Raw genomic sequence first — 141,069 nt, forward strand, 5'->3', positions numbered from 1 at the left:
TCAGCAGGATTATTCTGCCAATGTCACTCAATGGAGGAATTGACTACTGAAAAATTGCACTTTACAACCACAACGTTCACCTCTGCCTCGTCTTTTTCCTTAAGCTGTGTTGTTTTGACAACAGGGAGGAGTCAAGTCAAGTCAATTTTATTTATATAGCGCCAAAAAAGTTATCTCAGGGCACTTCTCATATGGAGCAGGTCTAGACCATACTCTACAATATTATTTACAGAGACCCAACATTCCCCTATGAGCAGGGAGACATCTGTAAATGGATGACACTTAGTAGACCTACACTACAGTGAAATGACAGCCAAATATAAACACAACTATGTAGGGCAACATCTTAGCTAGATAACTGCAAGGATGCTTTTTTTCACAGCCAACTCAAACAAAGCAGAACAGTTTCCTTCCTCCAGTTCAAAGCTGGGATTTGCGGTAATAAGTTATAACAGAGTCAAAGCCCAATGAATTACAGCACAAAGTCTAAATGAGCATTGTTTCTCACGGCACAACTGACGCACTTCCCTCCTAAGCTGTCCCCACATCGCCTTTGAGCTAAATTTGTGGTTTTCCTGATACTGTGGCAGAAGTGAAACTCTGAAAGCATAATGAGACTAGACATACAGGAAGTATGGCTGCAAACAAAGACGAATGGGTGAGGGGCTCCTGAGACATGTGGTGTGACACTAGCAACTGTCAGTTTGAGGGGAGGTGAAGGTGTAAGCTCACTGAATATAATTTGTTGTCAGTGCTGTCAGGAGTGTTTTTTAGAAAACTGAAAGCCTTCCAATGTTGTGTGTGTGCGTGTGTAGAATCAGATGTGACTAACCAGTTTTCATTTTGTTTATGAACGCATAATGAGACTAGACATACAGATCCATTTAAAATCAAGGACAGAAAATGGTAATATAGTCAGAATTTAGCTTTATTTATATGTTCATTCATCTGTACAACACATTTTTTTTTTAAAGAATATTAACAAAAACTGTACACTGAAACACCTGCATTTAAAAGGCATTTGATACTAAACAGCAGATCTGAACTTGGAGTTGAAATAAGTGCCAGCTGTAATTTTGAAGTACAAAGATCAGCCTCCTTTAAAAAAATATGTATATACCACTGATAATTTAGGGCTTTTTCCTTGTATTGTATTTGTCGGAATTTCAAATATGGTGTAAATATGTCCTCTCCAGGCAGCATATTTTCATACACCCCGACAGATGTCTAGTTTCAGGAATGTGTCACACTTCTTGGACCTGATGCTGCATGGATATCGTCTTGCTGGCTGGATGCAGCATTGCCAGCGGTCTGAAGGTGTTCTTGCATTTTGGAATGGAGTGGCCTTTTAATTTCTGATGTTAACCTTTTCCCCTGGAGCAGGCAAGGGAGCATTTGCTCCCTCAGATCTGCTCAGGTGTAGATCTGCCTGTCTGCTCAGCAGTAGCTGGCCGTGTCGCCCCCAGCCTGTTTCTCCCTCCCTCTTCGTAGCTCGCTTCATCTCTCTATTCACATCTCTGCAAGAGAAAGAGAGAGAGAAAACTATAAAAGATCAGGAGCCAGAATAAGACAGAAAGAAGCACATAGAAATATTAACACACACACACTAGCATGCCTTGACTAATAAGGGAGCCTTGTAAAGATACAGGGGGAGTTACGATTAATATGCAGTGTTCATACTCGAGTAATGTTCAGGGCCATGCAGGGGTTCATGGTCCTCTGAAACACCACTGCTTTAGTGCTGATAGCAGGATCATGATGCTCCTGTAGTCAAGTCTGCTATTATCACTAAAGGGCGTGCAGATAGTCCACCTGAGTCCCCAGACATGGCATTTACACACAAGAGGTGCTCAGAGATAAACGGGATAGAAACAAGGTGGCTACTACGCACTCTGTTTTTCAATGTGTAAGAAACATGCACACCGTCAGCGTCTCCACCTCTATTACATAATGCAGGCTGATGCCTTGTCAGCTTTAGTGCATAAGGAAGAAAGGAAAAATTGAGTGATAGGGGGTGTAATTCTCTTAAATACGTACCAGCAAGTTCCCGGTCCAACATGTCGATAAAATTCTCAAGTTCCCTTGTGTCTCCTAGCTTGGCTGCAGAAAGAGGACAGACAGAAAATGAATTTGAGAAACTAAAGGGGAAAAAAATAGCAATGGAACATTTTTGTGGAGAAATGCAGCTCAGTTCAGTGGTATTTCCTTTGGACCAAATGCTGAAAACTAATCTAAGTCCCAGAATTACATATGAACCAAACCAAAAGAAGCTCTCAGCTTCTTTTCTACACACTGAGATAAAGCTAATCTTTAGTGCTATAAAACCTCCACAGCTGGATGGATCCCACCAAGATCTCTGTTGTAAATATCTCCAGGTTTTCTCTATAGTCACCAACAGAGCGAATGACATCTCCTGGTCACCTTTCTTTGTTTTCATCCATTGAGATGTAATGGTATAGTCTATGCATCTGCATGTAACAAATTACAACAGCACCTGAGCCAGCTTCCCCACCACATAACAACACAAATAACCCCTGCAGGAGACGTCACAGTCACAACGGCAGTGCCTTTGTTGTGTAAAAACAAAAGAGCTGCCAGCCTAATGTAGAGGGGTTTTTGTGTAGTTGTGATAGTGATCAGAGCAAAAGTGATAGTGATCACGGTAAGAACGAGGGCTATCTGGATGAAGATAGGCTGATGGACGCCTCTAGTACCTTTCGGTGCCAGCGTTATGCCTGCTGTGTGAAGCTCCTCCTCGCTGGTGTTCAAACTGTTTCCCAAAGAAGCCTCACTGCCTGAGGGGAGAGGGAGACAAGGAGGGAGTCAGAGGAGATAATAAACAGATGACAACCACTTAGGCCAGCCCATGCAAATGATCAACAACAACAATGGCAACAATCTAACACAATGCAAGAGTTGCGCATAATGATAAACAACATGTAGTAAAATGAAGGTAAACGCTTGCTTGCTGTTTACGGCTCCCAAGCGTCAGCTTTTGAAAGCATCTTGCCTGTTGAAACATTAGGGGGCCAAAATACTTTCAATAATGACGACACATGGGAGCTGGAAAACATACTTTCTTCTTTTATCTCATAACCGTTGACAAACAGCAGCAGAAAAAAGAGAAAAGACAATCGCAAAAGATGGGTTATCCATAATTGCATTCCAGTACACAGCTATTGTTGTGAGCAAAACAGCCACTTTAATAGAAGTGTACAGGGATGTGTCCTCTTGTACTGTTAATTTCATGCAAATTAAAAGTGTCAAGCTGCAGTTGTTTGGACTGATAAAAGGGCTCAACCGGCACCCGCGGGGAATCCACACACCCTCACTAACCAGTAAATGATGCACTAAATAATGTCCTTCTCTGCAGTTTGTACAATAAGCAAACTTCATTTTAATCACAGTGATGGTAGTGCTGAACGGTAATATTGTTCTCGGGTGATGATTTTGTCACTCACTGTAATCTGAGTCCTCGACCCCGCTATCGTCCCCAAGCACAGCCCGACTCTTGGCCTCCTTCAGGACCTGCTGGTAAACGTGAGGTTTTCTCTGGGGAGGGGCCTTCAGCTCCTCCACCACATCCTGGAACTCCTGCAGCAGCTCGCCCAACTCGAGCTCCAAGTCTGCGGAAAATGTGACAGCAGTTGAAGATAAATTACATTACTCCACAGGAAGAGAATTATAAGATCGTCTGAGGTTATTTCAAAAACTAAAACAAAAAAGAAAAAGATACAAGTCTGAGTAAAATGTGGCGGGTAAAATATCTTTAAAGCCCAGATAAAACTCAAGGTATTTTATATTTTGAAATAAAAACATCTCATTTTCTGATATGAAAAATAACTAAATACAAATATTGTGTGGGTGAGAATGAAATTAAATAAAAACTAAAACCCAAAACCTACAGTTGAAATTTATGTCACTGAGTTGTATCAGAAAACTGAATGTGTCAAACTGCCCATAAGGCATATAAAACATCTAACAGCCTGTAAAACACCTGGTCTGTAAACTGTGACATAAAAATATTACATTTAAACCAAAATTTGATGCTTTGGGCTGCAATAAAACAACATTTTAGGCATTCTCTAGACTGAAAGCACCACCATAATGCAGTGTGGGATCATCAGACCTGCCGGTTACCCACCTTTCTTATTTATTTATCACAAAGTCATTTTATTAGGCTGACATGACAAAAGTTAACAGTCCCCTGTAGGCTGTACATATAGCAAAATGTAGTAGGATACAGCAAGGAAATATATAAGAGCACATATTCAAAAAGATCAGCACTTGTTGAGTGAGGAAGGAAATATTTCCTACTGTATTCAATTATTAATAACAGTAAAGATGTACTTAATAAGTAGGAATAAGAAGTAAAAACGACATGATTTGGAAATCTATTGATTGTGTTTGTGGTTTAAAGTATTATCAATGTCGTGATAAAAAGGTTAGAGCAGGACACGGGTTTTAAAAAAGTAAACTATAGGTTGCAGCTTCTCTGAAAGCACTATTCTGGTGGCTGATGTTTCTTACAGGCCTGTAATCACTATCACTCTACCATCATTACAAACTAATGTTTCAAGTAGTCGTTGGACTCACCTGTATTAATGTCTGCGGACATGCTGGAGCAGTGAAATAAAACACCACCAGGCTGCTGTATATGTCTGGCTTCAGAGCGGTTTAAAGCTGACAAGCGGGACTGCAGTTTTATTGTAAAGGACTCCGCACCCGCTCAGCTATAGCGGACCGCGCCAGCCAATCATGTAGTAGCGGAAAAAAACCCAGGTTTACTGTAACTGGAAAAAAAGTGGGCGGAAAGTTTAAAGGAAAAACCAAACGAGTCAGACAGACGTTATGCAACTCAGATTGAGGCTTACATAGTTAAATTGCCTCTTCATTATTCATGATTCATTTGATTTTATGTATTTTATGTACAAGCAGCTGGCTACAATAAGAATTTAAAGTCATTCTGGGTTTGAAGTTATGATTATTTCTCCGCGTAAGAACTCTGTCACACTGTGAAATCAGCTTGAACCACAACTACATTTTTAGTAGATTCATTTATATTCAAGTTCCTGATTCGTGAATAAAGTGCACATATGTAGAAAAATGAGCTTTCGCCACCTGTCAAAGCAAAACTTTCAATAGCACGCTATAGTGGCTGCTGTGTTGTAGTTTTATGTATTTTACGATATGGATATGTTTAGGATATGTTTTCCTTCTTGATATGTATGTCAAACCCATTTAAATGTGGAATAATAATAAAGTTAATCTGTAGCCTAATTACAATGTAAGCAGTGCAGTATTCTGCTCTATCGACAGAGGGCGCTCCAGTGCAACTTCTGTTCAAACTCCTGAAGGGCAGCTGTGCAGCTCTGCGGGTCATATTATGCATTATCACATTTCTACTGAGGTAGAGTAGTATGCAGAAGAACTACTTAACTTAATGTACCACAGTGTGAAAATACTCCATTACAAATAAAACTTCTCCTTTCAAACTCTACTTGTTTACATGATTTAGCATATATATATTATGGCCTATTAATGGAACGTTATTATTGATGAAATATTGTGTTTAATCTATAAAATTGAATTATTTTTATTTTGTATCTTCAATCTGAACATGCAAAATAAGCAGTAACAAAAGCACTAAATGTAGTGAAATTCCTTCTCAAATGTACTTTTTTTTGTACAAAATTGTAATTGAGTCAATGTACAAATTACTTTTCATCACTGATGTTTACATCTAGCAGAAGTGATTTACTATCTATTAATGTTATTATGTGAATACAGCAAGAAGATTAAGCATTGTCCAAACTGTTAAGGATATAATTCATAAGTTATTATAAGTCAATAAGGCTTTTCTTGGACAGAAAAAACAAAAGACAAGACTGATAAAACATTAACAAATAGTTTTTTTTAAATATCAGGTGACAGATGTACTAACAAAATAGTTGTGTAAGCACATGGTATGGGCACATTAATCCTGTCCCATACAAGTTGGAGGCAAAATATGTACACAACATGACCCATAGAAACACTTGAGTTGCTACAAAAACATGCTTTCAGCTCAGGTGGGGAAACCAGTTGTTCTTCCAACTTCTTCTGTGTCAGGTAAGTGCTGTAGGAGGAGCATGTAATGAATTATGCCGTCAGCTGTGCAGGTTTAGGTTGCTGTCTCAGTCCTCGGCATTCATTTGCTGCCGGGGTAACGTGTGATGGCGATGGGCCATGGGACTCCTGATAATATGAACTGGGCTGGACTACTGCAGGTTAGTGAGCCAAAAGAAATGCAAAAAATATCCATTCTTAGGGTATCTAATTACTTTCTCAGGTTCTTTGATTGAGTGAAAGGGATCTTTGGTGTATTACTTAATATAGTATTAATGTACTTAATATGTGATGGAACACCTGGAGAAGCGCTGAAGCCCATTCAGAGCCTTTTAAAGATAAAAAAAATAATTATTAAAATATTTCTGAAATTGCAGAAATATATGCAAATGTTCTGGGTGTTTTTGTATGTGTGTGTCAGCGTGTGTGTGTGTTAGCGTGTGTGTGTGTGTGTGTGTGTGTGTGTGTGTGTGTGTGTGTGTGTGTGTGCGTGTGCGTGTGCGTGTGCGTGTGTGTGTGTTATTCGTGAGTGAGAGTAATAGGTTAAAGATAAGCGTGGGGCATCACATTACCTTCATTGTACAGTTGCCTGCTTTTAAAAGAGCTCACTGAGGCATGAAGTTTGAACCTTAGCACTATCTTGAAAGGCTTCCAGACTCGTTCAAGTTCAAATGCAAAAAAAAACAGTGCTGTCAAATCCTAAAGAGAAAAAAATGCTAGGAATTACACCTTACAGCTTATTTCTTCTCCCGTCAGAATCTGCTGGTTTTGGTCCATCTCAGGCAGATCATGTGTGGCTCTGCCCGGTTTCCCATCCCAGAGGAACAGGAGCCTGGTATTCTGGCCGGATCACTTAGTAAACACTTTCCACCTCCGTACCAGCTCCTGACCCAGGACTATCTGTGGATGGACAAAAACACAGGGAATTTCTACACCACTGAGCAAAAGATGGATCGTGAGGCCCTCTGCCCTGAGGAGACAAAAGATGAGGAATGCATTATTCTATACAATGCTATTGTGGGGCCCTCAAAAGACCTTATACGATTTCCTGTGATCATTGAGGACATCAATGACAATGCGCCTCATTTCGAAAACAATGAAATATACCTGAGGGTGTCTGAGGACGTGACAGTGGGGACCTGTTTCTTATTAGACGACCAGGCTCAGGACAGAGATACTGGTCGTAATGGGGAGGTGCAGTACCGCCTGGAAGGTTCTGATGAGTTTTTTAGTTTAAAAGTTGAAGACAGGTCTTTGATCATCCTAGTTGTGCAAACAGCTCTGGACAGAGAGACTCAGGACAAGTATCAGATGGCGCTAGTGGCCACCGACTGTGGCTCAGACCCTTTAAGTGCTACAGCAACTTTAATAGTCACAGTGACAGATGTTAATGACAACTGTCCAAGCTTCAGCTCTGACAGCTCCCACAGTGTTACCATCCCCAGAGATTCCCTGAAGAACATGGTGGTTGCTCAGGTCACAGCCACTGACCTAGATTCAGGCCCAAATGCTGCCATTATTTACTCCCTCAGCCCCAAAGTCTCTGAGCAGGCCAAAAAGCTCTTTAGCCTTGACAGCCTCACTGGGTGCATCAGACTAACACAAGACATCCAGAGTGACGACTCAGAGGAACTGGTGTTGAAAGTGTTAGCCAGCAGCCCAAATTGCCCCCCAGCAGAGACTCAGGTAACTGTATCTGTGCTCCCCAAAGCAAACCAAGAGCCGAAAATAAAGATCGGGTTCATAGCAGAGCATCAAAACCAGACTATGGTGATACCAGAGAACCATCCCCCCACTGTCTTAGCTGTTTTAGAACTTGACGATGACAGCAGCTTTACAGGCTCATCTCTTGCCATCGAGGACGAAGTGCCTTTCACTTTGAGCCCACAGAATGGCAAATATCTGCTTTCCACATCAAAGCCCCTAGACTACGAGATGAAAAATGAACATCATATTTCTGTGGTTTTGCACAGAAGATCAGCTGAAGGATATGTGATCACCCCTTCTATGCGTGTGATCAGGGTGATGGTGACAGATGTCAACGATAATGCTCCTCATTTCCCACAATCTCACTACCAGCTTGAGGTGGAGGAAAACAACCAGCCAGGTATGTCACTGCTACAGGTCTCAGCTTCAGATGCAGACAGTGGAGACAACGGCAGGGTGACCTACAGGCTGGTCAAACACACATCTACCATCTTTAACATTGACCCTGTGACAGGTCAACTGTCTGTGTCAGCCTCTCTGGATAGAGAACAGCAGTATGTACACACACTGACCGTGTTTGCACGAGATTGTGGATCTCCTGCCTTGGAGTCTACGGCAACAGTGTCCATTCGTGTGGTGGACCAGAATGACAATGCACCTGTTTTTCTAACTCAACATTTCATCTTTTTCATCCCTGAGAATGTAGCACAGTTTTCCCAGGTGGGGAGGGTAGGGGTGACAGACCCAGACGAAGGGAAGAATGGGTACACAGAGATGCATGTTGTAAACAACAGTGAACCTTTTGTTGTGGATAACACCCAGGGGACATTACGTACCACAACCAACTTGGATCGCGAGACAGAGGACCGCTATGAATTTTACCTGCTGGCCAGAGACCTTGGTCACCCAGTGTCTTTGACTTCCACTGCCAGGGTAACTGTCTTTGTGGAGGACATCAATGACAACCAGCCAAAAGTGATTCTACCCAACAGCAACTTCTCATGCCTGACCATCTCTCCAGAGACAATAGCAGGCACCATGATAACAAAGGTCTATGCCATTGATAAGGATTTGGGACTGAATTCAGAGATAACGTACACCGTTGTGGCACGAGAGCCAGCACACAATGACAGCCCCTTCCGGGTGGATTCAGGGTCAGGGAACATCACCTTAGCTCAACGTTTAGTAAGAAATGACCTGGGAATGCATCACCTGTTTATTGTGGTCAGTGATGGGGGGAAACCAGCTCCGCTTCATACCACTGTCTGGGTTAATCTGTTGGTCAATGAGAGCATGCAGCCCTGCCATCTTGACAGTGCACCCACCTGGACAGGGCCACCTGACTTCTTGGTTCAAACTCCTTCGAAAGCCCCAATCTGCAAGGTGGAGGAGGGCGCTACCAGATCTGCTCAGCTGATGCTCTTAATAGGTCTGGTAATGATGCTGGCATCCATCTGTTTGCTCGTGTTGACAGCTGTTTTATACCTGAAACAGAGGAGAAGACGTCCACAACAGAAGAATGAGATTCCACTCAGGCTTAAAGACAAATATTACTCTGATGACTAACAGAATAAAGCAAGCAATGTCTGTAATCCTCACTTGCACAGTGTCAAGAATAAAATCAGCCTGTGAATAAAACACATTTTGAATATTCCAAAGGCTTCTTGCATTTTAATCATCAAATTTGTTGAATTATTCTGATACACAGTTCATTCAAACATTTGTCAACTGCACAGTTCTGCAGAGATTAAGTTTATCTATTTTCTGACAAAGTTGCGTGTATGCTACCAGGAGAACACTAAAAAATGTGATCTGATAAGTGAAGTATTTAAAGTTACAAGCAGAGACTTGTATCCTGTGTATTCTGTGGAAAAGGCGCTGTAATTCAATAAACCTGGTCATGTGTACAGTATTAGTCACCATAAAATAGAGTATGTCAGAGCAAGGCATTGCTGAAATACCACTATTACAGTCATTATCTTTAGGGATTATTCCCCATGACCCCTGCAGTGAGAAGGTGCCTGGGGTAATGGTCTGCTAAGTTGATTGGACCTTTCTCATATTTCTGACTCTGAGTGATGGGGAGTCTAAAGTATTTAGACACACAAAAGGGTTTAATGTTCCTCCAATGGGGAGGTAATGAAAGTCTCTCAAGAAGCAGCCCTGAGATGACCATGGTAGGTGGAGAGCAGCAGTGGACAGATGAGAGACAGCATAGGGAAGGCACACCATCATCTCAAGTCACCGCCTCACGCCTGTTACCCGATAGTGCCACTTCTCACCCACAGCATTGGATCGCACCCAAAAGGCAGAAAACCTACTGTACTGCACCCAGTAACCCAAAAGGCTTGTTGTTTTGATGACAGATGTTTGGAGCAAAATTACACTGTGTTCAAAGAAATCTTTACAAAGGCAGTTTATCTCTCGTGTTACTGATACATTTGCTATGCTGAGTAACAATTGGGACATCAAATCAGGTTAAGTGATGCATAAAGTATGAATGAGTCAGAGTGAAATGTGTTTACAAATCTGTGCACACACAATTGCACAAAGAGGGAGGGTAATTGTTTTAGCTTTTACAAAAGACAACATTATTTTTATCTTTATGGTATCAAAAACTATTGAGCAATGCATTCATGGTTCACCTGCATAAGAGAGGAAAGCAGGAAAACCACCAGTCAGAGTCTGTAAAACAGAATGTACAACAACCTGGTTAGTGAAGAACAAGGCTTGTATAACATGAGTGGTGTCTCTGAGGACTTCTGAGCTAACAGCTCAAAAATAAATAATCTAATAGGGTTGTGCTGTGAGACTAACTACATTAACTGAGAGGAAATAAGGAGCTCCCTGACAAGATTACATATTCCTCATTTGAAAAACGAGCATCTTTGCATAAGAATTATTATTCCATTAAAGTATGTACACAATTAATATTAAATCAGGCCTATTGTAGGTTTTTAAAAGACGTTTTGTGCCTGCTTGACAAAACAGCCAACATTTGGATTTTTAGATGTTTAGATGCTTCAAATGTTTTTTTAAATATATGAAAATGAAGAACATTAAAGGATAAAACTCTTCATGTGCCTACTGCTGTACAGATGCTGTGTCAGGAGGAAGCCTGCCATCTACTGGACACAGATGAAGGCAAATCTGGTTCTTTATATCTAGTATTTTGACCAGAGGCTGAAGATGAATCAGAAAAACAGTCTCTCACTCCACTTCAGTCAAGTCACCTGAGATCAGTGGTGTTTTCTTGCTGCATGCTGCTCTGGTTCACTAATAGCACATATCAGTTTAATCAAATTAAGTTTTCTTCAGCTGAACATTTGATAATGGGGCTGCATGAGCTGACATGGACAAAGAAGCTGGCACAGACCCAAATACCCAGGAGATTATTTCTGAGATACATATCAGAGGTTTTATGATCACAAATGACATGAATAGCTGGTGTAATTAAAAGATCAGTGATGTTTTCACCATCAGAGTGACTCACTGTTGTGATGCTGAGAAACAGGAACATCTCAACAATCCAGCTTAAAAGGCACTATCTGACTTCATCAAAAGTTGAGTCATCCACATATTCATGGTCTGTGAGTACCACTCTAAGCTTGCTTTTAAGGGAACATAGTAGGACTAAATAGGCCCATTAAAGAGATAAAATGATAAAGCACATATCAGAGTTGCCAGCTGGTGTGTCACACCTTTGATTCTTAGTACTGTATCTCAGACACTGCTGTCTAACAGATAGTATCTGACAATTTCCTAAGTCTGGAGAGCATCACCTGACTTTCGACAGGATTATACTGTATTGAGACAATTCCCCTACACTGTTTATGGACATATTGGTGTCATCAGCCCCACAGATCATCTGAATGATTCATAAACTCTTTTTTCCCCCATCTGGCTTTATTTATCAGGCAGAAATTCTTGAGGCCTGTTGAACCAGCCCTAACTCACAGAGGAGGAAAAGTTATATATTTCTCCAAATCTCTGTGTATTAGCACAAATTGCTCTCTGGTGGTGCAAATATACGTCACAATGAACATTTCTGCGAGTGTAAGACACTTGACCTCCTCATTATTCTCCGCCTGAAGTTCATTGAAAAGCGACATTGTTTCTTTAAGATTGCACTCGCAGTCATCAGCGAGTCTGTCCATTGTTGGAGGAACAGAAAGCTAGTTGAGATTGATATACGGGGGCCGAAGACAAGTTGCGCATATCATCAGCGGACCAGCTGCAGTGCAGGCAGCAGCAGTAGCCTACAAGTCCTGAACGCATCCTTCCAGACATGGGTAAGAAACTCCAGCTGCTGGAATCTACCTTTATTAGCTTTTAGCAGATAGCACACCTCATATTTTCACATCTGCACTTTATTTTATGCGATTGCACACTGATATGAATGGGACTATGAGAGGGCATCATAAGTTATTAAGTTGTTTTTTTTTCTTTTTCTTTTTCTTTTTTGTCAGTTTAGAGGTCGACTACTCGGCTGGATGCTCCACTGATATGAGATGTATTTCATGCTTGAGATGCGAAAGGGCTCCTCTGAAAGTAGCCCTGTCGCATTTGCTTTCGGTCGCAATCTTTCTCAATTTTTAAAGAGGCGAACTTGGCCTCAGTTTTGCATTTTCTTCAAGAACGAGGCCTGTGTTTTTCATTTGAGTCACAACCGAGAGATTGTGAGTTTCCTTGGCTCAGAGTGCTTTAGCCTGTTGTCCAGGAGTGATGTCATTAATTGCTTAATTGGTACAAGGTGTAGGGCTATCTAAATGAATGCGGGCAAATATTTGCTTAAAGTTGTGCTGTTATTTACTTGGTACCACTTGTCCTCCAGTAATTCTGGTGACCAGAATTCTTTGTGCACTTAACAGTATGTGTAACTAACCTGATTTTAATTTAAATATTTCCTCATATAACAATACTGAAAATATTCTTTGTCTGTTGTTTGTTTTCTTTCTGTTTAGAGTCACTCTTCCACACTGTAGTAAAGTTTTGCAATCTGGACAAATGGTGATCAGTCTCTCTCTCTGTCTCTCACACACGCGCACAGGCGCACACACAGCCATGTAGACATGTTCAATTAGAGTTATATATTTGGCACTCCTACCATCTGTGTTTACTGTAATGGTACCAACCACAGTCTGTCTGCTTCCATTGTGCGTGTCTGTGTGCATGCAAGCGTGTAATGGCACACATGCACACAGTTGCATTGTTTGCTTTTCCATCCTCTTCAGGCACCGAGAGCTCCCCACTATCACTTCTTGTTCCTGTGTCTGCTCAGAAGGAAGTCTATGAGTGTGCGCATGTGTGTCAAGCATAGAGGTGCCTCTGGCCTTTGTTTGCTTGACATTGGTGGCTCTTGTACCCCCATGATGCTGTGGGACAAAGACTGTTGTCTCTGCAGTCACAAAAGCAGCCTCTCTCTCTCTTTCACTTTGTCTCTCCTCACTGTCCTCCCCCTTTTTCTCACACTCTCCATGCTGGGTTGTGAATGGAGCCAGGGTGTTAGCTGGGGTCAGAGCAGACACATCCCCATGCCCTTGGCCCTTGGCATTCATTCAAACAGCACATGACCATTAGGAAGAATGCACAGCTTTAGCAAGTGAGTGAAAGTGTTTGCAGCTGCAGCTGGATCCATAGTGACAAAGTAGCAGGAGTGCATTTTCTTGAAAGGGTTTGGATGATTACACAACATAAATGAATAAACATACCCTGATTGTATCTGGCCATGCAGGTAGTTTTGGTTTCACATTCCTAGACGTTTGAGATATTGATCTTAAGATGTCAAACGAGATTCACTGGAATTACACTTGAATGTGTTTACAGCCTTGCAACAAGTTACTGTAGATAATCCACAAACCTTGGGTACTTTCTTTGGAGCTACCTTTTATCAAACAAGTCCCTGAAAACTGTTCACAACTAAAAATCCTTTCAGGAGAAAGAACTTGCTGTTGAATATTTAAGGTAGTAGGACATTCAAAATTGATTACTCAATCTGCTGAAAATTAATTGCCGACAAATTAAATAATCAATTCATATTATTTGTGTAAGGATTTGCTGCATTCCTTCAACTTAATTTTGAGCACCACAAGCACAATTCAATTCCACTTAACTGCTTTAGGGTGGACACAGAAATCACAAACAGAAATATCTCAAAATATGAGCAAATAAAACCCAAACTATCTTCATATAGGTACCACTAGAGAGAAATGAGACAATGTTTTTATGCAATATGGGTGAACTGGCCCTTTTTAATAGGTTGTGCATCACCACATTGACCTAACTAGTGGAAAAATAAAAACAACTATTTATTTATCAGAAGCATACAGTACATTTTAGGTTGCATAGTTTGTGTATTGGAACAGATGATTTCTTCCCTGCTGTCGTTTAATAATGTTCCCTGACATTCATGGTGCTGCGTCTTGATTAACAGGTTGCTATGAGTGCTGTATGCGCTGTTTGGGTGGGGTGCCATACTGCTCCCTGGTCGCCACACTGCTGTGTTTCTCTGGCATTGCCCTGTTCTGCGGTTGTGGACACCAGGCGCTCACAGAGACGGAGAGACTCATCGAGACATACTTTGCCCGTAACCTCCAGGACTACATCACCCTCGCCTACATGTGTGTGGTAATATTAAGCATTCTCATCATTCAAGTGCCATCTTTTTAACCTTGCCATTGCACTCCTCAGGCTGTTCTTTCATTTTCAGAAAATATATCATCTTTGTAAAGCCGTATTTTAACAGTGTTTCCTTTTTTAACCACCTCCTTTCTCAGCATTCAGTATTTCCAGTATGTCATCTATGGTTTGGCCTCCTTTTTCTTCCTCTACTGCATCGTGCTGTTGGCTGAGGGCTTCTACACCACAAGTGCTGCCAAGCAAACCTTTGGAGAGTTCAGGAGCACCATGTGTGGCCGTTGCCTCAGCTCCACGGTGAGAGGCCCAGAGTGGGACAAGTAATGGGGATTGGAGAGATTGGATGGGATTAATACACATATCACTCCCTGGTGGGCACTGAGCTGAAAATCTTAAGGCTGCTAAAAACCTTAAGGGACATGCAAAGATAAGCATACAGTGTGTGTTTAAGCGGTTGGGGGAAAAAAGCTGAGTGGTTGGAAGAGGAGGGGAACAGAGAGAGAGAGATAATAAGTAAAGCTAATCAGAGAAAAAGTAAATGTGGTCACTAAGTGAGTCACTGCTCATAAAAACTCACTTAGATTGCAGTCACTTTATTATGACGATGCACCTTTAATTTTGTTCTGCTTTCTCTTTGTACAGTTTATTGTGGTGACTTATATACTAGCTATGCTGTGGCTGTTGGTGTTCGCCTTGTCTGCACTGCCAGTCTATTTCTTCTACAATATGGATGCCACCTGCCACACCATTGACGTTCTGACTGAAACGCCAGCGAGCATCAACCAGCTGTGTGTTGATGCAAGGCAATACGGTTAGAAGAGAAATCCATTTATAGCAATTTATGTAACAGGCTTCTCAGACAAATTGTATTCGGTTAAAAGATAAGGTGATAGTCTATATTTTTCTGATAGTTTCAAGGTTTATTGTCATTTACATGTTTGCACATGAAATGAAATTTGTACTCAGGTCCAGCAGCGATTGTCAACAGGAAATTGATTTTACTAACAAGTACTTAACCAAAGCCTGATTTAGCTTATTCCTCTCTGCCATACAGCATCCTTGTAAACAAAAACAAAACAAAAAAAACTATTAAAAAATGCATCCATTAGTGGCTAATGGCATTTTTAATTGTTTTTGTGTGTGTTTTTTTGTTGTTGCTATGGGTGACATGCTTGGTCATCACCATCACCACTGTAGTTTAATTTGAGTTGATTCCACACACTCTATCCTGTTACTGTACATAAATACTTGAATTTCACTTTATTAACCTGCAGATAAAATTAGTCCCTAAGAAATGCACTATTTACTGTTGTTTGTGTAACATTTGCTCAAAACCACAGTTTACAGCTATTTTAAGGACATTGTTTAGCCTTAAAAACATTAACGTGTTTAGTAAGAACCTATTAGCTTTGGACTTCACTTCACAGACTCGGTAGGGAAATCAAAAAACATTGAAAGACACAGTAATGCAATGTTGGATTTGTTTTTTTTCATAGGATTTATGGACAGTAACATAAATATAGAATAATGCCAGCTCTATCTTTTAATTGCATCTGTGAGATAAACTTTTATACATTTTCCACAGGGCTCCTGCCATGGAATGCAGTGCCAGGAAAAGCTTGTGGTATGACTTTGTCCACGGTTTGCAAAACCAGAGAGGTAAGAACCAGGACATAATTCTGCCTCTGCTGCCATGTTCCACATCTGGCCTGACATAAAATACAGTAGACAAGTTATCACCACTAATGCAAATCTCTTCCTATCAGTACCGAGTGACCTTTGACCTCTACATTGCTGCATTCGCCGGTGCGGGCATCACTCTCTTGGCTCTGGTGAGTGATTATCCTTCAGCCGGGGCCAGTTTGGCTGCGCTTCCACTGTGGGGTACAACAATAGTGTTATGGCTCATGTGACTTAGTGACGCTCAAAGTGTAGGCGGCGAGGCATCTCAGGCCTCCATGACTGATGACTTTTGTACTATCGTTCTCTGTTCCTTTTTCTCAGCTGACACAAACATCATAATAATGCTGTAATGTCTGGTGGGTTTCTGGCCAGGAAAATGGTACACCCATTATACTTGCATGCTCCATTACATAGGCTGTTAAACAGATGGCATCTGCTGTCAAATTAATGCCATAAACAGTTTATCGAGGTTTTTTTTTTTTTTTTTTTTGGGGGGGGGGGGGGGGGGGGGGGGGGGGGGTTCTGTACTTGAGCTTTCGAATTATTATTAAAATCAGAATTGTCTTTACTGGTCAAGTATGTTGATACATACAAGGAATGTTACTCTGGATTAGTGGCTTACAATGCACTTACACAAAATAACAACACTTCAGAGATATACACATGAATGTATGCAGATGAAACAGTTTCTGTAAACGGGATACATGTAGTGAAGAGTGCAAGGAGTGATGAGATAGCCTAAATATTAAATGGTAAAAATGTATATAGTAGGTGGTTAAGCACAGTCTATACAGCCTGTTAAGATATAAAGTAGTGAGTAAAATGTATTGCAGATTTTCTAGACTAAAATGCATGCAATCCATAGGTACAGTGGGTATTACAGTGTTTCAAGGGTTATCTTCATTTCTGTTCTGACAATCCCTGTCTGTGCTTTTTCTTCCTCCAGCTGACCTATACTGTGTCAACCACCTATAACTTTGCAGTTCTGCGCTATCTGGGGAGAAAAGGCATAGGTGCACGGTGTTAGGTCCACCAGCTTCCTGTCCGCTTTGTCACTATTTCACCAACAACATGGGGATATAAAGGGACGGCAACAATTCTCTACTTCCACATCATCTGCACAGAACCACTTATAACGTTGGTTCTTTGGGCCACAGACTCATAAAAATCTTGTCTTTGTAATTTTGCTTTACTTGTTGGTAAGAATGTCATTGTTTTGTTTTTATTTTTATTATTTTTTTGTTTGTTATGGTTATGAGGTTTTCTTTGACCAAAATACATTCTTGTGTCAGTATTTTTAATGCCATGTCACCAAAATATTTTTGCCTGTTGAGGTTAGTGTCTAAAAGGCACTTCTGCTTCCCATCACACTGAAAACACAAATAAAACACCACTAATAAAATAACATATGTAACTAATAAGAAGCAATTCGCACCACATGTGCAGCTTGAATGCAGCTGTTACACAGAATAGGGATTATAGGTTACCATGGCTACCATCCCTCACATCTGGTTGCTATGGTGGCAGACAAGCACGCATTTGCAGTCTCACGCTGACCTCAGGACTTTTCTCACGGGCTGGAGAAAAAGCCTCAACAATGGAGTCATGCCTGTTTTAAAAGCTAACCAATAAGGAGCCAGTTCTGGGGGCCACCTGCACTAGAGGTCCCTGCCAAGGGTTATATTACATGTCAAGGGAGAGGGTCCTCTGGACAAAGAGAGGGTAAGACTTCTTTAAAGCCTCAATGCAGCTCTTCTGGGACAGCAACTACACACACAACACATCCACACGCTGCTGCATGACCCCCACCTTCCCCTGAATAATGGAAATGATGGATTCAGAGTCAGGGGGACTGAATTAATTTTTTTGTTATTTTGAATAGTTTCTTTCTCACAAAGGGACATACTTGTTTAGCTCTGATCTAGAAAGGTCTGAAATTGTTTCTCATACTTTTGAGAGGGCTAAAGCACTAGGTGCTGACTTATTGAGTAACCTCATATTATTAGACCTAAAACACATTGTTGAGGTGTGACTCCCCCTGCTGTTAATGCATGACTGAGGTACTATTATGGAGATAGGACAGCTTTGTTTTGTCTCTAATTCTTTAGGAATGTTGTTGTAGTTATTGTATAACACATCTTCTTACTTATTGTAGCTGATTTTACTACTACTTTTACACTTTGCTTGTTACTAACAAAATCTTTTGCAACAACATAAGTAGATTATTCTATTTGTTGGAAGCTTTACCTAGCTGTGAGTGGTGGATTTGTCAAGTGGCAGCTGGATATTTGATGATTTTTTTTCTGTTGGTAATATTTGATAATAAAAAGAATATTCTTTTGAAGTATTTATGCAGAGTGCCTCTGAAAATCATTTATTTGTAGTCTGCATGCAAATGCAGTGTCTGGTGTAGTGTCATGGTTTTGAACTGGCGCTCCATTGTTGGCTCCCGGCCACATCTAGGGGCCAAAGTGTTTTGTAAGGTGTTTTGTATTCTCTCCTCTTGTGCCCACAGGTGCACTGTTCCCTGCACTTGGCTGTGAACCAGGTGTACCTGAAGAAGCTTAGGAACAGAGCTAAAGAGGAGAGGAGAGGTTATGACCTGTATGGGCGACTGCAGAGGGACAGAGGAGGGACTCTGTGCTCTCCGTATCCCGCAAACACATGTGACAGCTCCTGACAGTAATAGGAGCTTTTCCTGATAGCCTCCACAAAATGGAGTTGATCCTCAAAATTATAGTGTAGCGTTATAATTTATTTGTATTCTGGCATTTGTTAAATTGATTCCCTTCATTATTTTTGTTTTAGTGGAAGAAATTGGATATTTTGTGTTACATCAAAATTTATTAGATCATACAAATGCAGTGAGGAACTTGGATTTTGAACTGAGCCATAACAGTTCGATATTTAGAGCTGATTTCCTATTGTGTTGTTCTGCATTTGACCCATGTCTCTATACTTTATGAATGTCTTCTCAAGGCAAAAGTTTAACAATATGCACTTTTAAAGGCAGACATGATGAAATGTTTTTTTCATGTGTAGGTCTGATTTCACCGTATGCAGTGCATGCTTGATATCCTTTTTAATGAAGGGGAAATAAAAATGAAGAGCATGCCTCATATTCTTTTATTAAGAGGAAATAAACAGTGTTCACTGTCTCAGGCTCCCATGCAATCACCTTCAAGGTCTGCAATGAAATTCAAACAAGGTGAGTTTGGGGGGGGGGTAAAAATGAAAGACACCTGTTTTACTCACGATGTAGCTGAAAAATAGAAAAATGCTACATTTTAACATTAATGCTTGTTTCTGCAAATGTTGGGGCTTTTCCTGGCAGTGACGTAGAGAGCTGAGGTACACTGATAAATTGAAGGGACATATTTTAGTTCATAAAAGAGTTTCCAAGTGATTGTTTTCTAGCTTTAAAGTTATTTCAGTCACATTCTTTCATAGATTTTCAAGGTATGAGCACAGAAAGAAAAACAAGATAGTATCATTTGGTATGTCAGGCATGTTTTATTTGTAGCCAAGCACTGGAAGAGTATTTAACGTTTTGCCAGCACGTTGGCACAGTCTTATCCTCTGTAGTGCAAAAAGTGGAGTAAAGGAAGTTGTACATGAGATCAACAGATAATCAAGTTTGACAGCCAAACTTACACACAGCTTAAACCAGACGCACGGGTTGAGCACTGGGTAGAGCGAAACAGACGTTCAGTTTCATCTTGTACATTATTATAAACTGAATGCCCTTTGAAATTTAGATCAGCATTTATTAGGGACAACCCAAACAAATTAGTTTTTACATTCATAAATATAACAGCAACATTAAAAAAAAAAAAGACAGACTGGGTTGCAATCAGGTAACATCATGAGGGAAACATACTGTTGATTATGGTACCAGTATATAAATATCAGATTCTCAGGTATGCTGTGGTCAGCTACATCATTTTAACAGGATAGAAAATTAAATATTACATTAAAAAGAAAACATTAACACTGACAAATGAAAAGCCCTAATTTTTTGCTTTGGATGAATGTAGGCTAACAGCTTGATTATGTTAAAATGCCCATCTCAGTTCACAGTTAATAAAGTTTCTCTCATACAATCTGAGTACCAGTACTCAAACACACCTTGTAAAACTTACAGTAATCATATAAACAAGCTATTTATTATAAAGCCTACATTAAACCAAAGAACCATGTTATAGGTAAATATGACAGTACCTGATTAGATTGGGTTCACTTTCACAGTGAAGCTCTTGTAATGTTCATCATTAGTCTTCGCACGTACTGATTTACAATGCAATTTTTGACTTAAAAGGCAAATAATGTGATCTCAGGCTAAGACAATGCACAAGAAAACTATGTGAACATGGAGCTACACGGACACCCATAGCAACTGTGCATTCAGAAGGATGAAAACATTTATCTTATTTATGTAACAGGTTTGGTTGTTTGAGCAGACACATAATATAATACCATTGAAGCAGCAATCAAAATACTGGTGATAATGAATTGAAAACATGAATAAATTCAGTTTGAAGCTTTGAACACCAGCCATATTATTTTCTCAAACCATCAAGGCAAAGAACAATGCCCTGTGGCATATGAACCTATGGCTATTAAGCCTGTATGTAAAAACTGAACTAAAAGTAAAGTACCATTCTGCTGAAAGCAGGTAAACATCATAAAAGTCCTCAGTAATATGTTTGAACAGAGAGGAGAGGTGATGCATATTGCAAGCATTAGTGCTAACGGCATTATCCTTATGCTCAGGATATTTCACATTCAGCTGATACCTATAATGAACAGACAAGGCATGTGTAATATAGTGTAGAGCAAAGAGCGCTTCAGAGGAGGCAAAACTGAAAGACTGGAATGTTAAGGCTTGCCACGCAATCAATAGGGCAGATGCAGGATAACAAACATGCCATAATTATGAAAATGATTGTTAATTCTAATAATTATAACCTGCTGTGCACATCAGGAAAACAGACTCTAATCAGTCCCTGATCAAACACTGAAGCCCAATGTCAATAGAACATGTTTGCTAAAGATAACACATTAAAGGATGGAAATGTGCTTCACAGAAAAATAAACAGCAGTTTATGAACAACAGTAGAAAAAGCAGTACAATTTCTGAACTTTGAGAAACAATGAAGCTTACAGGTTCATGTAAATTACTGGACATAAAGATGATCTGATAATGCCTGACTTGAACACCTCTGGCTACACTGTAGTGTAGTGGTAAGAGTTACAATAAGAGCACCACAATTGCTTATACCCAGTTCGTACACAACTGCAAAATTAAAGTTCACAATTCCCTTTCTATTGAAGATTAACACCTTCCATATTAGAGCAGAAAACACTTAACCGTTTCATACTTTAACTCATATTTGTCATCATACTGATACTGAGTTCTGATGCACAGCATCTGCCTGGACAGGGAACGCTGTCGACTAACTGTCTGTCTGTGTCCAGAAAACACATCAGTTGAGCCGCAACAGTTAGCATATCTGATAGCAAGAGAATGGCATGTTGTATTCAAAGTCCCCCTAAAAACCAGGAAAATCAACTCATGGAAAAGACAGTTAAGAAATGACAGGACCTACAGTATGAAGCTGTGCCAATGTTAGGCTAGTGTGCTCTTCAAAAGAGGATTTCTATATTTGTTTGTTCACTGTATTATTTAAAATTTCAATTATTTTGTTTAAAATAAATGCTTTGGAGCATTATTTGATATAACCCCTGTATAGGCAGACAAAGCTGAAGCTGGGTATAAATGTTTTGTGCAACACTACTGAAAGCAGACAAAATATCAAGATGAGTGTGTGGCACTCTGTAACAGGCTTACAGAGTGCCTGTACCGTAGTTAAAGTAACAATTCAACAATCCATACGCTGGCCAAACCTGTGACACAGCCCTCCTCAGAGCAGCTGTATCTTATCCATATTATCTGTAGTGGATACTGTATCAGTACCTTGTACCTACAGTACATGTACCATTAACAATATCTGACAGGCTCTCCAACACTGCCCCAGGCAGGTTTCAGTCAGAGAGATTATGAAAACATGGATTCACACAGGACCAGTCAACAGCAAGACGAACGAGATGTTTTGCGGTTGCCATGGAGATCTATAGTACCACTCAATAGCGTGTGGTCAATCTGGTCCTCAGCAGCTAGAACTTCCCTGACAGCTGCTTCGAATGCAGCTGTGACATTAGTGTCATCTTTAGCACTGGTCTCAAAGTAAGGACAGCAGCCGTTCTCCTCACACCAGGCCCGTGCTTCATCCTCGCCCACCTCCCTCTGCTCCATATCTACCTTATTGCCAAGCACTACAAAAGGGAACCGCTCAGGGTCTTTAACGTCCGAATAATGCATGAACTCTTTCTTCCAGCCGCCGAGGTTCTGGAAGCTCTGTAGATCGTTCACAGCAAATGTGAGCAGGCAGCAGTCGGCGCCTCGGTAGAAGGGCGTGCGCAGGGATTTGAAGCGCTCCTGGCCCGCTGTGTCCCAGATCTGAAGAGTAACCAGGCGCCCATCCACCTCCAAGTCCCTGTTGAGGAACTCGACGCCAATGGTGTGAAAGGACTGGGAGTCAAAGCGGTCTGTGACATAGCGGTTCATCAAAGAGGACTTGCCCACTCCTCCGTCCCCCAGCAGGATCACCTTGAGCAGCAGGCTCTTCCCGCTCATCATGCTTCCACCCACCCCTCCTGACTGGGTTACAGCCCTCCAGACCAGGTGGCAGACCAGGGTTGATTTAACCTAAAAAGAGGAAGAAAGACAAACAATTGGTAACTGCTTCACGCAAATGACTATTGTAAAATAGGAACTGAAAGATACTGACTTCTCAGAAAAATCAACACCCAAATCAGTCTGTGAGTTGGACAGCGTTGATGATTCAGGGTCAATAACTAAGACAAAAGCTGTCGTAGCGTCTTTTGTAGTCAACCCAAAATGAACTGGTTCAATTTCAGCCATATGACAGATGTGTAATGGTTGACTAGTTTGAGTGACATAATGACAGAGGTGAATGACCGAGAGGCCTGCCAAAGCTCTGTCAGCTATGCCTCTGGTTAAAGTATGGAGGATAGTACTGTGCTAAATGACAACAGCCTCGTTGTTTACAATATGACACAGTAGTACTGACAAATTTTTGCTTACACGCATACTATGCCTGCAAGACTAAACTGAACTGAACAAGTGTCAGATATGAATGTAAGATATGAACATAATCCTTAAAAGACGTGGGACAAGATGGATTTTATGACATACACATGTATATATGGGAGGTACCGTGTAGGAGTCACAACAACAGGGGCGAGTCTGGATCATGAGCTGACCATTGCACCTGCGCAGACCACAAACGTGTCCCAGCTTGTTTTCTGATGTGGCTGGCGGCTATAAACTGATTTAAATGCCTCGCCGAAGGTCTCAACGAAGCTGCCAGTGAAGTGTCTCAGGACAGATGTTAACCATGTAACAGTCCTATAAAAAAAAACTTTGGTGCAACAGACGATAAAAATGTATAGCTTCCCTGTAAACTAACTTAGCCGGCTGGTATGGTTGTCTTGTTGACATCCATCCTGGTCAGGCTAACCGTTAGCTTCAGTGCATGAGCCACAAAACTTGTTTTAAAAGCTTTGTGAGCGAGGAAAGATCACATTTTGCAGCGAGGTGATATATCTAAATAATAATGCGTCTAATATGAATGGAACAAAAGTGTATTTTCACTCACCCAGTTCCTAATAGTTGATATGACGCGGTCTGCCCAGGCTCACCTACATCTGACTGGGATCGACCGTCGTGACGTGACGTGCGCGCCCCCGTGGATGAGCTCCAATCGGGCCGGGGTCCTAAAACCCGAAGGGTCATTTTCCATATAAGAAACTGGTGTGAGAAGTGAAGCTAATGCATTGTTTTAATGGCCAATGGGAAGCATCTTAACTAGTTGCAAAACGAAGTCTGATTGTATGGAAGTCTAAGAGAAAATCCTCCCACTTCTCACTTGTTTTACTACTTCAGTAAACACTTTCCTAATGAGTTGAGTCCTAAAGCCTTTGATATAGCATGATGTTCATTTAGTAAATTATGGTCCCATTTAAAGTAACATGGATGATAAAGCAGGTTCATTTTAGGACATGGCTACCTTGTGATTGACAAGTTGCTACCACAGCAATGTTGATCATACTTAACATAAAACATTTTGTTTACATAACCTAAAGTATTTGGTTGAATTACCAGACCCTCTAAAGCAGAAGTGTCAAACTCATTTCAGTTTAAGGGCCACAAACATCCCAATTTGATCTCAAATGGGCCAGACCAGTAAAACCATTGCATAATAGCCTACACATAATATATTACATATATTATAACTTTACTATAAGTGACAACATTTTATGTGCTGAATGGTTTAAATATGAAAATATGTATTCATAGTTTTTCCAGACAATTGTATTCTGGTAAGAGTGGAAAAGCAGCAGAAATATTGGAATTACTTTTCTGCAATTTTAATACTTTGCAAAGTTAGTGGGCCGGATTGGACCCCTTGGCGGCCTGGTTCTGGCCCACAGGCCGCATGTTTGACACCCCTGCTCTAAAGAGTCACCAACTGTTCAGTTTTTCCAATAAGTACATTTTGTTTTTATGTTGTTTTTTGCTGACAAAATTAGCATTAGCATAATCACAGTTAACCATAGACGGTAAAAACACCATACTAACCAAGCTATCAGCTAGCGTTAGGGTCAGCTCCATCCTCTTGTCCAAATATGATCACTTCTGGCTCCAAAAACCAAAGATTCAAAACAGCAGTCGACAATGAGTGATGTAACAGTGACTACATCAATTATTTTTTTTACAGTCGATGGGATGACCATAGACCAAGCCCACAGAAATAGCACTAGACTTTGAAGCCAATTTGACATAGCAGCCAAACCATGTAATTACGTTATGTGATGCTATTGGTCCTAAAAAGACTTTTTTCCTATAAACTTGACGTCAAAGAGACATCTGTAAATCAGTGGGCCCATAGAGCGTGTGCATTATGTTTTTAGGAAGTGGCTTTTCTGGCTTATTCACCAATTAACAACTTTCAAGGGAAATGAACAAGACCTCACCTCTGACGCTGTCTCCAGTTCTCTTTTTACAATCTGTACTCACCATGTAAGTTGTGAAAATGATCTTGTCAGCCTGTAGTGTAGTGGAGTTTGCTATATAGTTGTGCTTAAATGATCCTAATGTTTTCAGCAGTTTTGTATTGGTTGTATTATATTGCTCTGATTGTTTTCCCCTCTTGGCATGTGGTGTTCAGAGTATGACAAGCAGTAACCTGTCACTATTCTGTTATCTCAATCTCACAAGTTAATTTATCTTGTGATCTTGAGAAAACAAAATGATCCTTTCTTTCAGATAACAAGATGATTCATCTCAAGCTCATTGCCATGTGTTCTTTCCTGTCCTATCTCCATGTCTTCTTCAACTATTTAGATCAATGCAAAAGAAGCCTTAAGGTGGCTCTTAAGGACATGGACTCAATTCTGTCATGTTGGTTCTTAACTCTCATCACCCCACTTTCCTTTCTCTTATTAAGTCTAATAACATGAAAATGCTTGAAAGGTATTGTTTGGTACTTATCTTGCATAAAACATCCCATCATATTATAACCAGAAGTTAATCAACCCGCCATTTGGTAGTGACACAAATGTCATTAATAAGGGTGCAGTTAAAAATAATGTGTACTCTTTGATCTGACATTTTTAGCTTAAATCACTTGCTACAGTTGTCAAGACATCATTTATGCATGCTGGCTTGCCACTCCTGATCTCTGATAAACATTATAAGCAACAAGAGGAAACGACCTTTGGTTTTCTAAAGATAACGGGTTGATTATATTGTTATCTTGGGATAACAAAGCTCATTTTCTCAAGATAACTAAATAATTACCTCATAATCTCATTATAACAGCATTAAAAAATAATAATTGCAAGCACAACCATCCTTGGCTTCTATACACCTGTACTAGTGCAATGATAAATGTATGTACTCAAGTATTGTGCTTAAGTACATTTGAAGGTACTAATGCTTCATTCAAAGACTCTCTCTGAACATTTTTTAAGCCATATATAAAATACTCTGCTTTGAATAATAATGTGTTTTTTTTCCACAGAAAGTTCAATTATCATGTTAAAATCCTTAAAATCACATCTACTCCTTGTTTCCCCATTAAAAATCCTGAAATCTATAAATATGCAAATATATTTAATTAGAGAACATAAGATGTTTCCTACTTCACTGTCAAGTGTACAACTACCACATGCTCTAAATTACCTTTTTTCCACTGGGCAAACATTTTTCACAGAAGAAAAAAGGAAGATAGAAATATTCTCTTGACAAAACCTTTTTTACACCTGATATTGAATCAAAACTCAATATCATCAAGAAAATGCAAGAAAATACTGTCTCATTTAAAAACTACTTTTTTGTTGCTTAAAACCAATAAACCAATAAAGAATGATGCTGATACTTCTTTAATTAATGTCATTGTACATTTATATTAGTTTCACAACAGCAGAGGTATAGCCTATATTAAGCATCTGTTTTACCTTTGTGTATGAGACAATATTTGAAAGCTGTTGGTTGTATTTGTTTTACCCTTTGTTTGATACCAACACACTAGAGGTCCAGATCTTTTTTTAATCTAACATTATGTACAATAATTTAATATTATGTAAAAGAAAATACACACAAGAATTCCACAAGAATCTTAGTTAACAAAAACTAACACTAAAACAAAAACTAGCAGGGAAAAAATAATTTAGTCAACTGAAATAAAAATGAAACATAAAACTAAATAAAACTACAATGAATAATGCAAAACGAACTAAAAGAAATAGAACTGCAGATAAAATCAGCTTAATTTTCGTTGGTGCAGACCATTTAAAGTTTTTCTTTTAATTTAGCTCCAGGTGATCATTATTGAGCTCTGCTGTGGGTCTGGCATCATTAATGGTTAAATAATTAAATAATAAAAATGGCTTTGCACAATATGGTACATTTTAATAAAACAATGACTTGTTAAGCTATATTTTGTGTCATGCATTCTTTCATCCTTTTGAGCTTCTGCAAATCAAGGCTTTCCTCCTAATACCTGAAAAACTAAAACTAAATGAAAACTAAACTAAAACTAGTCAATTCCTCAAAATAAAAATGTAACTACTTAATCACTAGTTCATTTAAAAAACTGAAAAACTAAATAAAAATAAAAACTAGCTAAAATTTCAAAACTATATTAACCCTGCCATGTATAACCTACCTGTCCTGTTACTGTACCTGATCAGATTCTTGGTGTAGTTACCGGGTGTATAAACTAGGTGGCGGTGTACTGCGTAATTAGTCTCTGACCAAAGAAGAAGAAGGAGCAGAAGGAAAATCAGAAACGTAGAAGAAGTAACCCGTATGAATTCCCAGTGTACCGCTGGCTTTTATCAGACCACGTCCTGTTATCAACACTCCTCAAAGCCAACATTAGCAGAGGATAGCTCCGTGTTTGTGTTGTGGAGAACTGAGAGGGAAAGACACCTTCATGTGTTCGTCGCAGTGACGATAAGGGTAGGAAACTGTGGAAATGCTTCTTTACTGATGCTCTGACCCACACTGACACGTAACGTTACGACTGAAATGTTAGTTGCGAGGTTGTTTGTTCAACGAAGTTAGTTGACAGCAAAATAAGTTCTAGTTAAACACTTTAATTTGGGCAATGAGCACCAAAACAGGGCATGACGTAATTTGCTACACTGAGGTTTCACACCAATACTAGATAAGAAACTGAATTGGTTTGTGCTTTTTTTATTTTTTATTTTTTTTTTTTTAAAGGTGACCTACTTGTATGTGAACAGTGCGTGTGTTTTCTGTTCTTTTCAACCTCTCAGATGGCAGGTAGGGGCAGGCTGGTGCCCTGTATGTGTCTGGGGCTGTTTGGCGTCTTGTGCTGGGTCTGGGTCTCCTTTGCCTCCTTTCCTGATGACCAACTTACCCTGGAGGCCATGGATGCAGTGGACCGAGGAGCCTTTCAGCCCCAGAGTGCTCTAGCAGACATGGAGTTCGCCTCCATCAGCTCATACCGAGGTCCTGGCAACTATGACCGCCGCAGTAACAAGGAGCTGCCTATTCTCCTGTGGTGGAGCGGAGGACTGTTCCCACATTTTCCTGGAGACACCGAGCGCATCGACTGTGCCACGTCCTCCTGCCTGGTCACAAGCAACCGCAAGGTACCAGAGATACTTAACCTTTATAAAGCTTGTTACTGAAACTCTTGACTTAGACAGAGAGAAGATGCATGCACACATTCATTATAATTATCATTCAGAGTTGTTCTGCCAGTAATCTTGAACTTGATCTTGAAAGGTCCAGCTGTACAAACGGACAGCATCCATCATCTTTTATGGAACAGACTTCCGGGCATATGAGGCGCCGCTCCCTCGTCTCCGTCACCAGACCTGGGCATTGTTCCACGAAGAGTCACCCATGAATAACTACGTGCTTTCTCATGGACCAGGAATCAGGCTGTTCAATTACACTGCCACATTTCGCAGGGAGTCTGACTACCCTCTCACCCTGCAATGGCTACCCACTCTGGACTACTTGCTGAATCCTGTAGTCGTGTCACTGGAGGAGAAGAACCGGCTGAGGAGGGAGGGCATGGCCCCTGTGCTCTATATGCAGTCTCACTGCGATGTGCCGTCAGACAGAGACAGATATGTCCAGGAGCTGATGAAGTACATCAAGGTACAGGGCATAAATGTTCTTTTGGGAGCCATATTTTGTGCACACCAGAAGAGTCAGCTGCTTCCAGTTTAGTCCCTGATTTATCAGTGTTGCTTTATGCAGCATGCATGTTAAGTTGTAATTTTCTGGTTATAACAGCTAAGGAGCCATCACACTTTTACATGCTGTAGCTTTGCTCTCAAAGCAGTGAACAGTGGCAGTCAGAGCAGACTTTGATATGACGCACATTGGTCTGAAGTTCCTTTTTTTTTGTAAAACAGCAGTAATAGAGTCTGATTTGGTGGTTAATAATTTATTTAATGTCATCCTCTGGCATTTGAAGGAGAGCTCTTCTCTAATAGAATACTCCTTTAATTGCCTTATTTAGTCTTTTTTCACGTTCTGCTCAAATTTTAGGATATCTTTCTGCTCGGGGTTAAATACCATGTTCAGTAATCTCCTTTATTTTGAACACTACTAGAAGCACCCTTTAAAATAAATATGAATTGGCTCTCCTGCAGTGCTAATCTCTAGTGTAGGGTCTGCCTCATTTCCACTTGCACAAACTTGTTGGCAGGTCAAAATCATGTATGCAGCTGCAGTAACACCGCTGTAAAATTAGCCCTCGGTCTGATGTTCATGAATTCCCACCAGGGAATATGTTAGAGCTCAACTAGGAATGTCTAATCAGGGTATTTTGAAAAATGAAGACCATTAAAAGCGTGTCAAGCATCCCATGAATAATCTCTTCCCAAATGTTTCATAACTATTTACCATCTTTCTTTTTTCTTACACCTTGTCTTTTTTCTCTCTAGGTGGACTCTTATGGGAAATGCTTGAACAACAAACTTCTACCTGAACATCTGAAGGACACATCCACTGCTACCGGCGAGGAGCCCGCCTTCATGGGTTTTGTTGCTCGCTACAAGTTCCATCTAGCACTGGAGAACGGCCGGTGCACAGATTATATGACAGAGAAGCTGTGGCGGCCTCTCCATCAGGGCTGCGTGCCTGTCTATCGAGGCTCCTCTGTGGTGGCAGACTGGATGCCCAACGACCATTCTGTCATCATCATAGATGACTTCCCCTCACCAAAAGCTCTCGCTGACACCCTCAAGTTTCTGGATGAAAACGATAATGAATATGCAAAATATTTAGAGTTCAAACAACCCAGCCGTGTTACCAATTCTCGTTTGCTGGAGGCTCTGGAGACCCGCGAGTGGGGGGTTAATGACATGAGCAAACCCAACTACTTGAATGGATTTGAGTGTTATGTGTGTGACCAGGAGAATGCACGACTGGCAGCAGAACGAGCATACAGAAAGGCTCCTAAGAAGAACCAACCTCCTCAGCCAAAAATGGCTGAAAATTCTCATATGGGATGCCCCCTGCCCAGTCCGGGGTACGGAGATGTCCAAGACTTACCTGCAGATGATGGGTAAGTTTGTCTTAAATTATTGGTCATTTGTGAAAGCCGTCTACTTTCTGTGCTTTAATGCGAATAGCAATGTCCCGAGGGGAGATAAATCAGTCTGTTTTAATTGTCTAATTAAAATATCCTCTGTGATGAGCCTAATCTGTTTGTATATCTGTCCACAGATGGTTGCAAATATGGCCTCAGGATTACTGGCAGAGCCTGGACCAAGCTGAGGGGCTGGAGTCTCTGATAAGACATAACGAGTCAGACCCTTCGCTGCTGTGGAAGCACATCCAAAACATTGCTGTGAGCAGAGCCAGAGGAAAACACTGACACAAGCCTCAAAACAAACCGAGGATGGAGCACATCCAAGATTACAGGAGTGTCCTATATTATGCATCCTCTCTGTTTAAACGAGGGAATGAAGCAGAATGACTCATATTTTTGCACCTGAGCCAAAACTCCTTTTTATGAGCAGTTTAGTTATACTATAACAGATTTTTATATTGATATGACCTACTTTTGTCCTTTTTGCCAAGTTCAGTAATGGGAAAATAATGTTTTAAAATGTTATATGCTAATATTTTCAAGTCGTTTTATTACCATAACTGAGGTGCCATCATTGCCCTTTAACCGCCTTACATTGTTAACATTAACTGCATGTGGTGCAGTTGCTCCACAGAGGCACATTCTCATGGGAGGCAGATTTTCATTGGACTGGGGCAGAGCCAAAGACTTGTCTTCTGTACCGAGGGAGCTCTGCCTAACTGTTTGTGAAAACCATCAAGACAGTGGCCAATGAACAACACTAGCTTTTTCTTTTTTTTTTTTTTTTTACAGTTACTCAGCAGGTAACTGATGGTTTTTAGCTAAAGTCACATTCATGTACACAGCTATTTAAGTGACTATGCAAGCAAAGTATTATTTCACCCAGGGGTGGAGAAAGACAACTGTAAAGTCAAGCACAACTCCCCAGAGGGAGATCACCACTACATTTGCAAAGTAGTTCTCAGGAAGAGCTCATCTAATGGACATCATGTGGTTAATACTTTATCTGTTACATGATGCGAAAGTCATCAGTATGTGCAATAACTTTCCAAATCATGCTTTTCTTAAACATGTAACTGCTTGAAATCGTCCTGTGTGTGTTTACTAGCACACTACCTTTTGTAATCACATATTTATACCAGTGTTGTATAAATCAGTTTATTTTGTTAACAAAGCATCATACATGTGAACACACTATTTTGTAACAAGAAGAACAAAACAAGTAAACATTTTATAATAAGTCATTTTCTTGCATAACTAATGTGCTAAATCATGATATTGTACCCCGCTTGCCATTATTAGTCTGTTCACAGTTAAATGTAGCACATCATAGACATATTGACATGTAGAGACCCATCCTTCATAGTTTACTGAGGCCAAGATAGTTTTCACCACCAGGATAAACACAAGCGTGTATATCATGTTTGCGAAATTGAAAATGTAACCTTATGTAAGAATCAGCATTAAGCAATCATATTGTTCATTATTACGATCTCTTTGATCACCCCTTAACCACATCGTTCCCAAGTTCAAACCAAACACAGTCCAAACTTTGTGAAAGACCAGTTCTCACTTTATATGCAAATGAACATGAAGGGAAGAGGGGGCGAGGATAAGAGGCTGCTGGAGAGCTTCAATAATCAGTCGAGGGCTTTGGAGTAGCAGCTCTCGCAGTGGACTTTCCCACCATGTAGGAACATATTGTAGAGAAGGTCTCCCATAAGCTTACCACACACACCACACTGAAAAAACAGGAGAAATGTAATTATGAAAAAAGCTGTGTTTTATCTTTGAAATACTGCCATACTCATTTACTGCTCCATAAAACAGTAAACATAACTGTAGCTTTGAGAATACAATTAACTGATTAAACCTTTGATTCATGGACTGGCAGTATGCAATAGCAAAACATAACTTTTATTTAAAGAGTTGATTTTCTAATTAACTACAAATGAACTAAGGCTAACAATTGTACAGTATTGGTCAATAGGTTTGAATCATGTTGTCATGAGAAGGCAAGTCCAAACTTTTGATTTATATTAGGAATACTTCAGGAAACACTATGGCCAGTAGCTGATTAGCTTAGCACAGATATGAAATAGCTAGCCTGGATCTATCCAAAGATTGCAAAATCTGCATATGTGCATCTCTCAGGCTTACTATCTTAACATGTTATACTTTGTTTAATCATACGTAAACTGAAGTGTGAAAATGATATGTAGTGGTTTCACTGGGGTTGTGTGCGGGACTATTTCCTCAAGTCTTAGATGGCCCCATGATGACCATAAGAATGCAGGAAGTCGTAGTGCCCGGGCAAGGAAATGGTTGCTAAATTGAGATTTTCCTATCTGTAATATAGTATTCACCATTCAATCATGAGGTTGGTATCAAACTTCTCATCTAACTCTGGGCAAGAAAGTGAATAAGTATATTTCTTAAAATGTCAACAATTCCTTTAAGGGGAGCAAAAGGTTATTTTCTTCAGTCTCCTCAAGGACACATGAATATATATGGCATCTTCAGCAGAACTACACAGACAATTTACCTTGAAGCAGGCAGGGTGGCAGTTGATATTGAGGTACTCGATGGTGATCTTGGCATCATTTCCTACCGGTTCCCCGCAGTATGTACAAATGGATGACAGTGAGTCACTGGGGGACACAGTGATTGAGACAAGTAAGTTCAGGTGCTGACTCAGAAGCAGCTCGTGTGCAACCGCAGCTGGTAAAATAACCTGTGACCCTCTGTCCTGTGCAAGGGAATTTAAGTAAATAATCCTTTGATGTCCCGCTTAGCCTCCTAATGAGCAGGCTTGGTGGAATTTCTGCCCTACTGCTTACACATATCTAGTTTCGTCAGAACTAGAAATAACGAGGCAGGGGGAGAAAGGTCTCAGAATTAAAGCTGGTTTAATGTGGTGTTAGGGAATTGCGTGAAATTTACCGTAAGAGCAAGAGATAGAACTTGATGTCAAATAATCTGACCTAAACAAGAGCAACTAGAAAGAAGATGTGCACTGCTGCTAAACATATACTGTTGAAACATTTGAAATGGTTGTAGTACTAAAATAAATTGTTGTGGAAGTTGCTATACAAATACTGAAAGTGGTTGAAAGAGCTGAAAGAAGTGTTAATTTAAGGGTTAGCAGCAGGTGAAGTATTTGTGACAGTGAAATATCTGAAAGGAGGTGAAATGTCACTCAAACTGTCAATAAGGGATGAAGTGAGCTGGAAGTTGAAGTGGAAATCCTGAAAGATATTGATGCCAAGACTTCAGTTAAAGTAAGAAAGTGAAAGGACTCAAAGAATTTAAAATAAATTCTGTATGAGCAGTGGAAGCTGTGGGAGTAACAAGAGCGGATGTTTTGTTTATTGTTGTTCAAAAGGTGAAGTCCTTGCACCTGAAAGGATCTGAACTGTCAATCAAAGTCTGAGCATTGAAAGGAGTTGAAACAGATGAATGCAGTCGAAACATCAGTTGACGTGTGATTGGTAAAAGCAATTGAACTGTCAAGAGATGAAAGCAGTTGAAGTGTCAGGGGAGAAAGGAATCAGATTTAATACAGGTTTAGGTGACTGTGTTATTACCTGGAGTAAGCGGAGTTTGTCTTATAATCTGGCCCACTATAGAAAAAAACAACAATAGATAAATCATCATTAGAACAGATTTAGCAGTAGTTATCGGTTATTATTCGATCACTTAAATAATATATTGGTCTGACCTATCGACGGCGTCACTGACGTACTCCTTCACATAGACAAAACCCCTTGTGCAGAGACAGGTGAAGACGAACTCAGGTTAATATTTACGGTTAAAATGGATATTAGCTGTCACTTACATTTAAATGTCTAATTTGTAAAATCACTCACTTTTTGGTCTCATGTTCTGGAGTTTGGACATGCTTTTCCTCTTCCATCACGGGGCTGGTTTCATGACTGGAGACAGAGTGCAGCAGCGTTAGTTGTTTTTTTCCACACACTGATGGCAGTAACGTGATGGGTTATACAAAAGGACTCTACATCTGTCAAATGTAACTCAGGATATAATCATTTTATGCCATTGCTTGTTAATGGCATGCTGTTTAACGGACTGTGATTTGACAAAAGGACATCTCTAATACACATCATTAATCTGACATCTGGAGACATTGATGATTAGAGGGAAGGAAATGAGGGCAAATTGAAAGACAATGGGAGAGCAGACCTTGTCATTTAACTTCAGTAATAGAGTTGCATCAGGAGTCTGTCTAACCAGGCGTCACAAAAGTATTGCAGGTAACTTTAGAGCCGGTATTAAGCGGGTACAGCTGCGTTCCCACGAGGTTTGGCCTAAATATCTCACCTCATAACAAACACAGAAACAGGTCTGGTAGGTGAGCGTAAAATATGCCCTGACGCCCTACTTATTAGATTTAGATTTGATTTTAAATTCACTGCATTAAATTAAACATTCATTCCACTCACAACATCAATGAATAATATATATGCATTACCGCGTCCTTGCTTACAATTTATAGAATCATAAAAAACCAAAAAGCTCAGGTTAACGAAAAGTACTTTTACAAAAGTGAATAAATCAACAGACCAAATACTAGAAAATAACACTCTTGAGAAAGTATTTTTGCATTATGTTATGTCCAACATTAACAAGATCATAAACTTACGAATCCATAGCAGGCTCTGGCTCACTGTGTGGCTCCCTGGAAAGTAAAGAAAGGTGTATTAGACTTTTCTGTTGTCTGTAGTGGACAGGAATCTTGCAGTTTTTATAAGCATATGAAGCTGATCTCTCTGACTCACAGCTCCAGAGGAGGTTGAGTACCAGGTTTGGTCTGTTTCTATTGTGATGCAGCACAGAACCCTCCTCCCATGCATTGTAATTGTAAACATTACCTACATGCCTCTCATTTCACTCTCTCAATTCACAGTAATCTCCCCTGTTCAAGATCATAAACTGAGAGTTTCAAGAATCTTCAATGTGATTAGAGGTTATTTTCCCAACCTGATGGTGGTGATGGTCGTGACTGTCTCTGTATCCTCAGGGCTGCAAAACAGAGGACATTCCAGCATTATAATAAGTCTGGCAGTGCAGGCGAAGAAGTGGCTGTGTTAAAGCAAAAATAACACGTCCAGAGGAAGTTGATTATTCTTCGACACAGCCATGAGGATGTTTCAACTTTCAAATTTATCTCGCCTTCAATTAAATGGTTGACAGCCACTGAATTTTAAAGGTGCCACAATCAAATGCGGCAACAAATGGCAAAAGGGGAAAAAAAGTGTTTTAATATGCATTTACTTCTCCTCCTCCTCCTCCTCCTCCTCCTCCTCCTCCTCCTCCACCTCCACCTCCTCCTCCTCCTCCTCCTCCTCGTCTGCATCGGAAGTGATAGTATAGGTAGTGGGTAATGTCCACCTGTCCCATGGGGAGTCATTTTCAGTAGACCTTGTGTACAACATAAACAATGACATGACACTATAGCATGGGAGGGTAACAAATTGACACTGTGTACATTGTAAAAGGCAGCAGGGGGATCTGTTTACTGCACTTGTGAGAGAAAGTTGTAACAAATATATATCTGACCTATTTTCATCAGCACCAGTGCACAATGTCTTCTGGCTCAATGAGTACAGTGTTCATGCTGCAAAAGCCTCGTTACTTCACCGTAGTGAAAGGGAAGGAGGTTATGGGGATAAAAGGAGCAGATATGCACCCGAAGCTTTTAATAAAAACATGACTTACTTTCTCTCAAACTTGACCAGCGTCTGTTGATCTTCAGCTTGGCCTGCTGGCTCTGCCTTTTGGCTGAGAGAGCACATACATTGAAAGGCTTTTAGCACTTAATAGACATGGATGGATGCATACAGATGAATGAAACATAGTGGACAGCATTGTGCGCAAGAGTAAGAGTAAATCGAAGTGTGTCATCACCTCTCTTTTGTGTTCGTAGTCTGAGCCGGGCTGGTTTCCCAAGAGCCGAAGCGAAAGAAGAGAAAGAGAGATGATGCAGAAGTTGTGACAGATCAAGCATATCGGACAACGGAAATGTGCACTGTTTGAAAAAAATGATTTTTTTGTAGATCCGCACTCATCCTTTCTTCTCCATCTCTCACTCATACATTCTAACACAGTTATGTGCCAGACTCAGTTTAATACCTTGTGGTGTCAGTGTCGATGGGGATGATGTCATCTGCAAGGGACTCCAATGCATCACTGCTCATGCTGTCAAACACAAGCACAAACAAAATGAAAATCTACATCATTGTCACACTCCATACAGACAATTTTACTTAGGTGATGAAATGAAGATGAATTGCTGACAGTTTTGATATCTGAATAATTGTGTTGGTCATTTATCAGTCAAAGTGGCAAACATTTACTGGTTCCAACTTTTCTTTGTTATATCATTATTACTTGAGTACTTTTATTTGTTGAAGAAAATAAGCAATATGAATATGTCTCTCAAATTTCTATGGGAAGTCAAAATGAGCATATTTCTAAAGTTTGTTTAATGTTATATCCAGACGAATCAAAAATTACCAACAAATTAGTCGATGATTTTAAAAATTGTTAGCTACAGTTTTATTTCATTTAACTATCAGCTCATAGACATAAGACATGAGAAGAAAGATTTGAATAAGTGCAACTAAGTTACTTGGTATATGGACTTGGATCATCGTTCTTGATGGAAGTGGGTGACTTTCTGAAGAAATAAAAAATAAAATCAACATTAGCATGCTATCAATAAGCCCAGTAACCACAGGGCTGATGTGTCTGGTATGACAGCTGCTGATTAGGAATAATAATTATTGCAATAACCTACAAAGCAAAACAGTTGCAGCAACTATGATATTCTATAGTAACATGATAGTATCAGTGGTACAAACAGAGGTTGCAATACAGAATAGTGGAATTTGCATTATCATTCTCATACCTGTTGATGGAAACATCTACGAGGGGCTGGAGCAGGTCAGAGGAGCTGTAATAGAGAAAAGTGTCTCATAATCAGAAACTGCTGCATTATGCATGCCGAGATGCTATCTGGCTGGCTGGAAAACAGTCACAGCTCCAAACCAATATGATTACCTGTTAGGGGATGTGGTCCCTATCGGATATGGATCAAACGGATCAGCCGAGCTGAAAAACAATTTCATACTGATTTCACTCTCAATTGTCAGCATGGCCCATCTTGTGTTGGAGGAATTCTGATCACATTGACTCATAATGGAAAGATTAAATGCAGTTTGAATGGTAAACAGAAAGACAGAGGGACCCAGGGCCCAAACTTAATCAAAATCAGAATCTGGAATTATTTATAGACTATTCTACTGCTGAATAGCAACATCAGTACATTTCAGTTTTTCTTCACCTAAAATGAACTCTGATTTCAGTCAATAACAATCATACTAAACAAGTCATTAATATCATCAAGTCCATGATGCTCAGATATTTTACCAACAAGACAATGGTGGCAAGATAGAAAGGTATGGAGGCCATGAATGGCATGATGGGATGAGAAAAGAGGGCAAGTAAAGGTTAGTGTAGTCCCTCTCATACACTATTTACAATGCCAGTCGATTACAAAAGCTTGAAATCCCCTGAACTATTTAACGAGTCTGACAACCAGCTGAATATAGTACAGAATAGACTTTTTCTGCTTGTGTTTTCATACCTTTTGTCAGTAATGATCACAGTTTTGGTGGGTACAGTAACTGTCTCTGTGGGGCTGGAGGGCAGAGAGACACAGTGTAGTTTCAGGCAGGGTTATTATAAATCATTACAAGGCATATCTGAATAGAATACATTTCTTAGCAGGAACAGCTCTGCATAGATAGATAATTGTTTAAGAGTAGCCTGTCATCTTGGTCTACCTTTGTGTTTCCTTGGATGTCTCATCTGTCTGCTTCTCCTCCTCTTGCTGCGTGCTGAGGCTGCCGGAGACAAAACAAAGACGCAATACTAATCATTACAGAACATTCTCTTCCATTTCCAGTGGCACGCAGATAAGACGCAGCTCTCTGTTTCAAAGTATTACTCAGTCGCTTCAGGAATCTGTGACTTTGTTTCTATCTAACACAGAGCAGGGGTTAAAATAGAATGCCGAAAGTAAGGAGCACAGATTTACGGATCAAACTTGAGGCGGATGGGGTTTATTAAAAATCTTACACCTCAGGGAGCCTGAGCTTGGATATTTGCCCCCTTCATCTGTAGTGATAAGAATTAATGGTGCAGATGGAAGGATGGGGAGGAGAGGCCATCACAAGTCTGTCTCTTTCTCACCTGCATGTCTCTGTGTTAATTACAATGACATCATCCAGGATGCAACTAGTCTTTGCTTGGTCTAACTCATTAGAGACATCAAACACAAAAGTCAAATACAGAGCAGTGTTTGTGTGTGAGCTTCCCTTGAAATTGTGTATCCAACTCCAGCAAAGGTAAGTTAAGGTAATGCTTCAGCTTGCCACTGATGAGGGAGCTATTGATTTTTCACTGATGAAAGGATAATTCTTCGCCTATCTCTGTATTTGGGGCTTGACTGGGAAAGAGCTCTTCCGGTACCTGTCTAGTTCACCAAACAGATCCTGACTCCAGCGTCCTGGGCTGGGAGGAACCGGCTCTGCTGACGTCTCTGGACTGCGGAGGCGGAAAGAAGAGAGGAAGGGGAAGTGGAGAAGGTGATGAACAAAGGGGGATTTAGGATTTAGAGATTTCAGGGCAAGAAAAGGGCAGTTGAGGTATGAAAGAGAGAGGGGGGGGGGGGGGGGGGGGATTATTAGAAGTCCAACAGTGCCACCTTGTGGCTAATATTTAAAGAAGCGGGGATCACCTAATTGCAAAATCAGTAGGAAATGTATTTTTAACCAACCCATCATTGAGAGCCAGGAGATCATCTGTTATTGGTTCACAATTGCTCAGCTCCGGAGTTGGCTCCTGCTCAACACTGCAGACAGTAAGGGGGAAAATACACATCAGTGCACCTGCTTTGGCACATACACACACATCTCTATTAATCACCACATTTTTAATAAAGTTTAATTTGGGACATCCTCTTGTGTGAAGTAGTTTTAGGGACCTGGAATTGAGATGTGTATTACTTTATGATTACTTTGAAGAGAACACAGTGGCAGTTAGCCATTATCTGTTTTCTTGCCAACCCTGTTATGACATGAATGAGGAAGTTGTTGGTTTTGTACCCGTCCTCTGTGTGACTGTCCGCTGAGCCTCCCTCTTCCTCTGCCAGCACTGGCTCATCATTCTTAGAGCTGGAGAGGAAAGAAAAACGTTCATTATTGCATGGCGTATTAGGGCTGGGAGCTCTAACACATTAGTGCCATGGTAATTTTATTTTTTTCACTCTGGTTTCTGCTGCTTTCATCTGTTTAAGCCAATACCTGTTTGGACTTGTGTCGAAAGAAATCAGGGTGTCGGACAAGGCGGTGAGCGTGTCAACAGTGGACCTGTGAAAAAAGATTGAGAGTAAACACATGGCATTCCAGGGCAGCTTCCAATTTCATACGTAAAGAGAACGAGGGCAAACATACCATAAGAATACACACATACCAAACAAACAAGCACCTGAAAGGGAATTTAAAGGCTCCCCAAATGTATTTTCTCCATCAGCTTTTTACTTCACTGATTGTTCCTACGTGAACAAAACCTTCTGCCACAGCTAAATCACTTTTAATGATCTTACATTAGATATTTCTGTATTTCCTATTTCTTTCTCTGTGAAGTGGGCAAGGCACAAGTGGGAGAAAATGGTCACATACTTCCATGCACCAATCAGGATACACCAACATTTGAATCAAACCACATGTGGGTTGTTGTCACTGTCAATAAGATCTGACCAAAACACATTCATAACACAGTCCTGATGAAGCAGTTTAACAGAGTTTTAAAAGTTAATTTAATTTGATATGTGCTTATTTTGTCATGAATAACAATGTTTTAGAAAAATACTGAAGATTCAAAGCCATGTTTTCGGGGCATGTAAGGGCAGTACCTCAGTAAATGTACTTCAGTTTCTTTCCACTGCTGATACTATGTTACAGTAGGTGGCAGCACTGATTTTGATTAGTGTTAATCTGACCTTGGTTTTGGAGAAGGTTCTGGCGTTGGCTCTGTTGTCACTGTGTCCTCTTTTAAATCAGAAGATACTGGAGCAGGGGATGCTGGAGGAGGGGATACTGGAGCAGGGTTTTTTGGAGCTGCAGTTGCTGGAGGAGGGGATGCTGGAGCAGGGGATGCTAGAGTAGGTGATACTTGGATTGGTGACGCTGGGGTGAGTTTAACCAGAGGAATGCTAGAAACCTTTGAATTATCAGGTTCTGCATCCGGACTGACTGCTTCAATGAGTTTGAGTTCAGGGAGGGGAGTGGCCACCTTGATGCACCCTGGTTTCATGCCTTCAAATGGGTCTTTTTCTGTATCAGACACTGGTGTGGGGTCCTCTTTCACAGGCTTTGGGACGGCAGCATCAAAGACATCGACAGCTGTCTTAACACCGGTGTCGACTCTGTAAACCACACAGATAATGAAATAATGCACCTGAGAGTTATCTTCAACAGTGAGCAAAGCTTTGAACAAAACACAAAGAAATGGGTATAATCGTGTTATTGCCAACTTAGGAACATTTCCAAAGATCAGAACAATGTTATCTTATAGCAGAGAGAATGATTTATGCTTTTATTTCCCCATTTTCTGGACTATTGTAACATGCTATTTAGCGCCTCAATTTCAAACTGTGAAGAACTCTGCAGAAAAACTTCTGATGAAGACTAAACGCAGTTTAGGCCTCCTTGCACTGGTTACCAATTTATTTTGTCCTGATTTAAAGTGTATTTCAATAGTCTTACTTATTTTGCCTTTTATTTGTAAAATCTGTAATACTGTTTTTTAACTGTTTGCTTGTATTTTGCTCTTTCTATATTTGGGATTGTTTCTGTCTATAAAAAAGCACTTTATGTTCCTGGCTTGAAAAGTGCTATATAAATAAATAAGAATTATTATTAGAAGAAAATTGAAGGAATAGAAACCACTTGTTGCACTGAGATGACATAGCAAGGGACTTACAGTTTCCTTGGTTTGGGCGCAGCCGCAGAGGCAGCGGATGTGACAGGGACGACAGGGGACAGGGGCGGAGTGATGACAGGTGATGGACTTGCAACACTCTCATCATCATCAGTAATCTCCACCCTACACATTTGTAGTCAAGCACATTTGCACACACACACACACACACACACACACACACACACACACACACACACACACACACACACACACACACACACACACACACACACACACACACACACACACACACACACACACAGATGAATGTAGGTGTAGATTTGGGTGTGTTCACACACATAAAAGTAGACACACACAGAGACATTTGATCACACACTTGGATTCACAGAGTGTGTCAGAGATATTAGAGGGACCCATTTACCTTTTAGCCACAAATGATGGACTGCCATTGACCGAAGAAGTGTCAGCTGGGTTTTCTTTAGACCTGTGGTTTTTCAACACATAAATACCTCCATAAATCCTGACCATTTGTACTCACTGGACAATTTTTGAATGTGTAAAGGTATATATATGTAAGAAACAGACTGAGTTTAAGATAAGCATTAGCATAGTGACATAAGGCATACATACTCATATATCTTAGCAGCAGAAAGCACATAAGACCGTTGCCTCGGAGCAGATTTCTTGAGAACACTGTTGGCTGTCTGTGTCCTGCAAAATGAATGAAAATGAAATGTTAATGTAATCTCTTTTCTGAGCATGTGAGATCAAATTTGAAGGCAATGAAGAAAGTTGTGTCTTACCGTCTCTCCTTCTCCTCATGGCTAACTGAGCCATCCTGGTTCTCTGAGGTGGGCCTTACGGTGTGGGGGGCTCTGAGGAGCAGAAGCACAAACATAAACCTCATGAAAATACAGTCTCAGTCAGTCGCTAACAGTTCACTGTGAATCTGATTTGTGCTGCTTGCTCACATTTTCTTGTAGCTCTCTGACGCCTTTTTGTTGAATTGTGTTGTTCCACTGCAAACACAAAAAAACAGCTTATATTAACGTGGGAACCGGAGAGGTCAATCAGTGCATCTCTTGCCATACTAATAACTCATTAGCTCCTACCTAAAGCCATTAGATGTTGAGGATGAGGCAGGCGTGTCTAGTTTAGTGAAGACACCTCTGGAAGAAAAACAAAATGTGAGTGCATTTTTTTTTTTAAATCTTTATGTCTGACTATATATTCTAAAGTTTTCCAAGTGTTTGTTTCTGTAATAATAATAAAAAGTCCTGCTTGCTCTTGCACTGTCAGTAAACACTGAATCAAAATTACATAGTATTTGAATCTAGATTTAGGTTTCTATGAGACAAATTTTACTCTTACCTGATCAGGAATCCTGTTGGCGCTCTAAGTTTGGAAAAAGACATTCGATATCAGAACAATCAGGTTTTGAAGAGATTTCAGAGTAGATAAGTATGATATAAGAAACCAGTGTTTACTTTTCGGTGTCAGACTTGACGGGTGACGGAGTGGATTTTACTGGTGAGGACACTGGACTTGTCTCAATAGGAGCCCCGTCCACACGGCCAGCTCTCACTTCTGCCATCCTATATGGATGCATGAGATCATGGTTTTGTCTATTTAGTTAACTGAGTAATGGGATAATATAGACAGCTCTCTATTTTTTAATGTGTGGAAACCACACATACTGGGGTGCTCTTACCATGGCTTCTCTTCCACGCTCACATTTTTGGGTTCACTGCGGTTCTGCATCCAGCTGGCGTCCCCCTTCAGCTTGGTCCGTACTTTGGTGGTACGGAACACAGCAGCTCTGTCCCCCTCTGAGACACAAACACATGCATGTCACACACCCACGCACACCATCTGAGATATTATAAACAATGTAGGCTCCATCTTATTGACATCGTAATCACCATCTGCTTGATAGCATGCATGATATTCAGTCCCCTTTGGGCCCACATGCACCACTTAATCAATTGCTTGTATTTCATATCAAAGTCAGGGCAATGACAGATGAGCAGAATTTACAGAGTCATCAGCCTGGCGCAAAGATACACCCTCTGATGCCCTCTGCCCCTATTGGAGGAAACAGGTCATCTCACATTCAGATCAGATCAGTCAGCCAGCTCACCGTTTGACATGGTTGTTCTAAAGGTTTCTCTCGCCTTTGTTATGTTTTCGTCACAGGCCACCTGAAAAATGTACATGAATCACATTCAGGTCACACAGGTCATGTCAAAAGAAACTGTGGAGGTTTAAATGCAAATTGCTATTTATTATAGATTAGTCATTCTCACGCTACGTTCCCTCCCAAGGAAAATGTGCTCTGTAAAACATTCCTCAGTCTCATCCTTTAGACATGTAGATGATCCTGTCCTTCCACTTTCCAAAAAATACTGCTATTGCATAAATATGAATGGACACACACAGACATATTGTATGTATGTAGTTCTGTGACTGGATATAAAATATACTCCCATAGAATGATTTACATGATGAGGCAAAAATTGCTTCCTTTTGCAGACATCCAATTCAGCTGGAATTTCAGTTATTTACGGTCAAAAATGAATTGTTCAGAGGCAAAACCCACTTCACCAGGGGAACTTAAGAAGTAAAAATACAATGAAATACTGATGAGTGTTCACTTATCGGACTAAGATTAGATGCAGACTGAAGCTTCTGCAAAATTGTGACTTACTGCCAAATTCATATTTCAAATATATCTTGTTAAACTCCTGAGGCCTTGAATCCACTCCCTCTAAAGCATGTTGCCACGATATCTCTTAAGGATGAATATTAGTGACAGAACAAATACACCGAGGGCTCCAAAACCATATTTATCCTAGGTTTAACACATCGGTCCACACAAGATAAATGATTAATGAAGAGCAATTGCATTTAAGGCAAGCAGGGTGCAAGATAGATAAACTCGACTGACAAGCGATCATGACAGCGAAACAGCCAGAAAACGGGAGGGCAAACACAGACAATCACCAGTTAACACTTTCAACAAACAGTTTACGTAGCATGATTGATCACTTTTACATTACTGGAGCCATAAAAATTGAAAGTATCCACAGTATTTGCTAAACCACATAGTAATAGAGCCTTCTAGTCAGAGCACCTACCTGCTTTTACTTTATATCCAGCAAATGTATATCCAGTTCAGTCAAGAGTTTGTGACAGTGTGTCCCACTGAGTGTGACTGGTGGAAATGGAAAGTCTTTTCTGTCTGACAGGTGTCTCAATCGCCGAGCTGGTGAACAGGTACGGGCGTGAGCACCAACAAGCCTAGCAAGTCATGAAGGGTGGATGCGGGGTGGAGCAGTATGTGTTTGTCTATCAGTGTGTGTATGTGCGTGTGTTTGTGTGCATAATGGAGGTTGCTAAGAACCTTTTTTTTTGTTTACTATATTTGTGCTTTGTTCATGGGAGTGAGCAAGCACATACCTGCCACACAGTTGGCTGCCAGTCAGTGCTGAGGCAGAGTGTGGCAAAGGGAAGCGGACATCGACAGGGAGAACAGCATGGCATACATAAATGAGGTGACTCGTAGCAACGTCTCCTGTGGGAACACTCCTCTTGTGCTCAGTGGGTAGGAAAAGCCAGGAAGGACACATCATTAAAATGAGATCAGGAGCAACACACATAACTTGAACTGAAATAACCAACAGTGACAAATCAATGCAAATAATACGAAAGCCAAGTTTGAATTTGAAACACATTGAATTCAAATGTTATATTTGAAAAAAATAGTTTTGTTTTGTACAGAGGGAAAAAAAAAAACATTGACAATATATGTTTAGGCTTGGAGACCAAACTTATATTATGTATTGTTTTATCATTTTGTAGTACATAATGCAGATGGGACAGCAGATGGAAGCCTATGATAAACAAAGTGTAAAGTTAGTAACTGTGTCTGTGAACACTGGAGAGGAACAAAACAAAAATGACAAGTCTATGCGTGTCTTGCTTTGTCTAACAATGTCTTCAACAAATTGCAACAAGAAGCACTTTCTGAGTAATTGGCCACAGTATGCACTTTTTCAAAACATAACATGTCTACCATTGTTTCTGTACAAAAAGAAGAATCTCACACATGCTGTGCATATATTTTCAAAGCCTTTTTAAATCAGAAAAGGGTGTGAATAGATTTCGCAACATGTCACAAAGAAAAGGTGGAAGAGGAAATTAGCAAGTCTGAGAGCCAAAGTTTCACTCTGCTGAGCACACTGGCGAGTGTAAATGCTCAAGTCTATTATCTACCTTGATCCCTCTCCCTCTTTCCCCTGAACAAGAAACCAGTCAGACGACCTTGCCCGCTGGCTCTGACTCTAGCAGTGAATCATTAGGGTGCTGCTGGTGCAGAATTAAAAAGAGAATGCAAAGTATCTGAACTTAACCCCCACCTTGATGTCACCACACCAAGACAAGGAATGACAAAAATGCTTCACCTAGAAAAGACAAAATTCTAAAGCAGTTTAACATTTAATATGAATACTGTGAAAATAAGGCACACTGATAGCTTCAAATTCTTTTGTTTCCTGACCTTGTGAAATTATGACAAATCATCATAGTGACAGAAAGAAAAATGTAATGTGGAAGTATATGGATTGTGGCTCAGGGATTTTTAATCACCTATCCCATTGTTATAATAGATGACAGTCACATAATAGTATTCCAGTCACTAGTACACACGTCACCCTGATGATATGCAGTATCTAATACTGGGGTTACGATATTGAAGCGTCATAAGCCCTGGCACACAGTCAGCCTTCTAATTCATTCTGAAAGTGTTGGATGTGGTTAAGGTGGGGGCTCTATGCAGTTCAGTTACGTTCCCCTACACAACGCAAACAGAGCATTGTCATGTTTTTAAGAGGCACAAGTTTGGAAGCCCACTGATGTTGTAGAATTAGCTGGGCAGGTTGGTCCACATACTTTTGGCCATATAATGTAAATGTATGACTTTAAACAATAATTTTCATCCCAGTTATTTCAGGAGAATCATTATTTAATGGATTGTATTGAAGCATTTTGACAAAAATAGCAGCCTCTCAAAGTGTGTACAGCACAGGAGTGAAACACATGAGAATGAAGCAATAACCTCTATCAGTCTCAGTCTCTGTGGTTTTCACAGTGTAAGAGCAAATATATTTAAGTTGGCATAAAGCAAGATCTCACTGCAGTGTCTGTTGACTGAAAACAAAACCATCTGCTGCCCTCTGCTGGTAAAAATGGTACATTAATATTGAAAGGCACACTTTGAGGTTTGAATAAAGGTATATCGTCTGTTTTGAATTGTCCATTCAGTGCATCTGTTCCAACGCCCACACCCTTCAGTGTCTAAACAGTCTTCACCTCCATGCATCAAGCTCCTTGTCTAAGATGAGGGTAGCTCTGCACAGTGCGTGCTATCCCCTCCTTCAGACTGACTACTGGTTTATAACCCATGTCCTCTTTAGCACGGTCACAGCTGTAATAGTGGTGTGTTCCAGCCAGAGCTACTCTCATCGGAGTAAAGGTGGGTTTGAAGGACACTAGAGGGCGCAGAATCAGGGCCAGCAGCCAGAGGAGCAGAGCTAGTCCATAGACAAGAGTGTAGGGGAGGTGGTAACGTGGAGCAGCATATCCCAGGCCTACCAACACCTCAGACATGAAGTCCCAAAACCGAATTGGCTCATCATTGGTGATGTGGTAGGGCTGAAAGACAGACAGAGGTAATTTAATCTTCCAGAGCCAGTACAGATACCTTCCAACACAAAACAATCAGTAAAGGCATTCACAAATTAAAAGAAGAATGTATGTATGTGACTTGCAAACAGGATTTAATTTGACATAAGGCAGCTGTTCCATGAGGTTGGCTCTGCTTTAGATTTTATTCTCACTCACTTTTCCACATATGGGGGAGTCTGGTGCCAAGCGTTCAGCAGCCAGGATGTGTCCATGAACTACATTTTCCACAAAGGTGAAATCCACCAGATTGGTCCCGTCACTGAAGAAAACAAAGAAAGAATGAAATTGCAGTACAGCAGTCTGTGGGACACTACCTCGCTACTATTGACAACTTGTACAAGTTGCAGGTAAGTTGTGGGACAATGAGTAAGTGTGTTCAAGAGAGGGAAGAGTGAGTAAGTACTGTAGGTGTATCAGTAAGGTTTATAGATATCAGAATTTCAGACTCCAGCCATTTCAGCACCTTTTGGGTTATTAATGCATTTCATCTCAAACTTTTAAGTTTACACCCAGTGCATGTTTTATCAAGCTGTCTATGAATGCAGCCATACAAAGTCAAAATGCGGCCATACATAGGCCATCAGGTTCAGGAAAGCAGTGAAAAAATGCTGATCACTCAGTTTGCAATCCATTTCTTACACAAGGACTGAATCATGTTTTCTAGAAACATAACCTCCATAAAAAAGAATCATCAATGCTTGTATCTTTTTCAAACTGAGTATTACTGATTAGCAACAACTATTTATTTTAGCAAATGAATTTAGTTGGAATGGCATCATTTATAGTGGAGGGCGGCATCAATGCAGTGAATGAACTGTCACACCCATTTGAACTCACCCGATGATGAACTTCATCTTGCCCCTGCGAGCCGTATCCACCAGGATAGGGACCAGCTGTGGGTCCCGAGGTCCAAAGATGCCATGAGGACGAATGGCAACCGTGAGGAAACCCTTCTGCTTGTCACATGCCTCGAGGACCAACTGACGCACAAAGACGTGATAAAACATTTGCAGCATTCAACACGGAAACTCATCTAATAAATAAATCAAATAGTTTTGTTCTGAGGCAAGAGAGCGACCACTAGGCCACTTTAGTGAAACCAGCAAGCTAAAATTGAAAATACCATTCTCCTACCTTCTCTTGCAGAATTTTGGTCTCTGTGTAATAATCAATGGGCTTCTTGGCATATGGTAAGTCCTCTCTCCCATTCTTAATGTCTGTTCCCTCAAACACCACACTGGCACTGCTTGTCAGGACCAGTTTCTGAGAAACACAAACAGTTAAAACACCTAACATTGTTGAACAGTAAATTATAGGCATACTGTAAACAACCCCAAAAAATGGCCAGCCTCTCATCCCCATGGCCTCACCTGTACTCCAGTTTCAATGCAGGCCTGAATAACAGTGCGTGTGCCCTGAATGTTGACCCTCTCAAACAGCCCACGGTCATCGCTGGCAGGGGCTGGGGAGGCACAGTGGAAGACCAGGGATACATCCTTCAGAGCTGGGAGAAGAGCCTGAAGCAGAGCGACACCTTAGAGCTATTCAGCAACATATCTCTCATCAAAAGACTAATTGTTCCAGGATAAAGCTAGAGTAGTTTGGAAGTCTTTTGGAGGAAAGTGTTCATTAACAAATTGCAAAAATAAAGAGCTCTGAACCATTTAACTTGCATAAAACAATTAAACGTTTCATTTTCAAAGCTGTATTATTGATTAGACCCCCAAAAAACGAGAACCTATCTTAAATAATACTAATAAAATAATAATTAAAAAAATAATTAATACTAATTAAAAATGGATTTGAAAGTTCAGCTGACTCTAATGAGGATTCAGCAGTCCAAGTTGTAAATTTGTTTATTGTAAAATTCCTTCCTTGTGTATTCCCAATGTTCCCAGACAGTGTTCAAGCTGTGACTGAACTTAGGAGTGACTTTAGATTTTGTCCCACATCTTTACTTACATTGGACCAGTGCTAAGAAGGGAAGCAGAAAGGGGCCCTCAATGATGGGAGAAAAAATGTTTCTCTTGATGTTGATGATTATGGTCACGGTCTTAAACCCAGAATATCCAACACAAAATATGTGAGTTAAATGTAAATTAAAATGAGTTACAAGGTTTCCACTGACAGCAGGGTTATGCAATCAGAATAAAATAAAAGTTGTTTGCGGGACATGAGCTTCAGGCCCGCTGGGGATAGAGCTACTAATGCAGCCTTGGGCCTGATAATTAATTATTAAAGGTGTTTGGCCCTCATGCAGGTCTAAGCTTCAGACAGTGATGTTTTTGGTTTTTTGACAGCCAATAAAACTCAGGCTGTAGGTACCTGTTTGTCGCAGAGGTCTCCCTGGTGGAAGCTGACTCCAGGCAGCTCGTAGCTCTGACGAATGTCAAACACAGAAACAGAGTAACCTCGATCCAGCAGCTTCTCCACCAAGTGTCTGCCCAGGAAACCGGATCCTCCGATGACTGCACACCGTTTATTACTCTGTGCCACATGCAGAAAGTGATTATTAACAGTTTCAAGGCAAAAAGAAAGCACTAGCATCATGACAATTTAACTTACCGGTCGAATGCGCGTGGCCATAATAAGTCAGTGACCAACAGGTGAGCTAGGTATCAGGACTTGGCGGCAATGTGGTAAAAATGTAGAAGGTAGAATAGTGGATGAAAAATGTCCCCTATTATCTAATACGAGGGACACAGACAAAACACGACTATTGCACGCGATACGACTACCTGTAACCTGCAGTCAGCTTGTCCAACTGTAGCGCGCACAAGCCATAAACTGACTGCATGAGCTGAGTGAGGACTGCTCTCTGATTGGCTGAGCCGGCACCCAGCACAGAGGTGACGTTCACGGACAACCAATGGTATGCAGAATACGTAAAAGAACGCCACAATTTAGACCAATCAAGGGTCAGAAATCGACTCATGCCGCCTTTTTGCTCAAAGACCACGCCCCCCTACCACCACACACACACACACACACACACACGCTGTCAGCAGCATCCAGAGGCACACACCGAGGGGTCAATGTTGTAACTCAAATATTAGTATTTGATATAGTTTGAATACTTGCATGTTTACCATATTACATCTAAAAACATGACGGCCAAAGAAACAGACAGATTAAACCAATGTTAATAGGATATTGATTCCTGGGAGACCAATGTGTGCAAATGTGAACTGCATGAATTCAGAAACATGTAATAGAAGAAATAATACCATAGTGATAATAGTTTACATTACATAGCTAAAGTAACAAGTAACTAACTAGTTAGTGTTTGAGCATATCTTGAAATGGAGCAATATATTTTTTAAAGTGTAAATGCGCATGCAATTAAAACATAAAATATAAAAATGTGCAATAACGTGTTCATAATATAATATTTGAGAACATATGTGGGATTTGGTTATATATTTGTGTATATTTGTGCCACAGAGTATTTCATGCTTTACTGTCTCTACTTTATTATCTATAATCTTATTATTCTGTCTTTCTATCACATATTCTACTGTTAGAAGATGTTTTAATACACTTGTGATCTGGGTGCTGATTTAAAAGTTGACAGTAGAGGGTGCATTGAGGCAAGCACAGCAACTGTACCATTTACTTACAATATGCATTATGACTTCTTTTTTTTTTTTTTAACAAATAAATATGACACAAACACTTCCCAACCCAACATATTTTGATGTATCATCTAATATTTCTTTTGGAAATCCAAGGAGGTTTCACTTCAGCGTCTGGAGCTCTGAATTTTCTGATAATGTCTTGCTCCCCGTGATTTTCATCAGCCAATCACCGTTGTGCCCGACTGATGTGTTTGATTTTTACCTCCATGTGTGCCGTCTGTGTACTCCCTTACTCATCCGTGCACTTAGAAACGATGCGCCTGTTTCCTGGCACAAAGGGTGATCAGATCAAACGTGTGGACTCCATGACAGCAGCTGCTGGACAGCAAAACCTGTGCATCCTATAAGCTAGAAACGTTCATTTTCTACGCATCTCAGCCGCTTTTCCAGCGAAATAAATAACAGGTTTCGAGGACTAAGAGGCTATTTTACAATCTGTGTGATTAAACGGTTAATGCGTGCGGTTGATGTGAAGTAGAGGCCGTTTTATAATTTCTTCCTCCCTAAATGATAGGGAGGCTTCATAGCTTAGAGGAAAACATTGATTTCTTAGTAGATCCGCAGCTGCTTGTTGTCAGTCAAACAAACATCAACTGATGGTGAGTAAAAATGTTTTTTAATCTGATAATAACCTAAATATATGTTGTCGTGCTTAATTATTCTTGTGAAGAGGTTGGGGTTTTACAAATAAAGGGTATTTTTTCCTCTGACACACCTGTCAGATCTCGGTGTATACGTGACTCTTGGTGTTATTAAGAGGTTGCTTTTTCTTATGCCTCTCTTCCTGTGTCCCCACCAGGCGACCAGTGCCAAGAGGCCATCTCTGCAGGGTCCGGTGCCCCCTCCTCGCAAGAAGACAAGCCCCAAACCAGAGCTGACTGAGGAGCAGAGGCAGGAGATCAGGGAGGCCTTTGAGCTGTTCGACACCGATGGATCTGGATACATTGATGTCAAGGAGCTCAAGGTAAAAGGGGCTCAAACGCTGGTCAGAAACAACATGTGCCAGGGGAGAAGAAACAGTAGCATCCTTGTTCTTGTAACCATTTTCATCAGGGTGTCTGTGCTGTCCATTCTGCCAGGTTGCAATGAGAGCTCTGGGGTTTGAACCGAAGAAAGAGGAGATCAAAAAGATGATTGTTGAGGTGGATCAGGATGGCACAGGGAAGATCTCCTTCGCTGACTTCTTGAGTGTCATGACACAGAAAATGGTAGATATATCTATGTTGTATTGCTTGAACTGTTATGCATATTTCTATTCATTGTAAATCCACATCATAGTGAAATACCATAGTGGTCACAGATGAATTTCTCTTTAGGTTTGAAGTAAGTCACTAGTTTTGTTCAACAGCAAAAAGACATATTTAAATCTATTAGAACCCATTTTATCAACTTGTTTTGTCGCCTTATTACATGACTACATGATAATATTTTATCTGAATTCAGGCTGAGAAGGATTCCAAAGAGGAGATCCTGAAAGCTTTCCGCCTATTTGATGATGACGAGACAGGGAAGATCTCATTCAAGAATCTGAAGAGAGTAGCCAAAGAGCTGGGAGAGAACCTGACAGATGATGAGCTGCAGGTAAGGCATAATAAAGTGTCATAAAAAATATGTATGCTTAAAAAACACTTTTAAATAAAAGGCAGACCACTGCAACATGCAAAATTCAGACTGCAACTTTGAATGTCAAAACACCATTTGCTCATGAATGCCATCAAATGACAAAACGGTTGATTTGCTTTGTGTCTACTGTGTCCGTCCTCTTTATTTCCTCTTCGACTGTGTGCTTCTGTAGGAAATGATTGATGAGGCAGACAGAGATGGAGACGGGGAAGTGAACCAGCAAGAGTTCCTCCGAATTATGAAGAAAACCTGCCTGTACTGAAGGAGGTGCATGAGACAAGGTTGGGTGATGCAGTGTTGAGGGGACCATGTCTTCTTTTGTTTTCTTTTTTTTTTTTTTTTTACATGTAATGCTGCATAATGCATATTTATGGTTTGATCTCTTACCTTTTCTTATCATTGTGTTGTGCCGTGAATTTTCACTAAGAATGATTCCAATCATATCAAAATGTTTAACTGTCACATGCTTGGGAAATAGTTAAAAACTTGAACAAGCAGTCCAGTCAAATGCCAAATGATCCTGCTTGGATTTACATTATAATGTAAATAATGCAACACATTTGCCAAAAACAGTAGAACTCAGTGCAAGGTTTTTCTTGTTTAGAATGCTGCATACTTTTGTGAAAAATAAATTATTATGGATTATATGGAGGTTATTTTGTTGTTAAGAAATTCTCAGTGCCTGCCTTAAACACAGTACATTCCAATGTGTAGCCTCATTTTTCAGTTTGATCCATCTGTAGATTGTTGAGTTGAAACTGGCAGCTGCAGTGTTTCATGTCTTGGCTGTTGTGTACTGATTGTTTAGTTAGTGTGAGCAAGTAGTTAACCGCTGATGATTAGGGGGCGCTGTCTCATGTCAGTGCCACCTGTGGATTTGTGCCTGTGCCTCTTTTACGGGCGATCGTCCCAATCATAATCAGGGAAGCTGCACGACCTCTCTGACCCGCACACCTTCCCCCACAAGCATCTCTATCTTTAAAATATGATTGTTGATGTACTTTTCTTGAGTATTCATCCTTCTGTTGTGCATACTTTCCTCTATGTATTTTTGAATGTTTTGTATAATATATAGTGAATTAATGAGTAGATAAACAGCATATTATTGTTTGAGGTACAAATTAAATATATTAAAGCAGTTGATCTTGTCTTGTATTTTTCATTATTATCCGGTAAGAATCGGATTCAACAACTTGAGTTTTTTTTAACTCATCATAAAAGCTTGCTTTTATCATTCTGCCACTAATAGACACATATTGCCTTTGAAAAGCAAGTTTTATAGGAAGATGATGCTATCAACAGAATTCAGAGCATGCTGTGTTCAAGACAAAGAAAGTTTTCTCCTCATTCAGGCAGCACAAGTAAAACTGCACCAGTTCTTCACATGAATGATCATCAGACTGTATGACTAACTTTGGATGTTGACTTTGTTCCTGTGCTGCAGCTCCTGTCAGCCATACACCAGAGGTATGAGTGATACCCCCTTGGGGGTTGCTATATCAAGAGAATAACTGTACAGGTAGACAGGTAGCTGTCCATGATGACAGGAACCGAAAACAGAATGGTCTGAGCTGTCTGAAGGGTCTGTGTCACACAAGCTGTCTGGCACAGAGCAGTCCTGTGTGAATGTTGCAGCAGAGAAGAAAAGAAGCATCACAGGATGGTCAAGGAGCAGAGAGGCAACAAGAGAGCAGCCCCCAAGATTCAGAACTGATGTCCCAGACAGGCAAGGTGAGCATAAGAGATGAACAGTAGGAAACGGAGAACTTCAAGAATTAAGGGTGCAGGAGCCACCTGACAGCTACAAAGTGGTGAAGAGGTCCACCTGTATGAATAAAAACTGCCAACCATTTTCAATCTGAAAACATTGTTATTGCTGGAAGTTGCACTTTTAAGGAAGTCTCAGTTAAAATGAGTTATTGTTACTACTGTTTTACTGTGCTGCACTTCCTCAGTAATCCCCTCCCAGCATCTTCCAACAGACATGTGTCCTAACTTTTACAAGCAAAAAAATATTTTTGAGCCTGCAAAGTTGTCAAGGAAGAAATATGTAAAATATATTGCATTAAGTGTTATATGAATTTAAAACAGTTCTATGCCTGAAATGCTGTGATCATGGTGCTCAGGTCGCAGCTCACACACATACTGAACATCTTAACCAGGTGGCAGATGGAGTTTTTTCTGTTCCTGGGCCTCTAGTGTTGTCACACTGCAGTCAGTCTCCATGATATGAAACTCCCTCTGATCTGCTGCCTTGATAGTTTTGTTCCCTATAATAGAAAATACAACTGCATGTTTTCTTTGTTGGGCAGAAGATCCAATCATAAGTCTCTAGCACATGGAAAGCCTAAATAACACTTTTTTTTTTACCTCATTTCAAATAATGTGCTTCAGTTATTTTTCCATCTTGATCATTTCCGGCTCAACGTGGTACAGTAGACACATAAGTCAGTTTCATTTCAACAGCTGACTGCATCTTTCTGTTTGATGCCAGCTTCACCATGTCAACATGTCAGACCTCAGGCCTAAGATCACATTACACATTTAAACTTTATTAGAATCATACAAGTCATAAAAGTCACATAAAAATGTAATCAAACATTTATCGTACACATAAAAAACTGCAAACAAGATACCAGAGACACTGCATCATCTACACGAGCATGAACTTGTCATTTGGGCTCAGTTTTTCCAGTCACAGCAGTTCCAATGTAAAAGACAGACATTACATGAATAGAAAAATAGATTCATTATTAATAATCAGAGCTGCACAATAATCTAAGACGATTTCACTGAGGTAACGGTTTTGAACAGGTTTACCATGGTTCTGTGTTTTACTCTGTTTCTGTCACAGGGATGAACTCAACTTTGACTCAGTTTAGTCTTTGAAGCAAAGTCGGCACTAAGTTTACGCATTACTTCTCCGTGGCTTTGTCCTGCCAGGTTTTGTCGTACAATCCCATAATTCTCTTTGACAAAATTGGCAAAAGGCGTGGGAGGGCGTGGCGTGGAGGGCGTCAGTAAGACAAGCTGACCAGTGCAGAGAGCACACGAAAACCTCTGTGTGTCCAATGACTTGGAATGACGGCCAATCCTGTTGAGTATCATGGTAAAGGAATATTAAAGAGTGGAAGTTTAGACAAAAATCTGTTAATGCAAGAACAAGAAGTTAATAGACAGAATTCATTCAACGTACGTATTCTTGCAGCGGGTGCACTGGTACTGGAATTTGTACTTGATTTCATAGGTGTGACAGCGAGTGACCATGGGCAGCTCAGGATGCACCACTGTGGACTTGCGAGCATACAGTTTCCAAAACGGCCCGTGTCCGTCCCTGACGCCATTAATGAGCCACGTTGCAGCATGACACATCTCATGAATCAGTGTGTCTCTGAGACGATCTACAGGGTGGAAAAAATAGATTGGCAATATGATGTAATGATTCGATCAAATATAAGCAAACAAACGTTTACTTTGCATGACAGAGACACAATTCACAACTTCAGACTACCGGGCTCACTAAAAGATTACCTGCAGAATCACAGACTTTTTCTGACAGTTCAATGCGAGCGTAGCGGCTCCCTCCCCCTCGCTCCTGCCCAGTGATGCAGTAGCCAGCTGTTTTCCGCATCTTCTTATTCCAAGTCACCGACATATTTGTGGGAAACTAGAAAAGAAAACATATGATCTTACCGAAGCAATTAAATGATTTAAAATATGTATACATTCATAATCAGATAACATTTCTTAAGAATGTAAATGAAACAGGGAATAAAACTGCTGCTCATTACCTTACTATCAAATACACTGGTATTGTACAGCTGGTAGAGTTTGTTGGTGAGGTCTGCCTTGTTCTGCTTGAAATTACGGCTATAGTTGGCACCAGGGTTTGAGAGAGACTGCAAGAAGCAACCTGGGGTTTTACACAGTGCTAACCTAGAAGGGAAAGAACATGGTAAACTAGAGACAAATGTCTGCATATAAAAAATAGTGAATGAATGAAGCATTTCTGCAGCATTCTCATCTTATCACTGGAAAAACTGGTACCTGCTGCTGGGGCCGTGTCTAGGCTCTGTCTGACTGACTTTGGGCTTCAAGATGGTGGATTTCCCTGGAATGGGTGTTGTTGGCCCCTTTATGGAAGGAACTGACACGGGAGGGTCCTTACTGCATTCTGGATTAAAGGTTAAAAGAAGAAGAAGAAGAGAGAGTCTCATAACCAGACTGAAAATACAAGCTACACTGATTCCAGATGATGATAAAGATTAAGCAGTTACCTTTGATGTTCTTAGGTGAGCATGCAGTGTCAGGGAACTTGTTTTTCTTTTTTAGTCTATCCAGCAGGGACATGAACTCCTCTTCAGAACTGCCTGATTCATCCAGTTTGAAAGGAGCTGACAGAGTACGTCTGGGAGTAGCCAGTGATGTTAAGGCTTTGTGGGATGGCTGAGTGAATGGAGAAGGAACTGGAGGCAAAAACTGTTTTGGTGAACTGTCCTCCGAGTCACACAGTGCACCGCTCTTCTTGTTAGACTTTGGCAGGGTCTTAGGCTTTGAGTGTCGAGTTCTCCAAGTGCTCTTGACTACAATATTATCATCATCATCATCACTTTCGCTAACAAAGACTGGAGAGTTCCACTCAGACAGTGGTCTCCTCAGTGACTGATGGGCTGCTGGAGTGTTGCGCTTCTTAGGTACTGCAAAAAATTAAGAGGAGGAAAATGTATACAATTTATAAATGTAGTTTTATGTTGCTTTTCATGTAATCAAGGCATGCCAGCACTGATTGTGTCATCTAGGGTTACCTTTAGAAGATGATTTTGCCTCAATAAAGTCCTCGTCTGATGTGTAGTCATCCACTATGAATTTTTCGAGGCTTTAAAATAAACACACGAAAAACATATTTTTCAAAAGAAACTTCCCATACAGTAATTGTGCCTTCAGGTGAAAGAATACATCGTAAACTCACCTGTCTTCACTCGCACTCTCTGATATTTTCTTAGGCTTGGTTTTAGGAGTTTTCACTTTATGCAGAACTTAAAAATGCAAAAAGATGAGCATAAATTTAACCTACATTATGAGAATATTTTCATTTTAATCTTACCGATGTACTCACAGTGCCCAGTGGAAAATGGCAACTTACATTTCTCAAAACTGTCGTCATCGTCCGAGCTCACCACAATCACATTTGAACTAAAAAGAACAAAAACGGCTTTCAAGTTGAACTACAAAGACCAGTACTTTGACAAGGCAAAGCAGAAGTGAAACTGGAACCATAAACAAGACACAGATGCAACTTCACACAAACAAATTAGTGTGTCCCATTGTCATACCTTTCTTTCTTTACAGCACTGCGTGGTTTCTGTGAGGTAGGTTTAGCTTTTGGAGTAGCCCTTGCCACAAGTACTAAGGACACACAAGGGTAAAATGCACATAAGTGTTTATGCAACTTCAGTCACATTATTAAGGTTGCACTTATAAAGAATGTAATAGTTTGTCCACTCACACTGGTCAAAGTCATCATCACTGGACTCGATCAAAGCCTTATTTCTGTACTCCTTGCCCCCTGAGTACTGGTTCTCCTTCTCTGGATCATCTTCACTGTCAGAGTGGAACAGCTGGGCAGGCCAGGCTGACTCATCCTCAGGTCGGTAATCACTTGTGGCACCATGACGAGACTTGCCAATTTCATGTATCAGCTAGAAATGATTATAACTGTCTTTTTAACCAAGTCTCACACTTACATAAATAAAGTCCAAAGATGTTGTTTTTTTTTAAAGGCCACCCCACTCTTCTTTCTCCCAGTTACCCACTGACACATATCTTCAATGTTGTTGTTCGCTTACGAGTCATAATACATATAAAGTGTTGATGAAATAGGTTATACAAACCTTCTTTTCTGCTGCATCCAGTCCTCCCTTATCGGTCGTCCACCCCAACTTTTCAGCGACTCTCTCAAATAATTTGGAGTTGTACTCATTCATAGTTTCGTCTGCTCTGTGAAAACATTTAACATTTAAAATACAGCGCTAACGCCTGTTGTATAATTTAACTGTCAAACTAACTAAAAAACCGAAATGTAAGCTGATGGCTAAAATTCATTATTTCAGTAAAGACAGGAGAACAACAAACTACTGTAGCTAATTTAGCGTCGAAACAGTTAGCGTTACCATTAGCAACATGCTAGCTAACATTACGTTTAGACCCAAGTTAACTTTTTGAAAGTGGCTCAGCGTCTCAATTAACATGTTTCATATCAGCTCCCCAGGTAAAGAAGAATTGTATTGCTTCAAATTACTTATATATGTGATATGTGGCAGCCAAACGCACCTCTGTTGTTTAAAGCCAAAGGGACAAACGGAGCACACACGCCAAATTTAAATCTACTGAACGGATGTCGTCACGAAGACTATAGACCAATCACAGCGCGTTTCCCCTGAGCCGATGACATCACCACATGCTTTAAATGGACAAATGGCACATTTACACTCATGTAATCACACCCATTAATGGAGTCATAGACTTACCTGAATGTCTCCATTAAATGATACTCTACTGCATTTTAGAGGGGATATTTATTGCCCTTCCTCCTCCACATTGATTATTCCGATATTGTTACTTTGTACAGAGCCCCTTAGGGGACATTTTGGGGGGGGGGGGGTAGGTACAGGGGATCAAACATTTACATTGGTACAGGGGACACTATACATTAAAAGTAAAAAATCTACTATGATAAAACATGTCTGTGAACACAGATGGACATTTGTGAAGGGCAATAATCCTATGACAGCTTTTAAAACAAGCCGTTGGTTTATCTTTTCTTATACCCACACCTGGGGCAAGTCAGTGCAAGAGACAGTACCATGTTTCAACAATCTCTTTATTTTAGTTTTTTTTAGTTTTATTTTATTCAGAGCCATTGACAGCATACAGTTAACGGACAATACAAAAACAAAAACTGCTTAGAAAATACTTACCTAGGCCGTTCCTTGTTTGTGTGATTTAAAAAAACAAGATCAATTCGATAACAGCTTTTACCTAAACTGAAATTGAGGCCCATTCCAATGACTTGAAGCTCCTTTGTCCAGTCATCTTTACAAGCATAGTGAGACATCGAACGGGACAACAGCTAGTGAACATATTCCATAATTGACAGCAAAATTAATCAAAGTTGGCATTTGGAGAGGCGAAGAAGTCTTCTTGACTGTATTCCTCAAAACTTGCACATCTACTCACTGCAGTCATTTAATAACAGCTTAAGACAAACTAAAGAGCAGTCGTTTGTAAATCTATGTTTTTACAACTGCATGTTAAAGCTGATGAAACTTAGATCAGAGGTACAATTTTCATGTTGCAACATTGTCCTTTTAAAACACACAACACCCTTAATCCATTTATAAATAGATCAACAAGTAATGATGGCTGGTCATTCTCCCCACAAGTTGCATTAGTCCTGTATGTACACAGACAGGAAAAAAACAAAAACAAAACAAATCCACTGATCCAAGTACTGACGGGAATAGCAGGGCATTCACAATCTTCTCATGCTTACCAAATATACTGTGGTTTAGGACAAGAGTCTCAGACAAAGTGCCATAAGGCCTCAGGCTCTATCTGGCTCAGGAAACACAGATGTGTGATGCAAAGACGGATGTGATGGTCAAATGTGTACATCTGTAGGCTCCTTTGCAAATAAGAAAGAAAGGGGATGAATGAGAGGGGTGGAGACAGTCATTCAGGGGGAGGGCTGGAGTGGACCATTCAAGCCAGGGTGCTGAAAATGTTTGTTTTTAAAAATAAAAAAAAGATGGTGGGATGGACTGCACATGGGTGGGATGATGGGGAGAAGAAAGTCAGCGTGCTTCCAGTTCAGGCATTCTCACTGGTTTCTACTGTCTGGAATTTGACCAGGTGTTCTGGCTTATTGCCGTTGCTATGGTGCTCCCACATCTGCAGATAGAGCCTCTCCAGATCTATTGTGTACTGCTTGGTGTTGAAAAGAGGGCTGCAGATTCGCTGCTTCCACACACGTGCTCTAACCATCTTCAAGCTGCAGGAGATATAATATTGAATGGTCAGAACTGACAGTTCAGCAAACACAACAGACAATGCTCTTCAAAGAATTCAGACACAATTTCCACTTACTATTCCATGTCGGAGCCTAGTTTGACTGCTGTGTCCTCGTAGTCCTGACGACTGTGGGCTATTAGCTCGGGACAGCCCAGACAGTTGAGTTGTGAGGCAGCCACACGGGAGGCAAGCGTCTCACCTTCAAAGAGTTCACAGGATTAAGAAGCAGCCTTAACTTGTTTGACAGATGCTACAAATGTTATTGTATCCCAAAAAACAGACCATTTTTATTTCATCAAGTTGTCCAATTTTCTTGATATTGTGGTTAAAATTATTAAAAATTGTATTCACTAGGTAGCCAAAGTGTAATAACATGAGAAAACAGTCTGTCCCTTAAAACCCTGATGCCTCACCTGGCATTGTGACCATAGGGGTGCCAGCCCAGAGAACATCCATGCCTGTGGTATGACCGTTGCACAGGGGGGTGTCGAGGCACACATCAGCCAGCTGGCCCCTTCTCACATGCTCCTCCTTGGGGGCAACAGGAGAGAAGATGATGCGAGAGCCGGGGAGACCCATGTTCTGAGCATACTGCTGGATGTTTGGCTCGCCCACAGCAGGGAATCGAAGAAGCCATAACACACTGTTGGGCACACGTTTCAGGATCTGCAGGAAGAGGGAGTTCAAACAGATTTTTAACCTGAACTAAAGAAATTAAGTATTAATTTGTAAACACAAAGTTGAGGGAACACTCAGCAGATATGACCCGAGTCTGTCAAACTTACGTTGGCCCACATCTGAAGGGTAGGGGGATCGATCTTGTAGAGCTGGTTGAAATTGCAGTAGACAATGGAGTCCTCGGGGAGACCATACTGGGAGCGGGTTGTCACAACAATTGTGCGTGGCACCTCCTCCCCAGTGGCAGCTTTGTTATTGATCTAAAATGAGGGACAAAAATAATGTCACCAAGAGTTAAAGTGGCCACAACACTTTCATCCAAAGCATTTTTTTTTTTTTTTAGTGTCACAGGCCTCAATTGACTTGTGACAATATGATGCTCGTAAAGCTGAGATATTACCACTCTTTTACAGCCAATCAAAAGTGCTTACACTTCACCTTGCCAATAGTTCTGTGCTTGGACCTTAATTTCATTAAAGACACCATACATGTAAAGCCCAATTTCCAGCGGGTCCGTCAGTGGCGCTGAACAGCTGCACCGAGGTCATCAGAGCTGATCGTTGCCACTCTAATCAATGAGAGTGACCCCACTGGGAGCGCCGCGGCACGTCTCAGCAGCGGTTCTCCAAGCCGCGGCGCTATCAATCTATAGCAGTTCCATTTTTGACGGAGTCGTTTCTAAATCGTGTCAAGCTCAACAGAGCCAAGTCAGACACGGAATCAGCATAAAACTTCCGGTCAACTGACAAAATAAAACAACCCATTCAGCCTCCCGATCGTATTTTCAGCAACAAACACAAATAAAACAGACAGATAAAGACACCATTTATCTACGTAGCCTACCGACACAAGATAGAAGCACAAAAATCAAAGAAAATGACCAAATCAACTAAATTTGATCAAGTTAACAAAATTGGGCCGTTTAGTTATGCTGCTACTACAGTAATTACGGTAGCCTAAATGCACTTGTTCAGATTTGATTGGGCTGCCGCAATTACTGTATTGACAGTGCAACTTAATTCAAAAGGCAGATTTCTCTCCCAGGGCATGCTCCGTTCCGCTGCCAGTGTGGCTTGACGCCGGGCAGAGGACGGAGCAAAACCGTGGCGCAGCCATTACGTGCCACTGAGAGACCCGGTGGAAATCCGGTTAGGGGCAAAGTCTCAGAGACAACAACCTCATCTGCTGAACAGATCTGGAAAAGCATCGGGCAAAATCCAAATGCCGCTCTTGCATCTGTAGATGTACCCGTGTTCTATCTACTAAGGTTTGTGTTTACACAAACAAGTGTGACCCAGTTATGCGTACCTGTGTGGTAGCCAGGCCATTGCTGACAGTGAAGCCATTAATTGTGACCTGGATTTGGCCTTGGTTGATCATGTTGATGATTGCTTCAGCTGCTGTGTTCATGGGGATGACCGGCATGGACAGAGCTCCATTGGTGTCTCCAGCAGCATCCTGGTTGTTGTCACACTTCATCTGGCCAGAGAGAATAGTTTCAACTTAAATGCTTGTATATGTTTAAAACGCAAATATTCAATAATACACCATTTTTGCCTGTATGGATTTTACCAGAGAAAATTTGGTGAGCGATAGGCCAAGATTTTCTCATTGATATAACCCAAGACAGAAATGACAAAGTGGTTCATTGTTATGTTCTGGTATCATGACATTAATTGGCAGACAACACCATGTAGATATACTGTCCACTCTGGCACTCCATTGGTTTCTCAATAGTATTAAAATTAAAAAACTACTTGGTTCATCAAGGCTCACAAAACTTAATTTACTCACCTTTATCACTTTGACATCTGGCAGACTGTCCAAGAAGGCCTTCAGATCAATACCATTGAGAACAATGCGGTTGTCAAAGATGTGTCCATTAGACTTGAAATCAATCACAGCTTTTTTCTGTGGGTCAAAAGAGAGACATTAAACTTAACTATTACATTGACACAAGGGTTACTCTTTTTCAAACACATACTTTTTTCTAACAGGACACTGCAAAATACTCACAGAAACAAAATAACAGAAATATGAAGCTGGACAAACCTTGAGGTGAGGGAACATATTGGCATGGTCTCCAATGAAGAAAGTGTGGGGCATGTAGGCAAGTTTCTCAGAATACTGCTCAGCTACTTCCGAAGGTGACGTCTCCTTGTCACTGATGATGTAGTCCATGAAGGGAGCACCACTCGTTCCTGGGTATCCTAGCCACATAGTCTGTTGAATGAATAGAGACAAATAATTGAAGGAGCATTCTTTGATGTGAACTATTTACCTCCAGGATGCAGCTTTGCATCAATTAGAAATATGGAGAGCTTACCTGAACAGGGGCTGGGCGGAGGGCAAACAGCTCATTTCGGGCTCCCTTGGTGTATCCATTCATGTTGACCAGAATGTGGATTCCATCCTGGTGAATACGATCAGCTGCCTTGCCATTGCAAGGAATCTGGAGGATGAGAAATGTATTAGTTTCACCAAAAATGGGTCACGTTGTTACATCACTACAATACTATAGATATAACCTGTCCATTAGAAATGTATTTCTTTAAGATTAATAGACACTTAGTAAATGTTCAACATTGATACAACAGTTTGTTACCTGTGAGAGGTCTGTGAAATGATGAGCCTCTGCTACTACTTTCACTCTGAAGTTGGTGCTATCATCAGGGCTGAGTGCATAGCAGAACACCTTGAAGAAGAAAACAAACTTAAAAATTGAACTGGCATTCACACAAATGATCCTTTCCAGTCAAGTTTGTGTTACTAAAGGTAACAATTACAATAAGAATCACCAACCTCAAATTTCTCAGGATTGTGCATTCCAGGAATGGACTGCATTAGGTGGGAAGTAGGGTGGTTGCCGAAGTCCGAGCTGACATAACCAACACGCAAACGTCCACTACTGGCCTTCAGATCTTTAGGATGCTCAAAAGCAGGTTTGTGCAGTGCATTGATCTGTGGAATAAGCAATGGTATAAGATTAAAACTAGGGTAGGACAGCTAATCCCAGATGATACAAGTTACACTGACTAGCAAGGTGGACTCTGATTCTGAATAATAAAAAAACTGAGTCTGATCAAATCAAGTCAAACCTTATACCATCCCCTCAGCCCTGCAAACCATCCATTCACCACCAGCAGTCACCTCTTTTGTCACCCAGTAAAATAAAGCTAGTATCTCACCCATCCCTTACCTACCCCATATCCCTGCAGACAGCCACTGCATCACCAGCCACCTTCCATCCCCCTTCCCCCCCAAAAATGAATCAAAGGTTACTTGCTTTCATCAGTGCGTGTACCTTGTCCAGGCAAAGGTTTCCATGGCGTTCAGCAATGGCCTTGCGGAAGCCGTGAGAGAGCGGATACAGCATACTGTGGTGTGGGTGCACTGAAGGCAAGCGGTTCTTATCCAACTGGTCCGCCACAATGCTCACAAGCTTCTTCATCCGCTCATCATAGTCTGTCCAGTCACACACAATCTGAAAGAATGGTGGAAATAACAAAAGTAAGAAAACGTGCTTCTACTTCCAACAGGCACAAAATAAATACTGCACTCTAATAAATATTTGACAAATATATTAAAAGTAAGAACCTGCAAGCAATGTGCCAAGTTACAGTACGCATCAGGGAAGTCTGGCTTGAGTTTCAAGGCTGTGCGGTAAGATGCAATAGCATCTGGGATGTTTCCAGAATCCTAATGGTAAAGAAAAATCGTAGAATTAAAAAAAAAAAATGGTATTAGTTGCAAAAATACTATATTAATTTCTGTCTTATTACAAGACACAAAACATGAGACATGACAAGACACATTTCTGAGCACGGTCACCACAAGTGCAAAAATCCCAAAAAAAGCACCCAAGTTAAATGGGAGAATTCTCCTTACCTTGTGGATAGAGGCCAAATTGCTGTGAGCGTCAGCAAAGGCAGGGTTGATCTGGATGGCACGAGTGTAGCATTGGAGCGCTCCCTGTACATCTTGCATTTCCTTCAGTGTATTACCCATGTTTGAGTAGGCATCCGCAAATGTGGGACTGATTCTAACATCAAACAGGAAGACCATGTAAATGCCTGCACAACAATAAGGCACCATGCCACATTAATACAAATCAAGTTTGTAGGTATCTGTGTCATGAATGTACAAACCTGATGGCTTCCTTGTAGTGCATGAGGGCCTCCTGGAGTTTGCCCTGTTGCTGCAGGACACTGGCCAGGTTAGAGTGAGCAGCTGCAAATTCTGGGAACACCTGATGAAAAACAAAAAGCAATCATGTAAGAATTTACAGCCACCATCATGGTCTAAAATTTGTTAAGAAATGAAAGGAAAATATGGATAAAAAACAGTCAACTCTGTGCTAACCTCTAGGGCTTTTCTATAGAGCTGAACGGCATCCTCAATGTTGCCCTGCTCACGCTTGATATTGGCCAAGTTGTTGAGGGAGTCTGCATGGGTTGGACACAAACGCAAGGCTGTGTTGTAGCACTCTTCTGCTTCAGACACCTGGGAAATACATTGGCACATTAAAACTTAAAGTCAGTAAATGTTAACAGGCTCAACAAATGACCTAAAGATTTAGATATGCAAGACAGCCAGACAGGGATCCCACACAGTACTGCCTTACATTGCCTTTCTCTTTCAGGGCATTTGCCAAATTGCAGTAGGCATCCGGGAAGTGGGGCTGCAATTCAATAGCACGGCGATAGGTGTCAATAGCCAGGTCAATGAGGCCCTGCTCATAGTAGACACAGGCCAAGTTTCCATGAACGACCGCATGGTTGGGACTAAGACTCAGGGCTCTCAGGTATCCAGCCACAGCTCTGGAAACATAAGATACAAGTCATACTCACATTGCACTGCATCTTTAATACATTCTCATATTTGGGGTATTAATACAGTGAACGCAACAATTGTAAACAACTTCATAACTGGTAGAGCAAATGACAGAATTATGACGATGTTGAAAGTAAATACAGTGCTTCAGCAGCTGAGTTCCAGCCCTGACTATTATAATTGCAGTGAGGGCACAATGGTTCTGCCCTGCGTAAACAATGGTATGCAACAACACTGCAACAAGATTAACACAGACAATGAGGTAATCCAAGTCACAATGTTCTTGGGTCATTTTATTTTCCAGGCAGGGTGTGGCAGAGTGCTGTTTTGCAAGACAAAGATTACACACAAATGTACAAAGAGAGAATCATACTGTTTACATTGTCATGATCTTGACTTACCTGTCAAAGATGCGTGCCTCCTTCAAAACGTTTCCCAAATTGATGTATGCATCAAGGAAATTTGGGTCCAGAGTCACAGCCTAAAAGTTGAAACAAAGGTTAAAACAAACTCAAAACAACAGGAGACACAAAGACACATAGATATAGGACTACAGAATTTTAACATAATTATGCAACTACCTTTTCAAAATGGTGTATGGCCAGCCATATCTCTCCCTGTGCATTGAACACACAGCCCAGGTTGCTCCAAGCCACTGCAAAGTTGGGCTGAGTCTCAATGGCTTTCAGGTAACAAGCCTTCAGTGGGTTTACAATGAAAAACCACAGGAAAGGAGAATAGGTAGAAAGGGAGAGGTATAGTATGTAGAGGGGAGGACAAGGGATTGTAAAGTAAAAAAAACAAAAAAAACAAAAAAAAAAACAAATAGAAGATTGAGAATAAAAGTAAGAAAAACAAAAAGGGCAGAGAAAGCAAAATTAGTGACTATTCTCCATGATGGCAAAAAGTGAGTCTACAGCATGGGCTCGCCTGCGCACAAATCTGCCGCGCTAAGCTGCATTGCTTTTTCCTACGCTGCGCAGATCCAACCAACACCCACACATAGGCCGTCATCTTGCAGTTATGACCACACTTCAACAAGAAGAGTGGTACCCTTACCCAATACAGTATACCCTCCTATAATATCAACAGTGATCAGTTATAATCCAAAGTACTAAATGAAATGATCTGATTTAAAATGTACATTTATATGCACAAATCCCCTAAATTTTATGTAGGTATGATATTTCACAACCTGGGATGCTGGACATTTTGTGCAGGTGATGGTCCCTGTAATGCATGCGCAACAATTCCATGCGGGCGCGCGGGTGTGTGTCTATCGCCACCATCACCACCACAGTGCACCATAGAACGCTGCGCGACCTTGCTGCTGGCACAGGTCGGTATTTCGCTGCTGCGCTCGCTGTATGGCCGAGTGACACAGCTGCAGACCAATATCCCCTGGCAGAACACCTGCAACACCAGACTGGCACACACTCAGCACCCGCTGTTTCTCAGAACAAAGGGTGGGCTTTGTGGGGAACCACAGCAACAAGTGGCTACGCTGTGATGTTAAGATATGAGGTATGTGGAAGTAAACAGCCAATTGGAAAGCATGTGTCAAAGAGTAACACAGAATAATTATTGTTCAGGACAAATGAGCCAATTATGTCTGAGATGTGGGGGCATTTGGGAGCGAGGCTGGTTCAGATTGGGGAGAGGTCCGCAACCAACAGGCCAAAGGGAGTGGGGGGTGGGGGCTCGCATGCTTGCGCGTTCCTTTTTGGTTGCTTGAAGGGTATCGCTGCGCAGCCCCTGCGTTACTGCAGACTCACAGCGCACTATCTGCATCATCATCAGAACGCTGAATCTCCAAATAAAGAAGGAAAAAACAAAACAAAACAGGAAAAATAACCAACATGTGAGAGTTAGAGGGTTCTTACTAGTTTTTCACCATAATTGCTTCCAAATCCAAGTTTCTTTTTACTTAATAAAGAGCTGGGTAATTAGTATAGCATATTTTAAGAATGCTTACTGTAATTTCTTTTGTTACTTGTTTCTTTTTCTTTTGTTCTTCAAAGAAATTATTGCTCAAGCATGAAGTGAGGTGGTTTTTCTTTTGTTGGCAGTTACAAACCCGTTACCATATTTTTGGACTTTGTCAGAGTGATGGCCGCAGCTGGCTGGAAGAAGAGGAGAGGACTGAGGCTGCCCTAGTGTTCCTTTCCGCCAGGCACCTACGCAGGAATAGTGTCACCCACCTGAAACCTTCTAAATAACAATATCAGTGGTGGAAAAACCAAAAGAGACAAAATCAGAAAACAAGATCGTTAGTAAGTTTTCAAACAATACATTCTTCTTTAAATATCGAAATAAAACAGGTTCTTCCAAAACACAACAAACATAAAAAACAGACTACTCTTAGTTTTCATTCATGCAATGAATGTTTCATCTCAAAGAAAACAAAAGGAATGCTTTGAGGGTAGCTGGGAGGGAAGAAAGGCTTTGACATGTTCAGTTTAGCTGTAAAATAGAGTCCATCAATTCAGTTTTCTACATAAACTACAGGAGGGCAGTTACTGGCTTGATCTTGCCCAAATGAACTGATCCCATTTCTTTGGGAATAATAGTACATATTTGAAGGAAAAGGGAAGAAGTATTAATCATTGTTTTCTTTTATTATTTGATCATTTCCATGGAATATTTTAATGCTTTGATTTTCTTTATCCTGGCCTGCTTTCTTGAGTCCTGGCCAATGGGGTGGGGAGAAAAGTCTGTGGTTTAATTCTTTGTATCTAGAGGCCTCCACAGCTCTGAAATAAAGAGGTCATCGCTTTTGCTGCGCGTGTTTCTGTCTTTCTAAACCAGCATCTGACGCAGGCGGTGGAGTACATTGTGAGCTGTCTGCCTGATGCCACTTGGACCATTTCACGTCACTTGAGATTTAGCCTTCTTAAACCCACGTTGTTTAACATTAAGTATCAGATAAGATAAACAGTTAAATAAAATTTGCATTGCCCACCAAAGTAACAGAAAAACAAAAGACTGTGTGCATGAAAAGCACAGTCTGTGTGTGCCTGGGCACTGATTGGGAATAGCAGAAAGGTCAGGAAGACAGCTCTGGGCGCGCACACTCCATCAGTCCTAAGCAAGCGCGCGGGGGGGTGGAGCGACAGAGCAGGGGAGCTTGTCACTCCCTGATGCTCCTCCCCACTCCTTAACCCCCCTCTAGCACAAAATAAGATGGCCTGTAACCAGTGGGACAATTCCACATCTCCAGATTTTACCCACACCAAGTAGTCCCCCTTAATTTACATACACAGGTTTAAAGCGACAAAGTGAAGGTTAACACTTTGGGGAAAGGCATCTAGCAACAGATGTACTGACTGCAAAGACCAAAAGCTCGTCATTAGACACTTTAACGTACTGGAGTATAGTGGTTAGGTTAGAAACCATCTTATCTTTTGCGCTGCAAAGATAAACTAGATTCTCATCAGTTCATATATTCTTCAAAGACCGAGCCAGCATTTTCCCACCAAAATCGACTAGATGAAAATGCATGTGTCGAGATTCAGATGACAATATAGATTTCAATTAAAAAACTTCAGCCTTTCTTCCTGAAAGAGGTGGGGTGGGGGCTGACCTCTGGTAAAAGGTCGGGGTAAAGCAAAGGACATTTGGTCATATAGGGTGGGGATAAAACATATATATATGTATATACATATATATGAAACTGTCTAAAAAGTAATCAACAGAAAGTTGTTTTTTTTACTATAATTAAAAAAAAAGATGAAATACAGGAAAGTTGGTTGCCTCAAACTGTTCTTGAGTCATTCCAGTCCAATACTTCCAAAGGCTTTTGATAAATTAGGGGTGTGAAGCTCACTGCAACTCTGAGATATGAGAAAAAAAACTGTTTTATGTCCTTCACTAAACTGAAGGGACTGAAGGGAAAGGGCTCTGTGTGGCTAAAAAATGTCAAAAGAGGGAAAAGGAACAACTATGGTCTTTTTGGGGGATACTAAAAACAAAAAATTAATGAAAAGAAATTAAAAAACAAACAAAAGAAAAAAAAAACACATCTATGCAAATTCCAACCCACTGTGACGTACCTTAGCCTCTTCCAAACGCCCGAGTGCTTTAAGCAGGTTTCCCAAGTCACTACGCACACAATAAAGATCCTACGGAGAGAGAGCAAGAACAACTTTTTCATTATCCTGCAACAATTAACAGCAGACCAATGTGTTGATTCCAAATATGGGTGGACAGAGTTTGCTGATTTTAACACCTCATGTGACTTACAGGATTGTACTGTAATGCAGACACGTAAGCCTGCACTGCTCCTTCCATGTCCCCAGCAGCCACCAGAGCTGCCGCCAAGTTGATGTATCCATCAATAAAATCTGGTTTCAGTCTAAGAGCATGGCGATAATGCTCTATGGCCTCCTGCAGTTGTCCTCGCTCCTTGTACACGTTCCCCAGGTTTGAGTAAGCCTCGGCCAACATTGGGTTCTGTTTGATGGCCAAGGTACTGAAGTGAGCAGACCTGTAGGGTCAGAATCGGTATAGATTGGTCACAATCCTGAGGAGTGACTGGCAGTGTTGGATTAAAGCCTTGTGTGCAGGTGGTGAAAAGTATTTTTTAAAGACCAGTGTGTACGATTTAGTGGCATCTAACAGTGAGGTTGAAAACCATAACTAACTGAATACACCCTTTCCAGGCATGTAGGAGAACATGAGGTGGCCGCAAAACTCAAAAAGTGCAAAAGGCCCCCTCTACAGCCAATGTTTGGTTTATCCGTTATCAGCTCCTGTAGAAACATAGCGGTGCAATATGGCGGGCTCCGTGGAAAAGTTATATCTACTCCATGTAGATATAAAGGGGAAAAAAATATTTAGGTGATTATACACTTGTTAAAGCATACTTGTTAATATCAGATTCCATTTCTACCAATAGATCCCTGAATCTTACACACTGGTGCTTTAAAAAAGGGTTTTTAAAAGACAAACACCACATGAATTAATAATATTTATGACATTTCACCAGCTCCCATTCACTGAATCCATCCACTGAGTGTTTATTACGCAAACTAAAATGATCATGCTAGCAGTATACTCCAAATGAAGCTATATTGTACAGAAAAAAGGTTGCATCTACCGCACTGGTTCTGACTGTCATCACGATTCATTACTCACGACTCAGTAATAATTGCTAGCTTTTATCTGCGCATTTTCCATCTGGATTCCTTACATTTTCTCCTCCTAGGTCCCACAAGCTTGTCTCGCTATTAATGTACACACCTGCAGTAGTCGTACATACATTTGCAGTTCAGCATGACCACACACTAAAACACACTTCACAAAAAAACATTTGAAGTATACTGCTGGCATTGGGAACACTAAAAACAATAAAAAGGGTTAAGAAAAATCAAACACTTAAAACGTCCAACTTGTAAGACCCAAAACCTTCACCGTGGTACCTGGAAAGCAAGATTATGGCTGCCACCGAAACTGTGTTAGAATCATGAGGGGACAGAGCAAGACTTGACTGAGCAACACTGAACAACATTTCCCACAAGACAGTTCAGTTGTTGCATTTGTTACCCAGACCAGCTGTGTGCACTCAGAGTAACAGAAGACCCATTATTCTCTGCACTTCCATGTCACATGAGTCAGGCCCTCACACCTCACCTGTCGAGTCTTCGGCACTGGAAGTGGATGGAGGACAGGAGCAGCAGCACGCCTGTGTTATCAGGCTCTTGCCGCCACAGCTGCATACAATGGCGCTCTGCCGCCTCAAAGTCCCCCGACTGATACTCCCGGTGCGCCAGCTCAGCCAACCCTTGGAAGGAAAGCATACGTTTTGTTGGTTCTGGAGCACCAACACAGCCCAAGGGGGAGGGGGGGGGGGAAACAACATGTTAGAGGTGATGGAAGAAAATAAGGCAGACAAATGAAAAAAATAAAAAATGAAATAAAAAGATGAGGCCATTGCGTTCAATGACAAATAATGGCTCATGATTTTAACTCAAGAGACAACATGGCAATTGTAAAAGTAGCAACAATATCAAATGCCAGAAAGTCTTTATTTCTACAACTACTTAAGTCAAGTTATTAAAAACATGGTAATCTTTGGAGATCTTCTATTTCAATTCTAAATTCACAATTAGACTAAACATCTAATCACTACTCTGTTAAATAAAGCTAATACGTTACATCTGATCCATTGTTATGTAATTATAATATTCATAATTGTTGAAAATGTTCCTTTATTGTGAAGTTGCATTATTCACATTACTGTAGAAGACTTTCAGCAGTGTTTAAAAATGACTGCAGTATCCTCTTCAAATACAAGAAACTGCACACTGCCACATAAATGAAACGCATTTTACGCTTCACTTGTAAATTTTTCAGAGTGAGAATTATTTAAATTGGGCCAAGGTAGACTACAGGTCTTAACTAAAGATCAGCCTGACTGCACTGATCAAAGTTTTCCTTCTTGACTGCACTCTGCAGAGATGCAATGTGCGATCATAGCTCGCAGTTTCATTCTTTCTGTCCATCAGTAAAACCTCTGTAGTGACAAACTCTGTTACATAAAAGTAAACCAGGGTTTCAAGTTGCAAAGCAGCAAAAGGAATATACAGAATACAAAATGTGGTGAAAAAAATCATGCGTGAGATGACAAACACAAAAAACAAACACTGGAGGGGGAGTGACACAATGGCAGAAGTTTATACATTTCATATTTTCCAAGTCTGACAGTACAGTGTCATCTCATGTTCGGTGGGTGGATACAGCAGCATGTGTACACATCTAACATCTGGCTTAATACCATACAGCCTTAAAACTTTTGTATCTATTATCATTAGTTATCTTTCTCTTGTACTGAATGTGTCTGGCTATATTTCTGAACTTGTTGTTGTAATTATCTATGAGGGTTATCAATTAGGCTCAACTGATTCTTAAATGTACAGCTCACCTAGTTCAATGAGTTTGACCTCCTTCCTCCAGGATGCCGCTATAGGACTCTAGTCCAGTGATGTATAGGATGAGTGATTATATTTCAGCTTCATATGCTGCTGTCTATATTATTTGATTATTCATTATGTATCTAGTTTAGTTGATGTTATCAAAAGGCTCTGTGCCAGTACAGATGAAAACTTCCAATTCTGCTGGACCCTGAGGTCAGGGTCGTTCAGGGCGTGGCATAAAAACCGCGAAGTCACAGTTTTAGGGCCATTTCAACTGGCATCGAGTGAATCCACACACCGGCACACTGATGCCATGATGTCGGAACAAACAGGAAGATACAGAGCAACCTGTTCATATCCATCCATGGCAATTACGTCATTGAGCTGCATGTGGGAAGGCTTGATGATTTTTGTTACATAACGCGACCACACACTGTGCAAGAATTAAATATCAGGTGGAATTCAGTTATTGGCCGAAATCAGATATAACTAATCACATCTGGTTTGAATTTGAGCGCACAGCCAGCAGATTTACAGAAACATAATAATTAACCTTGGAAATTTGCGCCAAGCAGTGATGTCTGCACAGTTAGTTTTATCAGGGCCCTGGTTGTGGCCATGATGAACAGCAGATTATACACGTCATGAGAACCAAAGGTTGAAACATTTTTTAAAAAGAACAGATCAGAAACCCATTTTTTAATATATAGTATGTCACACAAAATGTGCATCGAAACACAACTGCAGTTTACCGCTAATTAAATGTTGTTCGGGCTGCATGGTGGCTAGCTAACTCAGTTAGCTCCAACGCAACCCATTTTTTAGACAGACCCAGTCAAAACTACATTATACGACTGAATTGTTAAGTTTAACTTGTGTTCATAGCATTTAACAACATTAGCCACACTGACACTCGTAGTTTTAAACTACGGTTTCACTGAGTGCTAACGTTACTATCATGCTAATGTTAGCGTTACAATTAGCCCGAGTCTGTCTCTTGTTCGGGTGTAATGATATGGCAAAAGGAGTAAAAACTGGGCCTACATTACACATGCCATCATGTCCAAGTATATAACGCTTAGGACTATTTCTGAAATGATGGTTAAGTCTTTTTTCACTATCTTAATTTGCTTTAACATTGCTTGCTAGCCCGTCAAAGCTAACGCTCTGACACATGGAGGCATAGTGGTCACAAGCTTCCTGCGACTTACTCGACATCTTGTTAAACAGAAGAAACTCACCTGTGCTGTCAGCCACATTTCCCACTGAGCTCGCCATCTCCTCGATCTTCGTGTCCTGCACGGTGGTCGTCAATGTGTCTCCTGGTTGGTAACAGCTTCAGAGAAAATGTACGACGAGCAGTCAGTCGTCTTTGTCGGCTGCGGCCAGCAAACACGTTGCGAGCTCAATAGCTAACCTAATCTTTGATCGCCCGTACCTTTCTTAGCGTACAGTACTTAGTATATAGCTGGATAGTAATTAATAAGCCACCTCACCTCGTAACAATATCTAAATTTTGACTGACATTAAGCGTGTTATTTAATGGCTCCCACCGGTTTCTTGTCACAACAAAGCAGCTATGCAACATAAAATGGCGATATGGGTGGAACTCGTTTTTTGAGAGAAACTAGATCCACGGCTCGCCATTTCGACGAAGCATATCGATAAATCGTTGTATAACAATAATATTAAAAAGCATAAAAATCGATATTTTTATGTCTTCAAATATTATTTGCTGACCATGTGTCATAAGTTACACCATCAACAAAAATATATAACGGTTATGATAATGTTGCGCGGATGAATACATTGGTGCAGTGAGACAGTGCAGATAATACGAGGCAGCATTCATGTGATCATTCTCCCGCTGCTGAACTGTGCAGTCATGGTGGGAATACTGCACTATACACACATCAAACTACCTAAACATGACAGTTTATTCCCTATTTGACTTTGCATTTTGACCAGATAGGCCCATAATAAAATTAAGAGAGATAGCTTTGTTTGCAGTAATTTGTAATCTTCCTCTGGGGACAATTCCTTTATCCTAGAAACATCACAAGCAAAACATTAATGCAAGATTATTTTACACACACACAAAAAAAAACGTTTTGCATTTAACATTCATATTTTGATAATCTTTGGGGTATTTTCTTTATATTCTATTGTCGTTGTATATACTTTGTGCAGATTATTCAGCTATCAATATTTGGTACATTCAATTCTGATGTCCATGTCTACTGCTCGATTCTTTCTGTTCTATACATTTTTAGATTTGAGCTAGTATATTAAGTTGTTCATAATTTAGCCATTAACTGTTTTGTTTTTTCCTTTCACATTTATGACAATGGATTTTTACATGGCTTGATGAAGATCTCTGGTAGATCAAAACATTGCTCAATTAAAATTGCTGGGAGCCACTAGTTCAGTGTGCAGATCTTTTCTCGGATTCTTGCCTGGTGTGAAAGCATCCGTGAAAGTTGTTTTTTTATGTGTATGCTCTACACCTTTTTTTCTTTTACCTTCCTTCTTCATTATCTGCTGCTGTAAAATGTTTGCATATTTGATTCCAGGAAAGCAAGATTTCCCAATTTTGTTGATGTTTTTTGGTCACTCACAATTTACAACCAGGATAGTATGACAATTCATCTGTGATAGTAGTGCATGTTGTGGAGATGATGTGCAAGTGTCATACTCGCCAACAGGGGGCAACCTTTGTAAACCAATTTTGGAGAGGGATTTTCATAGTTTTGCAAACTGGCTTTGAACATGATTTTGCCTTGTTATTTCTGCAGGTCCCACATACATGTTTACTTGTCTGTAATTGGCAGTAGGATCCTCTGCATTGTGTTTGTATTATATTTTTTTTTATAGTTGGTGCACCTTTCACCCAACTGAAAAAAACACTTTCTTCAATTTATATCATAACAATTTGCCATTCTGCCCTGAAGATGCTGAAAAGGGGGCTACTGCTTGCTCGACCACAGTTTTCCCATAGTCCCTTAATGGGAAAGTAGTTGACATCATTGCTCGTGTTGGGTTTGCTCTGTGCACTCAAAGCATGCATAGGGTGCAGGGTTTGTGTACTCTTCCACACGTTACTCTCCTTTGCACTCACTCTTCACACTGCTAAGCGGTCACTTGTGCACAGAATGATGTCATGGGCACTGTGTGTCTATGGCAATTGCATCTGACATGCTTTATCTTTGTGCAAACTGCAGTCACTTGCCTGGCAGTGAGGGTGAACACATCTTTTCCTGCCTAAAGGGTCAGTGACAGCTCTTCACAACAGACCCCGCTTTCACACAAGCTATTTTAGGACACACGTGAGAGCATGAGGTTTAGTCACTCACTGGTCAATTTAGACTGTTAGCTAGTAAAACCTCCGATTAGCCTGGAGAAGTCAGGAGTTTGTTGTGCTGTTTAATTGCTGGGCCATGAGTGGCCTAAATGATTTCAGCCCATTTAGTCTAGGATCTGATCCAATCTAAGCTGATGACCAACATTGTTTGCCATGTTTTGGAATGCTCTCCTAGATACTTGAATAGGGTTTCTTTTGGATAAAGAGAGGGAGTTATTTGTTCATTAGTCAAATATTTTTGCTCCATTCAGTGGCTTGTAACTAAAAGCTGTTCAAGTCTTCGCAGTGCATGGGCTCAGACACACATATATTTAGTGAGTGAATATTCTCTTGCTCAAATACATTTAGAACAGCAACACAGACAAATATATTTGTACACATCATCAGTTTTAAGCTTATGCACCAATTAATGAATCCTCTTGAATTTGACATTGTTATTGGTGATCCTCATTTCCCAACTGATGCGCCAGCACTGCAGGGATACTAGAAAAAAAACAAGTATTTATATCATTTGTGGATGAAATTAGACTTAGCCATCTGCTTAAACTGTCAGGTGGTGGGAACTAACGAAGCAGCTGAATTTACTTTCATGATGATGATAAGACAAGATTAAAATGATTTAAGTACCTGAACTAATTGCACTCTGTGACTGATGTAATTAAGTCTTTGTAAATAAATGTCCTGCAAGATAAACCAATTACAATCCTGCAGCTACTAATCATATCTTTGGGATTGTAGCTGGTATGAGAAGTGACAGCCAGTAGATGCACTTTGCCTCCTGAATTTGATAGAAGAAAACACAAACAGCCACAAGATTTCTAATAAATGATGGAAGAGAAGAAGGTTCAGACTTCATAATTCAAATAAGTAGACAACCAACATTTCTGCATGAGTGCAACACTTTATTGCTTTGCCAGATGGCCTACAGCAACAGACATATTTGTCACTAAGCTCTCTCTGTAAGACAGACAAGAAAAAAAGACAGAGAACAAAGGCATTTCCTCAAGAGCAACTTTGCTGTTGTAGTACAAACCAGCATTCCTACTGTGTGTTTACACACTTAACATGGTGTGACACTTGAATGCACTTAAATGTGTGAATGTACAGCAATGCGATTTAGGGTATTATGATCCCTATTTCATCCATTTTCAAATAATTGAAGGGTGTGTGAATAACTGCATTTTGTGGCAGGCAGATACTGGACTTCTAGCTGCGAGCCAGGTTAATCATCATGTACCAGCAGCTTGAATCATGCTCCTGGCCTTCATTTAAGACATTTGTCAGGTGCAGACTGATGTTTTATAGCCATACATTTTGTGGTTGGAAGTTGTGTCTGAACAAAACAAGTATGCACAAATATGCACCGCTGCAAACAGTTTGTTCCTGTTTGAAGTTACTTTAATACTCATCTTGCAGGGTTGTAGGTTAAAAGTGATTCAACACAGGTGGAAGACTACAAATAGGCTCTGTTCTTTGCACTTATCACTGCCAGTGTTATTGATTTGAAGTTATTGAGCACAGCTGAGAAAACAAATTGCAGATGATTCGTCATCATTCAAGTTATGTAGCAGCACTTTGAAGTATTTTCATATTGCACATAGTTACTTTATGTTCATTATACTTGTCTGTTTCTGTATCCATCACTGTCAGAGAGCAGGAACAGGACAGGTCAGGGCTGGTACTTGCAGTGTATTAGAAGGTGTCGGGGCCTGTCTGGTGCCTCCTTTAAATCTCTGCATTCATCACCTGTCGTCCCTCTGACATCCTGACCCCTCTTACTTCACCCTGCCCGCTCTTCTTTTCTTGCTTTGCTCTTTCCTCCTTTTTCTGTAAGGAAGAGAGTGGCAGTGTGGAGGACCTACTGACACCACTCATGACAGCAGCTGTCAGTCTCTGCTATCATTACACTGACTGACTGACATCCTCTCCAACCCTGATCCTAGCCTTTTATTCACCCTGTAGGGATCTCCACCAGTTACAACAGCACCCACATCTGGCCTCTGTCACCTCTCTGATACAGATCGTCACTACTCTCCAAGACCACCACCTTCTGCTCCAGTAGGGCATGTGCATCATTTGTCAGACAGACAATTTTTTCTCTAACAATATTTTAAGGTTGTCACTAGACAAATACAACACTATTGCAATTTCATGGTGACTATGTGGCTTCTCCCAGAGTTTAGACTAAATCTCCCATGTAAAAAGTCTCTTCGGATGAAAACACCGCTGATCCCGGCTTTGCCAAATCTCATTTAGATCCACCTGAGGGGGAATCAGATGGTGCACAATTCCAGAGACGGGTTGTCTGGGTTGGGGAAGGATTAGAGGAGACTCTTCCTGGCTGGCTGGGGTTTTGGACTAACTTGCCTTTAATGGCTTTTTTAAAAATGGCTTTTACACACTTTAAAACAATTTCTATCTTGTGGCTCTCTTCTTCAGACTTGAATTTATTTCACAAGTGTGATGTTTGCTTTCACTTGCCTATTAAAACACTTTATGTCATATTAAAAAACTAGCCCCATTTCTTATCTTATCATCAGTATGTTTTATGGTTTTACTACCTCATGTTTTTAGATAATATTTTGACCTGTGTCTTTCAATTCAAACTGAAAGTGGCTGTATCAACCACTGAAACCTGGAGAACACGCTCACCACTCCACTGTGACTCCCCTCCTCTTTTCCACTGTAATCACAGCACTTGTTGTGGCCTGCCCCGTTGTTTGTTTAAGATCAAATGGAGGTGGAATCTTATATCCTTTAAATGAAAAACACAAATAAGCTGTCAGAGGTTAACCTTGTAATTACCACTGTACATGCACTATCAACACAGTAATTTAAGTGGAAGTACATGTGGGAAGACTGGTCCTACTTTATGGGTCTATACTCACACACCCTGATACCACTGAATAAAACAACAATCTACCTGTATGATGGTCCTCTCTCTTTAGATTAATGTGGCTTGTCATTTACCTGCCAACCTCTGCAGCTCGTTTGGTTTCTCTCTTGGTTTCCACATCACTCAAATGGCTTTCCTCACCAGTGACAATTATGACATACAGTAATTGAACCATGGCCAGCCTTGCGCAAATAGGACTTGTATTGTATCCAATTCCCACGCAAAACTCATCAACTTTGTGAAACTTTTTATCCTGCAAAATGGATCACCCATTACAAAGCAGTACTCCCCTCTTCAAGCCCCTCTTCTCCCACGGGTTGCGTAATATGCCGTACCTTGTGAGTCAGTCATGACTAGGAGGGGGGAACATTTTACCCAGAAAGAAGGTCAGTGCCAAAGAGTAGAAATCAGCCTCTCACTAGGCTCAGGGCACAATACAGCACTGTTCACCCTAAAACCAAAGGTCTCCACTTGCTTCGTATAAGCAGCTTAAGAGGAAGGCCGTGTGTTTGAACTGTACTTACTGCACCTGTTCACATTACAGGTTGATGTTTCATACGTCATGAGAAACTTATTATGGCCTTCCTGTCTGTGTGAGAACCTTTCCTTTTCTGTCTTACTGATTCTGTTCCAAGTTATGCAACTGCTCACTATGCCACAATAAAGGATTAGACCAACTTTGAGAAGATAAGCTTCATAATAATAACAAGCAGCAGCAGCAGTATCGAGTTGGTTTTCTCTACTCTTAGGTCTTTATTTTCAATATGTACATCTCATCCACCATCACCAATTGCAGCTCCAAGCTACAGTTCATAGGTAAAGCAGTTTAGTCTGGGCTCTTCTCCTTTCTTGGATTTGTTTATTTCCCCTCTGTTCCACAAGGTGATTCACTAGTTCCTCTCATACAGTGGCCGCACAATTATTTATTCATGCAGTTGTTCGAACAGTTTACCTCCAATCTCAGCCTGCCACTCTGTCTTTTCCCACCCTGTTCTTTTCCCCTCTAGGTATCCTGTTTATATGACACACACAGTTGCAGAAATTCTGCGGAAACTGCAACTCATTTCTAGATACAATACACACTTGATTTGAGTGTGTACATGAAAAAAGATTTCTGACAACTTTTTGTAAATATTGTCATTCTAACCTAACATTGCTCAGGGTTGAGTCTTTCCATGTGCCGATCAGATCTTTCAGAGATTACCAGGGCGTTAAAATGCTTTTTACTTCAAGGGTTTAGGTGTTACTACATGCATATACTGTACATGTAAGTCCTATCTGGCTAATTTGAGTGCATATTTCACTGTGTGTCTCTATCTGTGTGTGCACAGCCTAGGTCGGAAACGGGTTGGACCACAGCAACTGTGGAAGGAACAGGGAAGGAGTCCAGAGGAAAAGGCGTAACTGCAAGCCTGTTGACCACTACATCCACTACTCTTGCCACAGGGTGAAATAAAACTTAGGCCGGAGACAATGTCACACTCACTCACACACCACACACACACACAAACACATAGGCACACACATAAACAGGGAGACCATAGTGACAAAGTACAGAGTGGACCTTTGTAGATGTACCAACCTCCTCTTGTAAAATGTCATGTCACGTCAAAAGTGACAGAGAATTTTGGGCATTGAGTGATGGCTGTGGTTTTATTTTAAATGCAAGAACTAAGGAAGATGTAAAAACTAAAGAAAAACCACTAATCTGTGTGGGACTGGGCGAGGCTGGTTCAAACACAAGAACGCTCTCACTCTTGTCACCCCACATTTGCACTGTTCACACCCCACTCTGACCTTACATTGAGCTGTTCAGTTAAGTACAGACATAGAATGTATCATTATCTACTTCACTCTCTGTCTCACACCCTTTAACATAACATAACATAAATATGCATGGAGTAACAAACCATATTCCTTTAAGAACATTTAGTAGTCATACACAAAAAATTAGGTAAATTATATGTTTATGTGTTCTTTTTATGAGATTAAGCTTTTCAGGAAAAAGCTTTGTACTATTTTTGCACCAGTCCTCTACGTTAAAAGAGTAGTGAGTTATACTCTGTGAGGAGACAGCATGGGCTGGCATTTAGACACAGCTGTGTGGTGGTGAGGCCGCTAGGATCAAAGGCCAACAAGAGAGCAGAAGGTATTGCCATCTACTTCATCTACTTATATTACTGAATGGGCAAGACCACTACATTTATTTGCAAGCTTTGATCAGTATAACATCCACACAGAGATGTAGTTATTTTCTAAGAAGTCACAACAATAGGGAACTTTTATGGGAATTTTCCCCTATTTATCTGCAAGCTGTTCAGATTCATAAGATTACATCCTCTCTTTTTCCTGTGTTATCTCTTGCAAAACAATTACAGGAATAAGCTTTTGTCTTGCTGACTGTATGAATGAAAAGTGAAATCAGCAACACTTCCTTGAGCACAGAAATATTCTGCTTATCAAGCAAAATGAATGGTTATAATGTGTGCTCCTGCATAGTTAGCAAAGTATGAAACTGAACTGATCATGCCATGTAGTTGTGAAAATAAATAAATAAGAGGTTGAGACAATCACAGTAATGTATTGAGAAGTCAAATTCAGCGTGGTCTGAAATTACACATAAGTGTTGAAGAGCATGCCTTCTACTGTACATAATGTTACAGGTGTTGCACAAACATTTTACCTCCCATATTAGCAAGTCTTTACTCTTAAATGATCTTTAACCCTCTCTCCACAACTCTGGGTCCCCTCATGGAGACAGTACCCATGCAGGAGATGGGACCAACCAGGGGGAAAACATGAGGGTGAAAGGTCAGGGGTTGCTGATGCAGAAACAAGGGTCATTGAGGGAGTGGATAAGGTGGTGACATTTGACATCACAGCCACAGTTGTAGATCCTTGAGTCTTTAGCCACCAATGAATTAAAAATGACTCACTACATGTTTGCCTCCTTTGTGTATATCAATATACAGCTAGATTACAAGAACTTAATGAACCTGTCAAGGGGCTGACAGACAGATTTGGTAAAGCAGCTCCAGTGTAACTAATAACATTAATTATGCCTCTTTTCCATTTAAGTCTCACAGTAAGCCATGATGGTGTGCCAGCATGCACAGAACCAGAGCCTGAGAACTGACCCCACTAATTGGGTTTTAGCCATTATTAATGGTATTAATTACACCTATGATTATCTTGCTTTGACAAGTCAGAATGTCTGCTGTGAAAAAGGCCTAAATGCAGAATTTCCTGGTAGTGGCAGTCTACAGACCAAGTGGCTATTTCCTTGTCACTACAGTTTTCACGCTGATATCCATATCTATAAAAAACATTCACTGCTGATTAAAAAAACCCACCTTCTGTCTAGAAGCTGTTGCCCTACTAGACAGCAGAACTGTACTGTTATCACACTGGACTCTACATTTCACATATTTTATCAAACTGGACTTAACATTGAACATTGCATTCAACCTCCACTGTTATATAATTTAAATATTTATTGCACATTGTCACTTTTAATTTGAATTTTCTTCATATATTTAATACACTTCATTACTTTTTTTCATAGCACAGTCCATATTTCCAGTCAATATTTCATTTCAAGTTTTATTTCAAAACCATTTCTAATTCTTTCTGTAAATTTAAATTTAAGTTTAATATTACTTTGTTTATTTAAATTATTCATTATTATGTTACTTGTATTCTATTTTTTTCCCTTTATTATGCATTTGTAGGAGCAAATGCCAAGACACATTATTCGTATGCTACTTGGCTAATAAAATTTCTTTCTGTGAGGTAATGGTTTGACTACCCCCAAAACCTATAGGCCTTTTTCATAGTCCTCATTTCGACTTGTCATAGCAGGAAAAGCACAATTGAAATCCTTAGTGATGGCTGTGTTCCATTTATATCTTGTATCCCAGTAAACTAGGCCAGACACCAAAAGACTGTAAAAAAGGCTCATTCAACACTGAAGCTGGCCTACACTCAGCAAATGTGAAGCAATTTTTTCAGAGAATGGAAGTGGTTATTGAGATAACATGTTTTGCAAAAAGAATTTGCTTAATAAATAGGCGACAGTGAACATATGTCTTGATATTGGAAATAACCAAAAACCATTATGCATCAACCATTAAGCAAAATAATGTACTCCATAATGCACTATTTATTTATGTAAAGATACTTAAATACCACTGTAACATGGACCAAATAACCCAAGAAAAACAAAGATAAAGCTGTGTTTAAATAAATCAAGACTAATAATCGATGCAATCAAGAATATTATGTGTGTACTCGATCTAGCTAGCACTGTGTTTTAAGTAAACAAGGGTTAACAGGCTGGATGGATAATGTTTGTGAGATAGCTAGCTTAGCTTACTCTATATTTCACGAGTCCTGTTCCTACAAGCATTTGCACCTTTTCTCAAATTTTCATTTTAGTGAGAAAAGGGTAGGGTGTGAAAAGAGTAGAATTTCAATTTCACCAACTTGTTAGCTTGACTTGTTAGCCAGCATAGCCAGGGTATTATCAGTAGCATTTGTTTGTTAATACTGATAACAAGCCCACTTTTACTAATTTGAATTGCTTGATAAAATTCGAGAACAATTCATAGATTACTTTTAACGGGCCTGCCCCATGTTGTTGTTGGACTAGCAGGGTGTTGGGAGAGGCTTTGAAGGCTCAGAGGTAGACTAGCCGAACACCCCCAAGAGGGGAAGTGCATGTGCATTAAGAAATGGTTATTGGCTCGGATTGAGGCACTGACTCAACTACAAGTGAGTATGTTTGTTCCAGATAAGGGCCATTATTTTACTACAAAAAATAAGAGAAAAACAAAACCATATGAAGTCTGAAGGCTCTTGGCCGCTGCTGCAGCTGTAAATGAGAACATAATACATCAACAACAGCATGGGAAGGATAGATAACAAATGTTGACCCAAATGTTTAGTCGCTTTGAAGTGTGGCAATTTTTCAGGCCAAAACAAAATAGATAAACACTTTGCTGAAGGACAATGGTGTGCGTTGCAGCCCTGCTGTCATGTTTGCTACAGTCTGGTTGAGTGAGTTTCTCTGGCTGTGGAGATGAACAGTGTAGGCTCCAGGGCTGCGCTGCTTTCTGCAGAAAGAGGAACTATTTACTAATTCATGCACGGAAAAATGGTTAAATAAAGGATCTGGAGGCAGAGAATACATTGAAGCATTAAGTCTGAAGGCTAGTAATGATCAATTTTAAACATTTTTATAGAAATACTTCACTGTTTCATCTATTAAGCTAATATTGTGTTTGCATGTGTTACTCATTTGACTGTCATCCATGAATATCTGGCAGCTGTCTTATTGTTTTTATTGTAGTTAGACTTTTTGCAAACTATTAATTATCAGGCCTGCTGTGGCTGTTGTTACGTTATTGTTATTATTAATGTTCAATAGAGGGAGAAAAAACGATGTAGTGACATAACCTGCAATTCAGACATCCAGGTTTATATGCATTGTGTGCAGGCCTGTTTGTTTGGCATGGCTTTGGTTTGAAGCAAATCTCCTTTGTGTGAAATACAATGCTGAAACCAACTAGCTCATAATTAACATTGCCTGGCAAAGACCTGCTCTGTGCACCTGGGGAAATGGGAGTGGAGGAGGGATGGATGGATGGTTATATGGGGGTCATATAAATGTAGGATAATGCTTTTTGCCTGAATGTCCCCCTCATCACATAGTGATGTTAAAAATATTCAACTCATCATCCTGTCACAAATGGTCATGCTCATTTATTTATAATCTACTCCAACAGAGCAAGACCAGAGGATAACATTGTACTGCACAGGAGACTTTATCATTGCTGTCAGTTGTAATAAGTACCCTCAGCTTATCTGCTATTTTTATGGGAGCACTATGTTATTATGGCCTGTAGAACACTGTGACTGCACAATTTATGGCCCTCCCCCATTTTTGTACCCATATTAAATACCTAGTCTGAGAATTAGCATGGTGATGCAAACATACTATTAGAATTCCTGTCATATGTGTTTCTTTTCTTGACATACATCCCCTCTATCTTCAGTAAAAAATCCAACATGACATGGCATATAGATGGGAAATGCCCTCTATGAGATCGGTGACCATATATTATCACTGAGTGGGAATACAAAGGATTCATTTCAACATCATAAAACAGCTTTGGGGTTTAGGCCTCAACAAACGGCACTTCATAGGAATTTCCACGTCAGTCAGGGTTCAAAGTGCATACATATGAAAGACCCACTCTTTGCCCAGAACTGTGCCCCAGGACCCTACAGCTTTCATGTGCCACATAGTGGCACCCTCCTCTACTTTGATGCCTACATTGTCACTGAGTACTATGGATGTAATCGGGCGTGCTCTGTTTATGTTTGATCACAGCACCAGCGAAAGCAAGGCATTACAACTGCCGTGTCACATATGCGACTCCTCTGCGGGTCACTGGAGATGACTGAGATCAGCCTGAGATACACAGAATTCATGGTGGGGTGTACTGTGCAACAAGAACCAAAACAATGATGATGCCAAGGCGAAGCTGAGAGGGATGTCTTACATGGACAGTGCTGCCAGGAGGGTATGTGATGTGTAGTGACTGTAGCTCCTAATAAATGCTATCTACCAACAAGCATTACTGAGGTTAAAAATACAGAAAATGAGCTACAGTGAAATGCATCAACTACACAAGCAAACAGAATTTCAAACTTTATTTATGATGATTAGTCACAAGACTAAATAAGCACAAATATTCTGTGTGTATTTTGGCATAAGGCCAGAGAACATCAAAATCTAGCCAAAGATTTTTATTTCCAAGGAGTCCCTCTTCTCCTCCCTCCCTCTCTCCCTTTTAACAACCCCCTCCTCCCCCCTTTCTTCTTCTCCTCCTCCACACCTCTCTTGCTCAGGTCACAGTTGGAAGACCATTAAGAATGCACTGTCGTACATCCCACAGCATGCTGAATGAGGGAGGCGTCAAACAAGAGCCATGCTATTATTATTCACATAAGTGTGTGTTTGTGTATACGGGTGTGTGTATGTAGCGAGGGCTGGTTGTTGCGTCTCTTGTAGCTGTATCTTCTCTGCCAAGCCATTGGGATCCGACAAAAATTAGTTATTTCCGTGTTTTAGTTAGGTTATGGTATAATTAATTAGTTCCTCTCTGTTGAATTTTATCAGTCTGAATATACTAACACAGCCCCTCCTGTTAACTCTTCACAATCTCTGGGAACAACAGGCAGGTGTGACCACCGACAACAGGATGACAGGGTTCAACACCTCTGCTCCCCACTGACTTCCTCTCACACCCCTGCTCCATATTCAACCACACCCAGAGCAACACGAGATACAATTCCCAGTGTGTCTCCCAGAAAACAATATATGTGCACAAATATGTGACAGTGCGTATGGTCTGTGTTTATGTCTACGGGATGGATGTGGGCTGGCTCTCCAGATTTAACCCCTGAATACCTTCACTGGGTAAATCCATTTAACTGTAGAAGTGCTCATCTACTCAGACAATGGAAGTAAACCCCAAACAGTTGCTGATAACCTCCAAGCCTAACCTGTGACCTTTAACCTTAACCTCAGGGCTCTTCAAACAAGACATTGGCCTCTAGGGATTCAACACACAAATCTTCTTTCTCTGTCTTGCTTTCTCTCTCTCTCTCTCTTTCTCTCTCTCTCTCTCTCTCTCTCTCTCTCTCTCTCTCTCTCTCTCTCTCTCTCTCTCTCTCTCTCTCTCTCTCTCTCTCTCTCTCTCTCTCTCTCTCTCTCAGTCTCTCCCTGCATTTCTATCTCATTCTCCTCTCTTTCTCTCTCTGGTTTCTGTTTAGTGTCGGTGCAAGATAATCCTTTGACTCTGTTTCCTTTAGAGCCCCTCCTGAGTTTTCACATCCCAGAGCCAGAGGCTGGTATGGTGCACACATGAGGAGTAAACAGCAATGCATAGATCTGTTTATCAAACCCTCTCTGGCGCTCGGCGATACTTCTCCTGTGTACACAGTTATAGCTGATACCTTTAAACTAAAGTTTTTCCTGATTCCTTCATTTCTTACTTGGTAATGGAAACCAACTGTTTGCAGTATATTTATCCACTGTTCACAATAAAACTTCATAAGTTTGAAACATTTAAAGGTTATACCTGAGGATATTTGATATTTTTCCTCTTACAAATCAACAAATTCCACAAGGAAGGGTCAAAACCAACAATGTGTTAGGACATCTCTCAATACAATTTGACTGTTTCTGGCTCTGGACCTCAAGGCCATTTGAACCTACTTAAGATGTAAATCACAAATCACAACTGGATGTAATAAAGCTTTGGTTTTGGTCATTTCATGGTTAGTACTGCTGTAAGAGTTATGTGTTAAATATGATTGTGATTTCTTCTTGGTCCATATAAACATTGAGACATAGAGTCATTTATGGTGTAATATAGATTAGTTAGGCTGTGGAATTTAGTGTTTTTACCAATATGTAAATAATTACTTTCTGCAATTGCTAAAATGGCAAATTCTCAGTGGAGATGGTGTGCACTTTCAGACATTCCTAGTAAATCCCATGTGCATGTTTTTTTGCACCCATCACTCACTACAATTTAGGCTCTTCTCCAGCCTCTTGGTAAGTCCTTTAGATCCACTCAGCAGGTTGAGTGGTTAATGAAGCCTCAGAGAGAGTGGTAGGAAGTAATAGTGGGTAATAATACTAATTGGTGGTGATTGCAGTGCCTCTGGAGTGGTATATCTGTGTGAGTAAACAGAGGCCTGGTTCTTTTCAATGAGCTCAGCCAGAGTGCTCTCTCTTTCTCACAGCACAGCCTAGCAACAGCCTGCCCATCCATTTTACTGGGTTTTGACCAAATAACTCAGCTGGCCATCCCAACTCTGCATTGGTCACTCATCCTTTTGTTCCCTCTCTTTTCTCCCTCTGCCAAACATGCCAGATCTCCCTGTGTCAGGCAGAGAGGACGGAAGGGAGAGAAGGGTTGCACGTGATTTCCAGAGTAGAATAAACCCCATGCTGTCTTCCCATTTATCTGACCTACATTAAGTAATTTCTCCCCTAGTCTGTCCCTCCCCCTAACTGGCTTTGAGATCAACCAGTCATTTTAAATGTGATAACTGCTGTTGATAATAGTTTTTCTTGGATTATTTAAGATGACAAGACCTTTTGTCAGAGACAACTTCATAGTAATACTTCAAGCAATAGTTCAACATTTTGGGAAATATGCTCATTAGTTTTCTTGCCATGAGTTAGATAAGAAGATTGATACCACCCTTGGCTGTACACTGACTATGTAGCTGCAGTCAGCAGCCGCTTAGCTTAGCTTAACATAAAGAGTGGAAACAAGGGGAAACAACTAGCCTGGCTCTGTAAGTAACAAAATATGCCTAAACTCACTAATTTACACGTTATATTTTGTTTGTGCAAAAAGAAAAAAGAAAAATAATTGTAGTTTTATAGGGTGTATATGCTGGTTTGTTTCTTGGCCTCTTTAATAGTCTGTATTCTAAGCTAAGCTAACTGGCTACTGGCTATAATTTCATATTGAACATGCAGATATCAGAGTGGTATCCATCTCTTTGTAAAAAATTGAATAAAAGTATTTCCCAAAATGGCCATTACTATTTCTTTAAGCTATCACACAATTTATATGCCACTCATCAATTCATCCACAAGTCCAGTCCTCCTATTCCACCCCCAGCCTCAAAACGCTCTCCCACAACCTATGAAACTGGGCCTTGGGTTAGGGTTAGGGGGCCCAGGGGTGCCTTGTTTTACCAACAGCTCCCGTGCTCCAGCAAAAGGCAGGCTGCATTGTTATGCAACAGTTTAGTAAGAATCAATAGGTTTCAGCACAGAGCCAGTGAATGCCAGTGGAAATGATGGGAAGAGAGTAGCAGCTAGGTTAATCCCAGAGGGAGTCCCCTTGGAGCCTGGCCCTTATAACTCTTCCTTGTTGTCCTTTCAGCCTTAAATGTGTTGGCTCTATCGGAGCTGGAGAAGGAGCAGAAAAGAGGAGGCTGGGTTCTGTGGGTCCCGCAGCAGAGCAGGCTGGTTAATCCTTGCAGCCCCAACACAGGGCAAGCCAAAACTCCGGGGTCCCCTCCTCATTTTCCTACTTTGCTAACCTCCCAACTGCTAATCTTCTCTTAACTTCCTCCTCTCCTCCCCTCTCCTCTCCTCTCTTCTCCTCTCCTCTCCTCTCCTCTGCGAGCTTGGCTGCCCTCAGGCACTGAGCCAACAGTCCCACTGTCTCTCTGTGGGTGACATCACTGGTTGGCACAGAGTAGCAGAGGGGGGTGGGGGGGTAATTAGGTTTAGATGGTTCAAGTAACTCTGTGTGTGTGTGTGTGTGTGTGTGTGTGTGTGTGTGTGTGTGTGTGTGTGTGTGTGTGTGTGTGTGTGTGTGTGTGTGTGTGTGTGTGTGTGTGTGTGTGTGGTGATGTAGAAGGGAATTTGCAAGGCTTTACTCACCATGAAGCACGTAGATGTTACAATCAATACTCAAATGGATACCGAGGGGAAATAATGCAGTGCAAGTCAACGCTTTAATTGTAATGTTTCATAAAATTAAGTTACAATAAATAATAACACAAATACAAATATATATTTTGTTGAGCTTATTTCATTTCATTTTTGATACATTTTGGGTTTCAACAACAAAATGCAATAGTGATCAAAACTTGAAGGCTGTGTGGTTGGGTTTAGAGTTAACTGTGACAGTGGGGGAGAAAGAGTGGGGGACCCTGCTTTTAAGAACTTACTATAGTCTCCATACATGACCACCTCAGCAAAGCATAGCCCTTCACTGCTCTTCGTGCTATATACACAGCCTACATCAAGAGAAGCCTTTGTTTGTACGATGCGCTTTGGCAACCTCTATTTAGTGGCTCTTTACAACAGACCCGGCCCTTTGAATATTAACTGTGTGATCACTCTTGCCACACAAGCAGCCGCTCTGGACCCCCTATCGACGCAGCCCATCTCCCCTGCACTCTGCTTCAGGGCTTTATGCCCAACCACAGCGTGGTAATACAGACTCTTGTGGTCTCCCATCAGTCAGTTAGGGGTGAATGTAGTTTCCATTGCTTCACTAACATCATTTATGAAGTATTTGATTCATTTTACATATGAGGAAACTCCAGACCAGGGATTAAATATAATAGGTCACAAAAAAGAGATGCAAGGGGGGAAAAAGGAGAAAGGAGAAAAGGAGAAAGAAAGAAAAGGGCTGAATTGTCTCTGTGTGTCACTGTGTCATTGTAAGTGTCTTGTGAAGTGCAACTGTTGTTCTGAACTAGCGTAATGACCGTAGCAGCTGGGGCAGGAAGGCGACTGAGGTGGGAGGGTCTGGGATGGTGTTTTTGCAGGCCAATAATCCCTTTTATTGAGTCTCAGGAAATCCTAATTGGAATCGGAAGTGGCTGTAGTGGCCAGATGTGCAAAGATAAACATAGCTGACCCATCCCCCAAGGACAACTGACCACAAGCACCTCAGCCTCCCTTTCACCCTGCTGAGTTTAGTTTAAACAAACACCCACAGACTCACACATAAGGACAACTGACCACAAGCACTTCAGCATCTTCTGGGAATTCAGCTTTATCACAAAAGACACACTTGTGTGCTCACACACATCCAACGCTAAAAATGTTGTGACAGTAGACAGCTTGGTAAACACAGCAAAGCGTCAGCTGTGCACTTATGACAGTCTATGAAAACATTGTGAGGAACAGGGCTCAGTTGTGTCTCTTGTCTACTCTCTCAGTTGATGAAGTCCAGAGAAGCTACAGCTACTATTGTTGCAAAAGCACATAGTGGAGATTTGTTAACAATCAATGTACAGGAAGCTTAAATAATTAAGAAAAAGGGAGAAAAAACTAAGCGCAAGTCTGCTTTGACAAAAAGATGAAAACTTAAAAAGTGAAAGCTTCCACAGCTAGCTCTTTATAACATGTTGTCTTTCTCTGCACATTTAACTCATAGTCTACCGTTTCATCTTTCTGTCTCCATATTGTTTGTATCATTGTCTAATGGCCTGTCTGTGAACCACAGAGCAGTGGCAGCAGTGTGTGGAAGCCTCTTTTTGTGTCTTTTACTATCATGTCTGTATGTGTGGGAGTGGATATACTTCCAGTTCTCATATGTGGAGCAGTCATGTATGAGTTAGTATGAGTGCAGATGTGTGGTGTCGTGTGTGAGAGAATTTTGGAAAAAGAGGGCAAGACGCTAAGATAGACTGAGTGTGGTTGTGTTGTCTGTCTCTTGCTGTCTCTGCTTATCAGGCCGGCGGTCTGACCAAAGCCAGAGATCCTTGTCAGGCCATTCTGGCAAACTGCACATGATCTGACTGCAGCTGGGATACCAAGAGGGATCTGAGGAACCTGGGTTTGATTAGGAATACCTCCCCAGACCTACTGTCCCAGTCTGGGATCAGATCCAGGTGTGTGCATATTTGCTCACACACACTATGTCTATGCATGTGGTTAATTCCCCTGCAGAGGCACAGTCACACTGACCTATTTATTCCACCATGGAAATGGCCAAGACCCAGGAGGCAGACCAGACTCACCAGAGGCAGAATAACACTAAGCCCTCATATGGTTACATCAATTCTTTCACATGGAATAGTTTTCCAAACACTTTTACACGCCATATAAATGGGGCATCTGGGATAAAAATCTATTGTATTGATTTCTTCACATCCGGATTCATTTCTGCATTGTGAAAAAACGATTGCAGCACCACTATATAGAATTTGATCACCGTAGCAAAAGTTCTGTGGAAAACACATACCATTTTGCTGGTGTGTATGTGTGTGTGTGTGTGTGTGTGTGTGTGTGTGTTTGTGTGTGTGTGTGTGTGTGTGTGTGTGTGTGTGTGTGTGTGTGTGTGTGTGTGTGTGTGAGCACCCATTATTATGTGTGTGTAAGTTAAGGGAGGAGGGAACTAATAGCAGTCACCTTTATGTGACCCTTCTGGGATCACATAAAATGAGATTAAGAAGGAGAAATGGTGAAGGGTTAATACTTACTGCATGACTGCAACAACCCCATCACACTAAGGGCTGTGCTTCTGAATATGTGTTACATTGGGGTTGCACGCGTTTGTGTAAGACATCAGAGAAATGTCACACCACAAGATTGAGACAAAACATGGATTTCTCACCATAGGTCTATGCAATGCAGTTTAACTTGAATGCATGGATTCCCTCTCACATTCAAACTGGTTCACACACAGTTCTTACACATGAACACCCTCATGCACATTCATTCACTAGAGAATGGGCCAAGTGAAGCACAGGCTCTGAAGCTCACTGTTATGCAAAGGGGGACCGACTGGGAGTGGGCATGTAAACACATCACAGACTGTTTTGTCTCTTGCAATTTAACCGTCTTGGCGAAACAAGTGAGGGATGCCAAGTTAACTCCTTACTATTCATTAATCACTGTCGCAGTGTCCGTGTTACATGAATGCTGGCATAATATGTGGAATTGTGCGGGGTTGTTCAGGCCCTTTATGGACTATAAAGCAGACGTCTCTCAACAGTGGCATTTCCTTGTATTCTGAGAAGTGCACTGTACTCTGAGAAGTGAGTGACTGAATAGAAAGTGAAGTTTCCTGAGAGAGGTTTATTCTGGCACGGGTTCACTATAACATGCCCTGCGGCACAGAAACAACAATAGCCAGATCTTTGGGGTCGTAACCCCCTAATTACTGCAGCCCAAGAGGTGATGATGACTCCCTCTCAGCGTGGCCCGTGATAGGAGCTACCTGAGCCGGACTTGGGAGCACCAGGTGACATGGGCCAGGAGCGCTCCAGCACCTCGGATGAAAGGTCGGTGTTATGGGTCTACATCCAAGCACCTGGGCCATTTCAGCACCCTAGAGCGACTTCTAGCCTCTTGGCTTTCACCCCATGCCCCGTTTTCCTCTGTTATTCCAGGCAGATCATAGTTCAGGGAGGAGATGTGGACATCATTTCCCATGTCTGATAGCCATCTGCTCCCTCTCTCAGGTTCTCAATAGCATAGTCTTCTTAGCCTGATCAAGGCCTTCCGCACCAATTACAGATCAGAGTCCTGCCCCCTATGATGATTAGTCTGAAATAGAGACTTGTCAAGTTGTCAGTACAACTCCTGACAGCGGGCAAGCTTTCATGTGCAATCGTATCTGGATAACATGAGTTATTACGGCCATTAAAGCAATCTCTCTTTAAGATTAACCGTTTATAAAAGACGATGGTTATTGATTTTTTTTTTTAACACTTTCATCTTCTTTAGCGTAGTAAAAAAATGCCAGGAGTTCAGCTCCATCATGACATGTCAAGTCTAGAGGTGGAATAAAGTGGAGTTAAGATCGAGTGCACCCCCACCTGAAAACCCCTAAAAATCCACCCATGGGAAAACTGGGAGGATACAATGAAAGCATATCAGCGTGCGAGAGCGCGCCTGCGCGTCCCGGATGAGCTGTGTGGAAGTTTCCCTGCAAGTTGAGAGAGTGCTGCGAGTGGAACGGCGTAAATCAACGGGACGAGGAAGACACAGCAAAACCAAAACAAAAAATTGGGATTGAAGTTTATATTATATTTTTAAGTTGCGCGTAAAATTAAACCCGGAGTTCTTGTTGGTTCTTGATGAGTTGCTTCTCTGGAGAAGTGCCATCCACAGCAAGTAAGTAAAATAACTTTATTAGGTTGTCTTGAATCAGAGAAATGGGAACAGCGGTCTGTCATTTATCTGAGGCATCATTTTTAATCTTAAATGAAGTGAACAAAAACAGAAGTCTAACCTACTGCCGGGTTGTTGTAAATTTGTAACAAATGTCAACATGAAAAAAAGCTGGAAAATGTGTTAAATCTTACGAAACCTACTAAAGTAGACACTTTTCAATTTTTAAGCTATAAAATAATTACTTATTTCTTCAATTGCCTTTATCTAATCTTCCAGCGGATTTGAGCTACTGAATTTGTCAAATTATTTTTTGCTTGTCAAGATACAGATCTCGTTAAATGATGAGATCACCGGCGGCGGTTTGTGCAGCGCGCTCGTGCGGCGTTCAGTGGAAGAGCTGGCACTTAAAGTTTCCCAAAAGTTATGATTCATGTAGAGAGCGACAAAGAGGGCGACGTGATTAAAGACTTTGAACCATGACACCTGAAACCTCTGAGTCATTCCTAATTGCGTTACTAATCCTGCTTGAAACTTGCTGGTGCAAGTGTGCGCAACAAGCTTTCAGACGTTCACCTCCCATAACGAGAGAATAATATTTAAAGTCATCATTTCTGAAGCTGCAGAGACCCTCTACTTTTTAGGTTTGTGGTTAGCTGTGCATCTTCTCCCCTTGCTTGTGGTGTCTCTGTATTGTAATTAAAAGGGAGAAGATGCATGATGGAGGAGTGTGTGCATACAGCCAGGTGAAACAGAACAGGATGGGACAAGCTGCATCAAACAGCCTGCAGAGGGGTAGAGCTCGTTTTGTTAACCTTGTACTTTCCCCCAAAAACGCCTTGTACTTCCACTAAAAGTTGAGCCAGGGGTTACATTCTTCGCTAAAACTACTTGTCAATGCACTGGAGTCATGCTAATGAAAGGAGAAGTTAGGCCAGGTGTCAGACAAAGTTACAATATCCAGGTGAGGTCATCGGCCTAAGTCACAAAGAGCAACTTGCTGTTGCAATACTTGTGGATAAGTCTGATTTCCTGTCTCTCTCTGCTCAATAAGAGAGATAAGATTTTTTGTTGTTGTTTTGTTTCCTAGACTGGAGTCATTGATGGACCTTTGAACCAGAAATCACTGGAAGCAGAGACTGTTCACCCGCCTGACACCCCTCCCTCTAACAACCAGGCGGCCTCTATGCTCATCAATCTGACTAGCCATCAAGGAGTCTCGTGCCTTTCATGGAACACTGCCCGCTCTCCCCACCGCTGCCCCTGACGCTGTGGAAGTGACAGCCATGGATTCACGTTCAGTGCTGGTCACCCCAACACCGCCTGCCCTAGCACCCCCGCCACCTCCACCTCCTCCTCCTCCTCCTCCTCCTCCACCTCCTCCTCTCCCACCTCCACCTGCATCATCCTCGCCTTTCAGCCGGGCGGATAGTGCCCGTCGGAGCCGGCTGAGGAAGCTTAACTGGGAGCGTATCCCCAAAGAGAAGGTGGAGGGGAGAAAGAGCGTGTGGACTGGGGCGGCCCCGGGCGAGGATGAGTTCCCAATAGACCTCCATTCTCTGGATGAGTTGTTTGGTCAGAAGGACAGTAAGCCTCAGGACAGAACCAGCACTCTGAGACGCAGGTCTGCTCTGCTGCGCAGCAGATCCCCCCAGGACAACTCAGAAGAGGTCAGATCCTGGAATTTACCGGTGATATTTTTCTCATTAAAAGAAATATACAAAGATAGTGAGATTCCTTGTCCTTACATGTGTCCTTTGCTTCATTACAGATCTCCCTACTGGACTCCAAACGCAGTATGAACATTGGGATATTTCTTCGCCAATTCAAGATGTAAGCTCATTAATTTCTAATTGGAGCTGAAACAATTAGTTGATTTAAAATATTAGTTGAACTATGTTGATTATTGATTAATCGTATTTAATGCAAAAATGCCCCATATTCGCTTGTTTCAGCCCCTCAAATATATTTTTTGCTTATAAAAAGACTAAAATGTTTTATCAGTTATAAAAAATAGTTGCTGTGATTTTCTGTAGATCAATGAATAGACTTGTCTTTGCAGCTCTAATATCACTGTAAATTGAGGATCGTCAGGTTTTGAACAATTGGTCAGACAAAGCAATATTAGAAACACAGCTCTGAGAAAATATGATGAACTTCTGTCACATTTTGTCATATTTTTTCATTTCATAGACTAAATTATCAATCAGTTAATCAATGATTAAAATCATTACATACAGCACTAACAATCTGACCATTTTCAGTTTTTTTTGTTTTTTTGCATGTCCTTGAGGTCACCATCAGTCAAAACTGAAAGTAGCTCAAAGAGCAGGAAACAAGTGTGTTCAACTGTGCCCAGGGGAACAGTACTCACTTCAGTTACACTGGAGCGTGTGGCAATATATCAAAGATGGATGCGCAGGGTGTGCAGTTTGTGTCAGAAGTGTGAGGACTCATTGGGAGACAGGATAGCAGGTGCAGGGGAGGGTGTACTCTGAGCAGCTGGACTTAGCGTCTTAAATGTGGGTGGTGGGTAAGTGACCGGGTATAGCCCTAGGAGTCAAGAGTTGACACCTGCTGATGCCCTTAAAGAGTGTCTAATGGTAAAGCTACCCCCTACAGAGAGAGACCCCACTGGTGGCCTGTCATATTCATCCATCCCTTAAAGCCTCTTTTGCATGTTTGCCAAACTCAAACAAAGCTGCATTACTCTAATGAATAGGGCTGTTTTATAGTTATTAAAGCACACTTACACTATGATGTCTGAATCATTCAAATTATCTTTTTGATGTTGGTAATTATGACATTCAACCATTGCTGGTAGAAATAAAGGGGAAAGGAAGTGCTGAGGTGCTGTATTGTCATGCCTCCACGTGTGCATGAAATGTTCATGGAGACTCAATTGTGCGGGTCTCAACTGAAGAGATGGATTTGTCAGGACTTGTAGGAAAAGCTATTATGTGAAAAGAGCGTCTTCTATACAAACATTTATCTTGTTGGGAGCTTATTTGCCCTCTAAACCCCCCTCTACAGTCCTCTGTTTTAAACAGAAATAGATCTACTATTTAAATGTGGGTGTAGTTTAAACAAAATCCAGTTTTGTATTATCAGATACCAGTGCCCGCAATATTTTCTCATTATGTGTTATTTGTAGGCTGTTTCATTCTGTATTTAGTTTTCAACTGAATGAGTTAAAACAAATCATATTTTAAATTGAGTACCTGAAAATGATTTATTCTCATTCCAGCTTACATTCTCCTGAATTGTTTGAACAATTTAGATATGGAAGTGAATATCTACAAATGAGGAAAATATGTTGGAGAATAAAAAATACATGCTCATAATGGAGTATTAGTATGTGTGTGTGTGTGTGTGATGGGCTGATAATGGAAAGCTGCTGGAGTAAAGGACAGATGTGTCACTGGGAGAAAGTAAGCCAGAGATCAAACAGTCAGCCAGCTCAGTTTCTGATCTTTCACCTTGACACCCAGTGGCCCTTCAGACGTTTTCTGTGGGCGTCTGCCTTTTATTTGTCCAGTGGGGACACAACTTTGTGTCGCCAGTGTGGTGTCGACCAGCACTCTTTCTCCAACACTGTGGCTGATAAGAACAGGATAAGCCTTAATATTGTGTGACCATGGCAAAACAAAGAGCTAATTCCACTCATAACATGGGATGAGGGTGGGTGGGAAGTGCCTTTCCTCAGGCTGAAAACTGTAGGACACCACTGCTGGTCTACCCAAGATAGCTCCATCATGTGTTAAAAATTATGTCATGTTTACAGTGTATCTGTTGTCATTTTCCCACAGGCCTGCAAAGGAGATAGTTGAGGATATCAGGCATGGTGCTGGTGGTCGTTACGGAGCAGAGAAGCTCGCAGAGCTCTGCAAACTGCTGCCTGACAACGAGGAGGTAAAGTGCCTTTTCTGTCACACAAATACAACAGGGACTACCCCTCCTCTCTTCCCCTCCCCCATCCTCCTCTTACCCATCATCTGGCTCTGGTTAGGATGATCAGAAGTTTGCCATTACACCATGTCATATAATGTGGTTTGTTTCCGGAGCAGTGCGGTTAAAGATATTGGGGCTGACTGTGAACGGCATGTTGGTTTCAGTATTCCATATCGCTTTCCAGATTTGACTCAGCATCTGTTGCCTTTCAGGAAGCTCGCCTCAGGAGGTTCAGTGGGGAGCGTAGCTGGCTTGGAGAACCTGATCTTTTCATTCTGCTGCTGGTGGAAGTCCCCAGGTATACCTCACCATAGCCCTAGATTGGATATAATTACCAGTACAGATTCTTTGTTTTACCAGCTCGATTTTTGTTTTTTTATGGCTTGAGAACTGCACTGTGTGTATCTGTATGTTGTGATGAAACATTTGCTGCTCACATGCTTCTCTTTGTAATGACGCTTATTTAAGTGAGGACTGATCAGGATCATCTTTTTGTCTCCATCATCACTCCCCTCTGCCTGTGCATTCATCCATCTGTCCATGTCTTTCCTCTTCCATTAGTTTTCGGCTACATTTGGATGCCATGATCCTGCAACAAGAGTTTGACCCAGCTGTGACCTCTCTGTGTGTGGCAGCCAGATGTCTGAGGGAGGCGGCCAGAGGTAAAGTAACAGCAGGGAGTTGTGTATTCCACCACTATAAAGATCTAGGTCAGTTTAAATGCTCCTATCTAGAATTAATCTGCAGCTCAGATCAACTGTCTGACTCAGGAGAAACCTGCTATCACATTCACTTTTGTATGAAAGTATAGTTGTGCCAGAGTGCCAGTTCTTCAAAACAGTTGCTGACTCATTTGAAGACCTTGCTGTCAGCTGTATACACTGCTCATTGTGTTTCAACCTTGAAGCACAATATTGAATCTTTGTCTTTGACTCTCCTAGAACTGCTGAGCTGTCCTGAATTACACTCCATCCTTCGTTTGGTGCTGAAAGCAGGGAACTATATGAATGCCGTGAGTGCTTCTTTATTTTATTTATTCTTTTCTTTAACCTGACAAAGCAAAATTGGCCCTTTTTATCTGTGCACAATGCACCAGTTGCTAGGGGTCCGGGTGTGTGTTCAGTGGCGTCACTCTGACTGTGCACCTGGGTTTTGTATCGTTGTTTGTTTAAAGTTGTCACATGTTGTGTGAGTATGCATGTGTTATTCTGACCTTGTACATGGCTTCTCAGGGTGGTTATGCAGGGAATGCTGCTGGTTTCCGAATTTCATCACTTCTCAAACTGGCTGACACCAAAGCCAACAAACCGGGCATGAATCTGCTGCATTTTGTAGCTATGGTAAGATCTGAAATTTTGATATACAGTAGAGAGAAGGAAGTAAATAGTATAAACAAAGCAGGGATTAAGTCAGATGAGTTTTGGAAAAAAATTAAAAGTGTTGATAGACCTTTGCTTGCTGAAAACATTCTTGGTTAAATTAGTTTTATCACAATTTCTGCAAGAAACAATTGTGTCTGGTTGCACAGTGTTTACAGAACAGCCCTCATGCCAGACTGTTTCACAGAGCATAGGATTTTTGTCAGTCTTATAAAAAATGACGTGTTGCATCTTTTGGAACAATAGCTGGATAATAGTTTGTGTGTGTCGCCACAGGAAGCTGTGAAAAAGGACCAGAGTTTACTGTCATTTCCAAGCCAACTAGGCCATGTTGGCTCCGCATCCAGGTCAGTCTGTTCCCAAAACCTGGATCCCATCATTTCAAATAGCGTTTGTGTCAGTGAATATACAAGTCTAAAACAATCATAAAGTGAATTAAGACATTCGTGTGTCAGGAAAAAGGCACCCAGCTTCTATCAGCAGGAGTTGTATTTTTTTCTCTACAGTTCTAAATACTATTATGTGCCTTTTTGTTTTTCAGGTTGAGTGAGGAGTCTGTGCTGGAGGACTTATCTAAGTTAAAAAGCAGAGTGGTGGCGCTCAAGGCAAACATCCAGACTGATGCTGAGATTCAGCAGCATACGCAACCTTTCCTGGAGGTATAACATACATTGTTTTGATGTACTCAGTCTTCAACTACATTTTTACACATTAGCCTGTATCTGATCTAAAATGTTACATGTTTTTTGCGAAAGAAAATACATTGATAGAAGAGTATGTGATGTGAAGACAGATGAAGTGGAAAAGGTGACTCTAAAGTGTGTCTTTCCATCTGTGTGCAGGTGGCTGAGGAGCGGTTGAAGGAGGCAGAGGATGAGGTGGAGGGCATGAGGATGTCAAGTCAGGCTTTGGTGGAGTTCTTCTGTGAGGATGATAGCACGTTCAAACTCGAGGAGGCTTGCAGGGTCTTCCATTCGTTTTGCCTCCGCTTCCAAAGAGCTGTCCAGGTTGGATCCAGAGATTGATATGTAAATGTTTGAATTAGACACATACGTTGAACTCAGTACTAAGCCTCACTGACAAATGTTTCTCACCTTTGTCACCAGGAGAATGCAGAGCGGGAGCTGAAGGAGCAGAAACGGCTGGAACGCCAGCGTGAGATTGGGGCAAAGCGTCGCTCATTGGCTGTTTGTACGGGGCTGGACTTGAGCTTCAATCTTGCCAGAGAGCCCCATGTCCAGGAGAACCAAGACGAGCTGGAGAAAATCCTGGAGAAGAACTTAAGCTGCACTTGGAGTCGTCGTAGCCTGAGAAGCTCTGACTCCCGCAGACACTCCCACCACCTACAAAGCAACGCCCAACTCCATATCTCATCAATGCCCAAGAGCTTCCCTGAGCTGGGCAGCAGCCCAACGTCGAACAGTTATCACTCTAATAGCTCCTCTGACCATGAGACAACCACTGTGCTTTGTAGTTCTCCAGAGATGGATCGCACATGTTCCCCCATTGATCAAGGAAATGTTCTGGATAGAAGGAGAAGGTATCAGCTCCAATACCAAGCAGCCAACCAGAGTATGGAAGCTTCATTTAGTCATTCTCAACATGGACGTAGCTTCACAGTCAAGCAACAAGGGCCAGAGAGCATATCATATGTGCTACAAGACCAACTGAAGCCAACAGAAACACATGGACTTCAAAAGATGTCACGTGAACACATGACTTCAATGAACACTGAATCTTCAACTGGTCCCTGTACAAACTCTGCTGCTATAAACACTGATACACCTGCCCTGTGTGTTCAAAGCCAGCTTCCCACTCACAGACGACGCTTTGGCCTGCCACTGACAGACAACAGTCATCCCCTTCAGAGTAATTCTAATAACTCTTGTATCGATGAGTCTGCTCCTAAGACCATTAATGAGAGTGGAATTCTTTCTCATAGTGACAGCAGTGCTGGCTCGTTCAGGTACCAGAGATCTGATGGCCAATCGCAATCATCCATAAATGCTCCAGATAAAGCAGAGTTACAACCACATAACAGAGGGACACCCACCATTACAAGTGCTGTGATGCCTTTACCTGATGCAGCTCTAACAAAGCAGACAGACACAAAAGAGGCATCAACACCTGTAGAGGAGAGCTGGATGCCTTCCAGTCTACCAGAGTTCAGCCAGTCACAGCATGGAGAGTACTCTGACTTAGCAAGTCCTGACAGGGAGTTTGCAAGGTCATACTCCCGTGTGGGTGAAACACTGGAGTGCCACACTCTGGTGAAAGGCCTGCGATCCTATGATGCTTTGTCTCCCCCAACATCACCACTCCCACGACCTACGCCAAGCCTGTGCTCCAAGTGGAGGAAAGAGAGGGAGGGTGACTTTCGAGAGGGGTCAACTCCAGTTTCTCCTACATCAAAGGACGACACTAGAAATTTAAAGACACCTGTGCGTAGTGGGATAGGGGCCAAGAGGGGACTCGTGTCACGTGTGGGACCTTCCAATAGTACAGGCATTCCCAGGGTGCGCTCTAAAACTGGAGCCCCAGCCCCAACCAACCCACACACTCCTAGCCGTCTGTCTGCTCCTCGCAGCATATCCATGCGCTCGTCTCCTGTCACACGGCCTGCTGCTGTCCAGGCAGATGTGAAACGAAGTAATAGCGCACGCGAGAGGACACAGACTGTAAGTGAGCCACAGACTCCAGAAAAGTCCACTCTGATCCGTCGGGCCTCAGACAGATCTCTGCCTGAGAAAGTCTCAGGCAACACCCAGCAGGCCTTCATCAGGGGAATTCCTCTCCGCGTGTCTAAACGAGTTGCCCCAAACTCTGAGACTCAGGTTTCCTCCCAGCCTCACACTGCCCACAGCCCATCCTCTTCTACAGCCAAGACTATACGCACGGCTGTCATATCTGCAGCCAGAAGTAAAACTGCCAAGACAACAAGCACTAGCGCCTCGCCTGCTAGCTCTAAAATCCCTACAGCTTCACGAATACCTGGTCCCAAAATGCCTCGAGCTACTACAGCAGCGCCACTGTGGAGGTGATAGATGTGAATAAGTGCAGTTTGTATAAACTTCTCATGCCTTTGTTGATATCTGTATAATACATACAGTACAGGTGACTTTGGGGTCATTCACTCACTCACATCACTCTGGTTCCACTAAATTCTACATCTATGAAAAGTATATGCGGTGAAGTGCTTCTACATTTGTTAGTAGCCAAACTGATGCATTTCATGCACCAGCAGAACAGTATATCCTTTACATCCTACCTCTTTTCACATCCATTTGTGTCCTTTGCAGGCAACAGGATACTATAAGGAGACCCACCTTAACTGTTCATGTGTAGATCAGGAAAAACACTCAATTCACACCAGTAAAATGCATCCAAGTGAACACTACTCTGCTTAGTCAGTGCTACAAATGTGCTTTGTAAGAATTGTAATTTGGGAAACTGTGTCAATCTCTCTGGCATTTAATTGTATCTTGTTGTATTCAAATGTTTTGAATACTGTGATCATTCTGCTAAGTGATCACTGCATTATCACACTGTCTTCACAATCCTAACTCAACTCGGTACAATGTTGAACTCTTCATCCTCTTGTTGAGAAGCCTCATCGTTCTGATGCACTTTAAAGACTGAAGAGGAGGCTGCAAGGAGATGATAACTGTAATTTTTTTGTTTTATATCAAAAGATTCTATAACTTTATTGAATAGCATTGGTTGTTATTCAGTGTATTATGTGGATTTGTAAATAAGAAAAGAAGAATAAAGGCGGTGATATGGATAATGGTGTTCCTCTCTGAAAAAAGGTGCTCATCAGCTGAATTAAAAAGTACCTGTTTGTGTATGCATTATTCACATATTCTCACAGGTTGTTTTTTTTTTCATTTTGTATTCAAGGCGACCATTTGCTTTAACAGCCTTTATGTTCACGGTCCCCACTCTTCCTCCTCAACTTCTGCTCCTGCATCTCGCTGTCCTCTGTCTTCTTGTCACCCTCAGTTTTCTCTCCCTCTCATCTGGACCTCTTACTGCATCTCTTGACACAGTCACCCCCAATCCTGTCTGTGGCTGTTGTCATGGAAATGCTACAGACGTCCCGGGGAATCTCCTGGCAGAATAGTGGGGTGCAAGGGTTGGGGTAGAGGGTGACTGTGGGTGTAGGGTCCCAGTGGGAATTCTCTCTTTATAGGCTGCAGTGACGCCAGAACCTCTTGGGAAAGGCAATAAACTGGTGCCTCTTTGTGTTCTTGAGTGTCCGGTTGTCGGTCAGCGCTGGCCTCTTAACCTGCCTGAATGTATAGAGGTGACATCATCAACGGGTCTCCAGGGGTGCAGGACAGAGTGGTCTAAAGTGAGCCCTCTTTTAGTTGCATTCGTGTATTCTGCGTGGATCTGAAAGCATTGGCCTAGAAATAATAATGATCTGTCTAAAGGTGAATAAGTGACATATGGGCTTTAAGACAATGAGGTCCAACAGACAGGAGACAGGATTGTTTTATGCTCGGTATGCATGCATACACAGTGACACAAGGTGACATTTAATGATGGGAATTTAGCAAGTTCAAGAGGAAAGAGTATAGCCAAAACAAAAAGAGTACAGGCTTCTATGCATCCAGTCTCCTCTTGAAATGCTAACAGAAAAATCCAGGAACAGCCTCCCTCATTTGCATGGAGCTTGACAGCAGTTAAAACTGGAAATTGGAGTCTTTCAGGTCAGGGAAACACTTTTCAGCATTTGCCCATGTTGAGAGACAGGTAGCACAGTGTGTTGGTTTACATTATTTTAAAGTGATTGTTAGAGTCAAATATCCAATGAATGGAAAATGAAGTTGTCCTGTGTTGAAAGGGATGTCTTGTGTTGATAGGGATGTTGTCTCTTGCACAGGAAAAAATATCATGCCAAACAAAATTCATATATCTGGAATCTGAATGTGATCCTGATTGCAGGCAAATGTTTGTAGCTGGGTCCTTTTTCTGTATTTGTGCGAACACTGGTGGAAAGTATTCCCCTTGAGTACAGTTATGTAGTAACTAAGTACATGTACCTGTCTATTTCCATTGTCTACTACTTTATACTTCTACTCCACTACATTTCAGTTACATATTGCTTTACCCTGTAATGTTTATTTAACACATGTAGTTAGTAGTTAGTTTTCGAAGAATACGATTTTACATAAATATATAAAATATAAAATAAATAAATATATATAAATAAAACATGATGCATTGTTATATATTAAACTAGGCTATACAACAGTATATGAAGTAATTAACATTCAGTAATCAACACTCCACCATGACCAGCTACATCATAAAAATTCTGTTTCCATGTTGTTGCATCAGTAATATTGATACAATAATCAAATAATAAATGTAACTGTACGGTGTCCTTGAGTGCCAAGAAAGGCGCCTTTAAATAAAATGCATTATTATAATTATTATAATATAACACTATGTAAGGGGCCATAATGCATAAGCCCAATTATGAGTTAATGTACTTTCACCAGCACTGTAGTAATTTTTTACATAGATGTATCTATATCTACATGTATACCTAAGTCCAACCCTACACATATATGTTTTCTTTTTGTTTCTACAGTTGGATGTTTGAGCTTCACTGTGTAGAATAATGTATGCGCAGAGTTGGACTAGGAGGCTGTTTTCACCTTCATCTGCTGACTGGAGTTTATTCTTGGAGTGGAGTGGAAACATACATATTTATAGATTCTAAGATTTTTAACAAGGGAAAAGGAAGAGGTTTGATTTAAAGGATTTTAACAAAATAATTTATTTTGAGGAATAAACATATCAGACAGAAACATTTTATTCAAAGTATTATTATTATTATTGTTAGTAGTAATAGTAGTAGTAGTAGTGGTAGCAGTAGTATTACACATTGGCTTAACACCGCCATCTAGTGTCACGGAAACAACTATCACAAAATGGAACTACAACTCCCGGCTTGCATTGCATTTCCGTACGTCTCTTTTTACGTAATGGACAGCTCCCCGGATGCGGCTGTGATTGACTATACCAGGCAAAAAGAGATCGAAAGCCAAGTGGCGGTAAGTCACAAAACCCCTCAAATTTCATTGTTACAGCCAATTACTACCTCTAAGAAATGTATTAGAAGAGAATGTAATTTTCCGAGTAACTTGTAGGCAAGTGTCGGGTCGTGAACAGACCTTTTGAAGAAGTGGCTTGCAAATTAACTTTCAACTTGTTTGCTAACTAGTTAGCTTGTTAACCACCAAAGGCGCTAGTTCCTTAGCCTGATGCTAGCAAGTGGGGAACGCCTAGTATCCTAAAGTGATCAGGACGACATAATAAACGCAATAAGATCGCCATCTCGCCTTTGATTCAGTTGTTGTCCTGGAATCAGTAACCACTGCTTTGAATTTTCTAGAAGTTGTTGATAAATGGACGGCTGAAACTAGCTAAGCTATGTAACGTTAATTACGTCGATGAGCTAATGTAGGCGGCGGCTAGCTCGTTTGCTAACTGGGTGAAAAGCTTTACAGACTGTTGTTTCAGAGTTATAGGCCGTCAGTGTCTCCTTAATCAATCAGAATTGTACAATTCTTCCACCTATCATTTTGCTTAGCATCACAGAGTTGTAATTAGTAGTTACCCAGATGCCCTTTTTTCTGTTGTCAGGTGCTGCAGCCCCAGTGGTCGTAGGCAGGATGCAGACCATAAAGTGTGTGGTGGTGGGTGATGGGGCAGTGGGTAAAACCTGCCTACTCATCTCATACACCACCAACGCTTTCCCTGAAGAATACATTCCCACAGTGTTTGACAATTACAGCGCTCAGATGAGCGTGGATGGCCGCACTGTCAGCCTCAACTTGTGGGACACAGCAGGCCAGGAGGAGTACGACCGCCTGCGCACTCTCTCCTATCCCCAGACCAACGTCTTCATCATATGCTTTTCCATCGGCAGCCCTTCCTCCCACGCCAACGTCCGGCACAAGTGGCATCCTGAGGTGTCTCACCACTGCCCCAATGTGCCCATCCTTCTGGTGGGCACCAAGAGGGACCTGAGGGGCGATGCAGAAACAGTGAAGAAGCTGAAGGAGCAAGGCCTGGCTCCAACCACCCAGCAGCAGGGCAATGCCCTTGCCAAGCAAATTGGGGCTGTTAAATACATGGAGTGTTCAGCTCTACTGCAGGAAGGTGTGAGGGAGGTGTTTGCTGAAGCTGTGAGGGCAGTGTTGTACCCAGTCACGAAAAAGAACACCAAGAAGTGTGTGCTGTTGTAATAAATGGTTCCCAAATGTGGACTGTGGAGGGGGATCATGGGGGATCCACAGATGCAAAGAGAGGCTGAGGAATGAAAGTCGTCATCTGGCTGCCTCCACGCCACCTCCAGCAGTTAAGACTTCGTTTTCAGCTCTTCTGCTACTCCTCTCTTCCTTATTCATCTCCTGGAGGATTTCACCACCGTTGTCATCATCACCAAAGTGACTATGCCAAAATGAAGGCAACAGACCGGATCTCCTCTATTTTTCTTACATTTTAACTTTTGATATTTACACTTTCTTCCAATTTTACATCTGTTCTAGATTTATAGCTTCTCTGCTTTGCCTTACAAAATGCTGATCATGGTTGTCACAAGCCATAACAACATCCAAACCAACCAACCAAGCTACCCTGTTTGACTGGAGAGAAGAGATCTACCTTTGTTCAGGTGGAGAAATAGTGACTACCTCATACTTCTCACCTAGGTTGCATCTCATGAGTCTCAAGCAACTTAACCATTATGAATGCTTCGACTTGCCTATTTAGATGTAATAAACAACCAATTAGAGGGTGAGCAAGTTTTAATTTCAAGCAGCTTGAGTCCAGACAAGGTGTGATGACTCCCGGACAAATGCCAGTTCCCCCTTACCAGTATGCACAGATTAGAGTTTCAGCTGTAGCGCTGCAGTTCCACTTGTGCTCAGTCTGGCATGTTAGAGCTGTCGGGGAGGCTGTCCTTCGAGCCCCTCTCACTGCTCTCTCGTTGCCACGCATGGAAGAGCCAGTAGGCCTTTGAAGATAAGCTGGACCCATTAAAAGCAGCCGACCATTTGCCCTCTTCAGTACTAGAGGAGCAGGTGTAGTAAGGCCTTGGCCAAATTAACCCATGCTGGTACTGGATTTCCCAAGCGGACGGTCAGAAAGTCAGGTTGTAACACAGCTCTCCTCTGTCAACGTCTTATTCTTGAGACTCACACCGAGTGCCATTAAAACATGCCTAAGAATGACCTTTTTTGACAGGGTGGGGGTCACAGAGACTGTATTTTGTCTAATTATGTTGAATTTACTCTGTAAATTTAATCCTCAAATGTTCTTTAACCTACGAGTGTGGTTATGGCCAAAGTTGAATATATTTTTTGTAATAGCCTATGTTTATTTGATCAGTAAGATGTTTGTGTGTTGTAGTCAGATTTGTTAAATCAGAACTCCATAACGACCCTTTGTCAATTGCGTTATTGCCTTACATTTAAGGTCAGCAGACTATGACCACTGCATAATTGATTCAGTGTAGCATATAATACCAGAATGTTTTAACTGGCTTGTGCTAGGCTATATATTTCTTTTCCTGTATTGTCTGATTTAGTTGAATATAATTTCATTTTGGATGGAGCAGTGTCGTAGCAGCCTTGTCAATTTTTCTACCATGTAACAGCAGTGTATCTACAACATGATAGGAGCCTTTTATTTGGTCAGGTGCCTTATTCAAACCAAAGACCACAGCAGCGCTCCTATTTCAAACCCAAAGGTTCTCATTGTAGTGCCACGAGACCTTTCAAATACAGGTCCAACCAACTCTGGGTTTAATTTTTTTGTAAATTTTCAGAAGCTTTCTGCCCTAGTTCCTGCCAGTAAACACACCCGATCTTGCAGCCCTCTTTTATAAGACACAGGTGCTAAACTGACATCTCGCTCAGCAAGTCTGTATGCATTTGTGAAACGAGCACTCGCGGCCCACAGCTCTTAACAGATTGTGGTTTACATCCCTGCATTGCATGGTGCAGCGAGAGCACAGACACAAACACAACTCACACATAAAACGTTAGCAAGAGCTGTGTAGGTGGAACGTGCCTTGTCACCTCCTGAGAGTTTTTATACATTTTATAAAAATATTTTTTTAGTAATGACTGGTGGTGGCTTATTTGTGCTTACAGCTGCCAGTAATAACACCAGCCGTTTTACTATAATTATCCTCATTTATTAATTCGAGCGGCTATATAGCGAGTCAGCCTAGATTGTGGCCTTTGTTAAGTCTACATTGACTGAAGTGGAACTCGAGTCAGAGGTTTTATGTAACAACAGCAATGCGGTCTGCCAAAAAATGTGTGAAAATTTCCCAGATAGTCATGTCAAACTGTCAACTGGTGAGCTTTTTTTTTTTCTTTTTTTTTTTTTGGCCATGTCCTAATTTCATTCAGATAACGCTGTTGAAGTGGAACATACACCTGTGGGCTCTCTTCGTCTGTGTCCCGGAGCTGTATGCTACCGTGTGCGTGGTACTACGCTTTTACACTGGGAACTTGATTTGTAGAAATCTGTTTGTAATTGTTTTATATATAACAAAAGCATATTTGTATAAATGAACTAACAGTGAGATGATTTTAAATTATGCCAAATAAAATGGTGGTTAAAGCCGAGCACTGTATTTGTTTTTAGTTTTTATATTTAAGTGGTTAAAGATTTACCCTGGCTGTTCTGTGACTTGACGGTAGCTACTATTTCACATAATCAGCACATTACTTCACAGCTGTATGACAATGGTGGAAGAATAAAGTCATACTGAGGTGTAGAACAAAACTGATTCACACACTGACATACAGCTACTTGTATTTTCAGCTCAGGAAACCACACTACATTCCTGTAAAATACCCAGCAGTTCATTTTCTCTCATTGTAATGCTACTTCAATTACCATGTCCGAACACTAGATGGACACAGACCCCAAGCTCAGCTCCGTGTCCAGACTGAGAGCCATTCTTCAAAGCCAGTTTTTTTCTTTTCTGTATATTTGGAATTAATGATCTATACCCATACTGTTTTCAGGGCCATCATTCAATTTAGCAGACACCCACAAGTTCAATCAGTAGGAGGGGCTTTAAAAACTCAGCATGAAGCTTACTTTGAAAAATTCCCTTGACCTTTATGGGTGGTGGCTCTGACAAATGACAGATGTGTTGAGCTCCACCAAGGGCCCATTATTATTATTATTACAACATCACTGCAGCAGCATTCAGAGCTCATTTCCTCTGCGGTCTGTCTCTAAACGTTTTAAAACCACGACAATGCCGAATGTATGTTTACAGCTTGTAAAACTTCTGTTGCAGTGCGCGTTAGTCCTTGATGTATTATTTCATAGGATGCTGCCAAGAGTGAATTGACAAAGGCATTCAAGAGAAAAGAGCTCAGAGGCACGGCTGTGTAGTGTGATGGGCAGATAGGATGAGCGAGTGTTGCTGTCTTAACTAAGACAAGCAGCTTAATGAGACTTTTTACTCCTTTTAAATCACAGTCTCCTCCCTTTTTGTTTAAAGGGGTTAAATGACATCTGGCCTTCCTCATCATACATGGATAATGGAGCGAGCTTGATTTGATTGTTGATGATTTGATCGAAGCCTGGGTTTTTAATTTTTTCAATGTAAGCTTAAATTAATGATGAAGCTGTTATCATAGCAACAACAGGCTTATTCACAGCTGGCTGGATCGTGACCAATACTTTTTAGGGTGTGCCCCAAAACATGAGTCCATCTTCAGAAACCAGTGAATCCTGAAAAATGTTGATAAGATTTTAAGATGAGAATATGTTGGTAAATCTGACTGTTATAAGACCAATTTAACATGAAAATATGGCATTTGACTATGGTATTATGCATTTGTCATGTGAGCGCTTAACTCTATTAAATGCACTTTCACTTTTTGACTCATTCTAATTGAATCAAGATGATAAAAGAGTAGTATATTGCCATAAGTTCATAAAAGCATGAGTAAGTTAAAGTCTAATTCTCAGACTCAGAGTATTCAGACAGGAAAGACGATCTAACACGGCTGAGAGAAGATTTATAAGCTAAACAAAGGTTTTTATAATCAACAAAGCAGCATCAGTAATGATTCAAAATGTGACATTATCATTAACAATTAAGCCATTTTTACATTAGGGAGAACACCAGTCAAGCAAAAACATCACTCATGGTCTAACATGTTTTTCTTATAATAAATGATTCTATAATTGGAAGTGTGAAAACAGTGGAGACAATTTAAAGCACAATAACAGCTGACAACTAACAATGTAGGAACATGCATAAAATGAGCTATATGTCCATGAGCCTGTTGCCTTGGTGCAGGCTGGAAGGTCTTCCTACACACCCATCTCATATACTGTAAGTGCAGTGATATATACAGTATGAATGCTGATTATGGCTCCAGGTCACTCACATTGCCTTTATTTCATATGATAAACAAATCACAGCTCAGTACTCCACATTTGTATTCATTATTTTATGACACATGCGCCCCTGTGTTTAAACCCATCATGTGGTGAGTTCTTTTCTATGTCCCATTTCTGCCATTTTCATTTAAATGTGCCGCTCAGGGTAAGCTGACCGACAGATATCCTTTCTGTGAGTCATCAGCGTGGAGCGAGTAGGAGTGCTGGCCTCCGCCGGGACCTTGATTTCAGCTCTGTCTATCGCTCCTCAATCTCCCTTGTTCCATTCCTCCCTCTTACTGTCCGTTTGATGATGCACTGGGTAAAGCTAAAAGGCCGGGCAGCTCTGGGCACCTTTCAGACAAGGAACTGAGGAGATTCCTCTTCTTCTCCTTGTCTAAAGATGAAAAAGCAAAGGCCTTGATCTAATAGATGGCCTGCAGCTTGACTGAAACTGAGAAAGCTGCAGTTCTGCATTCAAATCAACCTGTTCCAGCAGAAGGGGAGGGAAAATGAGATTGCAAAGGAACACAGAGAGGAGTGAAAGCTGTTGGCTGTGTTCGCAACAAAAAAGTCGGGAGCCTTGCTGGGGTCTGCTGAGAAAAAAGGATCCATGTTTACACCTGTACTCTCAGTTAAAAGAATCTGTGCACAAGGTTTATAAAATGTGCTCTCTGATTCATCATCTGCGACCTTGAATTACAAATCCATGTCCACGTATTTGTAAACTGTAGTCCTACCCGCAGGTGAGTCTTCCTCAATCCACCATTGTGTGTGTACGTGTGTGCGTGTGCGTGTGTGTGTGTGTGTGTGTGTGTGTGTGTGTGTGTGTGTGTGTGTGTGTGTGTGTGTGTGTATGTGTGTATGTGTGTGTGTGTGTGTGTGTGTGTGTGTGTGTGTGTGTGTGTGTGTGTGTGTGTGTGTGTGTGTGTATGGGTTGGGGGGGGGGGGGGTTACACATCAGACTAAAGACCAGTTGACTGGGTACAGTTTGTGCAATTGTGCATAAAAGCTATATCCCCAGTTGGTAAAATGCTGATTTTTGGGTCAGTGGTAAAGGTTGGGGTTAGGTTAGTCTAGTGATAACAGACTATTGGAGATCTCTGCCTACCGAAGTTAGGGATTTCTAAATGCACAGTAGTTGCTTGAACAGCAGTGAGAACAGCTGCTAACACACCTACACACCTTAGATTTAGTCAAGGACACGCTTTAAAATGATGAAATGAACTGCGTATCATCACCCTAATATGAAGGGCCACACAGCCTTACAATTACAATTTGATTGTGCTCAGTCTTTAAAAGTAAGGCGTGTGTGTGTGTGTGTGTGTGTGTGTGCACGCGCATGTGCATGTGCATGTGCATGAACACACACTAAAACTTAAACAGTGTGAAATACATTTTAGAGTTTCAATGGGTAACACAAAGCAGACTGGCTTCGTCTCCATAGCAACGATGGGTATGGATTTGTAATTCGAGTGCACGCATAATTGTAAACCATTCACGCAGACTTCTAAACAGAGAGTACAGATTTACACACGGACCTCTTTCTTTGCTCAGCTGACCCCAGGGGAGATCTGTAAAACAGGACTGCTCAGAGTGGAAGAAAACGAATGCAGGGCTGGGACAGTAATGGAAAGACAGCAAAAGGGCATAAATAATGATTGAGAAAGCAGTCAAATAGTTTCAAATGTACAATAAAGGCACGAAGGTGAGGCAAGGATGTAAAATTGATGGATAAATTATGATAGAGAGCAAGATGACGTCTTCTACCTCCTTAGGGTACTGAAGCCGAGTGGTTGGTTTTAAAGGAATAGTTTGACATGTTGGAAAATACACTTATTGGCTTTTTGCTGTGAGTTAGATGGAAATAACTAGGCTAGCTGTTCTCCCATGTTTCCAGTTTTTAGGCTCAGCTAAGCTAACTGTCTGCTGGATGTGGCTTCATATTTAGCGTACAAACACAACAGTGCTATCAACATGTCCCTTGGCAAGAAAATGGAAAAAGCGCACTTCCCAAAAAGTCAAATTATTTCTTTAAATGAGCAGTTTATTTTAGTGTTTACATCAATATTCTCAGACAGAGCGTAACCAGCCCAAATGAAGACCTGTAGGCACTGATCTATTAGTAGAGTCTAAAGAGAGAAGCAAGAAAAGAAGCAGAACAAAGAGAGGAAAAGAATAGACACCCAGTTCTACTCAAGTATTAATTATGTTGATTTGCAGCTTGGAGGTGGGAAACTTGCTGCCTGTGAATCACTGAAGTAGCAGCGGTGGGAACAGAAAGTCCTCAAGTGCCCTCACATTCTTGTTGCACAAGCGCCCCCTCTGAAAACAAACGCAGAGTGAAACCGGGCTGATTAGATGTCCCGTGTATGTGGCCGCCCATTGTTGATGCGCAATCCTTCTAAATCCACAAGAGGTTGTTCACACGCTGTCATTCACTGATGTCTGTATCACCACAGCGGGGGGGAGGCCAGATGGCATGGGGTGACAGACCAAGTCAACCCTGACACTTTTCCGAATCACGCTCACACCATAGCGGGGTTAGAGTGATGAAGTGAGAAGGGGGAAAGAGCAGAGAAAAGGAAAGATCATTGCGAGACAAGCTGTGGTTTGGTTGTAAGAAAAAGCAGTTGATGAGCTGAGTTTGAGCTTTGTGGCTCTTCATGAAGATTGGATGGGACATATGAGTGCTTCCATAGACCACACACAGAGAGCCCTTTGCCCTATCCGATTACTAGCTATGACTTTGGTGTTATGCTCTGTCTGAGCTGTCATAACTCTAAAATGACAAGACAGCGTGAAACCAAACATTGTAAAGTCTAAACAAACCACATTTCCACATTCCTACCCCCCCCCCCCCCCCCCCCCCCCCCCCCCCCCCCCCTTTCGTCTTCTATCTGGCTTTGTTTTGCTTTCTGGTGTGCGTCAGTGTCAGCTATCCCAGGGATCCATCAGCAAGAGAGCGGAAACCTTTTCACAAACTTGTCAATTCAGGCAGCGAGCAAAAGGTCACTCAGCAATTTAGGCTGGCTGGTATTAAATCCAACCCCAACGCTGCCAACTGTGAATACATGTGTAAGCCCCAGCTGAATGAGTATGCAACTTGACGGACGGAGAGAGCAACCAGACACTGTTCCTCTCCTGATGCTTGATTGCAGCTGCTGAAGTACAGCAACATGTGTAAGGAGGGTTGGTGTGTCTGGGACGATGGCCTCTGTGTGTGTCAGGACAGAACATCCTGTGCTGCCCTGGTTACTGCTGCTCTCCTGCAGCGCTGTGACTGCTTTGATCTCGCCCGTTTCGTCTTTGAGGAGCAGATTTTACCGTTCTGCTTGCATTGAAGTAATTGTGTGGTTTAACCAGGTGGAAAATACTTAATAGTGTAGAAGGGAGACTTTTTTCCCCACTTGACTTGGTTTTTTTTTCTGTGGTCAGGTAATCTCTTCTTACTACGGATCTCTGCTCTTTGAAATGCACATCTATATTTCTTTGGTCAGGTTCCATTTAGGGTTTTGCTCTCACAGAGGATGACACTGTCACAGCACTTTCAGGTGCTATAAGCCATGAAGGAAAGAGTCTTTACGGTCCAAGCGTTAATCCAATTGTCTTTAGTCCCATGTTAAGAAAAGGGGATTAGGTTCTCTGTGCGCATGTGTGTTTGTGTGTTTGTGTCTGAGATGTTTATGGATTACAGAGAGGTCAGCCTCTGCAGCTGAGCCTCTTCTGGACATGGAACACGTTACTGGCGTGGAGACTGTTGTACTTGGCTCACAATACACAAACCTCATAGTTGCCTCTCAGCACAGTGTAAAATCTGCATTTCAACACAAAAATGAAATTAAAAATCATCTGCTGCTTTAAAAAGAAGTTTCCCCTCAAAGAGCAGTGCAGTAACTTTCGTTGGTCGCACTGACTTTAATGCACCAACTATGACTACCATTAATGTCTGCTTAAGCTGTAATTAGATAGCTGGTGAGAACTATGTCAGATAAAAGAAAAATACCATTTTCCCAGGGGTAGCGGCTTCTCTCAAAGTAAACAAAGAAAAGTATTTTTTGCTCCCTGCCTCTTCCTCTCTTATTCCAGCTCCGTCTGTCCTTATCTCTTTGTTTCTGTCTCAGTAGATCCGCAGAGAAATGTATGCATTTACTGCCTGCTCTGTTCATTGTGTTTGTCTCTTGTCCTGATTTTAAACTTGGAAACCCAAAGGATCAGACGTGGGTGGATGGATATTTTCATCCTCCTCGGTAGAATCAAGATTCATATTTTTAGACTTTTGGTAATATGAAACACAGATGAGCAAAAAATGAGTCAGAGTACACATTACAGAAATATAATTATATTTATAAATATAATTTACATTTATACATCTGCCGATGGAGATCTTGTGATATGATCGAAAGCTCAAGAACGGCTATACTAAATGGATGATGAACTTGCTCTCAACAAATTCACACTGGTCTGTAAAACTGAGAATCAAGTCAGAATAAATCATACTGACCACTTGACTTGGACTTGAACTCTGTGATGTATGACTTCCTTGAGACTTGAATCTCTGAAGATTTGACTTGACTTGAAGAATTGAGAGCAAAAAGTCCCAAGTCCCAGGAGACCTGAAGGATTAGCAGTTGACTTGCAATTTGCTTGGTTTGAGAACAGACTCAAACTTGTCTTGAATGACATGAGGTCTGACTTGGACATATCCTAAACAAGTATGTGCTACATGTCAAAAGTATAGATAGATATTTATTGGTCCTTTCAGAAAGTCATCATGTGCCACACAGCAATCGTCAGACAGACAACTACAATACCAACAACGACAAGAGCACCAACAAAAAAGACCAACAGAGCACCTCAATGTAATCACAGACCTATACATACAGACCCAACATATCATTGAAGTGCTCTCCATATTATAAGGTGTAGAACCCTCACACACAGAGGTTCAGTTATATTTGTTTCACAATTTATTCAGCAATCAAAAACTAGTAGGCCTGAATGATCTGCGACCCCGGTTGGTTAGGAGGAATGGCTCCCTGTACCATCTGCCTGAAGGGATATGCTAATTAGTGGAGGTGATACATCTGTAATAATCGCTTGCCCTCTCCTCATCACTCAGGACTCACACGACATGCAATTTTGCTGTTGTCCAGTAATCTTACTTGACATATTGACTATCTTGTGCAGTTTCTTTTTATTATTCACTGACAATGAAAAATACCAGACAATTGAACAAAAAGTTAAAATGCGCTCCACAAAGGAGCAATTGAAGATGACCAATTTTCCTCTGGCACTCTAAAGTGTCTCAGTTTACGCATGAAATATATATGGAGCAGACCTTTCTCATAGATGACTTCTGTGTTTAATAGTATGTGGATTTCACAGTATTTTGGAACCTTGCTGCAGGGATTTTCTCTCATTCGGCTACAAGAGGGTTACTGAGGTCAGGCACCGATGATGGATGATAAGACCTGACTCATATTCAGCTTCCTGGTTCATCCCAAAGGTGTTGGATGGAACTGAGGTCAGAGCTCTTTACAGGTCAGGCAGTTTTTACAACACCAAACTCACAACACCATTTCTTTATGGACTTTGCTTTGGGCATATGGGATTTGGCTTTCTCCAGACTGGAAGTTGGAAACACAATACTGTCAGAATATTGTAGCAAAGTGGCCAAGTTCAAACTTCGAAAAAAAAACAAACAACAAAACAGCCCCAGACTAAAAGTACACATACTTTTGACTACGTAATGTAAAATTATGAAGACTCACTTTTTGGAGGTAAATACACACTGTGTTAGTTTTACATCAGCACTAATTACAACAATATTAGGCAACACTGTAAATAAACATGTCTTTATTAAATGCATTTTGAAACATTCTGGTAATATCCACACCTAAATGGATATGAATTTCAATGGTTTCATTTAAAAATTACAATTATGTGAAATAATCTGATTTATATTTTCAACATCTGTTTTTATGTTTTATTTGTGACTTTTTTTATGTGCAAATATCATGCACAGATGTCAGAAAGCTTTTAGTATATTATCTCCTTCTGTTGAAGATAATGTACAACATGAATATCGCAAACACAAAGATGTAATTCAGGAAAAAACTCAAAAAGATATTCATTCATCATTTGATAAAATGCACATCTGTTGAAATACTGACTCAAAATACGTAATTAGGAAATGGCAACTTTTCCAGCTTTGTTTTCTCTGTGTAAAATTGACTGAGATGAATGCAATGCTTTTGTTTTTCTGTGTGTTTGATGCTGAGTGTGGATGGTGCATGTTTGAGGGTGCTAATGGATGGTTTGCTTTTATAACATCTGACATACTGAGACTGACAGCTTATTCTGTGACCATGGAAACGGGAAATTAGCTCATTCACAGGCTACGGTAATCTGCAGGCTGACACTTTGACACTCACATCCTAAAGAGCGTAACTGAGGAGAGGAGAGGAGAGGAAGTAGACAGATGGAGGAAAACACAAAGATGAGAGATAACACTTTACATGTTGACATCTGTGTGTGCATGAAATCACATTTTTTCTCACAAACAAGATAAACTGTTGTCCTCAATGCAACCCTTGGTATAAATGACAGCTCCGTTCCTGATTGAGCTTCTTTTCCTCTTCACTGAAGTCTATCTGAGGTCTGGTTGGCTCGACAAAAGAGATGTCTCCTCCAGATGTGGTATCTGGAGCTTAGTAGAATGCTATTAGGGCTCCCTCAATGGCTTGGGAAGCAAGCTGTGTGCAGTAATTGGAGCTGGCTCCCCCTGGGGCTCTGCACTAATCGCTTATAAAGTCTACCTCCTCCCCACTACTGTCACCAGCACCCGGCAGAGTGTGTTTGACCCCTGCCTGCCTTCTCCGTGTGGTCCCATAATGAAGGTCAGGTCAGACTATAAACACTCAATCACACACAGCATTCGACTACGCCAACATGCACGACTTACAGTATACAGAACACTCACTAAAACACATATAAATATACACTTCCACTGTACACTGTAATTACAGTCCAGGATCATGCATGGAGCATTTGAGTGTGCTGAAACACAGACATGCTGTTTATGCATGCATCACCGCACACAGGTGTATATGCACATGTATAGGGTCAGCCATATTTCCCTTCACAGTGCTTTCTCAATGCCCTCAAGGGTTATTTCTTTTTTTTACCTCCAGAGTTTTAATTTCACAGCTGAAGAGAGGAGACAACTCTGTCTACTTGGCACAAAGCACATTGGTAAATGAACAAGATTTGTACTGAATAAAACATCTAGTGAGAATCCTTAATGCCCATAGTGTTGAGCTGAATGTAAGCCTTAGAATTAAAAAGAGGATCAAGAAAGGCATTTATTAAGACTGTTTAAGTCAGTTTCATAGCCTTTAAAACATGGGGACTGTGACCTCTGCTCTTGTAATGTAGTATCAATGTATGTATGAATGCAGAATTTGAGATTTTTCATTCATTTCTTTCATTTCAGTCATTTGTTCCTCTGTTAGATAGTGACCATAGTGAGAGGACAGGGAGTAATATACGAGAGGATGAATGACATGCAGCTAAGATCCCAGGCACTTTAATAACACACATCGAAGTAGGACATTAAAAATACATAACATAGCAATAATTACAATTAGCCTCTGAACCTACTTTAACATTCACATAAAAAGGAGAAGTGCGTAACAATACATAATGTATACATAATGGAGCCAGTGAAAAAACAAACCAAAATATGAAATCATGCATTATGTATATTAGTTTTCAAATCTGTAGGCAAATAGTCTAGAAAAGGTGACCTTTTATTTCCTTTTCAAAGAGCTTGCACTGTCTGATGGTTTTATATCTTTTTATTAGGGAGCTGACAGGAAATAAGGAGCGAGATGGAGAATAATATCAAACCCTGAGGCCTCCAAAACAGCATGTCATTGTTGAGGAAGTTAATCTCTCTGCACTGAACAGTGATATTGGGTGTAGTATCTGAGCTCCACTTGTGCAAAATATGCTTGCAACCAATGAGGGGCAACTAATCAAACTTGCTTATAATGTGATGAAGGAAGATGTAGTTCCCTGGTGGGCAAATCCTCTTTCTAAATCTTCACTGCAAATATCCCACTGAACTTCTTATATACAAAATCTTGAAATTTGAGTTGCTAAATTGTGTGTCTGCCCATGACTGTACACTTGTAGATTTATTTATTGAAGTGTGTAAATGCATGGTATTGTGTGCTTGTATTTTCTTAGCATGTGTATTTCTATTGACCTGCAGGGCTCATCATGTGCTGGTTTCTGTCAGAGTTCTCGTCACAGAAAGAAATGACTGTAATTATATGCTCAGCGTTGCTTCTGCCCAGTACCAAAATAGATTTGTGAATCACCAGCCCACGCAATGTCCACACACGCACACACACACACACACACACACACACACACACACACACACACACACACACACACACACACACACACACACACACACACACACACACACACACACACACACACACACACACGCACATGCACACTCAGCGTGCAAGCACATAAACAAACATGTGCACACCTCTCCTAGTAATCAACTCTGATGGAACACAATTAATATCCAATTCCAGCAGCCTTTGTTTTTCGGCTGTGGATTTAAAACAGAAATGAGGAGCTCCAGGGAGAATTGACTCATGAAAACCAATATTTAGTGTGGTGACATTGTCTGCTTGAGGTCAGGGATAAAGGACTAGAGAGCTCAGGTCTGAATCGTCTTTGTGGGGGAACAGCACAGACTGGATGCAAGGTAAAATGAAGAGTCCAAAAGTTAGTGCAGAATACCCTCTGTGGTTTTTATTAGGATGAGGGGTCTTTAGTATGCCGGAGGCCTCAGGTGTTGGGAGACACAGAAGATTCCAATCTTAAGCTTCCCGTCTGGCTCTTGATGGCACACCAACGGATAGCCAGCCGATTCATTCCCCCTGCTAGTCTTCAATCAATAGCAGGAGCAGCAGGGGAGGGAGAGGTATCTTGGCTTCTCTCTGTTTCCCCTTTAAATCAGACTTACTATGCAGGGAAGGAAGACAACCCCTTCATCCTTTATCTTGCTGGAAAGACAAGCTCAAGGAATGCCTCAAGGCAAACTGTGTGCTCTGCACTCCCCCAGCCTGGCTGCCTCAGCGATAAACTGTTTTTTTGTGGCCTGTGGTGGAGTTGTGTGTATGTCGGTGTATTTGACCACTGTGGTTAGACATCGATATGGTTTGAGGGTGAAGGACGATGAGATAGGGGAGGTTTTAAAATCCCTCGCAGTTGTTGTAGTCATGCCGCTAAAACCAGGGGGGTTAACCTCAAGGGTCCTTTGATAGTTTTAGACAGTTGTTGAGGTGCAACTTTATCCCTTTTCTCAGAAAATATAATGAGATCACAGTCGTGCTTCCTGAAGAAAATTAGTCTGGAATTTTCTATCAAAGTTAGAATTTTAATCATTTTTAACCAAAGTGCACATGCAGAAATTTTAATGATGCATATACTAAAGCACAGACCTAATGTGGCATAATATTTCAGCAGAAATGTTGCATCACAGACTTTTTGTAGCTTGCAAATTCATAGTCTCAAAGGAAAGTATTTTAGTATTTTAGCAACACGTACAGTAAATAGTTTCTTTATTATACCATCTATTAAAAAAGACTTTTTAAAGTATTTTATCTAGTTTTAATTTTAGTTGTAGTTCTCCTGCAATGGATCTGTCTACCTTGACACCCACTTTCTATTTTACGGCCCTCCTCCTTCTTTTTTTGGCGGCGAGATGGATGGGCACAGATCAGGATGGAGGTGTCTGCTTCGGATAGCCTGATGGGGAGCGTGAGTGAGCCATCACTCTTGTAATGAGGTGTTGGGACAGAAACTAGGGTGAGTGGGAGTGAGGGAGGACGAGGAGGAGGAGGGCTCAGCTCGTCCGAGGTCAGCCTGGAGGTCAGAACGGAGAGGTGTGACGAGACGAGGAAGAGCATAAACACTGGGGTATTAGTGGGAGACCGAAATAGCTGCTACAGTGGGCTTGGTTGTTGGTAACAGATCAAGGTCAGGTTATGCGAGTGTGTATCTGTGTGTGTTTAACACAAAGGAGGGAGAGTTTGACTGTTAAGGCAGGGACCCCTCCCAGGCAAGCAGTTAAGGGCGAATGCGGCTGGTGTTATTGTGCGGATATGTCAGAGTCTTCGGGACCTGTTGCGAGGGGAAGGGTAATGAGAGCAGTTCCGGTGTGGAGGTGTTTGTTTAGGGGGCACCAGGAAGTATCTAATTAATGCCATCCCAGAAGCCCTGTTGAGGCCTGACCTTCTGTTCAAAGCCCCGAGCTGCCTCCACTGCCTCACCCCGCCTGGGCTGCCATCAGCGAGGCTTGAATTATTGATAAGACTGAGAGGAGGAGAAGCAGAAGAAAACGGCGGGGACGGATCAGGATTTCTCCGTTGTATGTGCATGTGTGTATGTGGGTTTGCATGTGTGCATGCAAAATGAGCTCACAGGAAATTGAACAATCTATAAACGGAGGGTTAGATGAAACTTACCCCAAGGGCATGCGCCTCTCAGGCCTACAGGGAGAGGAGCATCCTAAAAATTCAAGAGAGACTGGGGTTAAAAGGTGATGGGAGAGAATGAGGATGGAGGTGATGGAGAGCAACAGGAGCATGATGAGGAAGCAGGATATGGTAGGAAGAGACAAATAGAAATGAAAAGAGGTGGAAAGGAAGGAAGGAAGAAAAAGAGGCTAGATCTGTCCGAGCATTTAGGAATGTGCCTGTGTGAAATGCAGCACGGCAAGCCTCAGCACGACTGAGTGTGGAAAAGAGGGCGGCGGCGGGAGTGCTGGGACTCCTAAATCAGGCTGATGCTTTTCCCAAATACTCCGCTGTTATTTCGCCGCAGCTGGGGCTCACTCACAGGAAACAGATGGAGGTAATAACGGGAGAGCTGGGTGGATGCTGCAATCCCACTAGGCTATCTGCAAGCAGGCACACTCCATCCCAGCCCTGACACACATAAAGCCTGCTGAGGATTGAGTAGGGCACGAATGGCTGGCGGGCAAGGTGACCAGTGGGGCAGGGATTCAATCTGGGGGAAACAGGCTGTGTTTAAGGCTTAAGGTTTAGAAGTGATTCACGAATGAACTGCAGAAGTAATACAAGGCCTGGGTCTTAAATATCAAGAGTGAAGTCATAGAAGCTGGAAAAATGTGGTTCAGAGCAGGTTTTAAGTTGCAAGCACACTGACAAATCAATACCACAAAACCACCACCTCAGAAACTCACAAAATTAATTACACATTAAATTTTATATTATTAGTTAATTATATTAAGTGTGAAAAGAAACTTTAGCAATTTTGCTTGGCTAGAACCTCCAGGAAGTTACTCAACTCAGACAAGAAACAGTCCAAATTGACATTTTTACACTTTGGTTTCAGCAGTGATTAAACAAAAGAAATATAATCCGTTAATTAATGAGCTTTAGAGGCGCCTGCTTTCAGTCTTGGCGCTAAGATAAGCGTATTGTCTGCTGTCTCCACCTACATATTTAATGTACAGGTATAAAAGTGGTATCAATCTTTTCACAACAAGAAAGCAAATGAGCACAATTCCCTAAATGTCACTCAGTTCCTTTAATTAGAATTCAACCTCAGCCTCAAACAAACTTCATCATCTGCTCCCAAGAAATCAGATGTGACAATAATTTGACAGGAATAAACAACGCTGTCATCGCCTGAGTTACCTTGAAATCGCACAGATTGCATGACATCTCTTCAGACTAGAAACCTGAGCACCTCTGCATAAATCTGAAAGACTAATTAGCCTTTGGTGATTAGCTCCTTCTCTAGTTTATATTCCCTTCTCTTTTAATCCCAACCCACCCCTACACCTACGCTCATGCTCTGCTAAGTCATTAACGGCAAACCACCCATGGGAACTGAAAGCTACCTGCACTGAACAAAACAAATAGACTACTGGCTTGTTTCATGCATCAGCTGCTGGAGCCCCTGGGATCGGCAAATTTGAAGTCAGGAGACGGATGCTCCCGTTAATGTATTTTTAATCACTTGTGTACACTTTTTATTCTCCCATCCAGACGGGAGACAGATGCAGTCAGTACTGGTGTCATTTTCATATTATTAACATGATTTTAAAAAAGTATTTTTGGACATGTTTTAGTCAGGAAATAAGCCCTCCTGACTTATTTTTTTGGCTCTGCTATGGTCTGTATTAACATTTCATGCAGAGACAGAGAAGAGAAGGAATACGTTGCTGCCAAAGTGCTGTTATATGTTTCTAGTACGGCCCTTACGTCTGTAAAAAGCACCCTTGGAGTCACTGAGCGTGAAGAAGAAAAATTGTCAGCTGTTCATCCACATGCACTAACTACTGGATAAAGAAACACTGACTTGGCAAGAAAGGAGGAACTCTGCCGCCTCACTGAGATCAAGAGCAATCAGATCCCATTAGTATTACATGCTACTAACTCCTTGCACATACACACACACATACACACACACACAACTCACAGTGCTGCCCGGACACTGTCTTTCTTCTAATGCAATAAACAGATCACTTGTGTTTACATATAGAAGCTTTTACTCCATCCAAAGCTATTCTTTTCTATCTCAGGTAACCTCTGGCCTTATTTATTTGGCAAAGGCAAAGACAATTTCAGTATATAATCACATCCTTGAATATGTAAACACTCTGACATCCTGTTTTTGACTCACCTTTTCTCTCACTGTGGGGCGTTTGTGCGCTAATGTTCTCTGATCTCTGGTTTGAGGTTCAGGGTGTAACTGGTTGTAAAAGAGAAAGCGCCAGCGAGGTGAGAAGAGAAGAGTAGAGCATATAGCATAAGAAGCACATAAAGGAAATAACGTGATGAAAGAGATAACAAAAATGTCGGAGCCGGTTTGAGGTTTTACAGAAGCAGCAGCCAGCAAGCCAGATGTGACAGTCTGCATTTTGTCTTCCCTGACAGAGTAGGAGTGATGGTTGCTTTGATCCAGTACAGGATCTGACGTATTCTCAGTTCATATCTGAGCACTCAACACATCCCCACCGGCACACATAAGCCCCCAAACACGCTAGCATTTGTAAGCCAAAGCAGAATTGCTAGAGTGCTTGAAACAAACGTCCCACAAAGCCACCTGTCGTGGGCTGAATGTGATGTGATGTGAATAGTTCCATTAACTCTCATTTTTTATGGTGCGGAAGCAGTGAGATTTCTCTACTCGAGGAAAAGCCGTTCAAGGAAATTGTATTTCTGTCCATATGGATGGGAAATTTCTTGCGGCGTGTTCACATCGCAGGTTTTTTCGTTTGTTTGTTTTTTGCTAACATCTCACTTGCAGCAAAGAAAATGTTATCATTGGAGAAAATGGGCTGGTATGCATGTGCGTATGGAGTGGGGATTCAAAGAGGAAAGCCACAGTTTAACAGTAAAAAGGCCCTCTGAGTCATTGTAAACATTGCATAGACGCTTCACCCTCTGGTTAGATTTGGGAGATGTTTTCACCTACTGTTTGTCTCCTGCTCAACAGGCAGTATAAACTCTTCCAGAGTCAACCAGCCTGTAAGTAAAACAAGAATTAGTTCACTTTTTACAGCACGATCAGACCGTTAAGTGACACTGTGACTTCATGACAGACTCTCTAATACTATAGTCTACAATATGGAGTTAAGGGTGCAGTGTGTAGAATTTAGTGGCATCTACCGCAATGGACTTGTGAAATAGAATATATAATATTCATAAATATGTTGTTATTAGTGGTTAATCACCTGAAAATAATAACTGTTGTGTTTTTGTTACCTTAGAATGAGCCTGTTATATCTACATAGTAAATGGGCCACAATGTTGCACCACCATGTTTCTACAGTAGCCCAGAATGGACAAACCAAACACTGGCTCCAGTGAGAGCTTTTTTTGTTTTTAGTGAGTTTCATGACCACGTTATCTTCTTCAGGTTCTCATACATGCCTGGAGGTGGGGGATATAACAATGTGCATGTCAGTGTATACTTATTACCATCCCTCTGATCTCCAGATTGTCAGTCCTCACTGCACACTCTCTTTTATGTTACATTATACTTCTTCTCTGCTTCAGTGAAAAGGAAAATATTTTACTTTTTTCACCACCACATTTATTTGACAGCTATAGCTACAAGGTGCACTACTCTGAAGATGGTATTTTGTCATCACATTATCTAAGGTTTTATGTCATAGGCTTGGAAAAACAACATTTCATTTTAACTGTATTTTGTTTTTTTAGATTGACTGTTTGAATTTGAGATTTTCCATATAAAAACAATTAAAAAGGAAAATATGAAAGTTACCTAGCAGTCCTACTTTCATGTTAAAACCCCTAAAATCTCTTTTCAAATGTTAAATATTTCTGAATTACATTAAATATCAATTACTAAGTGATTACTAAAGTTGGAATTCAGGAAAAACATCATTAGATGTAATTAATTAAGATTTTAACAGTCAAGGAATCTATAGCTTCAGTCAGGACTGCGTGGGTGTGTTTTGATAAGATCTGAGTGACAGTGCCATAAGTAAACAACCACAAACATGTCATCATGAGATTTGATTCAAATGTTGCTAAATCCTGATTGGTGCTCAAATGTGTATGACATCACCATCTTCCAACTAAGTCCCACCCACTTCAAACCAGAAAGAATAGCCTGGAAAAAAACAAAACAGAAAATCTCTTGTGGGAGTTCACCTAAACAGTTCTAAAATATCATGTTGATATGGGACTCCATCACTCATAGTAAGAAGCTGCTTGGGGAAAAATGATTTCAGGGTCTTGAATGCATTAGGAATAAGAACACAATAATATAAACTAAGGGCAAGAAAGGGTGCATCATTGGTGTGACCATGTACTGCAGCGGTCCAAACGAAGACATGCTGTTGACCGATTCTCTTTTAGGATATATAACAATAAAAAGAAATGAGCACATCAAATTATATCAAATAAATTAAATAATGAATAAGAATTTTTAATTGCATAATTAGGTATAGAGTTCATTCTTGACCTTGTAAACAATAGTTGACAATCATGTCATTCTTTTATTTTTGACACTTAAGTGTATTTTGCTTAGAAAACTTCAGAAATGTACACTGTCATTAAATCCCGTGGGTGGATGTGACTGCACCATTAATCTGATATATCTTGAATCTTTTTTTCTGAGAACTGAAAGTACATTCTTCAAATGCACTTAATCATAACATCATTTTCATTTTAACAGCAGCCGAGAGCCTTGTTTTATTTCCAAACATAAGAGTTGAGAGTGTTTTAACACAAAAAGTCCCTCAGTTATGACAAACCAGCTCTTCTGTTTGTTCTTGGGCTGAGATCCTGTGACCCACAACCAGTGGGCATCTTAAGTGCCTCTTATCAAGCAGCATCTGCCTCATGAAGAATCAAATTGGGCCGCTGATGCACACACAGCTGATCCCTCACCCTTGGGACTTGAACCAAAGGAAATGTTGCAATCGTAAGCCATGGATTTAGTCTGGGTAGTATTTATCCACCAATCTCTTTGGATTACTGAAGAGCACGGAGGATATTTTTTTCAATATGGTTTCCTGTCATGTAGAACACAGCGCAGAATAAGATATATCTGTCTGTATGCTCAGCTCATGCTGTACAGAGGAACACGGGGATCCAGATGTAATCCATGCACACAAAAATGTGTGAGTCAAAGTCATCAAATGTGAAAAGAAAAATGTGTTGAAGAGGGAGCCGCAGTATGAGGTGTGATTTGTGCCACCTGGAAGTTGATTTTTTAAATTGTTTTCTAGGTTCATGTGATATGTGAATTAAATTTTTTTACAATGTAGTTAAACATGTCTGAAAACAACAGTTTTTCAAATTCAAAGTATCCAAACATTTTACATTAAAGGAAGAAACTGTTGCTTATTGACATCAGCCTGAAACCTTGAGTGACAAAAAAAGCATTATTCTTTTTGGCTGACACTGAATATTTTTCTGTAATGTAACATTTTTAGAACTTTAAAAAAAGACTGGGTATTTTGAAGCTTAGTTTTAAGCCATAAAAAAGTCTGATTGATGCCACTGTTCAGTTTTACTCATCATATTTAAAATTAAACTTCATGTCAAATCTCTCTGACACAGTGGTGAAGGAGGTGAAGCTATGTGAGCTTATAAATTTAATGAGTTAATGTGCCTTTAATAGTTTGATGAAAATGTGATGTGGATAAGTGGGACTGCAATGACTTAGGGGAAGATACAGCATTCTTAATATAATTTACACACCTTTATGGTATAAATACATAGTATACATTGTAGTAATTAGTGTCAGACGTGAGACTCCACAAACTCTGAGTGAATGTGACTTACTGCTGTCATACACAGTTGTCATGATTTCTTTATAATTCATCTAGTATTTACAGACAGTCTATATATATGATATACAACTTATGATATTTTTCAGAAATATATTATTCTAATTTGAATGTATGATAGATTTTTGTTTGTTCCAATTTGACAGAGACCCGTGACTAGTAAAAAAGTGTTAGCACTGGTTCATGAACAACCCATCAGCGAGAGATAATGTTGTGACACCAGAAGAGGAAGTGTTCCCATCCTGCAACCCCCCTCTTGTTTCCCCCAATATGTATCCAGCCTGTCAGATGTGGAAGCATACAGCTCTTTTCCTGTTTTGACTTTTCCTGTCTCCGCTCTTTCCTGTTGAGCACTGCTCCACTGCTTTGTGTTTGTCGAACTGTCTGGATGTGAGATGTTACATTTGCAAGACTTTGGCAAGTGTCGCCTGGAGATAGAAACAGGTGGGATTGCTATTGATTTTCTCCATGAGCTAGCGCATGTGCATAAAAGATTTAGAAAGAAAGCAAAAAGGGACAAAAGCCAGATGTGTTCATTGCAGCTCAATGGAGCAGAAGCTCTCTTCCTGGAGTTCATCAGTTTCTCTGAGGGTGCAGCACTGACCTCCAACCCCGTCAAACCAAGCAGGGGCGATCTTCTTTTATTCATTGTTGTCTTCTTGGATTTTAGACCAGTCTTGCACCTGTATATCTATTATTTCCACAAATGTTTTTCTCAGCTTTGTGTACTCAGTGTGGGCGCCCTATTTTTGGGTTTAAGACACTTAATATAAGCTGCCAAAATGTGTTAACCTACAACACACTAACACAATCTGTAAGTTTATACATTTGATTCTGGGAAACTTGAACAGCTGCTTCACCAAGATGGTCTACGACTGTTGGCAGCTTGTGGTCTTGTGTTGTGTGAGATAGAAAACCTGTGAATGCCTCCGTTTTTTGCTGCTAATTTATTCATTTCTGACAAAAAATCTTACTCTTACAAGACTGAGCATCAAGGTTTCTCAGCAACCTCTCCAACAGGAAACAGAAAGACGGTTAGCAGCAGCTGTAGTAGCAACAATGTGAAGGTCTGTGTGTGTGTGTGTGTGTGTGTGTGTGTGTGTGTGTGTGTGTGTGTGTGTGTGTGTGTGTGTGTGTGTGTGTGTGTGTGTGTGTGTGTGTGTATGTACAGTATGAGTGTGAATTGATTCGGCATTGCTGGCAGTGCAGTGTAAGCGCTGTGATGAATCACTGTAATTTGCGCAGCCTGCAGAGGAGGCGATACCACAGACTATTAAAGACAGCAGCCCTGCATTGATTACCATAGCAGGTAATTGCTTGGTGAAGATAAAAATCAGTGCTAATCCCGGGATGTTGTCAGGTTTTGAAACAAGAAAAACTTTTGATCTTGCCAGCGGGTACGTAAAAGCCCAGCCATGCCAAAAGAGATAAGCTGAAGTGGACCAAATCAATTCCTGCAGTGGGTTAATTGCTTTTCTGTGCATGTCTAGCACATTTTAAGAGTGAAGGGGATTGTTTTTATATTGATTCACTGCATGGGGAAGATTTTAATTTCCCCAAACCTCTCTAGCAGTGCTGACAGTCTGAGGTTAGGAAATCCAATTATCTGGGCTCGCCCCAAAACTAACTAAAATCACAAGAGAACCATGATATTGAAATGACTGACATGATTCAATGGGCCTTTAAACATTTTGAATGGCATGAGATAATGATCAATAGATCAAGGTCACATTCACTGAAATAATAAACAGGTTCAGTGAGGCTTGCATGTAATGTCCTCTCTAGAAGGCTTTGTCCTGGGAGATATGTGAAGCCTGAAACACACCTCTGTATACCCGTACAGAGATGTTCAGTGTTGCAGCAGTGTTGCATTTACCAAACCAGAATTGAATTCAAATTAAAATAATTGAATTTGTAGCATGTTGACACTGGAAGGACAACATGAAAAATGATCAAAAATGCAAGCGTGCAGAATAAAATTGCTCCGTTGAGCAAAAGTGATGATGAACACTATTTTCCCACATTGCAAGAAAAATATTGCTCAGTGACATTACTGAGGACTGGAAAAAGTAAAAAATAGTAAATGGAGGTGTGATGGCTCTGACAAGAGAAGACTATATTTTCTCTGATGCACTTGCATGAGAAATATATGCTAATCTTTTTCCAGTCCTATCCAGCAACACCTCAGTAATAAAAGAGGCTCTTAAAGACATTTTCCATGAATATAAAAACGTTCCAGTAAGAAAACTGTCTGTGTGATTTCAATATTTGGTTATTTGTTTGTGTTTCATGCTGGTTCCAGTGGTTATATTGTGAAACATCATACAGCAGAAATGACTGGTGATCATTAACCTCTTCACGTGCCCCTGTGACTCCCCTACATCCCACATAATCCTTCTGTGACTTGTGGACCTTTTCTATCAAGTACAGGCCACACATGTGGCAGTTTTATTATTTGCACAGAGATGCAAAAAACCAAACAGCACTACAGCTAAAATACCTGACCTCAGATTTAAGTATTATTTAGAGTAATGTGATTAAATGTAACTTTATTTGGGAATGTGATCCACAGGAGTGCAATATAAACTAATTAATTAAGGTCATGAAATTGAATTTGGACACTGGGCTCCTCTGTTAGACAGCACCACAACATTAAGTAACAATGCAAAACCCATAGTAGTTGATATTGTATTTTAGTGGTGCAAATTTCCTTTACATTTGAAATGAATGAAACAACCAAAAAAATAAATGGTGCAGTTGCTCGCTTGTAATTATACTAAAATGCAGAAGCCTTGTTTGGGACATTATTAATTTGTGGTTTTAGCAGATATGTATAATAACACAATTAATACAATTTCATTTAGCAGACACGTTTATCCAAAGTGATGTACATCTGAAAGCTGACACAACACAAGCAGGGATCTAGTCAGGAGAGAACAATCAGTGCCATAAAGCTTACGTCTGTAGATGCCATCAGGCAGTGCAAAGAGGCAATTCATGGTGTGCATGGATCTTTTCTTTTCTTTCTTTCTTTCAGTCCATTAAGTGCAGACATTCAGTCCATTAAGTGCAGACTTGTTTGTGAAAGAACTGAGTCTTCTCTTAAAGATGTTTAGGGACTCTGTAGCTTGAACAGAGTTTGGTAAGTCATACATAGACTATTTCTAATCAATTAAAAAAAAACCACAACAAATTAATTTAGGTAACTTGCCTGTAACCCTGATCTGGTATGAAACCTTAAATGTGGATTATCTCATGAGCTCAAAGTTCGTGTGTGAAAGTGTGCTTGAATGCAATGAAAAAGCTAAAAAGCTTAATCTCAAATGCATTTCCATTTAGAGGTTTACAGCAATACATGAGCTCATGCAATTCTAAGAATATGTGGGGGGTAACAGGCAGGAATTAGCATTTTGCTCTTTCAGCCTTCCATTAATCCATTAATTCAGCCCTCCATTAATTGGTTGCATTCAACTGGAGTGTTTCAGCACGACAGACTCTGATTAAATCTCAATAACTCCACTATTTTCTGTTAGTGGTGTTTTTTAATTGAATTCTGTCTGTACATTGTAATAGCCGTTGCTGCAGGCGAGAGCGCTGTCCCTGCTCACCTTGATCTGTTGGAGACAGAGACACAGCCACAGGCCATAATAGAGACTTCACAAGACTCTGGGAGAAGAATACAGCAGTGTGATGATCACTTCAAAGCCGTCACAGGGTCTATACATAATGGATGACACAAGAGCAGTCCGCTCTGAAGTGCATTGTTCTTCCCTCCCAATTAATTTGGAGATAATTATTCCGTAGGCACCTTAATAAGATGCCACCTTAGAAAGGCAGCTGCTACTGTTGGAATGACAAAACATTCACAAGCAAATTGCTGATCACATGCCAGTCACTATCATGTGCTCTGCAACACTGTCAATCTCTCCTTTTCTGCACAAAAATGTGTCCACCCACAAACATATTTGGCAGGCGTCTCAGGAGAAAGAAAATACAATGACAACAAACTACTCAGAAAAGTCTGTTTTTGTGAGTTCGTTTTTCCAGGACACGTCTTGAGGGGTGAACTTTTGTGCGACTGGCGGTTTGTCAGCGGGAGAGCAGCTTCACTAATGCGCAGTGCATTTGGATGCAAAGGGAAAGAAAGCCAACACATTCCTGGTTTATTTGGGAACAGAGGGGAGCTCTAGCAGCCTCTGTTGTTGCCGCAGTGTGTTTGATTGTTGCTCAGGAGTCTGCAGGGCCTCGTGGGACACCGGCAGACAAGACACACATACACACACGCACGCACGCAGAGTACACAGGGACTGATGATGATGTACAGCCTCGATGCGTTGAGGAGCCTCCTCAGCAGTACATGATGCCAGGAGAGTGCAGTGACTCAGGCTGACACAGTGGGAGTGTAGGGCCAAGGCAACAACTATCTGTTCCCAGCACACCACAGCTCCTCCTCTGCCACAGACAGTGCAGCTCTGCAGCCCAGTTTCCAAAGGATGCATGGCCCCATTGTTAGTGATAATGTTGTTTATTGTTTCATGTTGCTTCCCGTGTCCCTGAATGTTGAACATTTGCAATTCCAAGTTTTTATTTTATCTCTCTTCACTCCCCAAAGAATGAAAAAAAGAAATGTCTTTTGTTTTTTTTCTCAATGTTGTGTTAAATAAGTCAAAAAGCACACTGAGTCCCGCAGACCCTCTTGGTAAAATAATGATTCAATTAATAATAATAACAAAAGATACTCAAAATGTGGAGCTATCACCTAAGGTGAGGATGTCAGCAACAGCCCATATAGTATACAGAGCTTTAAAGTCTGACATTGTGATGGGAATTCTTTAATATAGTTTTAATAACATCCGTGTTTTACACTGGGGATTTTCTTTAGACAATCCACAGCTGCTGCTGTACTGCTGCAGCTATAGGCAATAGTTTATATTCTGTCTTGTACAGTTGTTTGTCTCTAAAATATGGGCCAAACTGTCCAAAGCCACATAAAAATTTCATGGATTCTGCTTTTGGGTAGACTTTCTCTTTCAAACAATAACAATAGAACTGTGCAGTATTTCCATATTTTAAAGTTTCCTTCTTTTATATTTTATGATCACAAAACCTTCCATAGCATGATAATGAGTTAGCTAATAAAAAAGGATTATAAATTCAGCTATGGGGTGTTGTTAACTAAATCATGGTTACAGGTGACAGCACGGCGTTTGATGTTTGGCACCGATGGATCTTATTGGTGAAGATCAGAAGGAAACACTTGTCATCTGAGGTTGGCTTGATGCTGCAAATGAGGATTTTTTGAGGATTTTTTGTCCAAAAAGACTTCTTTTACAAAATCTTGCTTTATCTTCAAGTTAGTGCTATGTATTTTGCATGAGTAGTTTATAATAAAAATGTGGAATAAGGCAAGGAAACAGCTTGAAAGGAAATCGTGTCATTATGCACCATTGAAACAGGATCATTTATGTTGTTGCTGAACAACAGATAAGACCACAGCTAACGAGGGACTTGCAGGTGAGGTTTAATGGTCTTAAAAATGGCATTAAAGGTGAAGTCATGACAAATAGGATTATGGGCTAATTGGTGTTTAAAAGGCAGCCTTCTCTCTGGATGTCAAGAACCTTTCCCCCTTGCTAGCACTGTGAGTTATAGAGGTCTTTTTAGCTCAATTAAGTGGTCAAGTGCAAGTGTGATACTCTTAGACATTAGACTATAAGTAGGTTAACATTGTGTTCATGACAAAAATATACGGTGGTGAGAGCTGGAACTTTGTGCATCTTATTTTTGCAGGCATTTTTTGCAAATTCCTTTCTACATCATCTGCATCATTATCACTAGGCATTATCTTGCCTGTTGTCATACTGTTGGAGTTCATATTTTCCAACATGAGTCCACTGAATTACCACTCTGTAGTTCATAAAATAGAAACAGGACCAGTCAGAGGACAGCACAAACCAGGCAGCTCTGATGCTGAAGATTAAACTCATGTCAAGCTGCATTTCTCTGCCCCACTCCTTTCCACAATGACAGCAGATGGCCTGCAGTGATACATGTCAGCAGGGCACCCATTGCTATTCATAAAAATGCAACAACCTGCAAAATGCAGAGAATATTATGGAACATATTTCAGTGATATGAACCAAGTATGAGCACCAAATCATCTTGGGACGACTATCGAAAAATAACATGGCTGAACTCTTCTCAATTCAACTGATGTGCTGTGAGGGTTATTACACATATACTACGAGGTTATACAGCAATTATCAGTACTTATAAATACATTATTCCCGTGCAGAAGCCTGTTTAATATTTGTTTCTATATTTGGTGCATTATAATTCCCATGCAGAAAATAGGCGGATGTTCCAATAATGCAGCAAAACAGCAAGAAAGCAATGTGCCTCACATTCAGACAGGCCATGTCATATTTTCCACAGAGAAAAGTAGCAGGCTCTTGGCTCACAGATCGGACTATCAGGCCATCTGCTGCATGCCACAAATTCACTCTTTTATGCGGTGCTTGGTAATCAAGTCATCTAATGTTTCCATTTGCTTCATGCTACTGCTCATCTCCACATGCCTGCTTCCCTGCCATTATACAGCACTACGCATGATGCTACTGTATATCCTCTTACATACCATTAATCACATTCAAGGGGTTGACAAGGATCGGGGAGATGGCAGAAATGAGCACTGAAACCTCTACATCCACACTTAAAACACAGAAGCAAATTCATGCAAAGGACTTAAAAGCAATAAAGTGACCCTACTGGAACACTGGAAGTGTGTCTCTCTGTATGTGTGTGTGTAGTGAAGGAGCTCTGAAAGCTTTAGCACAGAATCTACTGAAATATATTATTTGAAATCAGTGAGGGAGAGAATGAGAGAGAGAGAGAGAGAATGGAATAGGAGTGTACTGTATTTGGAGAGAAAATGCTGCAGAATTAGGAGATTAAAGTAGCTGCAGGATTAGGCTCCAGGTTTTAATGATGGAAATGGAAAAACTGTGAACAGAGTCTAACACATTCTCTCTGGCCCTCCTCTCCTCTTCACTGCCTCTCTACAGAGCATGTGTCTGTTGCTGATTGTGTGGATGGCCTCCGGGGAGAGCCAGCCCTGCTCTCTATTAAATAACATGCATTTGTTTAAGAACATTTATGTGCGAACACATGTTTCCTGAAGCACAGCAGCCGCCCTGAATAATATGTGGACATGAGCAAGTTACATTTCATGTGGTAGGATGTGTAGTCGCTTACATCTTATGGATGCAACAAAAAAGATGGTCTTTGATGATGTTTTGTTTTCCTTTTTGTGAATTTACGGATACCTTAATATGATTTAAGTTGTTTTCTATCTGTGAAGTGAAAGCTGATTTTCTGCCACCAAAACACTTTTCCCTCCACTGTTTGCTGAGCTATTTTTATAATAAAAAACAAAATTGTGTATCTTTGCATGACCTTTGAGGGGCATGCACAAAATCTAATTAGACTGTGTGTACACCACATTAACTGAAATAAATATAACATGTAATTCTGGTCTGTGAGTAAGGTTTGTTTTTCTTACTCTGATTTAGATCTTAAAGTAGCTATGAATGTGTATATTTTTTTATTTACATTGACAATGTATCCAAGGACAGTGGTAAATGTGATGGATGTTGTTCATACTGATGAGCTTACACAGAATAATCACTTCAGTATACAGCTGCTCTCAGCTAAATGGAGCATCATATCAAGTTTCAGCTCATTGTTTAGCTGTTCAGCCCACGATTTCACTGATAAGTTTCATTCTCACCACTAACATAGCATAATTTAAGGCTGCGGCAGTAATCTATTTTCTGTGAATAATGTAAAAATCTGTTATGTACTACCTGCTCATTTAGCAGCTAAAGAGACAAATATTTCCTTCAGGAAATGGTAGAGACCAAAAACAGAGCTAATACAGTTTTGCACTTTTAAGAATGATCCAAATAAAGTGTTGTTAAAATCAGTAGACTATTGCATCAATCTGGTTAAAATAAAATGGAGTGTATGTTAATGTACATTTTGATAATTTGGAAGTCTTTATTCCCAATGAGTTCTACTCATGAAAAGGTGTAGTGAATCAACACTAGTAACAACTGTAAACCCAATTCACTCGTAATGAGAAACTGGAGGCAACATTTTTACACTAGTATCAACGCGTAAGTGTGTTACACAGCTTGACTGCCAGCTCTGAGCACCCATTTCAGGCATAGTAATTAGGCTTCAGTTCTTCTTAAGTCACATTTCATTAAGAAATACGTACTGCTAGCACAGAACATTCATCTTCAAGTGTGAAACTCCTCCTGACAGCTGAAATTCTAAAATATCCCGAGACCATACTGCAGTACTGTATTTTACAAGGATCACTTTCAGCTGAGCATTAATTGTCAGGAGGGCCGACTCAACTGAAGATAACTCATGCCCCGAAGAAATGAGATGCTAATGTATTGCTGGCCATTCGAAATAAATCTGCAAGGTGCTCTTTCATGCTAATGCAAGACGCCCCGTGTGTCAGCAAAAAGGAAAAACGGATACATTTGAGAGAAGATGGAAGACTATGCTCGGGGTGGTAGTGGCAAGTTTCCTCTGAGACTCTACTCTTGCTGACGGCTGCTGTGGTCAATAGGACATTGACCAAAGAAACCTTCCTCTTTTTCTGAGAAAGGCTGATGTATCTCTCCATCTTAATTGGAATTCTCATTATGCTGTATCGATTAACGGATGCTTTTCTTTAAGCAGATGCAATTTTAATGTTCGACAAAAATCTGGACACAGAGAAGAGTTCTGTTAAAGGGATCCAGCACTTTCATTTAGTTTTCATTCTCTGTGCATTGGGTGCCAATCCAAAAAAGACTTTTGGAAGCGACATTAAAGACAGATTTGATGGTTAGCTCTACCTCTGTCCAGTGTTAATCACCACAGCTACAATTCATAGGCTTGATCTCACATACTTAAATATTCTGTCAAATAATGTCATTCCTGTTCCCGCAATACTGCTTTACCTCTTCATTTCAAAGGGTAAGTATTCCCTTTGCTGAAGAGCTGAGCCTATCAACTTCAGAGATCAAATCCTCATAGTGCATCCATAATAAGTCAAAAGGCCAGCTTCAGACGGTTATACTGGGGGGGGGGGAAGGGTGAAAGAGAATTCAGAACTAAACAGATTACTATGGACAGGCCCAAAATGCAAATCAAGGACTGGTTTTGGATAGGGATGTCTGTTTTGTCTAACAGGACTCCAACACAACAGACTGTGCAGCTTCTGCCACAGTAAACAGAAATTTTAAGTAGGCAAGACTTGTTGGTTCAATCCTCTGCATGCGTCTTGACTCAGGCGCACTCTGATGACACTCCTCCGAGCCTGGGAACCCCGCCAGCATGCTGGTGCTGTCCAAGCCAAAGCTGGAAGATGAGGAATACAAGAAAAGGAGCTGATGAAGCAATACACTTTCATGAGTTGCAAAATAAAATCTTTTCTATGGATTTCGCAGTAATGAGCAGCCAGTTGGAGAAGGCATGCGTGTTGACAAGTGTGAGATGTTTTAGTAAAGACAGACTGGACGGCATAACTCAACCCCATCGTGTAGCTTGCGAGAGGAATAGCCTGCTGTTTAGAGACTCTTGAGTACTGTGACAAACCCTAATCTGTTGTTAATCCTCTACTCAGAGCAAGAGGATATCTGTATTGCTCCTTGTTACCAGTGCGCCAGATAAAACTATTCTATTTGTCTGATGTTTAATGAGATAAAACGTCCCTCTCAGCCAACACTTGAGGATTAATGTCTTAACCTCAATATTAACCCAGGACAACATTGAGCTGAACTGCATCCGTCTAGAGGCACAGTGTTGATAGAAACCTCTGAATAAGACAACATCATTAGGACTTATAAATGGAGTTACTGTGGACAGCCGCGGGGCTCAGCATGATCAAAGACTGAGCAGCAGGTTGGATGCTTGTTCTGCTCAGGTTGAAGAGCAAATGAAACACAAAAAATATAAGAAAGTACGAGAAAATAAAATGATCAAAACATCTTCAAGGCTGCATTCAATACCTCAGCACTGTGTAATATTTTCTTTGCTGCTCTCTGTAAGCTCAATTTAAAGCTGAAATTACACGTAGATGTTTTTTAAATCGCAACAAAACAGCAATTTGATGGTCTCTTGCATCAGTTATTAGGTCTGTTACTTGTTGAAGCAAGATACTGGTGGAAACAGAGGGGAATGATCAAAAGAGTCCAAAAATTCAGAACTACTCTGTGCTCTATGTTGAGTAGTCACCAACTTTTGAAAGCAATTAGGAAAAAGTCACTATAACTGTTTTTTAGTGCTGAAAACCAAGAAAAAAAACTTTAAAGTGGTAAAGTTTTGGGGGTTTGATGGGGCACAAGAAAGAGGGTTACTGTTTGAAATCCTCTATAGACCAACCGGCAGATAAGCTATCAAGAAACCATACTTGAAAATACTGAATTCTGCCACATTAAACAATGTTATTTCAATATAACAGCATCAGTAGTAAAAATCATATTATTTTACTTTTTGGGCATTTATTCTTTGACAATAAATTAATAAGTAATATGCTGTCTGTTCACCAAGAAATAGCTACATCCTATTACTCCCTCTAAAACTACAAACAGTTTTTTTCCCCTCTGGTATGTATTGAACAAATGAGATACTATAAACTCTGACCTTTTAGAGGTGTTGCTACAACTAGCTTGTTTCTTCGCTAGCAGGCTGACTGTTTCCACCTGCTTCCATCTTTATGCCTGACTAAGCTGATTGTCTTCTGTCTAATTGCCTCCTGACCCCAAGTCTCAACATAGACATGAGAGTGAAAACTATTCCTTTAACTATGTAAATACTATGACAGTGAGAATTAGACTGAAAAGGAAAATGGTTAGTCATTTTTCATTTCAATATCACATAACGAGGACCAGAACAACACACACACAGGTGCACACACACATACACACCTGTTAATTCATTAGTGAAGCTGGATGAGCATTTTATGAAGAGCAGATAGAGGAACAAATGGCACTGTGCGTTGGTTCGTGTAGTCATTATTGTCATTATTATCTCACATTCTGGCCATCCGTAATTACCCACTTTGCTTCCTGGTACAACGCATTCTCTGCCTCAGTTCTTTCCATTGCTAGGTTGGCGATAATGTAATCACAAAACAAACTCAACTGCAGAGCTTCTGAATCACAGGCAGAGAGGAGAAAAAAGCTTTGAAGTTATACAGTTAATATTGATGAGGTGAAATATTTTAGAAGATTAGCAGCAGAGATTTCACTTCTTTCCTTTTATTTTTCATCAGCAGGGTCAAATGCCTAAAATTTTACACTTAGCTTACATTTTCCAGTTTTTCATGATCAGTGCACACAGTATAGAAAGCAGGGCAGAAATCTCTAATCAATGGCACTACACTTTGAATGAGTGAAAAAAAAAGATTAAAAATATGTATAAATATTTCAAAATAACACAAATAAGTGTCACTAACAGTCTCTATAGTGGTGTTGTTTCATATGATGGGGAAAGACATCCTCAGTTATAATCTCTATGTGTCATTGCTAGACTAGCTCAGCCTTAAGCACTAAACAATCAAGTCTTATAATTTATGTTGACATGCAAAAGCTACTACTGTAGATGTAAAAGTAAACTGGCTGACAGTCTTCTCAAAATTAGTTTGAGAGCATCAATAAAATAAAGTCCACTGCTCATGATGTTTCCGTCATTATTATAAAATCCTCAGATTGAAGTTTGTCCATCATGGTGCCGCAGCAAAGCTCTCTATGCATTGTATTTCTTTAGCAAGTCACTTTGCCAGTGCCTCTTGCGATCCGGAAACTGTTTGGGCATGCGGATCCTTTTGAAGTCCGCAATGCATTTCTTGAGATCCTCTTCCAGCATCTTCCTCTCTTCCTCCTCCTCCTCCTCTCCAGGTGGGGGGCCGCCGTTCTCCTTGACGGTGGGCCGTGGCAGCGTCTGTAGGTTGAGGGCAGAGGGACGCTGGGGGCTCTCAATGAGAGGCGGTGTTCGGGGAGGAGGACTGGAAGTAGAAGAAGGTTTGGATGGCAGCAGAGGTGGGGGTGACAAAAGTGGGAGATCAGGGCTGTCTGTGGCAGGAGGTGGAGGAGGAGGAAGAGGAGGGGTTGGAGGAGGAGGAGGAGGAGAGTCTAGGGGCAGTGGGTTTTGAGTGTCCGGTATTGTAGTGTGGCTAGTTTCTGGAAGGCTTTGGGTTCGGCCACTACTGCCGAGCTCCGCTGTGGCTGATGCACTATGAGCAGTCGCGGGGTTAGAGGTCACCACTTCAGTGAGAACTGGTGAGTCGGATGTCGTCACCTTGGAAATCAGTGATGAACCACCTGCAGCAGACAGAAAGAATTGAAATTGTAAACATTATGTAGTACATTTACATTTCTTACATATCATTCGACATATCCTTTTTTGTTTTCTTGCAGAGAATTAGATTAGAGGGTTGATACCACTCACATGTGCTAAATATGTAGCTAGAGCCAGAAGTGAATTAGCTTAGATTAGCATAAAGACTGAAAGCAGGGGGGAAAAGCTAACCTAACTCTTTCCAAAATTCACAGGAGAACAAATTCATTATTGAACAACAGCTGGGAAGTGCTGGGCAGATGGATTAACTTTTGTTAAACAGTCGTAGCAAGTAATTCCACAAACATCTCTGTTTGTGTATGAGTCAACAAATGAAATACAATGTGTTAAATAATGAGCTTTACTAGGCGTATTTTTGAGCTTTGGACAGAGCAAGGCTAGCTATTTCCTCCTGTTGCCAGTCTTTATGTCTGCGTTATCCCTTTGGCTAACGTTAGCATTAATGTTAGCCAGAGGGATAATGCATAGACATGAGAGCGGTATTAGCTTTCATCAGGAAAAACATTTCTTTACATGTCTAAACTTTGGTGGTAGAGTAAAAAACAAAACAAAAACAGCAATCAGTGATTGACTGGAAGCCGGACAGAGAAAGGTTAGCAATGAAGCAGCAAATATGAAGCAGCTAATGAGCTGCTTCATATTTACCATGCAGGTATGAAAGTAGTATTGTTCTTCTCATTTAACTCTCAAATAGAAAGCAAATAAGCATGTTTCCCAAAATGGCGAACTATTAATTCTGTTAATTGAGGGTAAAAGGAATACTCATACTCAGGTGTCGAGTCTGTTTGAATAAAGGTCTTAGCAAACAGAGGAGATTTGCACAGAAATTTGATTACATTTTGCTTTCCTCTGTGTCTGCCTTATCAAAGTGTGTCAGTAATGTGTGGCTGGAACAGAAACAAGCACCTCAGCTTTGAGCTTTACAGTTTTTGTCTCCGAGAGCACAAAAGTAAACGCATGCTGGCACAAGAGTGGGTAGGGGCATTATGAAAACAGAAATTAGCAGAGAGAAGAGTTAAGCAGGAGTCGAACGGAAATAAGAGATAAGGAGAGCATAGCACAGCTGCATTTAATTTTATAGTTCCTCTTTACCTTTTCTTGCATATACATTACCCTGAAAGGAATACTGTGACTGAATGGGTGGCATGAAACACTGACTGAAGCTTGGCAAGCTATTTTTCACGGTATGATGAATTTTCATCTCATCTCAGTGTGAGGACAGCGGAGGTTGCTGCTGTGCGACTTCTCAGAATAGTTGGTGTAACACATGCACATTCTTTACCATGTGATATTTGAAGGCTCATCAACCATCTTGAAATGCCCCGGCTCTCTATACAAACAGCCTGTTTTTCAGAAAGCAGTGAGCGAGATATCAGCATCCCTCTTTCTTTTGATTTTCACTGTCTGCATGATGGCACGCAGCTCCAGCTGTGGCTCAGCAAGTCACAACAAACTTAGCTCATGTCCATCCTAAAGCGGATCATTTTCAAAATGCATCTGTTTTTCTTTCCTTTTTTTGCTTTCCATTTCATGATAATCCTGATATGTTTTCCCCCCCACCCCCACCCCCAACTACCATCAAGAACACACCCCACTGCGGGTAGATTCAAAATTGCTGTTTTTGTGTCGTAGTGTGGACTGGGCAAA

At 41.0% G+C, this 141,069-nt stretch overlaps 13 protein-coding genes and 1 long non-coding RNA gene across 19 annotated transcripts; 6 read left to right on the forward strand and 8 right to left on the reverse strand.

The window, feature by feature from the left end:
• Window positions 1–916: 916 nt before the first annotated feature.
• si:dkey-27i16.2 (regulator of cell cycle RGCC-like) lies at window positions 917–4,716 on the reverse strand. The gene is made up of 5 exons (XM_062425871.1): window positions 4,597–4,716; window positions 3,462–3,626; window positions 2,715–2,795; window positions 2,038–2,100; window positions 917–1,517 (listed from the first exon to the last, which is right to left on the reverse strand). Exons 1-5 carry the CDS (start codon window positions 4,616–4,618, stop codon window positions 1,510–1,512), a joined length of 339 nt encoding a protein of 112 aa, XP_062281855.1. The 5' UTR covers window positions 4,619–4,716; the 3' UTR covers window positions 917–1,509.
• A 1,505-nt stretch (window positions 4,717–6,221) lies between these two features.
• Window positions 6,222–9,381, forward strand: pcdh20 (protocadherin 20). Its single transcript, XM_062426248.1, has 2 exons — window positions 6,222–6,269; window positions 6,865–9,381. The coding sequence occupies exons 1-2, from the start codon at window positions 6,222–6,224 to the stop codon at window positions 9,379–9,381; spliced, it is 2,565 nt and encodes an 854-aa protein (XP_062282232.1).
• A 2,668-nt stretch (window positions 9,382–12,049) lies between these two features.
• plp1a (proteolipid protein 1a) lies at window positions 12,050–17,319 on the forward strand. The gene is made up of 7 exons (XM_062425549.1): window positions 12,050–12,107; window positions 14,249–14,435; window positions 14,592–14,748; window positions 15,094–15,262; window positions 16,037–16,110; window positions 16,218–16,283; window positions 17,081–17,319. Exons 1-7 carry the CDS (start codon window positions 12,104–12,106, stop codon window positions 17,159–17,161), a joined length of 738 nt encoding a protein of 245 aa, XP_062281533.1. The 5' UTR covers window positions 12,050–12,103; the 3' UTR covers window positions 17,162–17,319.
• Window positions 17,320–19,643: 2,324 nt separating this feature from the next.
• On the reverse strand, window positions 19,644–23,928 carry rab9b (RAB9B, member RAS oncogene family). 2 transcript variants are annotated; one of them, XM_062425557.1, is made up of 2 exons: window positions 23,877–23,928; window positions 19,644–22,903 (listed from the first exon to the last, which is right to left on the reverse strand). In XM_062425557.1, exon 2 carries the CDS (start codon window positions 22,832–22,834, stop codon window positions 22,223–22,225), a length of 612 nt encoding a protein of 203 aa, XP_062281541.1. In that variant the 5' UTR covers window positions 22,835–22,903; window positions 23,877–23,928; the 3' UTR covers window positions 19,644–22,222. The 2 variants fall into 2 exon arrangements, with proteins under 2 accessions (XP_062281541.1, XP_062281542.1); XM_062425558.1 differs by lacking the exon at window positions 23,877–23,928 and adding an exon at window positions 22,986–23,120.
• Window positions 23,551–31,609, forward strand: fut11 (fucosyltransferase 11 (alpha (1,3) fucosyltransferase)). 2 transcript variants are annotated; one of them, XM_062425556.1, is made up of 5 exons: window positions 23,551–23,617; window positions 28,066–28,404; window positions 28,541–28,921; window positions 29,716–30,338; window positions 30,500–31,609. In XM_062425556.1, the coding sequence occupies exons 2-5, from the start codon at window positions 28,066–28,068 to the stop codon at window positions 30,648–30,650; spliced, it is 1,494 nt and encodes a 497-aa protein (XP_062281540.1). In that variant the 5' UTR covers window positions 23,551–23,617; the 3' UTR covers window positions 30,651–31,609. The 2 variants fall into 2 exon arrangements, with proteins under 2 accessions (XP_062281540.1, XP_062281539.1); XM_062425555.1 differs by lacking the exon at window positions 23,551–23,617 and adding an exon at window positions 27,604–27,745.
• A 3,744-nt stretch (window positions 31,610–35,353) lies between these two features.
• Window positions 35,354–40,696, reverse strand: LOC133985620 (cell surface glycoprotein 1-like). The gene is made up of 15 exons (XM_062425277.1): window positions 40,639–40,696; window positions 40,453–40,534; window positions 39,755–39,820; window positions 39,557–39,625; window positions 39,229–39,303; window positions 38,922–38,996; window positions 38,234–38,293; window positions 38,035–38,088; window positions 37,449–37,499; window positions 37,297–37,341; window positions 37,018–37,065; window positions 36,519–36,584; window positions 36,294–36,323; window positions 36,105–36,167; window positions 35,354–35,408 (listed from the first exon to the last, which is right to left on the reverse strand). Exons 1-15 carry the CDS (start codon window positions 40,694–40,696, stop codon window positions 35,354–35,356), a joined length of 897 nt encoding a protein of 298 aa, XP_062281261.1.
• A 1,328-nt stretch (window positions 40,697–42,024) lies between these two features.
• On the reverse strand, window positions 42,025–42,783 carry LOC133986430 (uncharacterized). The gene is made up of 5 exons (XR_009925500.1): window positions 42,768–42,783; window positions 42,509–42,565; window positions 42,368–42,415; window positions 42,200–42,271; window positions 42,025–42,107 (listed from the first exon to the last, which is right to left on the reverse strand). It is a non-coding gene; the product is annotated as an uncharacterized LOC133986430 (long non-coding RNA).
• Window positions 42,784–42,879: 96 nt separating this feature from the next.
• znf185 (zinc finger protein 185 with LIM domain) lies at window positions 42,880–44,609 on the reverse strand. The gene is made up of 4 exons (XM_062425278.1): window positions 44,534–44,609; window positions 43,537–43,597; window positions 43,108–43,225; window positions 42,880–42,991 (listed from the first exon to the last, which is right to left on the reverse strand). Exons 2-4 carry the CDS (start codon window positions 43,544–43,546, stop codon window positions 42,880–42,882), a joined length of 240 nt encoding a protein of 79 aa, XP_062281262.1. The 5' UTR covers window positions 43,547–43,597; window positions 44,534–44,609.
• A 515-nt stretch (window positions 44,610–45,124) lies between these two features.
• On the reverse strand, window positions 45,125–49,892 carry nsdhl (NAD(P) dependent steroid dehydrogenase-like). Its single transcript, XM_062426247.1, has 7 exons — window positions 49,707–49,892; window positions 49,467–49,628; window positions 48,512–48,658; window positions 48,276–48,404; window positions 47,979–48,121; window positions 47,298–47,400; window positions 45,125–47,108 (listed from the first exon to the last, which is right to left on the reverse strand). The coding sequence occupies exons 1-7, from the start codon at window positions 49,725–49,727 to the stop codon at window positions 46,776–46,778; spliced, it is 1,038 nt and encodes a 345-aa protein (XP_062282231.1). The 5' UTR covers window positions 49,728–49,892; the 3' UTR covers window positions 45,125–46,775.
• A 1,141-nt stretch (window positions 49,893–51,033) lies between these two features.
• cetn2 (centrin, EF-hand protein, 2) lies at window positions 51,034–52,664 on the forward strand. The gene is made up of 5 exons (XM_062425279.1): window positions 51,034–51,096; window positions 51,579–51,743; window positions 51,859–51,987; window positions 52,223–52,360; window positions 52,575–52,664. Exons 1-5 carry the CDS (start codon window positions 51,034–51,036, stop codon window positions 52,662–52,664), a joined length of 585 nt encoding a protein of 194 aa, XP_062281263.1.
• A 2,547-nt stretch (window positions 52,665–55,211) lies between these two features.
• Window positions 55,212–58,386, reverse strand: gcna (germ cell nuclear acidic peptidase). Its single transcript, XM_062425361.1, has 12 exons — window positions 58,294–58,386; window positions 57,909–58,101; window positions 57,736–57,808; window positions 57,546–57,595; window positions 57,372–57,438; window positions 57,208–57,278; window positions 56,680–57,099; window positions 56,450–56,576; window positions 56,194–56,338; window positions 55,934–56,069; window positions 55,599–55,803; window positions 55,212–55,496 (listed from the first exon to the last, which is right to left on the reverse strand). Exons 1-12 carry the CDS (start codon window positions 58,384–58,386, stop codon window positions 55,265–55,267), a joined length of 1,812 nt encoding a protein of 603 aa, XP_062281345.1. The 3' UTR covers window positions 55,212–55,264.
• An 878-nt stretch (window positions 58,387–59,264) lies between these two features.
• Window positions 59,265–74,453, reverse strand: ogt.1 (O-linked N-acetylglucosamine (GlcNAc) transferase, tandem duplicate 1). 4 transcript variants are annotated; one of them, XM_062426072.1, is made up of 22 exons: window positions 74,139–74,453; window positions 71,615–71,765; window positions 70,226–70,469; window positions 70,036–70,104; window positions 66,565–66,681; window positions 66,385–66,464; window positions 65,775–65,970; window positions 65,513–65,653; window positions 65,299–65,399; window positions 65,039–65,192; window positions 64,748–64,849; window positions 64,455–64,634; window positions 63,953–64,111; window positions 63,756–63,845; window positions 63,477–63,602; window positions 63,203–63,373; window positions 62,945–63,061; window positions 62,459–62,629; window positions 61,258–61,410; window positions 60,886–61,138; window positions 60,548–60,671; window positions 59,265–60,452 (listed from the first exon to the last, which is right to left on the reverse strand). In XM_062426072.1, the coding sequence occupies exons 1-22, from the start codon at window positions 74,173–74,175 to the stop codon at window positions 60,272–60,274; spliced, it is 3,117 nt and encodes a 1,038-aa protein (XP_062282056.1). In that variant the 5' UTR covers window positions 74,176–74,453; the 3' UTR covers window positions 59,265–60,271. The 4 variants fall into 4 exon arrangements, with proteins under 4 accessions (XP_062282056.1, XP_062282055.1, XP_062282054.1 ...); XM_062426071.1 differs by having other exon boundaries at window positions 64,437–64,634; XM_062426070.1 differs by having other exon boundaries at window positions 71,615–71,795.
• Window positions 74,454–91,697: 17,244 nt separating this feature from the next.
• On the forward strand, window positions 91,698–102,205 carry fhdc2 (FH2 domain containing 2). The gene is given in 14 exon segments (XM_062425280.1): window positions 91,698–91,767; window positions 92,445–92,572; window positions 92,932–93,002; window positions 95,012–95,504; window positions 95,606–95,667; window positions 97,644–97,746; window positions 97,998–98,083; window positions 98,347–98,447; window positions 98,727–98,797; window positions 99,018–99,125; window positions 99,441–99,511; window positions 99,706–99,823; window positions 100,007–100,171; window positions 100,271–102,205. Coding segments are annotated over 14 exon segments (3,582 nt in total).
• A 2,956-nt stretch (window positions 102,206–105,161) lies between these two features.
• On the forward strand, window positions 105,162–108,823 carry rhogd (ras homolog gene family, member Gd). The gene is made up of 2 exons (XM_062425341.1): window positions 105,162–105,232; window positions 105,825–108,823. Exon 2 carries the CDS (start codon window positions 105,854–105,856, stop codon window positions 106,427–106,429), a length of 576 nt encoding a protein of 191 aa, XP_062281325.1. The 5' UTR covers window positions 105,162–105,232; window positions 105,825–105,853; the 3' UTR covers window positions 106,430–108,823.
• The last annotated feature ends 32,246 nt before the right edge of the window (window positions 108,824–141,069 follow it).

The sequence above is a fragment of the Scomber scombrus genome, chromosome 9, assembly GCF_963691925.1.
Source record: "Scomber scombrus chromosome 9, fScoSco1.1, whole genome shotgun sequence".
Taxonomy (NCBI): Eukaryota; Metazoa; Chordata; class Actinopteri; order Scombriformes; family Scombridae; genus Scomber; species Scomber scombrus.

What these genes read in the sequence shown, in the direction of transcription:
- si:dkey-27i16.2 (XM_062425871.1), bottom strand. Translation starts at nt 4,618, where the DNA reads ATGTCCGCAGACATTAATACAG. An exon ending in GTCCGCAGACATTAATACAG is followed by an intron (nt 3,627 to 4,596) that starts GTGAGTCCAACG and finishes CATTTTCCGCAG; the next exon opens with ACTTGGAGCTCGAGTTGGGC. An exon ending in CATAACGCTGGCACCGAAAG is followed by an intron (nt 2,101 to 2,714) that starts GTACTAGAGGCG and finishes CTCTTTCTGCAG; the next exon opens with CCAAGCTAGGAGACACAAGG.
- pcdh20 (XM_062426248.1), top strand. Translation starts at nt 6,222, where the DNA reads ATGGGCCATGGGACTCCTGATAATATGAACTGGGCTGGACTACTGCAG. An exon ending in ACTGGGCTGGACTACTGCAG is followed by an intron (nt 6,270 to 6,864) that starts GTTAGTGAGCCA and finishes TTCTCCCGTCAG; the next exon opens with AATCTGCTGGTTTTGGTCCA.
- plp1a (XM_062425549.1), top strand. An exon ending in GCCGTTGCCTCAGCTCCACG is followed by an intron (nt 14,749 to 15,093) that starts GTGAGAGGCCCA and finishes CTCTTTGTACAG; the next exon opens with TTTATTGTGGTGACTTATAT. An exon ending in GCATCACTCTCTTGGCTCTG is followed by an intron (nt 16,284 to 17,080) that starts GTGAGTGATTAT and finishes TTCTTCCTCCAG; the next exon opens with CTGACCTATACTGTGTCAAC.
- rab9b (XM_062425557.1), bottom strand. Translation starts at nt 22,834, where the DNA reads ATGATGAGCGGGAAGAGCCTGCTGCTCAAGGTGATCCTGCTGGGGGAC.
- fut11 (XM_062425556.1), top strand. Translation starts at nt 28,066, where the DNA reads ATGGCAGGTAGGGGCAGGCTGGTGCCCTGTATGTGTCTGGGGCTGTTT. An exon ending in TGGTCACAAGCAACCGCAAG is followed by an intron (nt 28,405 to 28,540) that starts GTACCAGAGATA and finishes TGATCTTGAAAG; the next exon opens with GTCCAGCTGTACAAACGGAC. An exon ending in GACTTACCTGCAGATGATGG is followed by an intron (nt 30,339 to 30,499) that starts GTAAGTTTGTCT and finishes ATCTGTCCACAG; the next exon opens with ATGGTTGCAAATATGGCCTC.
- LOC133985620 (XM_062425277.1), bottom strand. Translation starts at nt 40,696, where the DNA reads ATGCAGAACCTGATAATTCAAAGGTTTCTAGCATTCCTCTGGTTAAAC. An exon ending in GTGATCATTACTGACAAAAG is followed by an intron (nt 37,500 to 38,034) that starts GTATGAAAACAC and finishes ATTGTTTTTCAG; the next exon opens with CTCGGCTGATCCGTTTGATC. An exon ending in GTAGATGTTTCCATCAACAG is followed by an intron (nt 37,066 to 37,296) that starts GTATGAGAATGA and finishes TTATTTCTTCAG; the next exon opens with AAAGTCACCCACTTCCATCA.
- znf185 (XM_062425278.1), bottom strand. An exon ending in AGCGTGGAAGAGAAGCCATG is followed by an intron (nt 42,992 to 43,107) that starts GTAAGAGCACCC and finishes GCATCCATATAG; the next exon opens with GATGGCAGAAGTGAGAGCTG.
- nsdhl (XM_062426247.1), bottom strand. Translation starts at nt 49,727, where the DNA reads ATGGCCACGCGCATTCGACCG. An exon ending in GAGACCTCTGCGACAAACAG is followed by an intron (nt 48,659 to 49,466) that starts GTACCTACAGCC and finishes GCTCTGCTTCAG; the next exon opens with GCTCTTCTCCCAGCTCTGAA. An exon ending in ACTCCCCCATATGTGGAAAA is followed by an intron (nt 47,109 to 47,297) that starts GTGAGTGAGAAT and finishes TCTGTCTTTCAG; the next exon opens with CCCTACCACATCACCAATGA.
- cetn2 (XM_062425279.1), top strand. Translation starts at nt 51,034, where the DNA reads ATGCGCCTGTTTCCTGGCACAAAGGGTGATCAGATCAAACGTGTGGAC. An exon ending in GTGTCATGACACAGAAAATG is followed by an intron (nt 51,988 to 52,222) that starts GTAGATATATCT and finishes ATCTGAATTCAG; the next exon opens with GCTGAGAAGGATTCCAAAGA. An exon ending in TGACAGATGATGAGCTGCAG is followed by an intron (nt 52,361 to 52,574) that starts GTAAGGCATAAT and finishes GTGCTTCTGTAG; the next exon opens with GAAATGATTGATGAGGCAGA.
- gcna (XM_062425361.1), bottom strand. Translation starts at nt 58,386, where the DNA reads ATGAATGAGTACAACTCCAAATTATTTGAGAGAGTCGCTGAAAAGTTG. An exon ending in TGACGACAGTTTTGAGAAAT is followed by an intron (nt 57,439 to 57,545) that starts GTAAGTTGCCAT and finishes TGCATTTTTAAG; the next exon opens with TTCTGCATAAAGTGAAAACT. An exon ending in CCAGTGTATTTGATAGTAAG is followed by an intron (nt 56,070 to 56,193) that starts GTAATGAGCAGC and finishes TTTCTTTTCTAG; the next exon opens with TTTCCCACAAATATGTCGGT.
- ogt.1 (XM_062426069.1), bottom strand. Translation starts at nt 74,175, where the DNA reads ATGGCGAGCTCAGTGGGAAATGTGGCTGACAGCACAG. An exon ending in CAGTGCCGAAGACTCGACAG is followed by an intron (nt 70,470 to 71,614) that starts GTGAGGTGTGAG and finishes CTGACCCTACAG; the next exon opens with GTCTGCTCACTTCAGTACCT. An exon ending in CCCTATGGTCACAATGCCAG is followed by an intron (nt 60,672 to 60,885) that starts GTGAGGCATCAG and finishes AACTCTTTGAAG; the next exon opens with GTGAGACGCTTGCCTCCCGT.
- rhogd (XM_062425341.1), top strand. Translation starts at nt 105,854, where the DNA reads ATGCAGACCATAAAGTGTGTGGTGGTGGGTGATGGGGCAGTGGGTAAA.